The sequence below is a fragment of the Melopsittacus undulatus genome, chromosome Z (assembly GCF_012275295.1).
Source record: "Melopsittacus undulatus isolate bMelUnd1 chromosome Z, bMelUnd1.mat.Z, whole genome shotgun sequence".
In the NCBI taxonomy this organism is placed as follows: domain Eukaryota; kingdom Metazoa; phylum Chordata; class Aves; order Psittaciformes; family Psittaculidae; genus Melopsittacus; species Melopsittacus undulatus.
Window position 1 is genome coordinate 22917039 of NC_047557.1, and position 144179 is coordinate 23061217.

A 144179-nucleotide genomic window follows, 5' to 3' on the forward strand; every position below is an offset into this window, starting at 1 on the left:
GGCTCGTTTCGGCGGGTGGTATCGTATTCTCTCTCCTTTTTTATTTCCTCTAACATTGATTTGTTAGTGGTAGCAGCAGTGATTCGTGTTATACCTTAATTGCTGGACTGATTTTACCTCAATCCGTGGGAGTTGTATTCCTCCGGTTCTCCTCCCCATCCCTCCAGGAGTGGGAAGGTGGGGGGGGGGGGGAACAAAGGAGTGTGTGGTACTGCGGGAGACTGAGGTGGGATTTTAAACCACGACAGGTCCCATGAGAGCAGAGTAGAGGGGCAGTGTCACCTCCTCCATCCTGCTGGTCACGCTCCTCTTGATGCAGCCCAGGATACAGTTGGCTTTCTGGGCTGTGAGTGCACACTGCTGACTCATGTTCATTTTCTAATTGACTAACACCCCCAAGTCCTTCTCTGCAGGGCTGCTCTGAATTTCCTTTTTGCCCAACCTGTAGCTGTGCCTGGGATTGCTTTGACCCAGGTGTAGGACCTTGCACTTGTCATGGTTCAACTTCATGAGGTTGGCATCAGCCCACCTCACAAGTGTGTCAGGGTCCCTCTGAATGGCATTCCTTCCCTCTAGCGTATCAACAGAACCACACAGCTTGGTGTCATCGGCAAACTTGCTGAGGGCGCACTCAATCTCACTGTCCATGTCAGCAACAAAGATGTTGAACAAGACTGGTCCTAACACCAGTCCCTGAGGGACTCCACTCATTACAGTTATAGACCACCTGATCAAGAGGAACCTGTGGATGAAGAACTCTACGGACAAATAGGAAAAGCCTCACGCTCACAGGCCCTTGTTCTCATGGAGGACTTCAACCACCCTGACATCTGTTGGGGCGACGGTACGGCCCGGCACAAGCAATCCAGGAGGTTTCTCAATTGTGTGGAAGACAACTTCCTTCTGCAAGCAATAAAGGAGCTGACGAGGAGAGGTTTCTTGCTTGACCTCATGCTCACCAACAGGGAAGGGCTTGTTGGAAATGTGACTCTCCAGGGAAGTCTTGGATGCTGTGATCATGAGATGGTCGAATTTGAGGTCCTCAAGACAATGAGAAGAGCATGCAGTAAGCTCACTGCTCTGGACTTCAAGAGAGCAGACTTTGGCCTCTTCAGGAACCTGCTTAGCAAGGTTCCATGGGATATAGCCCTAGAGGACAAGGGGGCCCAAGACTCTTGGTTAATATTCAAGGATCACCTGCTACAAGCTCGGGACTGTTGCATCCCGACCAAAAGGAAATGCAGCAGGAGGGTCAGGAGACCTCCTTGGATGGATAAGGAGCTGCTGAGAAAAATTCACAAGAAAAAAGAGGCTTATAAAAGGTGGAAACAAGGACAGGTGGCCTGGGATGAATACAGGGATGTTGTCAGGATAGTTAGGGAATAAATTAGGAAAGCTAAGGCCCAATTGGAGCTAAACTTGTCAAGGGATGTTAAAGATAATAGGAAGGGACTTTATAGGTATGTAGCAGCTAAAAAACAGACTAAGGACAATGTAGGCCCCCTCTGGAAACTTTCAGGAGAACTGGCTACACAGGACTTGGAGAAGGCTGAGGTTCTGAATGGCTTCTTTGCCTCGGTCTTCACTGGCAAAGGCTCTGACCACAGCACCCGAGTCTTGGAAGGCAGATGCAGGGACTGTGAAAACCTAGACCTTGGGCCCACTGTACATGAGGATCTGGTTTGAGACCATCTTAAGAACCTGAATGTACACAAGTCCATGGGACCTGATGAAATCCATCCGCGGGTCTTGAAGGAGCTAACAAATGAAGTTGCAAAGCCACTGGCCATTATATTTGAAAAATCATGGCAGTCAGGTGAAGTTCCTGATGACTGGAAAAAGGGAAATATAAATCCCATTTTCAAGAAGGGGAAAATGGATGACCCGGGGAATTACAGACCCGTCAGTCTCACCTCTGTGCCCAGCAAAATCTGGGAGCAGGTTCTTTTGGAAGGCATGCTAGGGCACATGAAAAACAACAAGGTGCTTGGTGACAGCCAGCATGGCTTTACTAGGGGAAAATCCTGCCTGACCAATTTGGTGGCCTTCTATGACGGGGCTACAAAAGTGATGGACAGGGGTGGAGCAGTTGATGTCATCTACCTGGACTTGTGCAAAGCATTCGACACTGTCCCACATGACATCCTTGTCTCTAAATTGTAGAGTCATCAATTTGATAGGTGGACCACTTGGTGGATAAAGAACTGGCTGGATGGTCGCACTCAAAGAGTTGTGGTCAACAGTTCAATGTTCGTCTGGAGACCAGTAATGAGTGGTGTCCCTCAGGGATCGGTGTTGGGACCGGTCTTGTTTAATGTCTTGGACAATGGAATTGAGTGTGCCCTCAGCAAGTTTGCCGATGACACCAAGCTGTGTGGTTCCATTGATATGCTGGAGGGAAGGAATGCCATCCAGAGGGACCTTGACACACTTGTGAGGTGGGCTGATGCCAACCTCATGAAGTTTAACCATGCCAAGTGCAAGGTCCTACACCTGGGTCAAAGCAATCCCAGGCACAGCTACAGGTTGGGCAAAAAGGAAATTCAGAGCAGCCCTGCAGAGAAGGACTTGGGGGTGTTAGTCAATGAGAAAATGAACATGAGTCAGCAGTGTGCACTCACAGCCCAGAAAGCCAACCGTATCCTGGGCTGCATCAAGAGGAGCGTGACCAGCAGGTCAAAGGAGGTGATCCTGCCCCTCTATTCTGGTCTCGTGAGAACTCACTTGGAGTATTGTGTACAGTTCTGGTGTCCTCAACATAAAAAGGACATGGTGCTGTTAGAACAAGTCCAGAGGAGGGCCACGAGGATGACCAGGGGACTGGAGCACCTCCCATATGAAGACAGGCTGAGAAAGTTGGGGCTGTTCAGCCTGGAGAAGAGAAGGCTGCATGAAGACCTCATAGCAGTCTTCCAGTATCTGAAGGGGGCCTACAGGGATGCTGGGGAGGGACTATTCATTAGGGACTGTAGTGATAGGACAAGGGATAATGGGTTGAAACTTAAACAGCAGAGGTTTAGACTGGATATAAGAAGAAATTCTTTACTGTTAGGGTGGTGAGGTACTGGAATGGGTTGCCCAGGGAGGTTGTGAATGCTCCATCCCTGGCAGTGTTCAAGACCAGGTTGGATGAAGCCCTGGGTGGCATGGTTTAGTGCAAGGTGTCCCTGCCCATGGCAGGGGGGTTGGAACTCGATGATCCTGAGGTCCTTTCCAATCCTAACTATTCTATGATTCTATTACTGGCCTCCAGCTGGACACCAAGATGTTGACTGTAAATCTTCAAGTGGGACCATCCAGCCAATTCCTCATACACTGAGTGGTCCAACCATCAAATACATGTCTCTCCAATTTAGAGACAAGGGTGTCGTATGGGGCAGTGTTAGATACTTTATACAAGTCCAGATAAATGACATGAGTTGCTCTTCCTTTATCCACCAATACTATAACCCCATTACAGAAAGCCACAAAATCTGTCAGGCACAATTTGCCCTTTGTAAAGCCATTTTAGCTGTCACCAATCTCCTCCCTATTTTCCTGATGCCTTAGTATAGTTATGAGGAGGATCTGCTCCATGATCTTTCCAGGCACCGAGGTTAGGCTGACTGGCCTGTAATTCCCTGGGTCTTCTTTTTTTCCCCCATTTTCAAAGTCAGGATTTTGTTTCCCCTTTTCCAGTTACTTGGAACTTCAATGGACTGCCATAATTTCTCAAATATGAAGAATAGCAGCTGATCCACTTCATCCACCAGTTCCCTCAGGACCTGTAGATGCATTTCGTCAGGTCCCCTGTACTTGTGCACCTTCAAGCGATACTGAGCTATGGAAGATTCAGTTAAAATGCAGCCTGTAATGTCCTTCTCAAGGACTGTCTCTGAATAGAGAAACTGGTAGCAGATGAATCAGATGCTCTATAGAGGAATTCTCAATCACTTGCTAATGTTGATGATTTGTGAAGGAAACTGCAGAAAACAAACAGCAAACCAAAGAAAATGGGCTAAAGCCTTCTACTGAATTGTAAATATGCACTGGAAAAATACGTGATTTGAAAGTATTGTGCCAAGGCTCCTAGCATCATAACATTTTAGCATATTTGATTGATTTTTGTCTGCAACAACTTCCATTCACAATAGAATAATCAGCAACTGGTTCTGAATATGGAAAAGGTATTTTTTGCTGAGAGTGTTTCTGTCAGAAGTAAGCTGAAAGCTATGGCTCCTTGTCCTGAGTTCAGCAGTAGTTTCTCCTTAGTAGCTGGTGCAGTGCTGTGTTTTTGACTTTCAGCGGGGGAACAGCACTGGTAACACCGATGTTCTGAGTCTCGTGCTAGAGAAAGTTCCCCTACAAAAATGACTGCTACAGCTGAACCCAGGACACTCCTCTATGGAGAAAGTGAGGCTTACTAATAAGTATTGAAGTAGATATTAACAACTGGTTAGATGACTTAATACTTAAGTCCTGGGACAAATTAACTAATCATGTAAAATCATCTCATTTGATAACCATAATGAGAAATTACTGATGAGGTTGGAGTTGATGCGTGTAAGGATTAGAAACCATGCTGAAAAGCCTCCAAACAGATAAAACCTCTGAACAAATTGCTGCTGCCTCATTTTAATAATAATAAAAAAAAGGTATGAAAATACACTTGGTGATTCAAATTACATGACAGTCTCTGCAGGAAGGGATGTGTGGTAGTTTTTTAATTGTAGTTTGTAATTATTCTGTTATAGCATTAATCATGATGTGTTTGCATTTTAAGACATCCAAAGATATCAAAACATCTTAAAGACATGTAAGAGAATGTTTAGCATTAGTACTCACTGAACTCAATTCATTTTGCAATAATGTTTATTTTATGTCACTTACAATTAAAAGTTACAAATAAAAAGTTCATATTTATTTGTGCTGAGTTATATTCCAGTATGTTTTCAAACTGCACAATTATAAAGGTTCTAATCCTCTATTATCACTGGGACACTATATTCTGATGCCATTTCTAGGAGGCTGTGAACTAGAATTACTGGCAAAGGGTGACTGTGACAGACCTCCTCATCTTGTCACACAGCAGGACATACCTGATTAGATTTTTAGGTGTGCCATTTACCATTTCATTGTTCATATTTTTTCTCTGTCTCACATAAGAAGAACTTGGTTGACCGATTATGAGCAGAACTGGTTTCATTTTTCAGACTTAAGGCAAAAGAAATATTCTTTGAAATACAGCATGTAAGAGAAAATTAAAGCAGACACTTTATCTGCAGCAATACCTGGATTATTCTCCTTCAAATCAATATCCTTCACAGGAGAACAAACCTCACAGCAAAGAGAAAAGATGGTATTTTCATAGAATCATAGAATAGTTAAGGTTGGAAAGGACCTTAAGATCATCGAGTTCCAACCCCCCTGCCATGGGCAGGGACACCTCACACTAAACCATGCCACCCAGGGCTTCATCCAACCCGGCCTTCAACACTGCCAGGGATGGAGCATTCACAACCTGCCTGGGCAACCCATTCCAGTACCTCACCACCCTAACAGTAAAGAATTTCTTCTTATATCCAGTCTAAACCTCTGCTGTTTAAGTTTCAACCCATTATCCCTTGTCCTATCACTACAGTCCCTAATGAATAGTCCCTCCCCCGCATCCCTGTAGGCCCCCTTCAGATACTGGAAGGCTGCTATGAGGTCTCCACGCAGCCTTCTCTTCTCCAGGCTGAACAGCCCCAACTTTCTCAGCCTGTCTTCATATGGGAGGTGCTCCAGTCCCCTGATCATCCTCATGGCCCTCCTCTGGACATGGTCTAACAGCACCATGTCCTTTTTATGTTGAGGACACCAGAACTGCACACAATACTCCAAGTGAGGTCTCACGAGACCAGAATAGAGGGGCAGGATCACCTCCTTTGACCTGCTGGTCACGCTCCTCTTGATGCAGCCCAGGATACGGTTGGCTTTCTGGGCTGTGAGTGCACACTGCTGACTCATGTTCATTTTCTAATTGACTAACACCCCCAAGTCCTTCTCTGCAGGGCTGCTCTGAATGTCCTTTTTGCCCAACCTGTAGCTGTGCCTGGGATTGCTTTGACCCAGGTGTAGGACCTTGCACTTGTCATGGTTCAACTTCATGAGGTTGGCATCAGCCCACCTCACAAGTGTGTCAAGGTCCCTCTGGATGGCATTCCTTCCCTCCAGCATATCAATGGAACCACACAGCTTGGCAAACTTGGTGAGGGCGCACTCAATCTCATTGTCCATGTCAGCAACAAAGATGTTGAACAAGACCGGTCCCAACACCGATCCCTGAGGGACACCACTCGTTACTGGTCTCCAGACGAACATTGAACCATTGACAACAACTCTTTGCATGCAGCCATCCAGCCAGTTCTTCATCCACTGTGTGTGATGTCTCTCCAATTCAGAGACAAGGATGTCGTATGGGAGAGTGTTGAATGCTTTACACAAGTCCAGGTAGATACGTCAACTGCTTCACCCGTGCCCATCATTTTTGTAGCCCCGTCATAGCAGGTCACCAAAGAGACCTACCTAATCAGTTCCAATAGCCAGTCCTGGCAGAAAAAATATCAAGTATATCTCGCCGTGGACACAAAATTAAATAATTTCTTAAAAAGTGTGGAATTTTAACATTTCTTTCCCCTACACATACATATTAACACATACTGATTTAAAAAGTACCTCATAAAACTTCCAGTTTCATATACATTTACAAAACTGATACATAGAATTTTATGTGGTTTAAAAGAGGGCTTTCTGAGGACCCCTTTTGAAGAAGAAATGCTTCTGCAGTCCAAGTAGTGTTGCGTGGAAAACAGATATTAGATTTCATAAGTGACTGAAGAAATGCTGCCCTGACATTATAACTGGATGCAGAATCTCTTCTCAGATCTCTCTCCACATTTTCCCAGTCTTTAAAAGGTGGTGATACTCTTCCTTTGCTAGTATGTGCTTGGAGAATCTGAGATAAAAACACCGCCTAGATACTATTGGTTGTCAGCTAAGTCCCTCATCTTACTTCAGATTAAGTTTAAAAAGAATTGAAAGCTGAGTAAAACTACTCAATCTTTAAGAATTTTATAGGGAGAAGGGGAACTTCATTATAAAACACACTCATACAGCTGTTAATGTGACTCTTCCAACTGATACTGCTATACTAAATACAACAATCCTAACTTTTTTATGTGTTTGTCATAAGCCAGATAAAAAACATATGCAGAAATATCAGAGCTGTTTCAGTTTACCATGCCGGTTTACATAGCTGACTGCCATCCAGAGGCAGCAACTTTGAAAGGTGCTTATGATGACTATGTAGAGTTCATGTATTAACAGCCAGGGTTTTCACATTCTTAGATCAAATTTCATCTGAAAAAAAAAACCAAACCCAAAAACCAAAAACCTACTAATAGAGAAATTTTATACTATAAAAATATGTGGAGTTTAGAATTATGTCTATTGTCTCTGGACTGCTGCAAAGTTAACATTTTCTGATTTGTATTTGAAAGTTAGTTCAGATTAAACCGAGTTGTGAATCTGAATTGCATCAGATATTTCAAAAATCCTACTTCTATGAGCAGTTTTATTCTGAAATAAAATGTGGTGAAATAACTACAGACAAAACATAGACTCTTGTTTTCAGATGTCATCATAATCGCCTACTCTGATGAGAAGCAGTTTGTGCTATGAGAACCGAGGTTTTGGTTACATCCAGACCTTGGCATGCATCTCTGCATGAATTTATACATTGAGTAAAATTCCTGACTGATTTAGGAGCAGCAGAAAAAATACCCTGACCTGCAGCATATGTCTGGGCAAAAGCTGAGAAAATAACAGTATTATCAGCAATCAGTCTGAACAGGCAGTCTACTGTGACTAGTAGAAGGAGACTGGCATCTGAAGAGTATGCCTCTTGATTGATTCAAAAGAGGAGGAATGCGTCTTGTAAAAGACGCATTTTTTTTTCCTGTGTTCTGCATGAACACATCTGAATTTTAGTTGTACAATAAGACAAATAGTGTAAAATTATTGTGTATGGAAACAACTTTAAGTAGCAAAAGCTATACAAATATACTGGTTCTTAGTGGCATTCTAATACTCCTTGTGAAAGAACATTCAGAAAAAAAAATCGTTGGATTTCTTCACCATATTGATACATGTCTATTTGAATCCCTCTTTTATACTGAAAAATTAAGTTAAATACATAAATTCACATTCTTATATAAATAAAAAGTAGTGTACCATACACAATTTCAATGATTTAATGAAAACCAATGGTGCTACTTATGGTTAAATGATGGTAATATTTTAAATATTTGTACCATTCACTCAAGCTTTTCCTGAAGTCTCAATAAGATGTCAAAAGTTCCCTAAATTTAAGCTATGCTATACAACAATTATTTTAATTTTTGGACATTTGGTTTTCCTTAAAAACTGCTAGTTTTTTGAGTTCAGTGCATAATTGCATAAAAGCCTGACTAAATAAACAGAACCAAAGAGTGCGTTGTTTCACATCAGGCAGATTTGTTAATGTGACTTGATACACAGCCTACACTGAAACACCTAGCTATTTCATAACCAAATTCAGCAAAGAAATGCCCTCTGAAAGAAGTACCAGCCATATGGCCATCCTACATGACATGGGCAGTTCCTCCTTGAATGTATTTATTGGTCTTTCTTTTTTGTTTGGTAAGAGTGCTAAGTGTGTCAGGTAGCAACATCACATAAGGAAGAACTGGTGATTGTGAAAAAAATTATGACAAATGGGAAAAGCAGTTTGACATGCAGGCAAATACTCTGATACAAACCTTTGAGATGAGCTGTTTTTACTGACAGTGATGCAAACTCATTGAGATTTTTTGTGTACTCGCAGAAGCTTCCTCAGACAAAGTTTTGATAGACTGAATTCCTATGTGTGATCTATGTGCTGCTCAGCCAATACAAAGTATTACCTTATAAGATCTGCTGGCCAGTTCCAAATTATTTTATTTGTAGGTAACATGGAGTTTCAGTTTTGTGATCTCTGTAAAGGTAATTATTTCTGTTGTTTTTCAGAATCTAAAAAGAAGAGGGAAGGATGCCATTTTAGGGGTAAATTATAAATACAGGAAAAATTCAGCTGATTAAACAGAAAAGATACATTGTTGTAAGGACAAGAAAATGCTCCACGTTCTGAGATTTGCTCTGTACTTCTAAAAACAAAAACCCACTTTTTTTATTTTCAGCAGGAATTGCTTTTTCTGCCCTCATGAACGCGCATGTTGTTGATGCTTGGATTTATTATCTGCCTTCACAGTGTTTGAAAACTGCTCTCCAGTGGACCCCTATGAACTGCCAAATCCCACTCAGCCTTATTTCTGGAGCAACTTTGACAGAAATTGAAAGAATTTTGACTACACAATGGCATACTTTTTTTTTTTTTTTTCTCCTCTCAGTAGCTCTGGTTTTTATTATAGGAAAGGGAGTGGCTCCCAAATACTTTTAAATTTTGAACAGTTTGGCTAAAACAGAGTCATTGTTTGCTTCTTGTATTTTATTGGCAGCCTGTGTGAACCAAGGCTTTTGGCACTGGGTTTTGGGGCAGTTTTTGTCCTGTGGCAGGAACTGACAACCACAAAGTTTAAACTGGGTTTTTCTTACATCCTGTCTTTGGGAAGCAGATCAAGAGCTCAGAATTTCATATGTACTTCTCCATGCCAAGTGCAAAGTCCTACACCTGGGTCGGAGTAATCCCAGGCACAGCTACAGGTCGGGCAGAGAAGAGATTCAGAGCAGCCCTAGAGAGAAGGACTTGGGGGTGTTAGTCAATGAGAAAATGAACATGAGCCAGCTGCAGTGTGCACTCGCAGCCCAGAAAGCCAACCGTATCTTGGGCTGCATCAAAAGGAGCGTGACCAGCAGGTTGAAGGAGGTGATCCTGCCCCTCTATTCTGCCCTTGTGTGACCCCACTTGGAGTATTGTGTACAGTTCTGGTGCGCTCAGCATAAAAAGGACATGGAACTGTTGGAACAAGTCCAGAGGAGGGCCACAAGGATGATAGGGCACTGGAGCACCTCCCGTATGAAGACAGGCTGAGAAAGTTGGGGCTGTTCAGTCTGGAGAAGAGAAGGCTGCGTGGAGACCTCATAGCAGCCTTCCAGTATCTGAAGGGGACACACAATGATGTTAGGGAGGGACTATTCATTAGGGACTGTAGTGATAGGACAAGGGGTAATGGGTTGAAACTTAAACAGCAGAGGTTTAGACTGGATCTAAGGAAGAAATTCTTTACTGTAGGGGTGGTGAGGCACTGGAATGGGTTGCCCAGGGAGGTTGTGAATGCTCCATCCCTGGCAGTGTTCAAGACCAGGTTGGATGAAGCCTTGGGTGGCATGGTTTAGTGTGAGGTGTCCGTGCCCATGGCAGGTGGGTTGGAACTAGAGGACCTTAAGGTCCTTTCCAACCCTAACTATTCTATGAATCTATGATTCTAAGGCTTTATCTGAAGGAGGGTATCCCAGTCAGTTCTGACATCACAGGATTTTCTATTTATGTATTTTAGAACTCATTTTTCTGGTACCCTGCACTGAGGGATACAAGGAGAAAGGACAAGAATATTCAAGGCACTCATCCTTTCTACGTCTCTGCTGTCTTTGGATCAGACCATACACAGGAAATTTTCATGTAATATTCTCACAGAGAGAACAATCATACCAGAGTTTGATTTTACACAACATATAAAAAGATCTTGAAATCTCCAGTTAAGCTTCTATAAACTTAGGCTAATTAAAAACTATAAGGATGGCTGAAAGAAATTATTTAACCTTGATCTTAATCCTTGTACTTTTGGAATATGGAAAAATAATATGAGTGCACTGATTAATTTTGAAGTAAGTAGTACCTGAAACATATGCATAGGCATTTTAAAATAAAATAAAACAAAATGCCCAACAATTGACACTACTTAAAATTCTGTAACATTAAGCCTCAATAAAGGAAGCACTACTAAGGCTTATCTAAGGAGCTTTTGCGACAACTGACCTACTTGCTCAGCGAAGTATCACAAATTTGCATTTTTTCAGCCGAAGTAACTTAAAAAATACTTCAGTCCCTCCTCAGTTCAGGTTTGGGGTACAGAAAGTCTTAAAAAAAAAAACAACAGTAAATCTTTCCAATGCACAGCTCTTTACTACCTAGGAAAGACAACAGTTGGATCCTTAATGGTGATCACCCACACACATAGTGCTGTCTCATTTTTCTCCAATTTAATTTTCAAAGAGAGCTTGAGCTGTAACTCCAGGTAAAATCAGTTTAACTGGGACAGATGCCCAGAAAAGAAGGAAACCATTGACAACTTACTCCATTATAACGCCTTCCTGATTAAATGTAATTTGGGCTTTTTCATAGTTTATTCCCTGTGGTAATTAAACTGCCTCTCCTGGAACCCAACGCTGCCCTGTCACACGGGTTCTGGATCTAGGGCCTCTGGCACTTCGGGTTTAAAGAGAGCCTTTCCTTTCACTGCAGGACACCAGCTGTTGAGATGCCGGGGCCCGCCCCCGCTGAGGTTACCGGCTGGCAGGTACAGAGGGCAGGCCCCAGGGGACGCGGCCATTAAAGGTCAGGAGGCGCGTATGGCCCCGCGCCTCTTTCTAGGCGGGGCCAAGGCCGCGCCGATCCCACCCTGGCAACAGCAGTGCAGCCGGCACCGTGTGAGCTTCCGCCGGGAGTGCGGCGGCGCCGGTCCCGGCCTGCGCGGGGCGGAGCGGAGCGGAGGTGCTGCTCCCCGGTAGGCCCATCCAGCAGGCGCTTCATGTTGCCCGCCCAGAAACTCCTCCAGAGAGCAGTGGAGTGTGCCGCTAGAGCGCCCGCGCGGTAGGGCGCTTCAATAGGCGCCGCGTGCTCGTCTCTGTGGCCAGGCCCGCCTCTTCGGCTGCTTGTGGTACCGTCGGGAGCGGAGCGGCTGTGAGGGGTCCACCATGATGAACAGCGGAGGGATTGGGGTGCCGCTGGGTTTCCCCCTGGGCCCCACGTCCGTCATCCAGGTCACGAACCTGTCCTCCGCAGTGACCAGTGAGCAGATGAGAACTCTCTTCGGCTTCCTGGGAGATATTGAGGAACTTCGCCTCTACCCCCCGGAGTAAGTGGGGCCTGTGCCGGCCTCCGGAGAGACAGAGATTAGGAAGAAGGGAGAGGTCCTGAGGGGGTGGTGGGGGATGGATAAGGCAGAAGGTCCTGGGCGCCATTTTGAGTGCGGGCACCACAGCCTTCAGCGGGAGGGTGCGTGTCACGTGGTCCTACCGCTTTGTATGGCAGGAACGGCAGGGGACGGGAGTTGCGCCCGTACCTAAGATGGCGGCCCCGCTAGAGGAAGGGAGCAGCCGCGGCGTCCGCGGAGCGGCGGGGTTTGTGTGCCGCAGCCGGGTGCCTGCGATGAGCCCTGATTCTGTGGGGAGCCGGCACCGAGGCACAGCCGAAAGCCTGACAAGAAGTGTGCCCGCGCCGCTTCCCGGCGCAGGTCGTTTTTTCTCCTGAAAAACCCGTTTCTGCAGCCCACCGTTCTCTTCTGTCGATCTGTGTGAAGGGGGCGGGCGAGAGAGCCCCAGGCCCGATACCCGCCCCGCTGGCCCAACCGGTGTGTGCCGGTGGGACAAACCAATCCTTTTATTCTTTATATCAATCCACCTCCACATTCCTTCCCCCCCCCCCCCCCCCCCCCCCCCGGCCTGTTCGAAGGCCTCTGTTCTTCGAGAAAGCGCCTCTCGAACAAAAGCCAGAATTTAGGGGGTCGGAACCTGCCCTGCCTTGAAATAGCCCTGACAAGACGTCCAGAAAATTACAGTTAACGGACATTACAAATCTCTTCACACTGTAGCTGTTCTTATGTCAGCTGCATGCGAGGTTGCACTCTTGATGGGGGATTCTGAGGTTCACAAAATAACAATATTATTTCTCCAAGCAGATGTTGATCAACAGGGGAGGAAACAATTATTTTTCTTTTTTAATACGTTTGTTGTACTAGGAAGTGAGTGGCAAGCATGTTCTTTCAAAAACACCTTTTTCTTACGAAAATTAATTGGGAATAGCAGGGGAGGGAGCCCTTCACATCCATGTACTTCAATTTTAATACAAAGAAGATGTTTAGCTGGACAAAATACTGATTTTAAAAACTGACTTGCAGAAAATGTTGATATTTATCGATTTTAATGTGTCACTACATACATCTGAGTGGGTTTGAATGATGACCATTCTGAGAATTTACTCATTATTTAATATGTATATATAAAGGATAAGTAATAGGAACTCATGTATGTAAAGATAGGCTTAAAACAGCCTTACTAGTTTAAAACACTCCTTAATAGATCTCTGGTGATTTTTTTCACATTTTCTAGGGTTTTACATGGTTTTATTCTACACTTGCTTCTTAATACGAGCTTTTTCTCCTGGCTGAATATATTTTTTTGTTACAGATGGTGCTGTTATTTTCCACTTAAGTTATATAACAGACTTTAAGGCAAATAGATAATTTCTTTACATGCAAATAATTCACGTCCAAATAATATGTGTCTATGTATAAAATTTTGCCAGTGTGCACATGCACATAAAATATTAAAATCCAGTACCATAGTAGGCTTTGACATGGAGATGTCAAGGTTATAATTCTGTAAACATCAGTTCTAAATTATTAATTTTTCAGAGATAAGGTGCAGGTTTGTGATTATTTACTTCACTCTTGGTTTTATTTATAATTTTTATGTATAATTTTTAGAAATACTATTTTCCTTGCCTAATGGCTATGGACATATGTGCTGACTTTCAAATTGCTACCTTGGAAAAATTATTTACAATAATGTCCTTCTTGTGAAACAGTAATATTTTCCATTGACCCGCTGAGAACATATTTGAATACTATTATGATAAATAAAAAGTTTCATTGACAAGTGCACGGGAAGCAAAGGTGTCTCAAGCAAAAAGATGGTAAAATAGTTGTCTGCAATTTGTTAAAATTATTTTCTGCCACTGTTTTTTTCCTGAAGTATTTAATGATCTAAGGCCTAGATTTAAAAAATATCCAATTTCCTATTAATTCAGTTTAAAAGGAAATTTTTTTACGTTAAAATGAAAATCAGCCAGAATATTGTGTCATCTTATCTTAACTTTAAAATTGATTCTGTAAGACATCCAAACATCCAATGTATTCTAGAGCATTAATTTTGTTAGCTTCATGGAATAGCGGAAACTCACTTCTCAATCCGTTTTCTAGATCGAAAACGTAATTCAGTAAGTTAAATTAGTGAACTGCAGGTCTCATGGATACAGACTACTAGCTGAAAAACATTAATATGCTTTTTTAAATTTAATTCATGCTGAGGAGTAAGAGGAAGGTGACTTAGCAGCTTTCAGTAATTTGAGAGTGTGTGTGTTACCTAAGTTAAGTTGAAGCTTTCACTGAGGTTGGAACTCCCTTTGCTATTCTTTTCATAGAAATACATCATTAAAAAAAATAAAGCTAACGATTCTTGTTTCAAGAATAATGAAAGATGTAGTGTTAAAATGAGTGTTATCCTAACTTTTTGAATGTAATTAAGGGATGAGCTGAAGGTGTTACATTACATTGTGTTGAAATGCAACCTGTTCTCTCTAATTCTGTAATGCAGATATTCAGCTCACACAAAATAACTTACTTAGTCAAGCATGAGTTTTTGGAGCAGAGTGAAGTTGTGTTCTCTTCTGTATGCATCATTTTTGTATATAGAAAAAGGGTATTCATGTTAAAGAAATTATTCTAGAAGTAATTTGTAATCATGTTGCCTTTGCTGCATATGTTTATTTCTAATGGATGTGAATTTCCAGTTCTGTTGATAATGGACTTTGTACAAAGACTTTTTTTTATAGCCTTGTTTGCAGCAGTCTTCTGATGTTGATATTTTTTTAACATACTTTCCACATAGCTTTTGTGATTGAAATACAGGAAACGCAGGGGGAGAAATACTATATAAAAAATTCACTTGTCAGAGGTGCCTCTATAGATGTTGAAGTTTATAAGAGTTATTCATGGAGCCTGGAACTGCCTGGAACAGAATTATGGTTTTAAGCAAGTAGTGGGGAAAAAAAAACCAACAAAAAACCCACAAAGTTAAAAAACCCCTCCAATTAACAAGACAAACAAATAAATAATAAAAAAAACCCTACAAAACCTCAACCAATCAACCAAAAATACCCCAAACAAAAAAACCCAACCAAAGCCCAGGCTATATTTCAAGTCTCAGCAATCTGGACAACAGAATTTTCAGTGGAACCTTGAGCCAAACCCTAAGCAACAACAACAGTATCAAAACCGCCCTCTCCTCCCACACCATCACCCTTCCACACTTCCATTAGCAAACCAAATGCCCTGTGGTCATATAAAGAAGTATCTTTGCAGTGAGGGAAGTCTGGCTTTTAAGAGAGTGTAAGATAAGAAGTTGTATGCAGACATTTCTGCTGAGAAAGTCATAGCTTGCTGCCACTTTTGCTGTTGGAAACTCTCAGAAGCCATTCTAGACAATTATTTCCTTCCTGAATGTGGAAACTTGAAACTCTGAAAATACTGGACACTACAAGGAAAACAAATGGGCAGAAGAAATGTAACCATAGAATCATAGAATAGTTAGGGTTGGAAAGGACCGTAAGATCATCTAGTTCCAGCCCCTCTGCCATGAACAGGGACATTTCACGCTAAATCCAAGACTCTGTCCAACTTGGCCTTGAACACCACCAGGGATGGAGCATTCACAACTTCCTTGAGCAACCCATTCCAGTGCCTCACCTTACATTGAAGAACTTCCTCCTTATATCCAATCTAAACTTCCCTATTTTAAGTTTTAACCCATTACCCCCTGTCCTGCCACTACAGTCCATAATGAAGAATCTCTCTCCAGCATCCTTATAGGCCCCCTTCAGATAATGGAATGCTTAGCTACATATTTTAGCTGTGATACTCTGTGCCTGGCAAAATCCGGGAGCAGATTCTCCTGGAAGGCACGCTAGGGCACATGAAAAAGAGCAAGGTGCTTGGTGACAGCCAGCATGGCTTTATTAGGGGAATATCCTGCCTGACCAATTTGGTGGCCTTCTATGATGGGGCTACAGAAGTGATGAACAGGGGTGGAGCAGTTGATGTCATCTACCTGGACTTGTGCAAAGCGTTCCACACTTTCCCACATGACTTCCTTGTCTCTAAATTGGAGTGTCATCAATTTGATAGGTGGACCACTCGGTGGATAAAGAACTGGCTGGATGGTTGCACTCAAAAGAGTTGTGGTCAATGGTTCAATGTCAGGCTGGAGACCAGTAACGAGTGGTGTCCCTCAGGGATTGGTGTTGGGACCGGTCTTGTTTAATGTCTTTGTCGCTGACATGGACAATGGAATTGAGTGTGCCCTCAGCAAGTTTGCCGATGACACCAAGCTATGTGGTTCTGTTGATATGCTGGAGGGAAGGAATGCCATCCAGAGGGACCTTGACACACTTGTGAGGTGGGCTGATGCCAACCTCATGAAGTTTAACCATGCCAAGTGCAAGGTCCTACACCTGGGTCAGAGCAATCCCAGGCAGAGCTACAGGTTGGGCAGAGAAGAGATTCAGAGCAGCCCTGCAGAGAAGGACCTGGGGGTGTTGGGACTGTAGTCACAGGACAAGGGGTAATGGGTTCAAACTTAAACAGCAGAGGTTTAGATTGGATATAAGGAAGAAATTCTTTACTGTGAGGGTGGTGAGGTACTGGAATGGGTTGCCCAGGGAGGTTGTGAATGCTCCATCCCCAGCAGTGTTCAAGAACAGGTTGGATGAATCCTTGGGTGATATGGTTTAGTGTGAGGTGTCCCTGCCTATGGCAGGGGGGTTGGAGCTAGATGATCTTAAGGTCCTTTCCAACCCTAACTATTCTATGATTCTACATACTCTACAATATTAGTATAGCTACAGAAAAAAAAAAAAACCAAACCTGAAGTAGTTTAAATAAATGTCACTTATACTTACTTGCAGTGTTTTTCTAAATTATGTAAGGTTGACTTGTGTATATATATGTCTCCTACTCCCTGTTTATTTTTGCTTCTTCAGTGTATCTGTTTTCACAGAATTTTCCATCATAATGTTTCTGCATGCCATGCAGAAGTTGGCTTGCTCTCTTGGTACTAAGGTGTTACCTTTCTGGTAAACAGAAACATACCAGTCTGTCTATCTCAGACTAAGTTCTTGGTTCGTTTGTGCATTTAATATGATTAAATAATGTGTCTAAAAAATCTGAGCTTGTAGTTAAATGCTAAAATCTAATTAATTCCATACAACTATAGGAGTACGTGCTTGGAACTTGAGGGACTACAGGATCGGTTGGACTAAACTTGAACTGCTTCTTGTACTTCCAGAGAGTTGCTCAGTGTTTCTGTTTCTGTTGGGGGAGGGTTAGGTGAACCACTTTCTGCAACTTATTTTCCATGAGTTACTGCTTTGCTAGAAGACCCATGGTCTTTTCAATCAAAACTGCTGATGTTCCACCAATATCTTATTTATTGCATTTTCTCTTTGGAGATTTCACCAGACATCCTTCATATGAAGAAATAAACTGCTTAAGTGAAGGTTACAAGCCTTGACAAGGGAGTACCTGTTTTAAGGCAAATTTGTTTGGTTTTGATCAAAATGACAGTGCTTATGTGTTTGACAGCTCTGTTGGTAAAGCAGATCGGATTTTTTTTCCCAGCCAAATAGTGAGCTTCTCACTACACCATGCCAGACTAAGGTAGATGCTAAAAAAGAATTTGTAGTAATGTTGAACACTCAGTGTTGTTTAGCAAGATTAAAGAAAATTAGCCTAGTTAGTTTGGGATTTTGGCTTTTTTGTAATTCTCCATTAAGAGGGAGGAGGTGCTATGCTATGCTTTTGTCAATAACATAGTAAAGTAGGCAAATCAGAAAATTGCTATACTCTTGCCTTTTAGCTAACTGTTCCAGGAGCTCTAAACCCTGTTTTTTATTAAGGAATAATAGTTGAAAATACAAACATAGAATTATTGAATGTGACTAATTATTTTTTTTCTTTTTATCTTGCAGCAACGCACCTCTTGCTTTTTCCTCCAAAGTATGTTATATTAAGTTTCGTGAAGCATCGAGTGTTGGTGTGGCCCAGCATCTAACTAACACGGTTTTTATTGACAGAGCTTTGATAGTTGTGCCCTGCGCAGAAGGTTGGTATTTTAGACATTTTCTGAAATGTTGTTCTTTTGTCAAGTCTGCTAGTTGTTTTAAGCTTTCCGTGTAAGCAGGTGGTGCTCGATTGGTGTTTTATTTCATTGCTTTTTAAAAAAAGTCTTGAAACAAAATTTAAAATGGAACAGAGATATGGAATTATATAGATTTAATTGCAATTTGGTATTAAAGAAGGTAGTTAAGTTAGGATAATTCAATTTATTACATATTTTGAGGGACAAGAAGGTAAATAATTTGCTTCAATATGGTTTGTGTTGGCAAGCTTATTCTCACACAGAGTTCTCACTGAAGTCAATGGAGCACTGAGAAGATTAGGCAATTTCCTGGCACTAGTAAATTGCAGTTTGGATTTTAATGTATCACCTTTGAAGTGGTGGGGTTTTTTGTTGGTTTTTTTTGTGTTTGTTTGTTTAGTTTTGTTGTTTTTTTGTTTTATGTTTGTTTTGTTGTGGTGTGAGTTTTGTTGTTTTTTAATTTGTTTGCTTGTCTGAGATCCTAATTACTTTTCATTTTTTTTAGACTGAATCCTGATTTTGTTTTGTAGACATGTCATATACATATTTAGCCATTTTAGATTGTTCTAATTTAAAATGCTTAGTATTCATAGTGATAATTACTGTTTGAATATAAATGTTTACCTGCTCTTTCAATTAAAAAAAAAGTCAGTTTTCTATCTTGTTATTGTGGAAAATACTACTTTGTGAGGCACAAAAAGGTTTTCTTATATATGCTGGTACTCCTTTTTTGGTTTTAGCTCTCTCTTAAAAAAAGTGCAATGATCTGTAGAGAATGCTTCCACCGTAAAGTGTTTTTAAAACTCTTAATAAAATAAAATGCTTGGTGAATACTAGATTTACGAGTGTTCCTTTAACTAGCTTTGAGGTTATATTTTTACAGGTATGTTGAATACGAGGTAATTTGTAATGTTTGTATAATGTCCCAGATTAGAATACAGTTATATGAAGCATGGTCCTATGGAAGGCATGTTGCTGGAGTTAGGCAGGGCGCCATTGACTTCATTGGGATCATTGTGGAACTGAGCACCCTCTGTTTGGTTCTGGGCTTTTTGACTCTTCAGAAACATTCCAGCTGGTGGAGTGAACCTAATTTCACTTTGAACATGGTAGCTGTTTTGTCATGAACAGCAATGTTAGGAATGATTGAACCAGAAGCCATTTCTGGACCATGGAAGTCCAGAAATACCTTCTATAAACATAACTTTTCTAACTGAAGGAGTTGGGGTTTGGTTCAATAAATACTGTTAACTTCTTGGAGTTTGTTAACAGTGGTCCCAGAGTACCATATTTTGGCATGCTTGCCACGTCATCTGGATGGTATGAGATTCGGTGTTGCTGTTGTCATGGTCTGGGATGTTCCTAGCAAACTCTGACAAGTTTACAAGTAGACTGTCTTAAGTACTTTCAGTAAAGGCTATAATAACCTGCGATATACTGTCTGTCCTGGTAGTCCTCTTAGTAGGGGCATATGGCATGTATATTTGTCTTTGTGAAGCTTAGATTTTTTTAGTTGCTTTCATATCTTGTTTCAGGGGCTTTTTGATTTTATTTTTTGAATTTATTCTTAAACCGCAAAGACGATACTGCTGTATCCACTTGAAGCTCTGTAGAGGCTAATGGAACTAGAGTCATTATTGTTAAAAAATTTCCCCTAAATAATTGACTACAAATTATTTAGGATCTTAGTTTTACAAATCATTGAAAAGGCCTTAACACTGGTTCAGTACTGCCAGAGAGGAGTGATTGCCACCTAATGAATGAACAACACTTCCTGGTGGTTTTCTTGTGATGACATCACTGCCTGATGTGATATGGCAACAGGCAGGTAAAGCTATGTTTTCCTGTGTCTCTTGATAGTAGACAATGAATGGAAAGAGAATGAAATCAAAGTTCTGGCTAATCTTGTTTCAGCCCCATTTTTAACTGACTTATTAGGCATTCCTGAGAAAATGTATTGTAGAATGATTGAGACTGTTCAAAATGATTTGGGACCCCACAGAGATGTATGCATAATTGGGTGAACAAGTGATTGAGTTGAGAGGTCAAATTTTTTTTAATGTCAAAATGGTGTTTTCATGTAGCTTTATAACAGAATCACTAATTTTAAAGATGTGAATTTGTATAGGTATAACTTTCTGAGGAATATATTTTGTGGAGTAAGTATGGCTTTGGAGAGGATAAAGTAAGATTTTCGATTTACTGTGTATTATGTGATGAGTAATAGCCAGTAGACTGCATCATGGGCTTTGAAAGTAATGATGGCTGTATTCTACCAGGAGTTAAAATTACATCCTTGGCCAACAGTGCCAGTATTAAAACCTTTCATGTGCCAAGTTGAGCATAGGGAAGTGGTAAAAGGGGACTCTGAAAACCTAGTTTTAAAACTCAGAATAAAATCTGAAATTTGAAGTGTATTTAAACAGTGGTAAATTGAGGGAGTATGAGGAGGTAATCACTACACAATGAAAACAATGTTAACTTGTGATATTTAATAAACAATTTGGCAAAAATGCAGTTGTAAATGAGGTAACATTATTAAGCTGTCAGAATATGACTTAGGTGTGTATGAATGGGTAGGTTTTTCTTTAAACATTATTCTTTGAGAACACAAAGGTTGAAAGATAAACAAAGATGCCACCCTAATCATTCTAAATTTTATGTCCACATTATCTGGTAGATGGATTTTGACTATTAATTTGGTTTTGTATGTTTTCTCTGTGTGATATTTGTGCATTATTAGATGACTAGACTGGCCAAGGCAGACCTGTTACACTTGCCTGAGTTAGGCATTGTTTGCCATGCCACTAAACCTGCCGCCAAGTGAAACCTTCATGGGGGAAATGAGATCGAAGTCTGGCCTGCTGAAGATGGACGCCCTGTCTCTGTTTTTATTTTATTTTGATTTCTTTCCTTTGTTTCTTTTTATTTTGATTTTGTCCCTTTTTCTTTTTTTTTTTTCTTCTTTTGTTTTGTTTTGTTCTGTTCTGTTAAATCTCTTTCCCTTGTACTTGTGAACTGGTACTTCAGTTCTGTAAAATGGTGTTTTGTAAAGGGTTCACAGTGTTTCATTTTGAAGTTGACCTGAAGCTGCTTATGAATGGTGGATGGTATACACAGAATTTAGAGCAAGATTTATGTTGTGAATTACAGGTAAATTTGATTTGGAGTATGTTTAAGCATCTGAATTCAACAGATCAACACATTGTGTCAGGATCCAGGAACAGTGAAAAATCCGTTGTAAAATTCATTCATATGTTGTACTTCACGAGTTTATCTTGGAAAAGAGTAGATAAAACTCATACTTCTGGAGAAATTAATTTTATGAAGCAGAGTCATGATCTTTCTGTGCTCTTTTTCCCCTTAGCAGAGTAGTTTTAGGTTGCACAGTCTGTTTAGAAGAAGGCTTACTGTTTATGAATATGAACAGTTTAATTAGTTCTGAAATTGAACTTTCATGAATATTGAATGCCATGAAATACTTGTTTGCTTCTGATGAAACCTTGCTCCAGTGAGGTCAGTGGCAGTAAGATTTCATCCTTTTGTTTTTGTAATTTCCAGAAAAAAACTGTTTACCACTCATAAGTACAAATGCAGCCTGAAGTTTTGGTTGGAATGTGTTATGTGAGGCACATTGTCTTTCAACACTGTTATTTGTGGGAAGATTGAATCAGTTCTTTGTGTGTGTATGTATGTGTATATTGCACTTTGACATGCTACAGTGCTGGTGATTTCAATAAGAGTTTTTTTTTTTTAAAGAACGAAAGCAGAAGTGTCTTCTTGGTCATCTCACAATCTCACAAACCCCAGCAATTGATGCTGGAGTGATTGAGAAAGTTCTTGTCTGTAAATGATGTTCTTGTAAAATGGAAGTGGCAGACCAGGTGGTGTGTCTAGTCCTCAGGCATGGCTCTTCCCAGCCTGCTGCATAGGAATTGGTTGGTTTCACTCTGGTAATGCACCAGGCTGTGCAGTGCAGCTGGAAAGAGCTTTGTTTAGTGATCTCTGTTGGATTTAGCTGTGGCAGTTGAGGTAATTGCCAGTAGGTGTAATCTCTTTAATCACTGCTGCTAAATCCAATAAGGGTCATGAACTGGATCACACAGAAATTATTTGTAAATCTGCATTTTTCACTGATTTAAAATAGCAGGAAAAATAACAATTTCTTTAATTACATTTAGAGTAGATTTGAACTGTAAGTATTTTTAAAACAACCTTATTTTAGAAGCAGTTAGGGGAGGGAGGGGGGAACAAGCCATGTAGTTTCAGTACAAAGAGTAGGAAATTAATTTCTTCTGAGCACTTGGAAGGGAATAAAAGTACTATGATTAGTACTTAATTAACACGGATACTTCTGTTCAGTATTTAGCAAAACGGATTGCAGTATGGACAAGGATGACTAGGGCTCTTGAGCACTTTGATACAAAAATGTAACAATTGTAACTAGTATTTAAGACAGCTGTACCTTTCCTAGGAAGCCTAAGGTGTGTTTAGGCAATGCAGAGCTAATTTATATCTGCTTCCAGATTCCTGTGCAGATGAAGAATCAATAAATAAATCATAATAGAAACCATATTTCCTAAACACAAGAACTTCCAGGAAACGTTTTTAAGGATGTATAAATATGGCATATTTATTTATTCTGTTTCCCTTACCAGAAAATAAATATCTTTACCCCATTTTCATTCAGCTTTTAAATACTGTGAGTTTAAAAACAAAACAGTTATTCTTAAACTAAAATGTCCTAATTTGCTGTGTCATAACCCACGTTTTGTTGTATCTTTGTGGACTTGTATTCCTTTATTGTAAGTAAATTCATGGAGATAAAACTCTTGAATTTAAACCCTGTAACAAGTGAGGTTATTTGGCCTCACATACTAATTTGTTGTGGGTTTGTTTTGTTGGGATTTTTTTTAACTATGTAGAGAAAAGGGAAGTATATTTGCAAGATACTTCAGGTTTTCTTTTTTTTTCTCCCCCCACAAGACTGAGTTTAATTTCTACAGATTTTTTTGACAGTTTGGCCTGGTCTTAAGATGTAGAGAAGGATCTTTTGAGAAGGTGGTATCTTTGAATATTCAGGCAGATTTTCAGGGTTCTGTCTTTAAACATGGGTACTTTATGATTCTTGAATTAATACACTTTTTTTTTTTTTGTGACATGGAACTGACCAACTAGATTTTGGTACATTATGAAGGGCCAAAGTATTCTGGAAATAATGGTGCTAACTTTACAACTTAGATATGCATGTTTTTAATTCTTTGAACTGCTGTAATGGTGCACTTAACCAAAAGTAGTTACTTGAGCAACATGAGTAATGCCAATTACCTCTGTAAGATGAACAATATACTTAAAGCTTAGGCTTGTATTTAGGTACCTATCTGAACTTGGTTCATTGTCTCTTATGTGTCTAACTCAGTTCCTACTTAAAAGGGCTAAATGCCTAAACATCTCTTAAATTTATTTGATTAAGTATATATTGAATTGGCTGTATGTAAGCACATACTTAAATTAGGCATATACTTATGTGCATTACTGGACAAGGATCTAAATTAGAATGCAGACACACCACTTCAGGAGCCATTTCCACCATTGGATTTACTTGATCCATGTCTGTTGGTCCTGTAGAAACCTGCATGAGTATCCAGTGAATTGCAAGATGGTAGTTATTCAGGATAAGGTCTGGTTCATTTATCATTTGAAAGCGCTTAAATATTAAGATTTTCAGAAGAACTAGTATGTAATTCTATGCCTAACTTGCATGCACAGCTGCTGGAACTATATTCGAAAGCCTGTTAGTGAGCTACATAATAGGCAGGATGTACAGCGAAGTACCTGATACTCATGAGCAGTCAGGCAGATCATGTACACCTCTTGTTGCATGTCTGACTTCAAAATGAGACCTGTAAAGAGTGCTGAACATTGTGATGATGAGCCAGATTCATGCATGGGTTTTGTTTTCTTGGGGTTTTTTGTTTGTTTTTTTTTAAGCCCTGGAAATTGTTATTGCACAGTTAATTATTAAGTGCTAATAATTTTCCTATTTTTCTCCTTTTGATAGCAAAATCAAGTGGTTTGTTACATGTTAAGGAACAAGGTGCCTCAAAATTTAACATAAATGTAAATAGGAAGCATGAGAAAAAATGGGTATTGTTGTTTTTAATTTTCTATTCCACCCATGCTACATACACATTAAGTTTCATTTAGATTTGTTTTGTCTTTTGGTGACACTCAACTGTAACCCAGTCCTTGTTGCAGATCAGTAGAACAGGTTTCCTTATTTTAATTTTTTTTAAAGTAGATGTTTCCTCTGGAGTCTATAGGAACTTGTATGGCTAAAGCAGCGCAGTGTTTTGAAACTTACCTTGTATTTTGCTTTTTTATAAGAACATGTGTATACTAATTTTTAAACCCTGAAGGTGGGGGTTTTACAGTTTAAATATACACAGTTTGAACCAAAGCAGTAAAAGCCACTGGTGCAGTATTTGTATATACCTTGACTTTTAAAAGAATGTTTAAATAAAAGCATTTACTTTAATAAAATGCATACCAAAGGGCTCAGTTGGATAGCATATATACAATTATGCCAGCAATTTTGAATAGATCATAGGTATCTACTATAATTAGAACTTTTCTGTAGTTTTACTGTTTAGTGTTTGATGTTTGTGTCAGTTTAAATCCCTTTGCATTTCAAATTTAATATGTACATATAATTGTAGTCATTTTTTAACTATTAAATCTTGATTTTTGAAGTTTTGGGATCATTTAGCAGTCTAATTGTGGCCAATGTTGAATGAAACTTCCGTTTAATTCAGATTAGATACTACGTAAACTTCTAGCATGATGGGGCAGAATAATCCGGATGAAATAGTGGAAAATTGATATTTTGGGAAAATACAGCTTGCTTAGCTGATCAGTTGTGATTTTTTTCAATCTCAATAAATTTAAATCTTATTTATCAGAGTTTCGGGTAAACTGAGGTGAACTAGAATGTGAGACGGTACCAGAGGAGTTTTTTTCTTCCCTTCCCTCCTCCACCTTCAACTTCACTTGTAATATGTATTGAGTGGAGTCACGGTAGTTTAGTAGTAATTTTTTTATTGTTCTTTTATTTTTACATCCAAAGTAGGTGTCACCAGAGGAATTAAAAGTAACAAAAAAAGCTCAAACAACAAAACAAAACCACAAATTTCAATTAGCACATACTTTGGTTTTTCTTTTTATTTTTGTTTTACTGGTTTGGTTATTTGCCATTTCTGGGGATTAAACTTTAAAAAATGTTCTTCTTTTCTGTATCTGATGTTCTGTGTGCTATTAGTGATGCAGCCAACACGAACGGTTGTCATGTGTAAAACAACTTTCGATCACCGCGAAAACACCGCCCTGGGAAAGCGTCCATGCTTGATATCGTTTGGTTCATGAACATTAAGTTTCCAGTACAGGTGACCCATAGCTCAAAGTGTTAAATAATTGTATACATTATTCAGTTTTAAAAATAATCATTAATGAGATTGCTAGTCTTTGAAGTTTTGCTCACTTTTGTTTTTCCTAGTAGAGGCAGGGTAAAAGGAAAAACTTAAGTTCTTATTTGTTTCTTTGTAAGGATCTGGTAGATAGATTCATTGTTATTTATTACATTTTTAAATACAAGGGTAGTTGTAAAATCATAGAAAGAGTAACATTTGTGTAGTTTTCCAACTCTGTGTAATGCTTTCATTTGCTTCTTCAGGTAAAATCCCAGATGAAGCCAAAGCCCTTTCCCTGTTGGCGCCTGCTCCTACTATGACAAGTCTGATGCCTGGTGCAGGGTTGCTTCCTATACCTACACCAACCCCTTTGACTACAGTAAGCAAAATTCAGCTGCTGTTTGATTTCTGGTTTCCTCTGTACTCAGTAGCCTTTTCTGTGTTCAGAGAACAAGAACTATCTGATCCATGGATCCCTTGTTGTGTCGTTTTTAATTTTTGTCTTTCCCTAGACCCATTAGTTTGGTTCAGTGGCAGTGCTATCCACTTCCTAAAAATTTGTTATAGCGTAGTTACATTGACACAGTTCTTTGGAGTATTAAAATTCTGCCTTAGGGTGCTTTAATTGTTATCTGTACAACAGGGCTTTTGACTGTTTTGCCTCACCATGTTTTCAATACAAAAAACATAGGAGCTACCTGGTACTACTTCTTCTTAGTTCTGTTTTGCCTCTGTAAGTCTTGACATCAGCAGGCTTCTGTGACCTATTCAGGGAAAAAATCAAGTTTTTTTGTTGCATTAAAAAAAAAGAAGATTAAATTGGTGCCTAGTGGAGTATTTCTCATATTTATTAGGAAATTTCTTTGCTGGAAAGGCAGTTGGTTTTTGAGTGGAGAAAATAAAATTCAAACCAGGAACTGAGCAGACCAGTTTAGTGTGATTTTTAAGTGAAAGCTGTATTGTCCTTGTTCTGTAGGAAGTGACTGTGTTTGTAGGAAAAGAATTTAGACTTAATATCCTTCAGATTTCAACTGTAATTTATTTTGCCTTTCATGATATGTTGGTTGAAAAAGTACTTTATCTGTTCCTTTGATGGACTGATATCTATTACTGAACAAATTGGTCCTGGGTACTGCAGATTGCCTATTTCCTGTGCTGGACAAGGGCTCAGCAGTTCCTCATCTACTTTTATACTTGTGGTAGGGAAAAAAAAAAGAGCAGTGTCTGGAGGTGTCTCAATCAAATTGATCTGTTAGAAGTTCAGGCCAATTTGTTTTTTGATTGATACAGTGCATTGCTGGCCAGACCTCTTTAATAAGATGTTAACAGCACACAGAAAACTGTAACTATAGGAAGTTATTTATGCATTGATTTTTATTCTGTAAAAAAAGTGCTCAGCTGGGACCTTAAAGTGTTGTCTGTATTCATTAGATTTATTTTTACAGAAATGCACAAGACAAGTAAGTGTTAATAAGTGAAGTATCTTCCACCAGTGCTTGGTTGCAAAGCATATTGGATTTTTGTGTTTTCCAGCTTGGTGTTTCACTTGGCACTTTGGGAGCTATACCAGCAGCAGCATTGGACCCTAACATTACGGCTCTGGGAGAAATACCACAGCCACCAATTATGGGGAATGTGGATCCATCCAAAATTGATGAAATCAGGAGAACAGTCTATGTTGGAAACTTGAATTCACAGGTAGCTGGTTTTTGTGTAATGGAAATATTAATGGAAAGTGTAGAATTGCAGTTTATGAATTCTAATCCTATGTGTTAAAAAAAGAGGTTTTGTTGATAACAGTAGGAATTAAAAAATAGTAATTTTTTGGTTACTGGTAGTATTTTGAATTTTGAATGCACCTGTGCCAATCATATGAGACCAAGCTGTGGAGCATTCTGGCAGGACATGAAAGAAATCACTCTGTAGCTGAATTGCAAAAGCACACTTACAGTTTTGTGTGTTGATCAAATATACAGCTGGGTTGTGTTAGCTGAGCAGTGCCTCTCTCTGAAGTTGTGAGATCAACACTGTGCAATGGCTCAACTGTAGCAAGGTGGAATGGTGTGTGCTAGTGGGAGTTGATATAGTAGCATAAATACCTTTGAGTTTCTATAACATGAAAGTTAGGTCTGTCAGAAACTTAGCAGTTGGTTCTTTTTTTTATTTTTTAGCAGTTGATTTTATTAATTGAAAAACAGTTGGGTTTTGACTGATGGCACTGTAGCTATTTTATTTGGAGGTTTTTTTGACTGCTAAATTAGCTACTAGAGTGTGAAAGTACTGTTGATTGCAATAAAATAAAACAAGCTGGAAGCTAGTAGGAAAGCAGATGGCCTGATATACTGGATAAGTGGTTTTCATTGTATATTTCACTTCAGCTGAGCTCTTTGATTCTTTCTAGACTACAACAGCAGATCAGCTGCTTGAATTCTTTAAGCAAGTTGGAGAAGTCAAATTTGTGCGAATGGCAGGTGATGAGACACAACCAACAAGATTTGCTTTTGTGGAATTTGCAGACCAAAATTCTGTACCTCGAGCTCTTGCCTTTAATGGAGTTATGTTTGGAGACAGGCCACTGAAGTAAGAAATTAATTATTGGTATGACTGTTGAATGAGAGATTTCTTTCTATGCTTCTACATTTATGACTTTGATGTACAGGAAACTGCTGTGATGATATTTTTTTCAATATAAGGACCTATTAGCAAAATGGAACATTTTTATAAATTCCAGTTTCAAAGCTTCTCTCAGAAGAATATGAATGGCATAAGTCTTTAGTACTAACTAAGATTACTATGTGATGTGTATGTAATTAATAGGCCTTAACACAGAGATTCTGTCTGAAACAGAGAAATAGATTCCTAGACTTCTAGTAGAAAATACTTTTAACACAGAAATACTGTTCTGCATTTATTTAAACATGTTAAGATTTGAAAGCAATAAAAGACATTTCTGATTCTTAGAATAGACAAACTTCAGGACACATCTGTAGTTTTGATGAACTTTGAAGTTTTTAATTGTACTTGGAAGGTGAGGTGTTTTCTTAGTTATTTTTTCATTTTCAAGTGTTTGAGATTTAAAGGTACTTTTCCTAATTTAGAATAAATCACTCCAATAATGCAATAGTGAAGCCTCCTGAAATGACACCACAAGCTGCTGCCAAGGAACTGGAAGAAGTGATGAAGAGAGTCAGGGAAGCCCAGTCTTTCATATCTGCTGCTATTGAGCCAGGTAGGTATATTATGCTCCTTACCTAGCACACATATTATGTGTGTACCTTGGGAGTGCTTTTAAGAGCATTTTCAAACACGGGAAAAAAGGTACTTGAAAGTGAACAATTCAGTGTTGGCAAAAAGAAAATCAGAATTGTGTTGGTGCAACAAAGCAGTGGCATGAAGCTGACTCTTTCATTGTGTCTTATTTTCAGATACATGCTCACTGAATGTTTTAAAAAATGCAAAGTTAATTCTAAATTAATAACAAATGTTTTTTGTAAGCTCAAAGTGCTTACAAACTTGTAAAGGAAAATATTTTACATTTTGTTTTGTACTCCTCTAACACCCTTTAAGAACATAGTTTCATGGTCAGAGGGAGATAGCAGGATTTTGAAAGCAGTGACATTATGCTTTCCTTATCTGCAGCATATTAATTTTGTCCCCGTGCTATGCTCTTTCATGCTGGCTCAAGACTCTGTGCATCGTCATAGCAAGTGACATCAGAGTAGGAATCTGGGATAGAATTTAATGTATTGTAAAGGACATTTTTCATCCAGATTGATTTCTTAATCCCTGTTAATACTGAGATGCCAGGTCAGGAGGAAGGCATTGGTGGGTTGAGAGGTTAGACATTCCCTTGCTGATTTATGCTGGTGTAAACTGATTGCAAAACCACAGCATAAAAAAAATCCCAATTGTTAAACTTGCAGATGAAATCCTCCTTTTTCATTAGCGATATTTTGCCATTCTTCTTGCCAACAAACCCAGATATTGTCTTAATGTAAGTTAGATACTCTGGAGTCTTGGTATTTATTTTTTTTGTGGGGTGGTGGTGGTTGAGTATTACGGTGTTTTTTTAGGGTTGGAAGAAAAGTGATTCTAATGTTTCCTCTGTGTTAAGCAGATGAATAACAATCTTACAGAGTCTGAGCCAAAATCTGGGGAGGTCACAGTTAAGGTTTCTATTGACTTCCCGCCTTTTGGATCAAACATTTCACCCTGTTCTCTCCATCTCTTCAAAACAGTGTTTGAGGAATAAAACTTCAATATTTATTGTACAGTGGTTGAAATATCAAAAAAAAGTACAGGAAGTGCTAATTACTATTTACATTTTATGCCTGTTTTCAAAATTGTGTCCTCTAAATTCTTCTCAGGTTATTTTTAAAAACATGTTGTGATCTTGTGCATTGTGGCAGCAACATAAATCCAATTCCTATAGAACTAGCTGTTTATAATTATCTGGTTTATGTGTACTGCTGCAGGATGGCTGCACTCAACGAGTATATGCAATGACTTTCTTGGATGTTTCTGAAGGATATTTGCAAAGAAGGAAGATGTGCAAAGAGTAGGCCCCTTGCACTATATGTGGTACATTCCACTTGTGCCAGATTGTTAACTGGGATCTTTAAATGTTCTGAGCTTACACTGCAAAGTGGTTTTTTCCTCTCAGAGTCTGGAAAGAGCAGTGAAAGAAAAGGCGGTCGATCTCGTTCCCATTCTCGTTCAGAATCCAGGTCTAGCTCAAAATCCCGATCTAGGAGGAAAAGATCACACTCAAAACACAGGTAGGTGTGGGTTTTATTTTTATACTAAGAGGTTTGAAAAATCATGGCAGTTGGGTGAAGTTCCTGATGACTGGAAAAAGGGAAACATAACCTCCATTTTCAAGAAGGGGAAAATGGATGACCCGGGAAATTGACTGACAGACCAGTCAGTCTCACCTCTGTGCCTGCCAAAACCTTGGAGCAGATTCTCCTGGAAGGCATGCTAGGGCACATGAAAAAGAGCAAGGTGCTTGGTGACAGCCAGCATGGCTTCACTAGGGGGAAATCCTGCCTGACCAAATTGGTGGCCTTCTATGACGGGGCTACAGAACTGATGGACAGGGGTGGAGCAGTTGATGTCATCTACCTGGACTTGTGCAAAGCGTTCAACACTGTCCCACATGACATCCTTGTCTCTAAATTGGAGAGACATCAATTTGATAGGTGGACCACTCGGTGGATAAAGAACTGGCTGGACGGCAGCACACAAAGAGTTGTCAACGGTTCAATGTCCAGCTGGAGACCAGTAACAAGTGTTGTCCCTCAGGGATTGGTGTTGGGACAAGTCTTGTTTAATATGTTTGTCGCTGATACGGACAATGGGATTGAGTCCACTCTCAGCAAGTTTGCCAATGACACCAAGCTATGTGGTTCCATTGATATGCTGGAGGGAAGGAATGCCATCCAGAGGGACCTTGACACACTTGTGAGGTGGGCTGATGCCAACCTCATGAAGTTTAACCATGCCAAGTGCAAGGTCCTACACCTGGGTCAGAGCAATCCCAGGCACAGCTACAGGTTGGGCAAAAAGGAAATTCATGGTAGCCCTGCAGAGAAGGACTTGGGGGTGTTGGTTGATGAGAAAATGAATGTGAGCCGATTTCAGTGTGCGCTTGCAGCCCAGAAAGCCAACCGTATCCTGGGCTGCATCAAGAGGAGCGTGACCAGCAGGTCAAAGGAGGTGATCCTGCCCCTCTACTCTGCTCTCGTGAGACCTCACTTGGAGTATTGTGTACAGTTCTGGTGTCCTCAACATAAAAAGGACATGGTGCTGTTAGAACAAGTCCAGAGGAGGGCCATGAGGATGATCAGGGGACTGGAGCACCTCCCATATGAAGACAGGCTGAGAAAGTTGGGGCTGTTCAACCTGGAGAAGAGAAGGCTGCGTGGAGACCTCATAGCAGCCTTCCAGTATCTGAAGGGGGCCTACAGGGATGCTGGGGAGGGACTATTCATTAGGGACTGTAGTGATAGGACAAGGGGTAGTGGGTTGAAACTTAAACAGCAGAGGTTTAGACTGGATATAAGGAAGAAATTCTTTGCTGTGAGGGTGATGAGGCACTGGAATGGGTTGTCCAGGGAGGTAGTGAATGCTCCATCCCTGGCAGTGTTGAAGGCCAGGTTGGATGAAGCCTTGGGTGATATGGTTTATTGTGAAGTGTCCCTGCCCATGGCAGGGGGGTTGGAACTAGATGATCTTAAGGTCTTTTCCAACCCTAACTATTCTATGATTCTAAGTTCTGTGGCTTCATGACATTTTGTGACAGGTAGCGTAGTCGTATCTTGTGACCTGTATTCTAAAAGGAAATAATAAAATTATTTTGCGTGTCGTACATTTAGTTTACTGTTAATACCCTGGCGTGGTTTAAGTCCATCTGATAACTCATAACCATGCAGCCGCTCTCTCACTCCCTCCTTTTCCTCGTCCTGCACCCACAGGGATGGGGAGGAGAACTGAAAGAATGTAACTGCCATGGGTTGAGATAAGAACAGTCCAGTAACTACAGTATAACACAAAACTAATACTGCTACCACCACTAATAATAATGATAAGGGAAGAGAATACAGGTGCTCACCACCCACCAACCAATACCCAGCCTGATTCGAGTAGCAGTCTAGCCCTTCCAAGTAAGTCCCCCAAGTTTATATAGGGGTCATGACGTGCTGTGGTATGGAATACCTCTTTGGCTAGTTTGGGTCAGGTGTCATGTCTGTGCTTCCTCCCGGCTTCTCCTCCTCCCTGGCAGAGCGTGAGACTCAGAAGGTCCTTGATCAGAGAAAACACACTGAGCAACAACTAAAAACATTGGTGTTATCAGTGTTGTTCCCAGGCTGAAAGTCGAAAACACAGCACTGCACCAGCTACACCCTGGTGTCATTTTTCTAATTGGCTGGCTGATTTTTCTAGTAGAATGTTCCTGATGTCCTGAACTTCTAAATACTGATTTAGTGAATGCAGTATTTTTATTTACTGTACTGTAACGTAAAACTATGGCTTTTTAAAGCATAAGAAAAAGGCTTTACGCGTAGCTTTTAATTCTCCAGTTTTGTTTGCTTTGCCAAATTTGTTCAATTCCAAAACAGGCTTTGGAATATGAGAGGAAATAAAATTCCTAGATTAAGACTTGGTTTGGGTGTTTTTTTAAATGATTTACCACTATTACAGTGTGTTTTGAAAATATGCTGAAAAAAGGACAGTCTAATACATTGAGCCTACTTAATCACTAAGACTAAACTATCCTCACCACAGATTTACTGTTTTATAGAACACTTTTAATCCCTATGATATAAAATTGATTCACAGTTGTATTTTGGCTCAGTCATAATTAATTTGCTGTGTTGTTAAGTTTGTGTGTTGATAAGGGATGCAAAGCTGTAGGTAAAAAAAATGGTTGCTTCACCTCTTGGGTTATATGTCTCTGTGTCTTGAGCTCCAGATGACAGATTGAATTGGTATTTTTTGTACCTTCATGTTCTTAAGGATTTATTGGCGTTTCTGTCTTTGGTAAGTTAGACTTCATAGCACCATAACCTCTCAGGCAGAGTGTCTAATGATGTGGGGGTTTGAAACTTTATGTTTCAATTCAGCTTTTTATTTTGCTTTCCTAGGGAGTATGATCTTCCAAAAACAGGGAATATTTTGGAAAAAAAAATACAGTACTTCAAGAGTCTTAATTTCTTCATCAAATCTGTGACTGCATATATCAGAAGACTTTAATAGAATTTTTGTCAGTATCTGCATGTTATTTGCCTTACGTATTTATCATTTAGTAAATGCTCATTGTTTCAGAATTCTTATAATGGAAACCTATGCTAACAAATCTTTTCAGCTGAAAAGATAACATGACTAAATGCCTGAATCACAGATAGTGTTTGTTCTTCAGGTTGTTTGTTTGTTTGGTTGGTTTGTTTTTTTAAGTTAATTTAAATTGAAAGTCTGGAGACTAAGGCAAAAAGAGACCAGTTAAAAGTCATCTTTCTTGAATGACCAAGACTGCAGTAAGTTACTAAGCCTGGAAAAGAAACAAAATCTAACTATTTTTTTTTTCAAGCTGCTAGAAATTGTCTACAGTAGATTTTATGTGCTGTAATTTACTAAGGACAGATACTCTAGTATGATATGAATTAATATTTTCCAGAATGTTCATAGAAGTTATTAGGAAACATGGGTATTACTTAAATGGTGCACTTGTTTCAAAGGAGGGCTTTTGCAACTGGTGAATCATGAAGTATCAGCAAAAATGTTGGTACGCAATGTATTACTGAGGTGTAAGTCTTTTACTATTTTATGTAATGAGGCAAAATTTATGTTTTTTTTCCTTTCTTGATTGACCTAATTTTGATGAAGTTTCAGTATTAAACTGTTTTTCTTCTGGCATTGTTAATACAGAAGTAGATCTGGCAACAGATCAGTCTCAAGACACAAGGACAGACGCAGGTCCAGAAGTCCTGTGAAAAAACGTTCTAGATCTAGGGAAAGGCGGAAATCAAGAAGTCGCTCTCGTTCTCGGTGAGTTCCATTCCTGTGAAATGATACTGTTGCTCTTAGTACACAATACAGAGTACTTGAAAAAAATCTAGCAGACCTTTCAGGTGATGGTAAAGGGTGGAATCTCTATAAGCTTTAGCCTCTCCATAGGCTTTATCTGTGGGACAAAATAATAGCAAATTTTAATGCAGCATGTACTGGTTTTGGCTGGGATAAAGTTGATTTTCTTCATAGTAGCTCATATGATGCCCATGGAGGTTAAACTACCATACTAAGGTACCTAATCTTTGATAATCTAGCCTACAATTACAATAAAACAGCTGAAAACAGCTCGCTTTAATTGCCAGACTTTAACCAATAGATTGAGAATTTTCAGTAGCATGTGCAGCCCACAGAAAAGTGGAGAATGACTGTTCAGTCTTTATCTGTTGAGAAGATTGGATTCAGGATGAACTTGATATCGCATTCTGAGAGCATGTATAAATGTTTTGTGTGCAAGCCTTTATTGTTGCCTTTGGCTGTCTCTTACTGGCCATATGATAATGTGGACACAAAAGCATGTGTCTGTTGCAGCATATTTGTATTTCAGGGTCTAATATATCTGTATTTTACCTAGTCTGTTAATTTTTAAGTCTGGTAGGCTAATTACTGAACTGAGAAATTCCAACAAGATAACATTATTTTCTGAGGGATGAAGTGGTGAATATTCACAAAACAAATGTCCCTGTGAAAGCAGCTTCATGAATAGAAGTCTTGGTACTTTTCTTTCTGTTTCATCTCTGTAATTCCCCTGATTGATTTAAAGGGAGCTTTGTGCTCAGGTTGTGCAGTTGCCTCTTATTTTTTGAGGGAAGAGGTTTTGTGGAAAAGAGAACTGCAGATCTTTGGACATTAGGAAACAGGAGTAAGTTACCTACCTAGCTGGGCCTTAGTGGTGTATCCTTTGATTCTCTGGTGCTATTTGGAACTTTTTGAGATACCTACATACTGGAAGGGGGAAGTTCAGTAAAATCTCTGTGATATATTAAGTGAAAGGCATTTCTTGGCTAATTGTGAGACTGCTGCTGCAGCAGTTGTGTGCTGTTTCATCTTTAAGATCTTACATTCTTTTTCTGAGACTTCTAAAGAGTATTTTCCAAAACTTGGTAGGAAGCAAAATTGTCAGGTCACAGAGCATACAACAGCCTACTGTTTTATTAACAGTTTTGAAGAAGATACAGACAAGCACTCCTTTTGTTGAAGAAAGGTAGGGGTTCTGCTTAGGACCTTTTGTGTGGGGAGGAGTCTCTTTAACAAACCTTAAAAATCCTAGAATAGGTACCAGAGCCAGTAGACACAGCAAGTTCTGTCAGTCCAGCTCTCTTGGACATGCAAAGGCCTGCTAACCAACTTCTCTTCTTGTGCTTTCTCTTCTTTCTCTCTCTGAAAAATTGTTCGTTTTCATATGTCTGAGGGGCAGGTCTAGGAGTCATGAATCTGTTTAAAAAAATAAAAGATGGAGTATTGCATTTCCAAATAATGCTATATAGAAATGCAATCTTCCAGCCAAACCTGTGAGCTACAGTTTTTGTTTGCCTTGATGACTAGAACATCAGTTGTCATTTTCCTCACTCTTCTTTTCATGAACATGTATCATACTGCCTGTCCCAGAGAAGCTGACTTTTTCTGTTGTTCTTGCTTCTGGTTTAGTATATTACTGTATTAACAATTTTTCAACAACTTTTGAATTCCTAATGACATTACAGATGACTGAATTGTCTTGAGTTTTGACCTTACATTTGCCTTTTGAGGGAATTCATTTGGTGAAATTTTATTCCTGTTAGATTATTTCTGTGTATTAATTGGTGTTGGATTTCCAAGCAGTTCCAGGATATCTGTGTGAGAGGACACCGTAGAAATAGACTTATATCAATCAGCTGTCATTAATCATGTGGGGCTTGTTAATCTGCAGTCCATTTTATGTGGACACACTTTCAGTGTGGATTTACAGACTTCAGAGTTTGTCTTCTGACAAAATGTAGAAAGCTTATGTATGTATAACATAACTGTGAAGTGAAGAGATATGTTTTCTCCGGGTGTAGTAACATTGCTCTGAAGATCACAGTTTGATTTGATTTTGGCCTCCACTTCTCCAATTTGTTTTCCAAAGTTTTTTTGGCTATATAACATTTCCTTCATGCCGAACAGGGCTGGAAATTTAAAATACTGAATTATTTTCAACAGAGACACATACTTTACCTTGAGCAGTTAATGTACACTAAAGAGTTGTAATTTTAATTGGAAGTTTAAGGATGAATTAATGTATTTGTGTTTGGCTTTTTACAGGGACAAGAAAAGAGACAAAGAAAAGGTCAAGGAAAAAGAAAAAGTCAAAGAGAAAGAGAGAGACAGAGACAAGGAAAAAGACCGAGACAAAGATAGAGAACGTGATAAAGAGAGAAACAGGGAGAGAGATAAAGAGAGAAACAAAGATAGGGAGCGAGTCAAAGACAAGGATAAGGACAGGGACAAGGATAAGGAGAAAGATAAGGAGAAGGAAAAAGCCAGGGAAGAGGTAGACCAGGACAAGGAAAAGGAAGATGCTGAGAAAGAAGGAGAGAAGGACAGAGAGAAAATTAAGGACAAGGAAGGAGATAAGGACAAAGAGAGGGAAAGAGAGAAAGAAAAAGATGGGGATAAGGAGAAAGAGCGAGAAAAAGAGAGAGATGATAAAAAGAAGAAAGAGAAGAGATCCAGAACACCCCCAAGAAGCTATAGTTCCTCAAGAAGATCTCGTAGCTCGAGCAGGTTTGTTTAGATTTTTTTTTCATGCCTTTCTTGACTTGTCAGTGTAATAAGGCACCATCCTAGTTTTAGTATATTAGTATCACCATGTCTTTTACTAATTTAATTTGTATTATTTGTTTTGTGGATTTTCCTGTAAAGTAAAATCTATGGCAAAGAGCTCTGTATGATGCCTGATAAAGCATAGTTTCTTGTTGGGCTGCTGGTGCTTGCCTTTCACACAACCATTTAGTATAGTCCTTAAGGACAGTAAGTAGAATGCTTCTTGTGCCATTTCTCTGCATTGAAGCCATCCAAAAGTTCTGATAAAGCAAAATCACACATAGTCTTTGTCCTGATGAAAATCTGAGTTACTGTTATGTAGCTCCTTGGTTTCTTACATACTGTATAGTGTTGATCTGTGCATCTTGTGAACAGTTGGGTATTTGTCACTCTTTAGTTGGATGGCTGTACCAGCAGGAAGCGAGCGTATCACTTGGCTGGCTAGCCATTTGGAAGATTGGTATCTCACTTGGAAGATAAGCATACATTGTTTTGCTGGTAGATGGCTAGGTACAAGTGAAAAGTAGCATTCCTTAATGATGCTGATAGCAAACATGAAAACAATGTAGCTGTTGTTTTTGCCTCTGAGGGAGGCTGAACTGGGTGGGAGTCTGGATAAATTAAGTACAGCAAAAGGTGGCTGTGAGATTGATGATCAGCTCTGTGAGTGGACCAACTCATGCATAATCTAGAGTGTTGTGGCTAACTTAAGTTCAGAAGCTTTGGTGGAAAAAGTACTTTCTGAATATCTCAGGTATTGGGAGTTCAGTAATATCATACATCAAATTTAGATAAATTTTATTTGTCTACAGTAGAGAAGGAAATGCTGGATGAAAAGTTCTACATACTACAATCATCTTAATAGACAAAAACAAAATTCCCACAGTCCTCAAAATTCAGGAGTGCTTGGCTCATACAAAGCAGTCCATGTTATTTTTGAGATTGATGGGCAAAATACTGTGCTGCCCTTGAGCATTTGCAGCTTCCTGTTTTAGTGCATTTTTAACATTATTTCATGGGTTGAAGACCTACAGAGAGTAGAGGTATTTCTGCCAGCTTTGAAAGCATAACATTTTCAGTTAGGTAAGTGTAGAAAAAAGATTTAAGATTTTGACAATATGTAGCTTATATAAGAAACTTGGTGGAAGACATAGTTCTTAACATCAAACAGCAAGTGTATGTAGCTGGATGCCGCCAAAAATTCATACTCTAGTTTGCAACAGTAATGCTCCATTTAAGAATCTTGTTATTTTAAGAGAGTAGAGGATTCTAGTGCAAATTAGTGCATCTGTTCTAGTGGAATCACAGTGTAAAACTCTACTTTGATACGAAGGTTTTTTTTTGTTGTTTTTTTTTTAATAGAGACATTACTAAACAAGGACAATGCTCCTTTGAATACAGAGGATGAAAGAAACACTTTTTTTTGACATGGATTTGTTACTCTTTCTTTGGACATAGCATTATCCTTACTGTATCAATACTGGAACTGATACTGTTGAACGTCTTTATCAGTGGACAGTGCACCCTCAGCAAGTTTGCGGGCAATACAGAACTGAGGGGAGAGGCTTGTACGCCAGAGGAATGGGCTGCCATGCAGAGAAACATTGACAGGAAAAATGGGCTGGTGTGTCAGTTTGAGCAAAGAAAAGCTCAAATCCTGCACCTGGGTAGGCAAACTGTCACACCAGTACAGAATGATGACTGACTAGAAGGCTGGCTGGTGGAAAAGGTCCTGGGGATCCTGACTAGGTCAGCAGTATCCTGCTCTGCATTAGGCAGAGTGCTGTGAGCAGGGCAAGGAAGGTAATTCTTCCCCTCAGCACTGGTGAGGCCACATCTGAATTTTGCATTTAGTTTTGGGCTTCCCAGTACGAGAGTTGCAGATGTACTAGAGTGAGTCCAGTGGAAGGCCACAAAACTGGTAAAGGGCTTGGAACACCTGTCATAGAAGGAGAGACTGGGAGCTGGAATTGTCTAGTCTGGAGAAGGCTGAGAGAACATCTTATCAGTGCATATGAGTACCTGCTGGGAGAGTGTGAAGAAGACAGCCAGTGAGGGCCAGTGACAGGCTAAGAGGCAGTAGGCACATACTGACATACGGGAAATAAAGACTTTCTTCCAGTGCTTGAATTGTGTTATTTTGGTTTGGGTGGTTTTTTGTTTTGGTTTTTTTTTTTCCCCTAGGCAAACTGGACCCAGTTATGGTGAGAGATTGTAGAGTTTCTTTGGAGATAGTAAAAATCTGCCTGGATGTGGCCCTGAGTACCCTGCTCTAGTTGACCCTCTTTTTAGGTTGGTGGTGGAGAGGTTTGACAAGCTGGTCTCCAGAGGGCTCTTCCAACCTCAGTAATTCTGTTATTCTCTGAGAAGTAATTGTGAATAGGCTGGATTACAAAGTCCCAGTTAGCTTGCATTTGGGGATATCTGCTCACTTTGGTGATTGACGTTGCCTAGTTGAAATAGGAGTTGAAGTAGCATTTCAGCTGTCCCAATTTACCAGTGCAGCACTGAGATGTGATTGCTAATCCTTACAGGATGAGTGTAAAATAATGGACAAATAAGTCACCTTTTTGGAGAAGAGGTGAAGGTAGAGTTGGACATCCAGGACCTTCTGAGAACTAGGCGGCAACTGACCTTGCTTTATTGACAGACAACATGCTGCAGGTACTAGAAACTAGATGACTGTGATTCCTAGTTGAAGAAAGTGGGACAGACCAGAGGAAGAGGAAGAACTGACTCCTTTTCCGACAAATATTTACAAGGTAGCAGAGAAGATAGTTATGGAATGTTAGTTCTGTTTATGACTAAGAGGCACAGAATCACTTTTACAGTATTTGGACTTGTTTTTTCTCAAGTTCTGCTGTGTTAGTATTTCTTAACATTGTTAAATACGTGCACACACATCTTTGTGTAGACAAATGTGACGGAGATGGGAACGAATACTGTAAGACAGTTAAAGCTCTTCAACTTGAAATATGAAAAGCAGAAACTGAAAATTAGATTTCATGAATAAACAATTTGTATCATGAACACAAATGCTAAGGCACTTAGTTACTCACAGATATGTATGCTATAGTTTATTTATCCCCACTTCATTTAGTGGGGATATACTCATTGTAGCCTGAGTGGGAGCACTGTCAGTGTAATGCATCAGTTTTCAGTATCCTTGTATTGAAAAAGGTGGTGATAAATGTGAAGCTGTTAAAAATGTAATGTGTGTTAATTAGTGAGAAGTTGATTAGTGATTTTGTTATTTTCTCAATGATCCTGAGGCCACTTTGTATTTTTGTTTACCAAAGATTAAGTCAAACTGGAAGAGCTTGCTGAACAAAATAGTTATGAATTTTTGTCCTGTGCAGCTTGAGGAGGTCATGGTAGATGATATTGTCAATGTGTCAATCCAGATAGTAATACAAGGCATATCTTAATAAAACCGTTTGTAATTTATTTAATAACTGTTAATTTTTTGGCCTTTCTTAATGTTGCAGATGTAAATACTCACACCTAGTGGTGTGAATTGTAAAAGCTGGTATGTGTAAGAATAGCATATCTTGAAGTTAATTTTTAACTTCCCTGTTTTTCTTTGATGGCTCTACATATCCGCTTTTCCTGCTTGAGGAAGAGGTGATAGGAAAAAAATCATGTTACTTTGACAGAGACAGGTTCTGTGTTTATGTTGAATGAAGCTTTACTGGATCAGGTTTTGCTTTACTTTAACATATATCTTGATATGTTTGCAACAAGTTATTTAATGTTATGTTCTATTCAAGATTGGACTCTAATAACTTTGGCAAGCTCCATATATCATACATCTGTAAAACAGCTGTTCAGTAAAATACTATGAGCTCTTCAGTGTCTTGCAGAATGGTAACATTATGTTTGCTGAGCAAGGACTGCTAGGAAACAATAGATAATGACTTCTTATTTTAATTCTGGCAATATCTTGAGCTTCATTTTGCACAGTTTACTTCTAAACCAATAGGAATACTAGCTCCTGTTATTTAGGCATTAAATTTCAGTCAGGTTGAATTGAAATTACAGTGATCTTCAGGTTGTAATGTTACATGCTGAGGTTTGCATTGCTAAAGTTAGGCCTTTTGTCTTAATGTGGCTTTTCATTCAGTTTTAATTCTTTTCCTGACTGAAGAAACTCTAACTTAATACAGGATTAGTGATTTGTGTTTCTGTTGTTGTCATGTAAAAATAAACAAAAAACTAAAATCTGAAAGGTACAACCTTTTTTCCCACATCTAGCCTTCCCTTTCCCACCATCTGAAACATAAGATTTTTTTTTCTTTCTACAGTTCACGTATTGTTGCTAATAATAAAATGTTAAATTCAGGGATATTTACTTAATTTTTTGTCTCAGATTATTTTAACGTCTTTCTGTTTTTACCTGGTTCCTGATTTTATTATTTTTATTCTTATTTTTATTCTTTGATGATCTTGAATTTCTTGGTCCTGTAGAGGAAGGCGTAAAAGGAAGAGTAGAAGTCCCTCCAAGTCTCCTAAATCATCCAAAACAACAAAAAGAAAGTCTTCACGAACTCCTTCTCCAAGAAGGTCAGTTTGATGTAAACATAAAGATTAATGAGCAGTAAAGAATCAAAAAATTTTAGTATTTTCATTGGTTAACTGCTTTTGCACTGACAGTCTCAGGCTTTTTCAGTTGGACAGTATGATGAATTTGAGCTTTGGTATGCTTTCACCTGGAGAGTTCCAGATCTGTCAACAATGCAGATTTGCTTCAAATCTGTAAAAGCCCTTCACTGAATACAGGTGGATTTGGTTTTCTCTTTGCAAGTACCATGCATACTGAACACATGTATTCTTCAGCTTCTATCAGTCAAAAAATGTCCTTGTCTTTACGAAAAGGGGATTTGTTTTTTGTGAAAACCCGTAGATAAAAATTTAGTTTGCAGTTAAATGGCTTGAAGGTTGTTGCTGTTTGATCAAATTCTAATATGAGTAAAAATTTTGTTAAACAGAAGCAAGAAAGAAAAAAAGAGAGAGCGAGATACAAATAATGAAAGAAGAGAAAGAGAACGCTCCACCTCCAAGAAAAAAAGTAGTAAAGAAAAAGAGGGAAAGGAGAAATCTGACAAACACACCAGTACCTTGAAGGTAAGCTATGTATGACCAAGTAATAAGCAGAATGAAGAAGTGCTGGTGGAGGCAATATTGAAATTTCATTTTTTCTTTTTCTTTCTTTTCCTCCTCTCTTTTTTCTCCTGTTTTCCTTACCAAATTGCTACCATTTCTGTGTGGCTTTTGCCACTGAAAACCTACAGTTGGTATGTTAGTGAGCCAGTTTCATATGTCTCCATTTTTGAACTTTACTGGACATAGCAGCTTATATGAGTAGGTTATGGAAACATTTTGTTTGTTTCTCTTTCTTGCTCCTTATGTTAGGACCTGGCTGACTGCCTATCTGTATGAGCCAGCAGGAAGCAGACTGTGTAACTAAGGAGAAGTGTTAAGGGACAGCATGGCTGTCAAGCTGGAAAGATTACTTTTCCAATAAACTTTCACTGTTCAATTCAGCCTCTCCCTGGTTGCTTTGACCTGGTGTGCATGTTGGACTCCACAGGAGTAAGGTTGAAGAGCTGGGGAAGAGTGGTATGGTATTTTTCCTGAAAAAAAAAAAAGTGTGATTAAGGGAAGAAACATCTTCAGATTTTTTCAAGCTTAGCATTTGAAAAGCAGCATGCCTGTAAGAGTTGTACTCAGAATTATTCAGCTGTTATAAACAGCTGATTTGGGTGACTCTGCCCACAAGTTTAAGTGATTATCCACGAACTTTGTTAAAATGCATCAGGTATCTGCCAAAAAACTATGAAAGAAAAAAGCTTAATCCGATTTTATTTAGGAAATATGGAGAAATCTTAATTTCTGGAGCTGTTCCTAATAGATTTTGTGATGCTACTTTGTTCTTAATATTGATCGTAAAGACAGATTATGGCTTTGATTTCTTGGATGACTAGTTCTTATGAATGCCTGACACCTCTACTATAAAAATTGCCAAGACAAGATAGGTGTGTAAAAATTGAGCCAAAAATAACAAAAGGTGGCTGGAAGTCATAAAAGTCATACCCTATAATGCTAAGAATATGATTTGTTTGTAAAATAATTCTGTTTTTGGTAGGACAAAGATCACACTAAAGAGGATCAGAATTCAGAAACTGACAAGGAAGTAGACAGCAGAGATACAGAAAGGACAGATGAAGTCAAACTACAACAGAATGGGAACTGTCAACCAAATGAAGAAAACCTCTCAATTAAAATAGAAGAGGTTTAAAGCAAAGAGTGGGCATCCGATTCAACTAAGAAATGAAATCCAAAGCTTTTTATTTCCCAGAATGAGGAAGAAAATAAAGCAATCAACCTGATCGTGTTGATAGTACTAGTAGCTCTTTCCAATTCTTGTGATAGCTTTGTTGTCTTCTTGCTGTAAAGCAAGAGAGCACGGACCAGTAGTTATACCATGAAAAGGCAGATGCCATCAAAACTATTCATCTCTGAAAATCCATGTATTCTCATGATGGCTGTACTTATTTGTGAAATGATTTATGTTGAGTTTTGCCATGAGCTGTTACAAATAAGTAGAAACTGAAAGATGTAAACCTGTACTGCCCAAAAGAAGCTGAAGATATGCATTGAAGTTTGTTTAAAATTCTGCTTGTTGATGATTTTGTCTTGTTTTACCTTGTGGGTTAAAAAAATCCACAAAAACTTCAATGTGTACTGTTTGATGTGCTTGGAAATAGTGCGTAAATATACGCACTTTTTTCTGTTGTAAATGACCCCAACAGAAAGGGGTTTTAAACATAAACTCAGTTTTACACATCTTTTGTTAAATACCCACTGACCAGTAGGTTTTTCATTTGCTTACTGCTTGAGATTCTTGGGGTTTATTATTTGAAAGAACTTCTTACTAATATCCCTAAAATTAATATTTCTTTTAAAGTATTTGAACAATGCATGTTACTTTTCTGTTCGTAAAAGGGACACTGTTATATTATAGATAATAGGTCAGATTTACTGAGTTATTTTGGGATTGTTTAGTTTTGTTGTTTTCTTTGTCATTCCAGAAGTGAGCACTTCTGTATCATATTATCTGAATTACAGCTTTTGTTTTCAGCCGTACTGCAGTGTGTACAGCTGCAAATAGTACAGGTGCCATTATGAAAATAAATTTTCCTTATTTGATTTAAAAACAAAAGTGGGAGCACAAGCAGACGCTTTAGTGCCTTCTTAAAATGTGGTATTTTCTAGAAACATATATGTGCTATTACTCATTTTCAGCTAAATCTTACATGATCTCTATTGCTGTTTTGCCACCACCTTACTGTAGACAAGAATGCAAATGATTTGTCAGAATGGTTGCTGTATTCACTTGTTAAAATACTAAAGTTCCTTTTTTTTTTTTAAGAAGAGATTTATAGATAAAAGCAAAGATGCAGTTTGGGGACCACCACTGTACAAAAGTAGTTGCTGAATACAAAGCGTTTTCTGATCACCTGCATCAAAGACAGCCCTTTATAGATGTTTAATCTACATCTGTATGGCCTTAATTAATAATGACCTGTCCCTCATCTTATATCTGTTGGGTTAAACAGAAAGAATTGCATGTAAAGAAAAGGGCAAAACAATCTGGGGAGAAAATTCTAATTACACAGGAGTTAAGTGGTAGAGATTTTTGGTTTTGTTCATTCTTTGGTGAGAAAGCACGTAAGAGAGAATGACAAAGCAAATATTTTTGTCAAGTTAAAACATGGGTTATTCTCAGAGCTAACTTAATTGGTTGCATGAGATTTCTTAAGAGTCATTCCTTTAAAACTTACTATTTTTAATACAACTTAATACAATCAAATGACTTAATTGCCTTACCTCTTAGGAAGAGTTATTGTTGAATACAATACAGTTGAAAAAAAATCGCAATAGTGTATTAGCTACTTGCTTTTTTTAACTTTGCATAGTGAATTCTTCTAAAAACAAAAAAGGAAAAAAAAATCCCATATTACAGGGAGTGAAAAATTTGCCCAGTTCCTAAGGCAATGAAACCCAGTTTGATTGTGAAGCTGCTTAATCACACTTCATTCTCAGTAGGATTTAATGTTCTTGCCAGTGTGTACATTTAAGACTATAGAAAATGCTTTACCATGTAAAGTATAGACATTCATTTTTGTGCTGTTGGCTGGTAAACAGCTTATTCTGATAAAAGAGTGACAAATCTGTATGCTTACAAGAAGACTATGAAGGAATGTGTCTTGCAACAACAGCTGTCTTATTTATGATGTGTTAAGTAGCATAGAGCAAAGAGATTGTTTGTATACTTGTTATCTTTGGTACCATTTCACTAATAAAATCAAGTATTTTAGAGGGACGTTTCTGCTAGTACATACTTATTAAAGGAATATTTTTAGTTGATCTGGGTCTCATTCATGCAGCTTCTTTTATTAGAAATCTCTATACCAGTGAAAATACAAAGGTATTATCATATCTTTGAAAAGCTGGGTTTCTTCTTTGGGAGGAATTATAATTCTTTCGGTGTAACGTGCTTCAGCTGATACTAGCTTGATTTCTTGAGTTTTGTTATCCTGAAATTGCATAGTTATTATAGATCAGTTGCAAAATATATAAAGGATCGTGTACAGTTAGTTAAGCAACGTTCCTTTGGGAATAAATAGTTACGGATGGCAGTCTTATTAACTAACCCCACGTATAAGTCCATGTGCACCACACTGTTACATTGTTTGTGAATTAATAATTCCCTTACAAAAAGCCTTTTATTTGTTTTGTTTTTAAAGGCAAAAACAAACCAACCAACCACCGAACCCAGACACTTCCCACCTCAAGTCATATTTTCTTAAACATCTTATATTTTCTGGGTTTGCTTTGTAAATATTGTGCAGATCTGTAGGGTAAAGTTTCGTCTATTTGTATTACGTGTTTTGCAGTTCCCTTCTTCCTAAAAAAAGCCACTAGTAGAAAACTATTCTGTAAAATGCCTGTTTCTGCAGAAGATTGATTGTTTTCAAACTGGTAGCATAGCACAGTAATGAAGCCTCTGCTTGCTCCAGCAGGATTGTGTGCATCATCCATTAAACTTGGTCATACTCCACTAGGATTGCCTTCATTGTTAATTGGTTTGCATGCTGAGCTGCCATGGTAGACTGCTTGGTTTTGCACTTCATAAATGAGATTACATGGAGTGATGTTTTGAGAACAGTGTAGTTCATGATAGTGTTATTGTTTTAAATGTAATTTCATTTGAGTCAGTCTTTATTTGAAAATATGGCATATAATTGCTTAGAAATGTGATTTGCCATTTTGCTAAGACCATGTAAAGCACGTATGTGTAAGTTCCTGTTAGTGGCTGCAGCTATTTCACGGCAGTGTTTCTGGGTAACGGATAGGCTTTTGAGGAAAGAAGATCGAAGGCAACTGCTGGTGACTGAAACAGGATTCCAAGCTCAAAGTTGAGGTGGCTGTGACAGATAAGCTCATCTAAGTCAATAGGTTTACGCAAATGTGATGAAATTTTGATTGCAAACATTATTAGTATGATATGAAAAGAATATTTTTAGAACTAAAGGGAAAAAAGACACTTAGAATCTAGAAACATTAGGAATACCTGAGATACCAGTGAGATGTAAGTTTTACCTACTCATTAGTAACACGCTCTCTTTTAATGGCACTTTCAGATCGGTGCATCTGAACTAGCTTTGAATTATCTGGCTAATAGCAGCAATCTGGGCACAGCTTGTATTCTGAAATGAGCTGTGGTCACTTGTGTTTCCTCTATTGTAAAGAAGGTAAATTCCATAGCCTTTAGCATAGCTTGCATTGCTTGCTAGTGTTCCTTGGGCCAGTTACATCTAAGGCAGTACCTGAAATAACTGAAACTGCAAATGTTTGTTACATGGTAGCTTCTCTGTGTTGCCTTCAGCATGTACTGGTATTTTTGTAATAGTTACTAGATCTGGGGATTTCTGTGATTTTCTTTTGATCTCAGGAGGAGATAAGAGGCAAAGGCTGCTTTGTGTGATAAAATTTTATACTTCATACCTGTCCTTATTCTGTACTTTTTTCATTCATGTATGACTATTGCAAGCAGTAACGCGATAGTGATTGGTATGTATTTTCTAGGACTGAGTCATCTCTGCATCCCTGTCTTCTTGTTAGTTTGTAATCAAACAAGGGAAAAAAAAAGCCAGACAAAAATAATCTTGAATTTTGTAAATGTTAGTGTGAAAATTGCATTATAGCAGTTAACCAGCTAATTGTGAATTCTGAACAATGACTTGCAAACTGGGGCATATTATGGGTACTGCCTGCCACTTGATGTACTTCTCGTTTTATAGTAATTGATTATTGCTTTTGGTGTTATTATGATTTTAAAAGTGAGAATTGGACTTGGAGACACAAATGCTGAGACCTGTAAATGGCTAAAGTAATGTAGGCACTTAGTTCAGAAAGATGTGGTTTTCTCACCAGAGGCTGGAGCGTGGGCAGTTGAAATCTGTAGATACCGTTATTACCTAAAGAGAATCTAAAACTTAATTTTGGTTGCTAATGTATGTAAACAGAAAAAAAGTTTTGAGCCTGTACCTTAGGTTTATTTTTATATGTTTAAACTGTAATTAAAATAATATTGAAAACTAAGGCACTGTATGAAAAGGTGTTTTTTTGTTTGTTTTTTTTAATGTAAGATACACTTTCGATTGTGTTTAATTTTAAACTTTAAAAGATGTCTTTACATGCAGTGTTTATTTTTACTTCAAGAATATTTCATTTGTAGGCAAGTCCTGTTGCAGGATCTGAGCACATTTGGGGATTTCTTCAATATTCTGTTCAATATAAAACAGCTTAATATAGTTGTCTGTCGATCTGTGGAGGCAGCTACTTTCCACCTAGTTTGAGACACTCCTCCAATACTTTGATTCTGTATTGTTTAAGTAAATACTGCAGTTGAGAAGCTGTCTACAAACTTCAGCTTCCACAGTGTTTCCTGAAACTGTGAACTCTTACTATTCAAGAGGAAAAAAATCCTTTTTATTTAAATTGTCATCGTAGTTTTATCATTGTTGAGCTTAATAAAGGAGAACATGGACAGCAAAACTAAGGTTTTAGCTGTTTATATCTTTTCTGGTATGTTTCAGTTTAAATTTGTTAACATTTTTCTATGTTAACCTAATGCCAAAGACACAAGACTTGAGATTTTTCATGTACGAAGTATGTTCCATGGTAAACTTGTTAATGAAATTAATCTTCAATCAAAAATGTTGTGTATGTCTTTTTTGAAATGAAAGACTTATCAGCAGTGGTAAAAGAATGATTGCAGCTTCATTTCTTAGTCCTTCATGTCGTTAACGAGGCTGCCAGTAAAGTAGCTTTCTTGTGAGCTGTTGCTCAATAAAACCCTTCTTAGTGCAAAGGTATGGAACTACTGCTGCGCTGATGCGTAAATTATGGGCCATTTAGAAATTACAACTTTATAAATGCATAGTTTTCATAGTAATGAACAGAATGAGTGATCTGCTCTGGAAATATCAAGAGAGTAGCTTGACTTGCACAATTCATGTAGTCTATCAGTATATCCCTTCTGGTATTTTTCCCATTGATGAAGGACCCTATGATTTCTTACACACAGCACCTATCACAGTCTGTGCTCAGGTATACCTCAAGAACCTAAGCAGTACAACGGCAAAAATACTGTTTCCCTTCTCTAAGTTTGTTATTTCTGGTAATAAAGTAGGTCTTTCAAGTTTAATAAACATTACCAAAATGGAACAAATTTAGTTTATTTTTGCATTAGTGAAGCAACTATGAAATGGTACAAGTAAAGGAATTTCAAATGCTATTATGTTGTTGGTGGTTTTGTAAATAATGCCCCAAAGTTTTAATGGTGTCATAAAATCACTTAATTTGAATGAGATACAGCAAATGGCTGTGCGGCAATTCTACTTTCTCTTTTAAATTTTTTTTAAAGTTATTAGGCTACATCTGCCCCAGAGAGTCAAGTGTGTTGTAAGTCTGTTGGGACTGATACTGACAAGAACATTACATGAAAGGGGGTGAGGGGTTAACTAACTTAATGTATCATCACTGTTTAGTTAAATCCCCTGGCCTAGCAAGGTGTTTTCTTCTCCAGAGAAAACTACCATAGTTCCACCAGGGAAGTTTGTCTTTCAAACAGGAAGTTAATAGATGTGGCTGCATAAAGTATTTCTCAGGTTTTTTTTCTTCTTTTTAAAGTAGGATCAGGAGTTCATGCAGAGCTTCTGACAGTACACATCAATTTATTGCCATGGATATTTTTCATATTAAAATTCATTTAAGCTTCCCTGTTGTTTTGTACAATGTGTAAAAGTCTAAATAACAGGCAATGGTTAAGGAGCAAAAGCTTGAGATCTGCTTCTCAACATAACTTGTTTGGTAGGGATCTGGTCTTGTGATTTTTGAGAGCAGAAATATCTGTAATGAGACTTGTGGCTGGTTTAACTCCTACTGATCAGGTGATTTAGTCAACACATCTTCAGTCTAGATAACTGCATTTTACCATGCTGCTCCTCTGAATGTGAAAGGAGGAAAAAACACATCTGAGAAATATATTGGGATGTCTTGGCAGTGATTCAAAATCATATATGACCTATTCATAATATATGCTACCTAATCTCGTTAAGTAATTAAAAGTTCTCTTTAGAGGAGGGGGTGGAAAATTGGCTAAAGAAGTGTCAGTCTTAAGATCAAACTTTCTTGTGTAAATGGCTTGGTTTGCCTGCTTGTTTTAAGAAAACAGACAAGTATTGGTGCTAGGCCTTTCTTAAATGCACTGCTTCAGTATCAGATGTGGGGAAGACTGTCTCCTGGTTTTCTCTCTAGAAATCTTACCTTTCATTTTAAAGGTAGAACCTAAAGAAAACCTTTAAATTCTACTGAAGTAATATTTTAAAGGATTGCTTCAGATTACTGGATTTAGAAGTTCAAAGCAGATGCATTTGTCTACATGAAATGTGAACATTAAAAGAATGTATAATAATCTGTTTTTGTCAGATTTGTCTTACTGTGATGAGGTAGTCCTTTCCACAATTGCTTCTCTGCTTTGTTCAGTTTTGTAGGGCTACTCATCTTTAGACTTCTTTAATAAGTCTTCTGAACTGTTAAATACTTGTCTTTCTATGAGCATGGCATTTTCCTTACAAATATTCAGCTTATGCATCCCAGTTATTCTGTAGGATCTCATCAAGGCTAGGTAAGGACTAGACCTGTCTGAACCATACTGTAAATCATACTAACCCATGTTACAGATCAGCCTCAGACCAAATGATCAGTATTTCTGAATGAACCATTAAATGGAATGAACAGAAGGCTGTTATGAGATAGTAGATATTAACAAGGAACAAACATGCAGTGCTTTTTGTTTGTTTTGGTGTGCCCAGTTAAATTTTCCTCTGGCCAAAGGAGATTTGTGGTAGATAAGTTATTAAAGAGTTTATTGAGATGCAAAGAAAAGGGGACGGTGTTACAGAAGATGTCAACTGGGTGTTCATGATGTTAATTGTAAGGTGTGTTACTTGATCTGTCCAAGTTTCATTTGTATCAGCAAGGGGATCCTCTGATGTAGTAAAGATCCTTATGAGTGTGATATATTTGTGCCGTTGCTTAACCTCCAAAGAGGATGGAAAGATGACAACTGTATGTTTATGATGTGAACTGGAGACTGCTTTATAGTGCCATGTCTCAGGTAATGTGGGACATGCAGTAAGTCACTGAAATACTCTGTTGTTCTCTCTTCTATTTAATAACAGGAGTTAGCATTCTTGCTTTATTCAACTGAAGTGTGGCAATGCTGAATTTATTAGTTTAAAGTATACTTGAGAAGTTTTTGATGGAAGGAAATGTTAGACCGGGATCATTGCATTGCACTGAATTCCTTAGAAATGGGCATTTACCATGCTTTTATGGCTACGTGGAAGAAGCCAAGTGTTGCATAAGTTAATTAATTCTAATAAATCAGATTCCCTTTGATCACTTTTACCTGGGTAATTTGTAGTTGCAAGCACTACAAAACATAAATTCCTGCTTCTTTTACCTAAGAACTTTCTTCTGTCGGATGTATAACTTTGTTTCAATAGTAGCTCATAATTGCAGTTGGGAAGAGTGGTATGTCTCTGTAGAAGTGATCATGTTTCATGGCTTCTGTGTCATCCTCTGCCTGTAAGATAATAAATTTTTGCCTTTATGCTCTTTGTGAAGAGAAACAGATATCTATAAAAAGCATAAAGGCAAAAATTTGTATTTTAACGGCCATATCATCCTTCCAGATCATAGTTCCCAGGAGCTTTATGAAAGCAGTCAAGTGTCATTCCTGTCCCCTGCCTTCCTCAGGTTTAGAAGAGCATAAAAAGCTGAGTAACGTTCCAAGCCTGCTGGTTCTATTGTTGCTTCATGTTCTGACTTCCAGGCACACACTTGAAATGTAAAATGCCTAACAAGAGTGACGAAATGTCACTGATGGTGTTTATACAATTAATTTAAGCCATGTAAAGTGTTGCTACCACGTGGTGCTCAGGTAGTTGGAAGCTATGACTTTTGGGTGGAGGAAGGGGTTTGGATTTTGGGGTGGAGGGCGAGAGCTCTGAGATTCATTCTCTTTTTGTATTACGAAGGCGTGAACTTCTGAGGTAACAGAGTGGAAGATGAGATGTGTAGATGTGTAGATGATGAGGGGTTAATGGCTATATTGGTTGAAGAGGACTGCATATGTGGAAGTGAGTTGGTTGAAACGTGAGAGAGGAATGAAACCAGTTTGCAAGAGAGAGGCCTTGATGTTAGATGGGAACTTAGGCAGGATGCTGGTTTGGGGCTTATACAGAAACTTGACTTTACCACTGTGATTTGGTAAACTTTTAACATCAGCTTTCCATATCACCTGTGGTGGTGGTGCTTTTGGATCATTGTGCTACAGTTGATGATATTCCCTTCCCAACACATCCTTTTTTTAATATGGTTCTGTGTATCACTTAGCAACACTTCCTAATTGTAGTCTGGGGTTGCTGTAGCACTGCCTTGTTTTGAAAATGTTGCCCTTCATTGGCTTAGAACACAGACTGGTTGCGTGTCCTGAGGCAGAAAGAACTCTAAGATTCAAGCCCTTCAGAGCTTGTTGAGGGAATTACCGTGGAGAAACAGAAGTTTTTCAAGCCAGAATCTGTCCTGGAATTTTAAAAAATACAAGTGTGAAGTGTGGGAAGAACACTGCCTTTAAAAATAGCTGCTGTGCTGTACTGCAGTATAAAATTCAGTGCTGGAGCACCCCCATTTGAGCTGTTGTAGTAATGCCTCAGATACTGTTTGAAATCCTGCACATTTAGACATAGTGTGTGCTACAGGCTTTGTTTCAAGCCTGCTGCAAGGCACCACTATTTTTAGTACCTGACCACTGCTATTTTAGTACCAAATGCAGTAGCAATCTGCTAAAATGCACTGGAATATGGTATATTCATACATTAATAGGTGATATAGCAGGCACGTGCTTTTATTCAATCTAAAGCAGGAGAAAATGAACTATTCTGAACTTAGTCTATGACTGCAATGAGAGTTGTGCTATCGCAGAAAAGAGATAGGAACTGTACAGCTGAATTCTGCTGACATGGCATTAGGCAGAGCACCATGGTGTTGATATGTAGTACTGAGCCTCTCAGGCAATGCAGTTGGTTTCAGGGCCAAGATACATTGGGGATGCTGGAAGGACAGACTATACAGGTGTAAGGGTATAAGAAAAAATAACCAGAGTATCTTCCGTTTTGTTCCCAGTGCCTGGAGTTCTGTCAACTTGTTCTCTGTGTCCAAACCTTCCCTTCTTTCTCCTTGAAGTTTTCCAATAATCAACCAGTATTAAAAAAATCCCAAACAACAAACCCAAACAACAAACCAAAATCAAAACACAACTGCTCTTGGAAGCTGAAAAATAGTATTCTGTTAAGACTGCAACTGCTTCTCCAGTGTTGCTTCTGTAGTTGCACTTTTCTTGTTTACAATTGCAAAATTCCAAGGATCTTCTCACCAACATTGAATGAACATTGAAACAGAGTGAACAGAATCTTGTATCACTGGATTGTGTTTTAACTGTCATTGGAGCTAGGGCTTTTCTCAGCATCCACAAAATCTCTTACGTTAGTAGTGGAAATATTTTTACTTTTTTCTAGTGACATCTTTACTAACAATGTTAATTTTCATTGAGCCAATGTATCTCATGTAAATTTTATCTTAACTGTTCCACAAATGTTCTATAGCATTGGAAGAACATTTCCATGACACAGCGTAACCGGAGCTAACAAATTAGAATTTCAGAGTGACTATTTGCTATTGCTTTAGTATTTATAAGGCACTAGCCCATGCAGTGTTGAGAAGCTACAGTACAGTGTGTGTCTAGATAAATAGCTTGTCTATGTATGGTGTATGGACATTGGCAATTGCAGTTGGCTTGAGACAGCTAAGATAATTAAAAATTGCAGAAACATGGGTGGCCTCCATTCCAGAATTGAATGTGTAGCACTTGAATATAACATGCAGAAGTTACAGTGGCTACATTCATTTCAAGACAGATCTAATGCAGCAAAGCCATTCAGATAGTGAAAGCAAAGCCACAGCTGTCATACTAAAATGGAATTACTGAGCTTTATGGATTCTAGATCTGATGACACCCAGCTATCATATACTTGAAGTGAATGCCAGAATGGTTATTCAATTGCATTTCACAAGAAAGTTGAAGGTTGCTGATAGCTGAGTATCTTGGTTTGAGCCATGATCAGCAAAACTTAAAAGTAGCAGTCAACTGTTTGGGAAAGGTCAGAGAATACCCATAAGATCTTTATGGTTCTGCTGCCCCTTTCTGTATGGGCAACATATCAAAACCTGGCTGCAGCCTACAACTTACAGTTAAAATAGCATGTCTGCTACTCTCCAGCCCACCTGAGCACCAGTGTTTCCAGTAAGGGCTTGAACATGTTTCACCGCAATTTCCCTGGCAGTTTGCTTCTGTCATGGTTCACGGAAAGCTGTATGTGAGAAACTCAGAGAGCACAAGTCTTATGAGGAGCAGTTGAGGGAACTGGTATTATTTAGTCTAGAGAAAAGGAGGCTTGGAGGGAGACCATCTTAAGAACCTGAATGTACACAAGTCCATGGGACCTGATGAAATTCATCCGCAGGTCCTGAAGGAGCTGGAGAATGAAGTTGCAAAGCCACTGGCCATCATATCTGAAAAATCATGGCAGTCAGGTGAAGTTCCTGATGACTGGAAAAAGGGAAATATAACCCCCATTTTCAAGAAGGGGAAAATGGATGACCCAGGGAATTACAGACCAGTCAGTCTCACCTCTGTGCCTGGTGAAATCTGGCAGCAGATTCTCTTGGAAGGCATGCTAGGGCACATGAAAAACAACAAGGTGCTTGGTGACAGCCAGCATGGCTTCACTAAGGGGAAATCCTGCCTGACCAATTTGGTGGCCTTCTATGACGGGGCTACAAAAGTGATGGACAGGGGTAGAGCAGTTGATGTCATTTACCTGGACTTGTGCAAAGCGTTCAACACTGTCCCACATGGCATCCTTGTCTCTAAATTGGAGAGACATCAATTTGATAGGTGGACCACTCGGTGGATAAAGAACTGGCTGGACGGCAGCACACAAAGAGTTGTGGTCAGTGGCTTCATGTCCAGCTGGAGGAGACCAGTAACGAGTGGTGTCCCTCAGGGATCGGTGTTGGGACCGGTCTTGTTCAACATCTTTGTCGCTGACATGGACAGTGGGATTGAGTGTGCCCTCAGCAAGTTTGAGAGGAAATGGCTTCAAGTTGCATCAGGGGATGTTTCAGCTGGATCTTAGGAAAGATTTCTTCACTGAAAGGGTTGTCAAGCACTGGAACGGGCTACCCAGGGCAGTGGTGGAGTCTCCATCCCTGGAGGTGTTCAAAAGACATGCAGATGTGATGCTTAGGGACATGATTTAGTGGTGGGCTTGGCAATATTGGGTTAATGGTTGGACTTGATGATCTTAAAGGTCTTTTCCAACATAAACGATTCTTAGTGAAGCACTAAAGGAGTCTCTGGGTATGGGTGATGTGAATGACATTTTCTAGCATGGCAGGTAGTATTCAGTTTTATTAATGAAACTTGTGCTTCCACAGTAGAAATAAAATAGATATGGGGATGAGATTATTCCATGCTCTCTGTCCCCCCAGCCCCTCTTTTTCCCCTCCATTGGCATGCATTGATTTGTCTTAGAAGCAGTCTTCTTTAAACAGTGCTCAGAAGTGACTGATGTATGCTGTCCCAGGTTTTATTACCCACTTTCATACAGATACCATCAGTGCCATCAACAGAGAGAGAAACAGGTAAACCAAGAGCCTGCAACACAGTCAAGAGCTTTCGGACAAGTATCTTCTGTAAATACAGGACTTTTATGAAGTGTTTCACTATTTTACAAGTTTTGTGGCAGTAATGGGTTGACTGCGATTGACAGGATGCCCTGTGTGATGCGCGGATAGACTCCACAACTAGTTAAAGTTGTAAAGTAGGTATGCTTTTATTCAGCGCTGAGGTGCATGGGGATAGCTCCTGCAAAGCATGCACACCTCAGGGTTGTTCTCCCTTTACACTTATTCTCTTAAGGTATACATAGACATGAGGTTGCTCAATCCGCCTATACATATTTATTATCTATCCCCGCTTCGTATTATAATGAGCCGGAAGGTCCTTTGCACTTGCGCAGTGCCCCTTCTGGTCATAGGCAGGGGTCTCAGGATGAAGTAAATGAGTCTTCCTCCTGTGGGCAGGGGTCTTCAAGATGAAGTAAATGAGTCTTCCTCTTCTTAACCTTTACACCTTTTAATCTTCAGACATGGATTTAGGGTTAGTCGGCGCCCAGTCTGCTTCTCCTGCCGCTTATCAGTAGGACCCAACACCTGTGCTTTTGTCATGGTCTTAAGGCTTGGTCACCCAGTCTGCCTCTCCTGCCGCCTATCAGCAGGACCTTTCATCTGCTTTTGTCAGTAGAATTAGCATCTGTTTCTCCCCCTCCAGCAGTAATCAATGCCTTGGCAAGATGGCAATGGCAGGTACTTAGGACAGACAATACTTTTGTTTAAGCAAAGGAATTCCTTTAACTCCCTTGTACAATTTCTCTGTATTACCCCCCTGTACATTGGTTACCCGTGTATCATGTGCTCTTTCCTTTCCGGTGGACACTCGAGTGCAGATGCCATAGTGCCACAAAGATGTCTTTTAAGGTTGACAAAGTACCCCAAAGGCTTAGGATTTTGGGGGATTTGTAGCTATTCTGTAATTATTCTATTTAGTTAATACACAGTGAAAAAAACCCTCTGGAATATTGCGGTTGTGGCAATCTCTTACTCCAGGCTGAGTAACTGTTCATCTTTTCTCTGAAACTCTGGTAATTTTCAGTGCTGTCTGAATACTGCACTTTAGTCTGACCTGAAGTGTAAAAAAAAACCCAAAACCCCAGCTCCCCAAGCCCCCAAAACAACAACAACAGCAACAAAATCCCCATGTCTGTATTACATTTAAATATACAAGAAAATTGTCTACTCTGGGTACCAGAAAAAATATGTATGTACTAACTTTGCTTTGTGCATGTTTTTAGAGGTCATATTAGAGACTGTATATTACATTCCTTTCTTTGTAAATATAAAATGTTTAAACACTGTAACCCTGCAGTATAATACCCTATGCTATAAATCACTATGCTGTATGCCTCCAGACCTACAGTTAACTGTCTAGACTTTTACGGTGTCCAAGTTCTCACTATTGCTAACACTGGTTCTGAGCTTCTGTAAATGCCATTCCACTCCTAACACAACAATACCAAAGCTAAGAATACTGAAGCTAAGCATCCTGCTGAAACCACCTGAACAGTACTATAACACATGAAACATATATTTGTAGATGTAGGCAGGCTTCTGCAGTCTGTATGTGCACACATTTCTGTAAACAGCCTGAAGAGGTCAGCCAGTTAGACTGTGATTGTTGTGGGTTCCTTACAACTGAACTAAAAATTCCCACAGAAGAACTAAACAACAACAACAAACAAACATCATTCCCTTTCCCCCCCGCCCCCAATTGAAGTTAAACACATGAAGATATTTTAAAGACTGCTCAAACCTTTGAGGTGGTCTGGGGAATGCTCCTGTTACCCCTTCATTTAATGAGCAGAGGTAGCAGGGATAAGTGGTAACAGGTAGACTGCTTTGTGGCAAAACAATGCATTTTAACTGCCAAGAAAGAACAAAGCAAACTCCACAGTGAAATACAGGTTGGTTCCTGCCAGTCCTAACAGACAGAGAGATACAGATAAAGAGAGAGTGAATATAAAAAAGGGAAGTGAATAGAACAGGTTTTGTTTTGGGGCATCACTAAATCAGTCAAGCAGGACATACACAATTTTTTAAGATTTTTGTAAGCATGGCTATTCTATAATTCATACTGCCTAATGTGCATGAAAGTATTCGTGTGAATGTGAGTTGTCCTTCCCTTGTAAGGAGAGAATTTTAAGGGATGTCTGTCTAAGGAGCCTCTGGTGCTTACAGTACAGTGGATAAATTTCTTTCTCTACAAAATAATTACTATAAAATGCTCTGTAATCTAGAGACAACAACAATAAACTGAGTAATCTACAATAACTGCAAACCATTAATGCCTACAGAGTTCATGGGTTGGAAGTTCTCAGAAGCTGGAAAACCAATTCAGACTCCTTGCACTAGAGATACACGATGGAGTCAAATAAAGAGGACATTAGGGAAGACCCTTTTATTCCCTATATCACAGTGATTTCTCCTCAGTGCAGGCTTTAGAGGGTTGAATGACAGCTATCTATTCAGCTCTTTAAGTCTATTCAACAGAAACCATCATTACATGCAGTGTGAATTGGCAACTATCAGAACAGAACATGAATGGATTTCTATGCCTGTGTAAATAAACGTGGAAGAAATAGCTTTAATTTAAAGCAAGTGAGAACTCCAGCACTAATAATGATACTTATTATCATCCTCATTTACACAGTGCTATTCATCTATGATAAATAAAGGTGTAAAGTTCTAATATATAAGGCATTTAATAGTGCTTTACAAAGATGGATAAGCATAATTTTCTATTCCTATATTGAAGGCTTTTCACTCTTCTGGCCAGCTTTGAACAACTGGACAGCTTCTTTTGGGGTGGCCGGCACTTTTGCTGGAATTTTTACTGAAAAAATTATCAGATCTGAAAATCAGATCTTAAACTGGCCATAGTGAACTCTCCTGATGACATTGTGCCTTGAAATGGCTTCCTGAGTGCCCTGGGACTAAGCACCTAACAAGAGGTACCTCACGGAAGGTTTTTCATACAATTCCCTGAAAGTTTTGCTTGTGTGAAGACAGTAGGATTTTCCACAGAACTGACTGCGGTGAGATAGCTAATACAATTATATAATGAATCTATCTCACCAAGGAATTTTATTGAACTAGATACTATTGTCACAACTGTCCTATTGTAGGCTTAATTATAGGTTTAAACTAACAATAGTGCGTGTGGCTTTAAACTAACACAGTAAGATACAGTAAATTGTTCTAACTTGCTAACATGTAGAGAGAAAGGTATGTCCAGCTGACAGGGGAGGGAACATCACAGGATTTATAACAACTAAGGAGACAGTAAACAAGACCAAGGATGCCAGACTTCAAGATAGCAGAGTGGCACCCAACATGGAGCAGAACAGAAGCAAGGACACACCAGCTGCTAACTCAGCGCTGGCACCTTGCAAGCATGCGCAAGGACTGAGATCATTCAGTAAACACAGTGAGGAAGAGTACTGGCGACTACCAGACTCCCACTCAGCAAGAAAGAGCACATGTAATTAGGATGCAAATATTATAATTAGTTCCTGGAAGTATCATGAATATGTGAATAATTTCATGGAAAGTCTGTGAATATGCATGAATCTGCTAAATATACAGCTGCTGCAGGCAAGTAATGGGGGTGCTCACCCTTGCAAAACAATTTGCGTGTGCATCCAGCGCTGCAATGAAGAGTGCTGCTTTCTAAACTCCAAATTGAGTCTTAGAGAATTTCTCTGACCAATTTCTACAGTAACACTATATGATCCTAACGGCTTCATTCAAGCATCAGAAGTTTTGGAACTGGATTTTACAGTATGGGAAATTATGTTTTAAAATTTGAAATTTGAAAAAAAATATGAAGAAATTATGGCTTCAGTTTGAATTGACTTGTCCCATGAAATTTGGTTCAGATGTCAAGAGTGCCAGCTGGTTTTGTTTGAGGTAGTCTTGGGGAACAAACAAACGCTCATGCTCAGTTTGTGCTGGCTTACTCCTCAGTTCCATTTTCAGATGAGGATGGGCAACTCTTGCAGGCAGTTTCATTGTCAGGCTCATCAAGGATTTTTGGCTGATCTCCATGCTAGTGTAGTCACTCAAGAGTGGTACGGTAATGGAAATGATTCCTTCTTTTTCACTTGTTACTACTTCTTCAGGGATTTCTTCCTGCTTTAGGCTTATGTCTAAGTTATTGTTAGGTTCTTCTGGCTGGCCAGTGTTACATTTACTGTCTTCTCCACTATCTGTAAAGAGGTCTAACTTCAAAGGATCCTTTGTCTCATGCTCGATGACATAAAGACTGGTGGTAACATTGTCTGACAGGGCCTGAAGCAGTGACCTTGAAACAGGTTTCCAATTAATCTGTAAGACAAAGCAGGGAGAAAGAATAATTTTAGTGTCATAGAATCATAGAACAGTTTGGGTTGGAAAGGACCTTAAGATCATCAAGTTCCAACCCCCCTGCCATGGGCGGGAACACCTCACACTAAACTATGTCACCCAAGCCTTCCTCCAACTTGGCCTTGAACACTGCCGGGGATGGAGCATTCACAATTTCCTTGGGCAACACATTCTAGTGTCCCCCACTCTCATAGTAAAAAACTTCTTCCTTGTATCTAATCTAAACTTCCCCTGTTTAAGTTTGAAACCATTACCCCTTGTCCAGTCATTACAGTCCCTGATGAAGAGTCCCTCCCCAGCATCCTTGTAGGCCCCAATACTCATATGTCATACTTTCGTGAAATGCAGTTGTCAATTTACTGAAATAAATAACAAAAAGATAAGACACAGGCAGCCTGGTTCTACCTATATAATATGCTAACTAATAAATTTAATCTCATCTTCACTGATTTTAGAAAACTGAGTGAAAAAATTTGATTTCACTAACCCAGAGGACTATCTTCTCCTCTTCCAAACTAAATAAGCAAAGTTTTTCTTGCTTTCATATGTGACTGGGACAAAATGTAGTGATGATAAAATGTAGGCTTCATGATGTGCTATTCTGAAAGTTTAACAAATGTGTTACTATAAAAAGGTGGCAGCTTGAATTGTACAGCAGCTGAACAAGCTTTATCTACCAGCTGCTGCTACTGGTTTGTCACTCAGCTTAATGCCATCTTGTGATCCAAGGGTTAAATGGGTACCTTGGGTTACAAGTTTTTTGCAAGTTCTACATGATTTAAAGGAGAACAATCCGTAAGACTTCCTTTCCACTTTGATCGTTCTGCTGGGTTTGCCCACTTTTGCTAAAAAGTTCTTTAAAGTATTGCCAAGCTGGTAAATTCTCTGGTATAACTATTTGCTTTTTTTTTGGCTCTTTTTTTTTTTTTTTCTCTCAGCTGGTCTAAATTTGTTAATACTGCTATGGTTCTTTTGCAAGAAATAAAAGTGTATTGGTTTTAATTTTCTTTCTTTTTACAATTTGTATTCTAACTTGGAAATTAGTATGCTATTCTTTGAATTCTCAGTAATCCCACATAAAATATCTCTATATTTCTCTTGTAATGGGATAAGTAGACACCTCCACATGGTCAGATTTTGCTTTAAATAAGCAAATTTATATTTGCTTATTTAAAACAAATAATATTTGTTTTAAATAAGGACCTATGTGATATGTACCTCCATTATCGTATTTATTACGAACAGCAGCCCAAACTTTACACCTACCAAATCTAAAATAAGCTCTATGTGAGCTTCTGTCTGAAAGAGGCAATGATGAATGAAGAGAAGCATCATCTCTGAAGAATCTTATCTAACCATGAAGAACAGGACACTGACAGGGTGGCTGGCTGACCATCTTGGTCCCTGTAGTTCATTTTCCTGGGCTCTGTGTCTGACTGAATGGTGAGTGTTCCCAATTCTTCCTACTGTTCTGTACTGTGGGGTGTTATCATTGCCTTTGATTGCAACAAAGAATGCTCTGTCTGGATTTAAAGTACAAATACTCTTGCCACCTCTCTGGACTATATGTGTGTGTCTGTCAAGAGATGCTACATTGCTCATCTAACCTGTTGGGGTCAGTCTTGAAACAACCTGCAAATAGAATAAATATACAGAATATAATAAGATTTACTCCTTGCCTCCATTTTACAATGCTCATTTTGGGAATACTTTTCTCCACATTTCATGAAATGTTCATTATATCAGATTACTTCTGGGAAATGTATCTGGAATATATCTTTATTGTACTATCTCTTCACATAGAACTTTTTCTGCTTTCCACCAAACTCTTACCTGATACCTGTAATTTCTGTTTCTGCTATGTTATCAACCTTACCATATTAATCTACCAGTCTTGGCTAATACAGACTTCACTTTCTTTTATAGTTGCTTTGCCTCTGCAGTAGTAGCTTAATGCATTTTAAACAGGTATATTTTGCTTTTGGATTATTTGCTTTTGAGCTACAAGTGCCAAATAAAGTTCTGGCCTGTCAGAAAAATCAAAGAGATTTAGAAAAGGGAAGCAAAAATATAATGGTTGGTGGTCTGAGACTTGGGAGATAAACTGAGGTGCTTCTTCAGTCCTGAAATTCAGGTACCCTTTCCAAACACATGTGAAAGCCATGGGCAAGATTTGAACAAGCTGCTGAACCCTGCTGTTGACTAGTAGGTGGTCCTCAGCCAGCTACCAGCTGAGCAGGCAAAGCCCCTAGATTCCTCTTTAGGAAGGTAGAGGCTGAGAGGTGAGAAACAGATACCAGAAAACACCATTTACACTGCTTTCATCGGGAGAGTTCTCTGGATTTAGGTCTCAATGTTAATTTGTATTTTGTGTAACTTGTACTTAATTATCAGTTCTGTTGGTGGAAACTGACTGGATAGAAAACCTGTATTTCTCTCTTTGGATTCCATCTCCACCCATTCAACTTGGCTTTATTCTTCTATCAACTGTACCTTTCAATACACTCAATCATGTTCTAAAAGAAGTCTGAGAAGCTTTACTAAATTAAAAACTGCATACAGCCTCTGGCTAAACAACACTAAACCCTCCCCAGTCCTGTATTTCTAGTATAACCCTAGCTTCCCAACTGTTAATATTAGACATTTGCTGGGGTAAAGTGTGAAAAGACCAGTAACTAGCATTGCTGATTAATCACTAGAAGGATCTTCTTTGTGTATTTTTTTCACACCATCAGAAGAGCACTTGCCATATTTTGGAGTGCACTGCTGTTTCTTGGACTTGGTACACTGGGCCAACATGATATTTTCAGCCTGTAAAGGAATATTTAAATTTATTTTCAGGTTAATTGACATATCCTGTTTATTTAAATTAACTGCCATTTATACATAACATTTTATTGGTATTTTCATGATCATAAAACCAAGATGTTCTATGATTACTATTAAGCATAATGCCAATTAAAACCAGAAGACCAAGCTTGGTAGTCTACACTGAATGCTGAGTTAGTGACAATTAGAATCTTTGCTTAAAGACAAAGGAGCTGTGACAGGAGCTGTTGATGTCTCTTTCTATACATTCAATCATTGTATTTTCCTAATTTTCTATCATTGCCACAAAACATCCATCTTCCTTGAGGACTTTGGGACACCCAGGAAGATGCTTGTTTTAGTATTTGTTTCTGGGCTTCTATTTAGAAGCTTACTTTCCCTCCAAGAGCAAGCAAGCTATTGCTATTCTTATTTTTGGTGCAGCAACACTGATGGCCTTGAAGAAGGTCTCCCTGGTATCTTCAGACCAGAACAGGGGTACATCACAGCTCCTGCTTTTTCCTAATCATTTTGAGTTTAGCTTTTTTGGGAAGGGGTTTGTAAGGTAGAACTGAGTTTTTCAATAGAGGTGTTCAAATGAATTTCAGATGGCTGAAAGGTCTTTCATCAGGACCCTTTTCTTCATGCTTCTTCCTTGCACTGAAGGGCTCAGAAAGAAAACTGGCAACAAGCTGCTATGTTCTCCAGCCGCCTTGGTCCCCTGCCATCATGGGTACTACCTCAGGCATTGTCCTACATGTGCCTTCCCAAGCAGGTAGGCTGCAATGGTGAGCTGACTATTATTCCCACTGCTCTGGGATGCTGGTGCTGGCCCCAGTCTGGCAGGGTCTAGATGTGATTTCCCTATGGAGAGGCAACAGAGGGGTGTGATGGGAATTTCAGAAGGAGTTTCTGCTGAGCTGACTGGTCCCACTGGCACCAGTTCATCTTTGGCTGCTCATGCCTGGCTTCTGTGGGAGTGGAAGAAGATAATCTCTTGGTATTTTTGAATTATCTCCCTGTCGGTAGCTGCTCTCAGAGCACCCCTCTTTGAGTTTTGCGCAATGACTCATGTCCATAGGCAAAAAACTCAACACAGCTGTGAGAGATGGTGAGAGGCTGTGTACCCCATCACCCTGCCTTAGTGTTGGCTTCAGTGTTGTCTGGTTTTCAAATCAAACTTAGATTTCATTAGCTGAAATGTACTTTGCCTCTGTTTAGCCTGCGTTTTAAGGTGAAGCTTGAGGTTGTAGAGTTACTGGTTCTCTGATCTAGGTGAAAACTTCTGTGTAAGTCTCAGAAGTTGTTCTCAAAGACACTGGATCAGATGTAAAGCAACTTAAAGTCAAATATGAAAAGGCAGTGCACAGGAGTTTTAATGCAGAGTGCAGCCTGTTTCCCAATAGCAAGGGCAGGAGCTCAGCCTGAAGCATAAGCTGAAATGAGCTATGTCTTGCCATATGGCTTTCAAGCTATGGTTTGTGCCATCTGTCTGTTCTGTCCTTCAGCATCTGTGTTTTCAGATTCTGAGGCTGGTGCTTTATATAAAGTAGAAAAAGGGAGTGTAGTATTCTAGGACACCAAAACAATAATATGAATAACTGTATGAAACTAGTCTTATCAGAAAATGAACATTACAACTCATTACTATGCAAAACATTTTTCTTATATGCCCCTAATATTGCACCTCAGATTAATTTGAGGAGGGGGTGTGTGGCGTGTGTGTGTACTTTATTACTACAGAGAACAATTTCTCCTAAAATAAGAGGACCTCATCCATATCTTACTATGGATGAGGCACGCTAGTTATTCTCTTCCTCTCATCCATCTATTACTCCTTCTCATTATGTGCTTACATGCATAATTCATACAGTCGACATCCAAGTGTGTTTGCAGGAAACTGCTTAGATAGCAGCACCAATTTGTGTATGACACACAATGGAATTTATTTTTGTATTTCAACAGAAGAGATGATTATCAGTTGGGAATGAAAGTGCAAAATAATTGAATGCATGCTTTTTCCATATATATATAACCCATTTCCCACTGTGAAAAATGGTCCTTGCTCTTTTCAAGGGTGTTTGAGACAGGAGGCAGTCAGATAACTGTATTAAAAGCAAAAGATTATAGATTTTGAGAAACTAATTTAATCAGCTTATAGTGGTTTGCAATTGCTCTTACTTTGTAAATGCATGGTGTGGCTTTTGTGTTGTGTGCTTGCATTGCTTTTAATGACAAAAAAGGCCCAGTGCTATGAAACTCAGGGTTAAACAAACAACTTCAGTCAATATTCCCTTACCTTTTAAGCACCAGAGAACAAGCGAGAGGTGCAAAAACCAGAATGAATATTGTGCTGAAGCAAAGGCCAGTCATGAAACCTTCAAATTCTCCTTTATCTGATGGGAAATGGAGAGATTGAATCAGCTTTATGGTATCAAGCACAGAAAGACTATTTTCCTACACAAGAGAAATATTTCAAACAGAAGTTAAACGTTACACATGTTGTGGGATGCCTGTAAGTGAAACCTAGTTAAAACAAGACCCGTGTTTTCTGGGGGGGTCTGAGGCTTTCAGGTTTGTATTTTTAAATACCTAGACTTATGTGCTGAATTATTAACCCCACTATTCAAAGATAAACACATTACAAAACCCAAAATATTCCTAATCCCCATGCTATTATGTGAGCTCTACATTATTTAACAGGATCCTAATGCAGGTCTGACTTCATGAGAACTAGTTGAGTGAAAGTGTTTTTCAATCTCTTTCAGGTTTTAGTAGCAGGGCTTGGGTTTTTTGGTGAGATCCTACCTGGCCCCGATAATAAAAATATGGTTTGTGTGATTGGTAGGTGCCACACTTTCCCTATTTGATACATTGAGACAATTTTATCTGCAGTCAGCTATTTGTCAATCCTTGCAGCAAACCTACATCTCCTATTGCCTGTGTTAATACCTGCTTGAGATAACTTCTCATCACACCCCTAAAGGAGATAAAGTGCTTAAAACTTTACTGAAGGTTGATAAAGTCCTGCTCACTGTGAGCAGGGAGAGCAGTGCTGCTCACACAGGAACCACAGCAGTCTGTCGTCTAAAGAGTGGGCTGGGTTGAGGCGTTCTTTACAGATAGCTAAATCAAAAGGTTCAGAATAACTCCAGGAAAGTGTGGTCAGTATATGATTGTGTTGCAGATAGTGACAAGCCATATTTGCAAGAAGGCCACTTGCTTTTTCTTTTCCTTCCCATCTACCAACAAAACTTTTTTGAATCAGCTACTTAATTTTGCTTTAAATGGTACTTAAAAACCTGCAGATTGCTTTGTTGCAGAAAAAGCTTTTACGACAAAGAAACCTGAGGTTGTTTTAATGGATTAAGTAACATATGAAATGTTGGGGAGGGGGAAAATATTAATTGTAATGCTTAGATTCAGTGTAATTACTTAAATTTTCAAAATGTTGCATTAACTCTGCATTTTTGTAACTTCCTTGAAAGATTCAATCCTATCCTCTGTATGTTCAATATCCTATTCTATCTGTTCAATAGGATACATGGAATAAAGTCCTGCAGAAAACCTGCAGTGGAGACACTTTAATTTCTTGTGTTGATGGGAGAAAGGATTGGGGGTGGGGGGCACAAAGACTTTTGATTCTAAGGAATATTTTTAATTTATTTTACTTTTCTTTCTGCTTCACATTTTTGACTATTCAGCTGTTTGTATTTACACCTCCATCACTTAATACAGAAAAGCTGTAGCCATTTGCATACTTCTGTCTCTGAATATCACAGGTTACTTTTCCTGTGCCTGATACCATCTTGGCTTGTTCTTTTATTTTCTTTTTTTTTGTTTAGAAAGCTCCAATTGAATGAAGCTGTGGTAAAACTGAAAAAAGTCTACTGCAATGTCAGATTTAGTTAAACTGATAAGCTGCTAAAAATGTCTGAGAAGCCATGTTTAGGCAACCCTATATGACTGTGAATTATGAGACTTCATAAATGTAAGTGTATTGATCTTAGCCTATCCAGGCACCCTTGAAAAATAAAACTTTTGCCAGCAAACTGTAGAACTTGTTTCATAATATGTACTTAAATCATTAAAACACAGGATACTTTGATTAGCTGTCACCCACAACAGGAGCAATTGAAAAAGACTTCTATTTTTTAATGGTTAATGGCTTAGGGAACTGGAAACCAATTTTACATGATTGCTCAGGGGTTTGCCAAGAGCAAAGAATAGTGAACCTCCTTAGTCACAAGCAGAATATTTAAAATAATGAAATCTATGACAGGAGTCAGTAATAAATAAAGGTATGTGCATATAGCTAGTATAAAAAGGTCAGAAAACATTTCAGCTAAGTCTTTCCTGCATGTTAGGTAATGAAGTACAGGCAGAGTTTTCTGTGATGCATAGTTTACCTGACACAAAGGAATAACTTTGTGTGTTTGCAGTCAGTAACTAAGGACTGAATAATAAATTTCCTGCATGGGTACTTTGTTACTCCCTGAAAAGTAGGAAAGGGTAGAGAATAATGGGATATAAAGGATTGATGCTGGGTAACACAGATGCATAGAGCTTCCACAGTACCGTATTTTGGAGTGCTGAAAATTTGTGAATGAGTTGGAGGTCCTTCACCCGCATTAGTGAATCCTGAAATCTGCACACGGTAGCTGGTTTTTTCCTTCAGTCTGGTAAGATGGTAGCTTGTGGTAGAAGAATTGAGAGTGACAACTGAAAAGCAAGAGGGGATGGGGAAGATGATTAGATGAACTCTGATGGTTGAATCTGTATCAGTGTAGCTGACTGGGGAAAAGGCAAAATTTCTGTGCCTTAATCTATACCTGGAGGAAGCCACACCTTGCAGATATTCTTTGGATGGGCACAAGATTTCCCAAAAGTACTTATTTATGTTTTAAATCTGGAGGTAAAATGCATGAGCCTTTAACACACTAAGGATGTTTAGGTGGTGAATGCAGAAGGCTGTGTATACTGCATGACAGGAAAACACACCTAACAACCTGAACAGTGGTTTTCATGTTGACTGTAACAATTGACATAAGGACTAAACCCTATCACATGCTTTACTTTCACTCTAGTAGTCAGTAGCTGTTCACCTTAATTAATACCAGTGCTATTATTATTCTGTACAGAAATAGGTCTGTGCATTCTGCTTCACCTACTTTAAAGGGCTTTCAGCTCAATGTTTTTCTTCTGATGGTGCAGTGACTTTTCCCCTAGCCAGAATAATCAACCAGCGATGCTGTAGTACGCTGTAGGGCAGAATTACTTTTCAATTTTGCCACTGTGAATTTAAGATCTTCATAGAAATGAAGAAATCTTGTTGAAATGGTGCTGCAGCCTTGTAGGCTTCTTTTCCCAAGATTCTCTGATAAAATTATTCTTTCTGCCTGGGAAACATGGAGATCAAGTGTCATGTCAGAGAATCACAGAACTGTTAGTTTGGAAAAGACCTCTGCAGATCAGGGCAAAGGAAAAAAAACCTCATAATTAAATTCAGTCCTGGACACTACCCTTCCATCTCCTCTTATGCTTTCTTATAGGTATTTGGGTGGAATAGGGCCCCTGAAGATGGTGCTTACTTGAAGCTTTTGTCACTTTTTGTACCCTCTGAAGGCTTAGGCCAATATGAATTATAGAATGCTTGCTGTTCTTCGCCATGTCTTTGGTGCTATTTGTCTCCCATAGCATGCCTTTAATTTTATTTGAAAGTCAGTATGTGCAAAGTCAATGTATTATTATTTACGGCAAGAAGACTTTACACTTATCAAAAGGAGTATGGGGATTTTTCTTTTTTTATTTCTTTTTTAACTCAAGTGGTTCAAGTTCACAACTATTTATTTCAGTGTGTAGAAGTTTCATCATTTGTAGGCAAACACAAAAGCTACCTATTTAAGATAAAATTTCTAAAAATGAAATAAATGTGTCTTTGAAAATGGGTGAGAAATACAAACCGTATTCCCTTCTAATTGAGTTCAAAAAAGAAGTGTATAATTTCTTAAGTCCTACAGAAAACCTCAGAGTTGAGCTTGTCTGAGTTGTAATGAAACATAAAAGTTTTGTGACTGAAGACTTAACAGCTCAGAAATACTGACAGCATATATCTTCCTTTCAGCATTACTAAAGAATTCTTCAGCAGAAGAATCAGAATTTAGAACTGTAATTTTTAAGGAAATATTTTCTTACCAATATTTAATACAAAATGATACCTAAAAGACTCAGAGGACCATTCTGAACATTAAAACCATAACCAGTAACTGACCTTTGAGAGGGCTTAATTCCCACAGAAATGTAAGAAACTCAGTACTGTGCTGCAACAGCACTTAATTGTTTGTATGAATCTTTTCTGTCATGACTGAGCTGCTGCTTTGTTCTGAGCAGCAGTGACTTACCCAGAGACTTTTTCCTAGATGTGTCTGTGTAGCTGATCCTGTATCCCTGGAGAAAGCCCAGACAGTCTTCAGCAGCTATTTGGGTCCACTTCACAAGTGCAGAATGCTTTGTGATATTCAGGATTGTCACATTAGCAGGACCTGTCCTAGGAACTTGAAAATCAGATAAGAATTTAAGCTCTACAACAATACTTATGCAATAGACATACAAGACTAAAACCTAGCTACTTCTTTGGCAGTTCTTTGCCTGATCCTAGATGTCATAAATCTAACATCAGGGTGAAAGATAAAGGAGAGATCTTAGTGAGTAAAACCCCCTCATCTTAAATAATACCGAAGTAGGAAGAAACTGTAACTGTCTTATTACTCCAACAACCACAGCCTTAATCATTTCAACTTGAAATATAAGACACTTCCAAATTGGGATTGGAAAATCTTGGGATTGGAAAATCTGACTTTGGACACAGTTACTAACTCTGAGACACTCTTTTTGTTATTTTGGTAATGTCTTATGTAATAATAATATTTCTGTGGACCTGTCAGTAAGGAACAACATTCAGGTCATTCACTGCCAGAGCATAACTGCTAGAACCAAAGGCAATGCTAACTGGACAATGCTGTTAAACCACCTGGAAAAGAAATTTGATGTAAATTGCTGCAGATAGGAAACAAGAAGAAATATGAAAGATGAGGTCATACAAAGGGGAGGAATACCTCCTTCAACTGAGTAAAAGTGGGTCACTCCAAAAGTCTTTTCATGTCCTGTGAAACTTTCACACTGACACACATCAGATGCATGTACCATTATTTTGTACAACTTAAATGGCTGAAAATTGTCTGGAAAACAAATAAAGGTACATCAGAGTTCATTGAAAAGTTAGAAATTACAAAGAAGGGCAGGAGAGACAACAACTGTGTAGTTTTTCTGTGTAGTTGTTACTTTCTGAGTTTCAAAACATAGTATAAGTTTATGGTGTTTTACACTGACTACCAAATATGTGCATCCCTCTTTGTTGTCTCTAGATGGTTACCACAAACATTTCAAAAGCAGAATGAGATATAACTTTTCTTTTAAAAGGTGCCAGACCTAGTTGTAGTCTCTCTCTGAAAGGCTTGAGCTCCTAAAGGAGAAGGGAACTAAAATGGCTGTAGATAACTTAGTGCAAGGACCAGTATTTCCCCCTCAGCCATCATATTTAAAAGCAAGCAGAACAACTAGATGTAATGTGGCAATGTGGATGTTGCAGAAGGACCAAGGAAAACAGTGCCTTCATTTGTAGAACTCTGAAGCTAAATGTTCTTTATTGTACATAAATGCCAGTCCCGCATGGTCTTTGCAAGTGTCTCCTACATGATTTTAATCAAGATTTCTGATGATTGTCATGTAAATGATCCTTGGCTGCAGCTCATCATGCCTACCTTGGTCAGCAGAATATCTTTGGTTTTCAGAAGGACAGACATTGGGGTAAAAAACTTATCTAAGGGAGACTAAAGAGCAGCTCATAGTTAAAGTTAAGCTTACCTAGACTCAAGAGAAATATTTTATTTTTGCTTTTAAAGCCAGTAGTGTTTAGGTCTCCCTGGGATGTGGGCAAGGAAAGATATCATACCAGCAACAGCAGCTTACATTTCTTGCTCAGCTGTGACCAGAAGAATCCTACTAAAACCTCTTCATTTTGTCTGCCTCGGGGTTACTAAAAATTGGATGATCTCAGTGCTGGACAGAGATAAGAGTTGCACTTATCTGTAATTTCAGTTTGCTCTTAAAAACAGGGCGGTTGTTGTTACCTAGTGTGAAATTTCCAGTAGCTGTAGTTACTATTTTCATGCGCATATCTTCTTTGCCCATGCCCCAGTCAACCACAAAACATTTTGGATTGTATTCTGGAGTCCAGGTGACAACTGCGCTAGTTCCCTGGTGTTTGACATGGATTTGGCCAGGCATGTCTGTGAACAAATATACCATTAGAGATCAATAAACAGGAAAGCAGCTTTCTCTTCTCTTGACTGCTTTCTCTCTTTTGCTCTTTTTCAAAGATTATTCAATACATAGTTATCACTGCAGCTAATGTAGTAAGTTTTACATGATTATGTCAGTAAAGGAAACTCAGCATCTAGTACTTTGCAATGGTGTATGGGAATCGAGTGTTAGCTGCTGCTCATGAGCTTTTATTTCCCAAAATTGGAAAAGGAGAAATGGCTGTTCCAAGTCTTAGGAAAAGGAAGCCTGATGTTGCTAAATAACCTCCTGTGAGCAACTATTAACTGCTATACATAGACATAAAGCAACTGTGAGGTAGTGCTTACCTGTGGGAGGGAGAGAAGGGGCTAATTGTGGATTTTAGCCATATAATTTCATATTCCATATACTTTGCATTTTCTGCAAGGATGTTAAACATTTTGACATTTTAAAAGACAGATTATTTAAATAATAGGAAAGACCTTCTGACTGAAACTAAGGGCACAAAAGAACAACCTGTTATTTTGGAGTAAGAATTGGATCTTGCGACAGCCAAGATCATCTCCTGTCTGAAAACCAGTATAATAAAGTCAGATTAAAGAAAATAGCTGTACTAGCTGAAAAGTTGTGCATGCTGAGAAGGACTGCACTTAATACAAGTATCTTCTGCTAACTCATGATAGATACAGCAAACCTGCATATAAGTACAACCAAGTCTGAAACGTGTGTCTGAGAAGATCCATGAAGAACAGGCTGAGAGGTTCAGTAAATAAGTAGCTGTCAACTGAAAGATGGCTTAAGGTAGAAGTATATAATTCATCAGAAGGGAGGGAAAGCAGTCAAACATAGGGCATAACCAAATTGCTATGTCTTTGAAGGGCAAGGAGAGCAGAATGAGGGGAGTGTGTTAGAAAACCATGGAATCATAGAATGGTTTGTGCTAGAAGGGACATTGAAGATCATCTCATTCCAACTCCCTGGCAACAGTTGCTCAAACCACGTTGCTCAAAGCCCATCCAACCTGGCCTTGTACACTTCCAGGTATGGGGCAGCCACATGTCATTGTATCTATTCTGAATCTCCCCTCTTCTATTTTAAAACCATTATCCCTTGTCCTGTTGCAACAGGTCCTACTAAAAAGACTGTCCTTACCACTAACTGAACTAGAGAAGCTTTTTTTGTTGCCTTTGCTATTCCTGATCAGATTATTCTGCCAGAGCTTTAGCTTACCTAACATGATCCCTGGGTTCTCAGACAATTTTCCTGTATTCCTCCCAGGCTACCTGTCCCTGCTTCCACCCTGTATAGGTTTCCGTATTGTGTCTGAGTTTGTCCAGGAACTCCTTGTTTCGGGAAAAATAAATTACTTGCAGCTGTCTGGAGACTAACAAAGGCACTTGCACACTTACACATGCTATAGGTTAATTTAAGAAAAAAAAATGAATCTTACTATGGAAGAGAGAGGTTTTCTTTTATTGCAATAGATGTACATCTGAGAATGAAGACCTTAGGCCCCTTGTAGGAGAGGATATGGCTCGAGACCATCTTAAGAACCTGAACGTACACAAGTCCATGGGACCTGATGAAATCCATCCATGGGTCCTGAAGGAGATGACAAATGAAGTTGCTAAGCCACTCTGCATCATATTTGAAAAATCATGGCAGTCAGGTGAAATTCCCGATGACTGGAAAAAGGGAAATATAATCCCCATTTTCAAGAAGGGTAGAATGGATGATCCAGGGGACTACAGATCAATCAGTCTCACCTCCGTGCCTGGCAAAACCTTGGAGCACATTCTCCTGGAAGGCATGCTAAGACACATGAAAAATAACAAGATGCTTGGTGACAGCCAGCATGGCTTTACTAAGGGGAAATCCTGCCTGACCAATTTGGTGACCTTCTATGATGGGGCTACAGAACTGATGGACAGGGGTGGTGCAGTTGATGTCATCTACCTGGACTTGTGCAAAGCGTTCCACACTTTCCCACATGACATCCTTGTCTCTAAATTGGAGAGACATCAATTTGATAGGTGGACCACTCGGTGGATAAAGAACTGGCTGGATGGTCGCACTCAAAGAGTTGTGGTCAACGGTTCAATGTCCAGCTGGAGACCAGTAACAAGTGGTGTCCCTCAGGGATCGGTGTTGGGACTGGTCTTGTTCAACATATTTGTCGCTGACATGGACAGTGGGATTGAGTGCGCCCTCACCAAGTTTGCCAATGACACCAAGCTGTGTGGTTCGGTTGATATGCTGGAGGGAAGGAATGCCATCCAGAGGGACCTTGACATGCTTGTGAGGTGGGCTGATGCCAACCTCATGAAGTTTAACCATGCCAAGTGCAAGGTCCTAGACTTGGGTCAAAGCAATCCCAGGCACAGCTACAGGTTGAGCAGAGAAGAGATTCAGAGCAGCCCTGCAGAGGAGGACTTGGGGGTGTTAGTCAATGAGAAACTGAATGTGAGCCAATTTCAGTGTGCGCTTGCAGCCCAGAAAGCCAACCATACTCTGGGCTGCATTAAAAGAAACGTGACCAGCAAGTTAAAGAAGATGATCCTGCCCCTCTACTCTGCTCTCATGAGACCTCACTTGGAGTACTGTGTACAGTTCTGGCGTCCTCAACATAAAAAGGACATGGAACTGTTGGAACAAGTCCAGAGGAGGCCACAAGGATAATCAGGGGACTGGAGCACCTCCCATATGAAGACAGGCTGAGAAAGTTGGAGCTGTTCAGCCTGGAGAAGAGAAGGCTGCGTGGAGACCTCATAGCATCCTTCCCCTATCTGAAGGGGGCCTACAGGGATGCTGGGGAGAGACTCTTCATTAGGGACTGTAGTGATAGGACAAGGGGTAACGGGTTCAAATTTAAGCAGAGAAGGTTTAGACAGGATATAAGGAAGAAATTCTTTACTGTAAGGGTGGTGAGGTACTGGAATGGGTTGCCCGGGGAGGTTGTGAATGCTCCATCCCTGGCAATGTTCAAGGCCAGGTTGGATGAAGCCTTGCATGGCATGCTTTAGTGTGAGCTGTCCCTGTCTGTGGCAGGGGATTTGGAACTAGATGATCTTAAGGTCCTTTCCAACCCTAACTGTTCTATGAGGGCCACAAGGATGATCAGGGGACTGGAGCACCTCCCATATGAAGATAGGCTGAGAACGCTGAGGCTGTTCAGCCTGCAGAAGAGAAGGCTGCGTGGAGACCTCATAGCAGCCTTCCAGTATTTCAAGGGGACCTACAGGGATGCTGGTGGGGGACTATTCATTAGGGACTGTAGTGATAGGACAAGGGGTAATAGGTTGAAACTTAAACAGCAGAGGTTTAGATTGGATATATAAGGAAGAAATTCTTTACTGTGAGGGTGGTGAGGTGCTGGAATGGGTTGCCCAGGGAGGTTGTGAATGCTACATCCCTGGCAGTGTTCAAGGCCAGGCTGGATGAAGCCTTGGGTGATATGGTTTAGTGTTAGGTGTCCCTGCCCGTGGCAGGGGGGTTGGAACTAGATGATCTTAAGGTCATTTCCAGCCCTAACTATTCTATGATGCTATGATTCTATGATCCTATAAACTAGCTTATAAGAAAAAAAAATGTTAAATTGTTTGTTTGTGTTTTTTTAATGAAAATAACTGTGTATTTAAGCATCACAATAGCTTACATCTTCACTGGAATATGACATGTACATTCTCCCTATTGCTCCCACCACGTACCAGCAGCAATAATACTGAAAGAAAGGACAGTAGCAGGTCTTTTAATAGTTACTTAGCTTTAAAATATTAGATTTGCACATCATTCTGCAAACTTTGTTTAAACTGCTGGCATCTACTTAACTTTGATGACCCTTCTTTTGATAGGTAGATCTAGCACATAGCTATTTCTCTAGCTTGAGAAAATGGGAAGTGATGAACAAAATGTTAAATTGCTTAGTCCCTTTGTCAACTTTTATTGAAATTGTTTCTTAGGAAACAGTATTAACTCTTGCTATGCAAAAATATCAGACTAAAAATATTCAAGAAAATACTTAACCCTGTCCCAAAGACTGGCAAAAGGTATATTACAGATTGCACATAAAACTTCCCTATTGCTCTAATGAATGAATGATAAATTAAGTACCTGTTGCACAGAATTCTGGGACGATGTAGATGGCTTGTGGAGATTCTCCTGCTTGATTATAGGCAGAAATATTAACTCTGTAATAAGCCATGGAAATATTTACAAGAACTTTTCTGTCCTTTAGAAGGATGCGATTTGGTGAATCACTGCAGCTGTTGGGTATTCTTTCCACATCGATGTAATATCCAAGGATATTCTCACTCTGTGTTACCTAGTAAGAGAAAAAAGATTATTATTCTATAAATATTATTATGTTCTGCACAGAAAAATCAAGAGGAATTGAATTGTAAAACCGAATTGTCACCTTTGATGCAGGGGATAAAATCATACTGTTTTAGTTAGGTTATTAGGAATCAATGAAGCAGAGCATTTCCTTAAAATTATGAGCAAACTTAAATTTAGGGGATTTAAGCATGGTATTGTTTTGCTTAATTGAGATCTTAGTTATGTGTATCCAATTAGTAATAACAGCAGTGAAGCAGCTGTAACATTCTCTACATTTCAGTGGAACGTACCCCTCAGAATTAGGAACTTGAAAGTTAATGAGAGGTGTTTAATTGCAATTCATGCCTCTGGGAATCTTCATCTACTAGGCTTTGTTAGGCATCTGGTCTCTTTGAGGATAAATGCTAGTAATTACACTACAACTTCAGAACACATTTTGTATCCACTGATAAACATTTTTAGATAGTGATGGTTCACATGTTATTTTACTGTACTAATCTTCACGACAGATTGGAAAATGAGTGCTTAGAAATGGAAATTACTGTGATCTAGACAGAAACCGAACTTCATACATGAAAGTCTGTGAATTCTGCAAGGATTATTTCTGATATCAAGATTGTCTGTTAATTCTTGGTACGAAATTAATAGTGTGAAGATGGTACAAAGCTGAGAAATTGGGTTATGTTACTGGAATTATTGGATGCTTTTGGAGTAACATAAACAGGATGACAATTTAAAAAAACAGAGATGCCTGTGTTGAGAGGAATTTCTGATAAAGTTGGAGGTTCTTTAAATGGAAACAAGTTTTTCCCAGGATAAAGAGGGAAGAATTATTGCCATTATTTGAAGCTCTGGTAAAGCTATTGGGAGAAGAGTGTTATGGTTCTCTCATCAGGCTTTGAAACTGGAAAATGTTTCTGTGTAGGAGAAATAATTTCCAGGGTATGTGAAATTATGAGGTCTACTGCACAAGACGAAACTAGTAGAATTTAGCTTTTTTAGTTTAGCAAATTGAGATCAGAAAAAGTTAGCACCTCTCTATATTGTGTAGTCCTGCAGGAGGTCCCGTGTTATATGCAGCCATGAAAGCAATACATGTTGCCTGATCAGGTGTTTAGAGCTGAAGTCTGCATCCTCTGCCTGCTGATCCAAACTATGTAGAGGCTGTTAACTGAACATTAGCAAAAACAGAGGAATGATGGCTAGCCGACATATCTCTAAGCTGTGTGATTTGTTTCAGACCAGCTTAAACAAGTATGGCAGCAGAGTTGAAGATTTTCTTTTTCCATCTACATTTAACATGTTAATTATTGAGTTCCCTCCTTCCCTCTGCTCCTTTGATGTTTGTTGAAGCCATTTGGATTTGAACCCTATTTTGTATAATAGACTAGTATAAGTATTATCCTGAATGAAGATCATAGCCCTGATTCTATATTTAATATTGCTTTTTTTAACAAAAGCATTTAGATAGAGAATAATTTATTCTCTTGACATTTAAATTGGCATGTACAGTCTATTGCTTGGTCACAAAATGAATAATTTAGTGTGCAGCTTTGCCTTTTTATCAGTAGATAAGGGGAAAAGGGGATCTCTTATGCTTATCAGAAGATGTCTATTTCCTCTGCTGCCTTTTCTTTCCGTTGACAAAAGTGCACAGGGTAACTACAGAACTTTCCAATTCTGATATTTTAAAACTCTGCAGAGTCTGTCCTTTCTGTCAGGGTTTTTCCCTATGTCAAACTTCCTGGAGTTTGTAGACACTCCTTCTCTCAGAATTTAGATAAAATTAATTAGTTTCCAAGGAAACGCCTCTAGTACACCTTGTTCATTGAAATAGTCTGTGTGCCCACTGACTGTGTATTCAAGACTGACAGTTGTTAATTTCTTACCAAGAGAACTTCAGCCAGTAAAGCTGTTGTAGTCAGTCAGCTGACGAACTCCCGCTGCAGAAATGGGCATGCCTCTGATGTGTAGGTTTGAAGTTATGATGTCACTATGGGAAACATGCAGTTTGAAGCTGCTCTTATAAGCCAGAGGCTCTTTTTCCATCCCTATTATAATGTATTTGCACTTCTGAATTAGTAAATTAGTAGATTTACAAAACTTTTCTAAAAGGTTTTGATCCCTTGAGAATAGGGATGCTCCTCATGAACATGTGAAACACAAGGTATGTCACCTGTACGTGTTAAAGACTCAGGCTCATTCTAGGAAAAGTGGCAAACTTGAGGCACACCTATTTTTAATGCAAGCTGGGAAGAATCTTTATTCTAGTCAATGATTTTGAGCATAGAGACTGCTGGTTTAATAGTTTTTAAAATTTATAAGTTGGTGTGTTTTTTTCCTTTCTCATTTTGAGCACCTAAAATACCACCATAAAAATACAGGGAATCCTGAAGTAAGACTACAGTATTCAATGCCTTCTGCTTATACAGTAGTCTCATTATGATGAGAAAGTCTATTTTTTTCCTACAAAGTAATAAATTAATAGCATGGACATATAGAAGGTACTCAGACTCAAAGTGAACATTACCTCCCACTTCAGAAGAACACTTCTTCTGCCTGGAGCAATTTCTGTAGTTGCATTGTATGATATTCTTGGCTTGTTCAAAAGTTCTGGTAAATGTGGAAAAAGATGGAAACATGCACTGATATAAATCAATATGAACATCATATTTTCAACAATATCTGACAATGCTATTTCATATATACAAGATTTTAAGAGGCTTTTACATTCATGCTTATTCCCGGTAGAACAAAACTATATTTCACTTACTGTGAGGGACCAAAATCTCTTTACTCCAAATGCAAATACAGTAGAGACCATCCTTGGCTATGCATCTAAGCTGAACAATGTATGAAGACATAGCATTTACATTCGAAATGGTGACATTGACAGCACTGCTTTTGACAGGCACCTAAAAACAAATGATTTTTAATTTATGTGTCAGCAATAAAACAGAATCTTATATTAACTGATTTCTCAGTCAAGAACCAGCCACCTGACTGCAAGCCAAAAGTAGGGGTCCCTGTTCATCAATGAAGATTTACTACACATTTTAGCCAATGCTTTTCTTTCAAGACAATACCCTCTGTTTCATGATCTGTTCAGTCACAATATACAAGCAACAGTTTAGGTCTAAATATTGCTTTTAAAATAAATTAGGCATTATATATAATGAAAAATAATCTTACCTAATTTACCTAATAAATTTGCCTTGTTGGCATTCTGAAGAACAAGATGTTAAGGTCAAATTAAATATTAAAAAAGATACCTTTATTCTCAAATGTTACAGTATGTCTAAATAGATCCATATGGCTGATGTGATATGGAGTGAGCATGGCTGAATAGAATGTGTGGCTGCCTATGCCTTAGCACCACAGAAGTGGTGTGCATCTGCAGCTGATGATGGCACTGGACTTACAGTAACTGTAAAGGGAACAGAGATAGTCTTCAAACAAAGACATCACCTGTGTCTGAGAAAATACCTGGGCTGAAAACTGTGGGAGAAAATATGATAGAAAACTGTTGCTTTATGCTTGAACTCTTTTACACTTTTCCCCAGATGTCCATTGGTTGCCACCATTGGAGCACAGTATCCTGCATTACGTGGACTTTTGGTCCACGTGTTGTAACATTTTTTGGTAAAAGTGCTATTGCAGATTGAAATATTTGGTTTAGCATTTGTCTGCTGTAAAGTTTTGTTTTCTTAATGATATGAAATTCCTAAAAAAGCCTATCAAAGAACCAAAGCCAAAAACAAACAAAAAAAAACCCTAACAAAACAACCCAGCTCTTCTCTTTGTTTTTTTTTTTTTGCAGTGCTTTCTTTTTTTTTTTTTTTTAATTCAAATTAATTAATTAACTTCTGTGTCAGTGTATCTACTGCTCCAACCAGACCTTTATTTCACATAACCCTCTTCAAGTGATAACCACCAGTGGCGGTCGTAATGCACCATTGACTAAGTCTGGGACTAAGTCTGGATTCAGCTGCACCTGAGCTCCCCTCAGGAAGGAGTTTAGAATACAACGGGGGCTATTCCTGAACCTCATGACTCAATGGGAAGGCCTCCCTGATAGTTTTGTCTAACCCTGTCTTCTATGCAGTAAATACTCAAGTGTACCTTGACATCAAAACTTGTTCAATCACTATTACATTTACTATCAGGCTTTGTTAAATTGCAGTTTTATATCAATAACATATTGCTACTCTCTTTTGTGGCTGAAGTGACACACTTCACTTGTAACAAATTGATTTATTCAATAATTTGGCAAGTAGTACCACTGGTTATTTAAGGAGGTATGAAGTGGATTTGAGTTCCAACTTCTCAGAAAAATGGGCTCATGACAACTGATATAATTGGAAAGCTGTTACCCTAAGCATTCCCAGAGCCACGATTCAAGGTCAGCCTGCTGAAGACTCCCAGAAATTAGATAACAGTGAAAGGAAGGGGCCTATTTCAAATCCTCCAGCACCAGTCCTCAGCAGGGGACACAACCTCTTCCTTCCCCTTAGGGAGGAACTTCAGGGCCTGAATCAAAAAACGCAGAGTAATGCCAGAAGGCAATTTGCTTTCCTGTCTGGACAGTGGAGGCTTATCAGAATGCAAGTGGTGATGGCCCATATGTTTTAATTCCAGTTGGTCCTCAGGGATAATTGGTGGAATTTTTAATAGATAGGGAAGCACAAATTTCAATACTAACACAAGAAGATAGTTTTGAAGAATATACTTCAATATACTGAAAATGTATTGAGAAGCTGGCCATGCAGTCCAGGTGGTTAAGATCAGTGGTCCGAAGGAAGCAAGTGTTGTTTGTTAAACTGCCAAGGTGAATTTATGGCTCCTGGTCAAGAAGTGTACGGCTTCTACTCCCCCACTCAAAAATTACTAATGTACCACAATAACTGACTTCTGCTGTGGCATTGAATGGAATTTCTGGAGATTTGAAGAATTGACAAATGACATCCAGAACCCATTCCCCATGTAAGTCACCTGTCCAGCCAGTTGGAAACCAAGCAGGAGGTAGCACTTAACAGTTGACTGTCAACACCTGAATGCTAATACAGCCCTGCTAACAGCTGCTGTACCAAACACTCCGAACTTACAACTACTTTGCAAGCAGCTGAAGCTGCACAACCATGGATGGCAGCATTAGATGTAAAAGATACGTTCTTTATGCATCCCCTAATGTGTGATAGAGAAGTTTTCTCTTTGGAGGGAAGAGTACATACTTTTAACAGATTCCCACAGGGGTATTAACATTCACCCATAATTGCTCATGCCACACTTGCAGAACTTTTACAGTCTCACTCCCCAAGGATGTGAAACTGTAACAATATATAGATGATATTCTGATTGGAGGAACTTCCCCTGAGAAGGTGGCAAAAGCAGTAGCAGCAGTATGGCAAGCACTAAATGAAGCAGAAACTGATATTCCACATGGAAGATCTCAGCTACCAAGTAAAGAAGTAAAATTTTTAAATACTTGGTGGATAGCAGGCAGTGAAGTGATTGCTCCAGATACCTAAAGAAAAACAAAAAAGCTGCCAATGCCCCAGTCAAGGAAGGAGTTACAACAGTTAATGGGAACTTCAAAATATTGGAGGAAGCATGTACTTGGGTTTCTATCACTTCCCATCCATTATACTCACTCTTGTGGACAGGCAAATCCTGGGAGTCAATATTAGAACATAGAAAGGAGGTCAAAACTCTAACTGAAGAATAATCATAACCCAACGGGGTTTCACTCAACAAGCTACTTACAGTAACCTGTTCCAAATTAGTCTCAGTGGGCCAAAACAATCTATTTTTTAGCTTAACCACATTTAAAGAAACAAAACAATGATACTCTGAATGGGAAAAAGGTGACATGCTGTTCTATATTTTGTTGTGTAAGACTATTAATCCAGACAATTTAGGATCTGTTAGAACAAGCCTGAGATCTTTGTGAGGTTTGCCTACAGATTATCTGCATGCTGTGCCTCCTTGCTATTCATGTTGTGTATTCTCTGCAGTAGCATCCTGTCAATGTCCTGCGTATGTGATATGTACTGAGCTGATAATAAGGCACCTCATGTTCTCAAACGATTTTCATCTGTAAGTACATACCAGTGTCCACTGAGTGGATTCTGCGACTGCCTCTCTGTACCTCAGCTCATATACTGTAGGAGTTGCAGGCAGGTCCCACTTTACTACTAGTTGGTTTGTGATCTGATGAGCATTTATGTTCAATGGTGTCAAGCACTTCCCTAAAATGAGGAACATACAGCTGTTGTAAATACAAGAGAAGGATGAAGGTTTTGGTAATTATGTCTGTCAGGTGTGGTTTATAAAAAATAAAAGGCTTGGCACAGAATACTGAACACTGAAAGACTTTTAAAAGACTGAAAATAATTACTTAATCTTTATGGTATCAACAAAACAGGGTTGATCCTCCTGTCTTTCTTTTGTGAATACTTCTACTTATTTCAGAAAGACCCTTTTTCTAGACAGGTGCTAACCTGACTGAGTCTGAAAGACAAAACAAAAATAACAAAAGTACCTATATTTGTGGATTGTACAAAAAATTTCCAGGACATCTTCCAATTTCAGCAACTGCTTTAGCTGTGCAATTTTAAGTGCAAATACATTTTAGTCTGCCTCTCTAATAAACACAAAGTGGCCATAAGCCTCTGAGGAGGTCATAGGGATAATTTGGTTTGTACTGGTAGTTCCCTGTGGCAATAAGGAGCACTGCTTTTTCTTGGACTGTGATTTTTTTGGAAGTTTTGGAAAGCTCTCAAAGTTATCTCAGTGATCAGATACTGTAGGGAATGTTTAAATAAACATCTGAAGGACATAGTTGATAAGATTTACCTTTTTTTTTTTTTATATCTCCCCTGCAGCACCATGTAATGGGTAACCGGCCTTCAAAAAGAGTTAAACTTTGAAAAGGTTTCTCAAAAATGTTAATGCTCTGTGACAAGGATTCCTTAAGTGTATGGTACTGAGTCAACCGGCTCTTCATAAACCAATAAAGATGTTCAGTAAACCATTAAAGAGAGCACAGGAAACTGGTTAAGCACTGTACACAAGTATCAGTATATATTTTTCTGGCTACAACTATTTCCTAGTCTGGCAAATGATTTGAAGTAAAACTCTTCTCCCATAAAAGCTGGTAGACTTCTGCTATTGACTTCAGTAAAGATTTCTTCCAAGGAAGCCAAACTGCAGCTTAGCTCTCTGGACCCATAGAAATACCAAGTGTATATTGGGAGCTATAATTTTGGAAATAATCTTTACGAAAATGCTGCCAGTGCTTCAGCTTGGGTCTGCAATGACACAATTCATGAAGCCACTCTACCTGCTTTGCTTGGTGTAACTGAGATCTTCTTTCCTTTCACACAGCTGTCATGGGCATAATTGACTGCTAACCAAATTGATGCAGATCGCTTCATGTAGAGATTCTTTCGTTCTATCGTGATGGAAGTTGATGACGTGTTTCGTTGGAAAAGTTTTGGTATTCTGTCCCTTTGGAGAAAATGAAGCAGAATGTAAACCAAACATTTTACTGGATTAAATTTACTCATTCCTGCTTCAGAACACAATTTTACAACAATTAATAGTTTTCCAGGTACCTATAAACAAAATTCAGTATCTTGAAATCTTGCAGATGTGGCCTGAGCAGCTTAAAAGAGTAAAGGTAATTCCAGTACCCTAGTAAATCTAGCAAATTTGCACATGCAAATCTTTGTTGCATGGTAGAATACTGTTAAATTCCTTAAACTTGCAAGGCACAGCATGATATAAGACAAAACCTGTTTGTCATTCTTTTGTACATACAGTGAGATGTAAAGAAGGTATAAAATTAGGTTAGAAATTATTTATAAAGTCTACCTGCCACCTACCACAGGAGCACCTAAAATTCCCCTTGAACAGCAGAATTTCCCAGTTAACTGAAATTATCACAAAGGTATGAAAAATTTCTTGCAAGTTATATGCTTGCTTTCTGACTTTGTTTCTTCAAAACATCAGAGTTTTACATATGTATTTAAATGACACCTCAGTCCTCAGCACTGTAGACTTCTCCTGGTATACCTAATGCACACAGCACAGGAAGTGCAAGAGGTTTAAGTCCTCACACAGGAGGTTGTTCCTGTGCTGACTAGATTTCTTTCCCTACCTCTCTCTCATTTACTCGCTGCCACACAAAGTACAGGCTTTTTTTAAGGTTAAAGTTGTGCCAGTTGAATGTTCTTAAAGAAATGGGTCAGCATACAAATAGCCTACCTACATATTTCAAGCATTAAATGTGCTGATCATGATACAGTATTTAATAACTGAACAAAACTACTTGAAGGTTTCCCTGTCTGCTGCTTCAGTCTATCTGTGAATCAGCCATTAATATTTCAAAGCATGACTTTGAATGCTTGGTTGGAACTCCTCTGTGGGAGTATTTTTCTTTAATCCTTTTCTTCCTGACAACTAATTCATAAAGAACAAGGATAAGGAACAATTTCAATGTCAGACTGATGTTACCTGCAGAAAGAGGTGATGTCCTCTTCCACACAAACAAAAGCTGTTTCAGCCTTTTTTTTTGTTTTCCTCTTATCCCAGTAAGGGATGAAAGGAAGTTTTTCTTTAAGACAACTGGGTTGAAGTGTTGGAGACTTAGGTTCAAGACCTACCTCCAGGTTGGGAAAATCAACCACTCTATAAGGCAATTGCCTCCCTACTCTCCTACCCACCTCCTTTTTCACACTTTCTTCTGCCTTCTCTGATCATGACATCAACCCTGCAGCCTAGGAACAGTACAGTCTGATTTTGGCTGAGGACTCTTAACAGCAACTAGCTTATAAATACTTGGTTTGATAATATCTCTATAGAAGCAAAGCTGTTTCACAGGTGTTTCTCCACTTCGAAGAAATCAGGATGCCTGAAAGCCCCAGGGGGCAAGACAACAAAAGCAGTGGGATTTGGTGCTTACTGCAGCTTGGTGCCTGCTGCTATCTTCAGTGGGAAAATATTGAGGGTCATGGAGGGGACTAACCCCAGCCCTGAGGTGATTGCTTTGCTCCTCTGCAGTGTGCAGAAGATCACTCTTGTGAATTTCCCAGTGTAGTGACAATGCTTCTAACCACAGCTCTTATTTAAATTGAGAGTGATGAGTTATGTGGCAAAATAATCGGCAATGAGTATCAGAATCTGCCAACGTCATACGATGTGGTACTCTGTGTACCCCATAATATGGTCTCACTGTAAAGATCATCTCTTCTGATCTTAGTTCTCTATTTCTAACATACCTTAATCTCATGAGAGATCCCAAGTACGGAGAAAAAAAAAAAAAGAGAAAAATCCACCTTGTAATGCAGGTACTGGCACAGAAATCTGCTTACTTTTATTTATTTTTAATAGACTAATGGGCAGGTATTGATTTAATCTGCCCATACATTGGCTTCTTCATTGTAGCTTTCTCAAGAAAGATAATCAGTTTAAGATTAAGCCTACAAGCTCATTCCACCCATTAAACCAGTACTTGATAACTCAGAATTGCAAGAAAATACTTTAAATTCTGTTATTCTTATGTGCCACATCTGACATCTCCTTGGGTACATGGTATAAGACAATATACAAAGTATAATAAAAAACAGCTTAGTTTTGTTTTTTGTGTGTTTTGCATGCGTTAGTGTTGAATATTCAATGCAAGTCAACAGATGCAAATAAAAGAAATTGATTAAAGTGCTATTTGGCAATAGTGTTTCAAACAACGTGTGGGAGTAATGGAAAGATGTATAAATGACTCTTTGTACTGCGTTTGCATGTCAAGGTTTTGGTAGTGGGGGGACTATCGGGTGTCTCCTGCTAGAAGCTGCTAGAAGCTTCCCCTGCATCCAACCGAGCCAGTGCCATCCAGCTCCAGGATGAGGAACTGCAGCCTGTTTGAAGGACTCACACTGAAGTTCATGGAGGATTCTCTTGTGGGAGGGATCCCACACTGGAGCAGGGGATGAGTGTGAGGAGAAAGAAGTAGCAGAGACAGCATGTGATAAATTTACCACAACCAACATTCCCATCCCCCTGTGCTGCTGGGGAGGGGAGCAGGTAGAAAAATAGGGAGTGAAATTGAACCTGAGAAGAAAGGACGGGTGGAGAGCAGGTGTTTTAATGTTTGGTTTTATTACTTATTATCCTACTCTGATTTGGTTGGTAATAAATTAGATCACTTTCTCCAAGTTGAGGCTATTTTGACCAGGAAAATCTTGTTCCATGAGCTTTTTGTTATATTTTCTTTCCCTTGTCCAGCTAAGGAGGGGGAGTGATAGACCAGCTTTGGTAGGCATCTGGTGTCTAGCCAGGGTCAACCCACCATACTCTTACCAAATCAATATGTACTGGTAAAATGTGAAGACAGATTTTGGCCAGTATTGTGTAACAACCTACAATGTGATGAAATATGTTGGAGCGAAGCTCTAACAGGCAGGAATCATGCTGAACAGCAATGTAACAGCTTTTCATTTTCTGAAATGACTTTTTAGTCTTACCATTTTAAGAAGATGGTATAATTAATTGTATTTGGAGTACTGGGTACTGGTAGCCAGGTACAGGTTAGATCGTCACTTAATTCTTTGTAGCATACCAATTCGTTGTCCCAGTCTGCAAGATGAAAATATGAAGACTAGAAAAGTCCCATCACAGGCAACTGCTTACCACTAATCAATGCAAGGTGACTTGAAGCAAACCCAAATACAAAACAGGCTATACCCTTCTATGCAACAAAATAAGAACTAGCTGTGTGAGTCCTTATACCGTGTTTACTCTCAGGCAAGTAGTTCACTAATGTTTAGAACAAGGCACAGGAAGATTAAACCTTATCAGTCCTAATGTTTCCAACTAAAACCTAGTTTTCCTGCATGAAAGTAGAAAGGGATAATTCTTCATGTGTGTTACGATGCCATTACCAGCAGTTACGTACCCAACAACATAGTGCTGAAATGCTTGTTATGGCATTTCCTACAGCTTTGCTACGGTTACATATTTGAACTGTGCTTCTCTCCTATGATAGTGACATCTTGCTTGCTGCTTGCCTCTGAACTTATTTAAAGCTAATTTTTTTTCTTTTTTTCAGTTCTTAACAAAATATCTGTTATACTGCTGAAAACACTATTGCATTATTTAGCACAAAAAATGCAGAAATAAATTACATATATTAAAGGAAGCATCAGAGCTTTTGGCATTCTGCTTCAAGGAAAGTTATTGCAAAGTAATCTTGAACCAGATGACAAAATTACTGTGAACATCTGCCATAAGAGACCTTAGATTTTTATCTCCCAGCTTTGCTCCGGTTTCACACTGTTCTCATCTGACACACAGTGCCTGTCAAGACTGTTTCTGGAAGTGCTCGAATGCTTGCTGAAATCTGTACAAAGCTTTGGCTTGTGGGGGTTTACTCTGGGTCTGTGGAGCAAGCCCCATCCCTGGAGGAGCTGCTGTGACCTGGAAACCCTGGAGAACAGAACTGGAAGCATCTGCCTTGCCTGGAAGGCACTGCTCACCTGCAAGAGCATAAACCAGGACTGGCTCTGCTTGAGCAGCTTATTGATTGTTAAACACAAATTTGTAGACATTTCTGAAAGTATAGGCTAGAACTCCCCACTTCTCTTGTGAAGCATCTTAGAAATAAATTCCATGCAACTGAGTTGGGGGAAAAAAGGAGTGAAGGACTGCATTTTAGTAACACTAAGGGCTAATGTGATGTTTCAGAAATTTTCAGCTGTCAAGAATTGCTTTAGAATTTCTTGCAAAGCATTATACACTGCAGTTTAGGGCTAATTCTCAACAGTAGAATCAAATGGCTTGGTTCCAAAATCACTCCAAACCCATCAGTCCTCTCTATCTGGAGTTCAGAATAATGCACTATTGCTGGAGAAAAACAGTATGTTTCTTACACTACCAGCTTCATAAAGATCACATTATAAAGTAGTAGGAGCATAAGTTTATGTATAAAATGATTTGTGCTTAATTTTTTTAAAGAAAAATATGGGAGTTTTATGCAACTGAACATACACATTTTTTAACTGAAGGAAAGTAAAACACAGAAGACATTCTTAAAGGAACTTATTTTTGGTCTTTAGCGGTTAAGCTTATTTCTGTTTCAAAAATCTCTTATCAGTAACAGTAGTGATAAAATATGACTGTTCTGCTTTTGCTCTACATCTGACTGTCTGAACCGTTAGTTCAGAAGAATTAGCTATGATGTCTTAGAGTACCACCCACACCTTTACAAAAAGACCCTGGGTTTTTTTTCTCTTCAGAAAAGTAGATCAGGATCTCAACAGGTACAGGATACTTAAGGTGATAAAAGTGACTTTTTCTTGATGAGTAGACTCACATGTCCTTTATTTCTCTTAGGCTTAATGAGTTGCCAATAGGCCTATTGATTTTGACTAAGAAATGTTTTGCTACTGGGTAAGTAACTATGCATATCTCTGAGTTGGTGTCACAGCACAGTTATGGCTATGAAATAAAAGGTCAGTCCTCTTTTCCACAGTCAGAGTATCCCCAGTATTCTTTTCATCATTCAGATGGCAGCTGTATATTTAAAAGTTGATTTGGACAAAAAAGAGTGTCAGATGAGTACAACTCAGACCTTAGTACCCTCACACTGTGTCACTTCCTCTCTCTTATTAAAAGAAATGTGCTTTTTTAATAGGGCTATGTTGCATCAATTTAGGTGTGTGCAACTTCCTTTCAGGAAGGTGAAGATCAGTTTTTCCTTGTTTCTACAGCAATGTGAATAATTGTTGAATTATTTGCTTTCCTACTCTGATGACCAGCCACATCTTGGCTGTCTCACCCATACACATAGTGCTCTAAAAACTGGGGAAAGTGGCAACTGCCCTCATATTCTTCTCCTGTTTTACCCTGAATTAAGCCTTTCAGTTACTTTGTGTTTCTTTTTTTGTTCTTGTTCTATAAAATAAACACCTGAAAACAAATGCTTTTTGAACTGCTGCAATACTTTATATCAATATATTTGTAACATACTGCTTCCAAAACTACTTGAAATAACAGTTTTGGAGAGGATAACAAGAAGGAAATATTTTGACTCTTCCACTAAATTTCTACTAACTTCTTCCTCAAATTATTTATATTAACTGAGATCCAAATGGTTACCACTGTGTTACAGACTTCTGCTTACAGAAGAATGCGGGTTGTATTTTGCCTCATGCTCCCAGTCTTTCAAAAAAACTCTGGCTTTCTCTATGAGATGATGGTGTTAGAACAGACAAAGAAGAAAATAACAGATTCTATGTGTGGAAATAGTGTGTAAGGTCAGCTAACACATCAATGTACTGCCCTACTGCCAGTATACTAAATTCTGCGTTACTTTCTCCATATAAACATATTGAATGCTGCACACTTTATGTTTTCACTTGTTCTATTTGTGGGAATTAGTCCACGTGCATATTCAGTTCTGTCTTAGTGGGTTTTTTTTTTGTTTGTTTTATTGTGCTGCTTCCACTTAAACAACATGTGTATTAGTACTTCCCAGACTAAGAACAGTACTAGTCCTGTACCATGACTGTGCTCCAAGAGGTATGCGAAGAAAGAAAAAAAATGTTCTCTGTTCTAAAGACATCTCAGTTTCTTTTTCTTTAGAAAAGAATAATAATCTCCACTGAAATGTGTTGGGCTGGCCCTTTTTGCCATTAACAGTAACGTATCAGTTAAATGTAAAGCATCAACAATTGTCACACATAAACATTACACATTGCACTGTCTTTTGAAACTGGTGTTGCTCTTGAGACAAACTGTCTCAAGACAGTGTGAGGTGATCCCAGCTCCATCTCATCAGGCAGGGTCTCTGGTGCCTGTACACAAGGGTGCTGGTGTCATCCCTTTGCCCCTTGATCAGTCCATCCAGCAGGGTCCCCATTCAACAGTGATGTTCATCTGTGCAATTAAGTAAGATATTATTTGAGAAGTATTTACCCACCTGGGAGCTGCTGGCAGAATGGGAAACCCTGGGTTATGCAGTTGCAGGAATCTGGGAAATAAAAAGCTATTGTTCAACAAGATAGCGGCAATAGAGATAGCAAAAAAAATGTTACTGGCTGTTGTTTCTCCCACCTACAGAAATTAATTCAGTCATGATTTTGGCTGTACAGTGAGTGGCACTAAGAATTTTTACTATTTATATACATTAGTAAGTTATGAAGCACATGAAAACTTACCTGTTGCAAATAAAAAGATAGCAGCAAGCAGAGAGTTGTTCATCTTCTCTGTAAAGGAGCATAATGATTACAATCAACATTACAGCCTTCAGTCTGTTTTTCACACTTCCTCTTCAAACTTCCTATTTATTCATCTACCTATACTGTTACTGGCTGAACAAAAGTAATGGGTTTGTTAATGACAATGTGAGAGACACTTGACCTCTAAGTTATTAATTATACTCATGAAATCCCAACAACCCTTTGGAGAAACAGAAACTTTCCCCCTGGTGTTTGTAGGAAGTCACGGTGAGATTCTTAACAGTGTCTGAGGTGTCAGCGATGCAATTGAATTACTTATGGTTATTATATATGAATCATATTAATGAGTATGAAATAATATTAATTAAGCTTATACGGGTACTTCAAAATCCTTTTAAAATCCTAGCCTAAATGTCAATGCTGTAATCAGCTGATATCAGCAAAAAGCAAACTTGGCTAGGGATGTTAAAAATAACAGTAAGGGATTCTTCAGGTACATTGCAAATAAAGGACAGACTAAGGACAATGTGGGCCCTCTCTGGAAGCTATCAGAACTGGCTACCCTGGATTTGGAGAAGGCTGAGGTTCTTAATGACTTCTTTGCCTTAGTGTTCACTGGCAAACGCTCAGCCACATCACCCAAGACTTGGAAGGCAGATGCAGGGACTCTGAGAATGAAGACCTTGGATTCCCTGTAGGAGAGGATCTGGTTTGAGACCATCTTAAGAACCTGAACGTACACAAGTCCATGGGACCTGATGAAATCCATCCATGAGTCCTGAAGGAGCTGACAAATGAAGTTGCTAAGCCACTCTGCATCATATTTGAAAAATCATGGCAGTCAGGTGAAATTCCCGATGACTGGAAAAAGGGAAATATAATCCCCATTTTCAAGAAGGGTAGAATGGATGATCCAGGGGACTACAGATCAGTCAGTCTCACCTCCGTGCCTGGCAAAACCTTGGAGCAGATTCTCCTGGAAGGCATGCTAAGGCACATGAAAAGCAACAAGGTGCTTGGTGACAGCCAGTATGGCCTCACTAAGGGAAAATCCTGCCTGACCAATTTGGTGACCTTCTATGATGGGGCTTGTGCAAAGCGTTCCACACTTTCCCACATGACATTCTTGTCTCTAAATTGGAGTGTCATCAATTTGATAGGTGGACCACTCGGTGGATAAAGAACTGGCTGGACGGCAGCACACAAAGAGTTGTGGTCAACGGTTCAATGTCCAGCTGGAGACCAGGAACATGTGGTGTCCCTCAGGGATCGGTGTTGACACTGGTCTTGTTCAACATCTTTGTCGCTGACATGGACAGTGGGATTGAGTGTGCCCTCAGCAAGTTTGCCGATGATACCAAGATGTGGTCCCGTTGATACACTGGAGAGAAGGAATGCCATTCAGAGGGACCTTGACACACTTGTGAGGTGGGCTGATGCCAACCTCATGAAGTTTAACCATGACAAGTGCAAGGTCCTAGACTTGGGTCAAAGCAATCCCAGGCACAGCTACAGGCTGGGCAAACAAGAAATTCAGAGCAGCCCTGCGGAGAAGGACTTGGGGGTGTTGGTCAATGAAGAAAATGAACATGAGCCGTAAGTGCGTGCTTACAGCCCAGAAAGCCAACTGTATCCTGGGCTGCATCAAAAGGAGTATGACCAGCAGGTCGAAGGGGGTGATCCTGCCCCTCTACTCTTCTCTCATGAGACCTCACTTGGAGTATTGTGTGTAGTTCTGGTGTCCTCAACATAAAAAGGACATGGAACTGTTGGAACAAGTCCTGAGGAGGCCATGAGGATGATCAGGGGACTGGAGCACCTCCCATATGAAGACAGGCTGAGAAAGTTGGGGCTGTTCAGCCTGGAGAAGAGAAGGCTGCATGGAGACGTCATAGCATCCTTCCAGTATCTGAAGGGGGCCTACAGGGATGCTGGTGAGGGACTCCTCGTTAGCGACTGTAATGACAGGACAAGGGGTAATGGTTTAAAACTTAAACAGGGGAGGTTTAGATTGGGTATAAGGAAGAAATTCATTACTGTGAGGGTGGTGAGGTACTGGAATGGGTTGCCCAGGGAGGTTGTAAATGCTCTATCCCTGGTGGTGTTCCAGGCCAGGTTGAACAGAGCCTTGGGTGACATGCTTTATTGTGAGGTGTCCCTGTCCATGGCAGGGGGGTTGGAACTAGATGATCTTAAGGTCCTTTCCAACCCTAACTATTCTATGATTCTGTAAGTCAATGTGTTTGACATTCTTTACTATGAACGGTTGGATACTGTAGAAATGCTAGCAGCAGAAGATCCTGCCAGTCTTCACTTTTTTACTTTTTTCCCATTCAGTTTATTTTCAACTCTGGAAAGATGCTGTGTAACTATATTGTTGGTACCAACACTGGGAGCCCTAATGTAGACAAACATCACCATATCTGTAATTCTGTTATTATGAATTTAACATCCATGAAATCTGGTCAGAGACCATTTAAAATGACTCTGGACACAGCAGCCACCAGAGCCACAACAGCTGCTGCTGCTGAAACATTAAAGGGAAATTTTCAGAAAATTTCACTACTGTGGGAAATTTCCCTCTGGGTTTAGATAGCTGCAATCAGAGACTGGATTCACACCTACCTGGTAATAGGCAAATTATTAACTTATCTTGGCAACTGTGGTATATGTTAGGTTGAATATTGAATATATGTATAAGTCTGCTTAAAATGAATCACTTAAAGAGAGTTATGGGCATACTTCTGAGCCTGGTCTACAGTAGGAGTGGATGACTAATACATCAGCTATATCTTATCAGATTTTTTGAAGAGCAGAGTTACGAAATGCAAGTGAACAAGGAACTTCACTGAGTGTTACAGGGCAGTTCCTAGTGATGAAATCATCTGGGCTTGGCTATAAACTCTGAAATGCTGAAGGGTGCTGCATACAGAATGTACATGGAGATGTAAAATCCCTCATAACCTTGTCAGGTGAGCCTTGAGAGAGAAGATTAGGAAAATGCATCTTGGTGTGATAAGTGCTATAGCAGGATGTTGTAGAAACCACAGCTGTATGTGGGCTCTGGGAGGGCACAGGACATCTTTGGATGGTAAATCCAGCTGTTGCTACTGACCTATGCCTCTGGAAGTATCTAAATTACTGATTGCCAGAAGCTAAGAAAGAATCACTGCAAAGAGACAGTGCCATCATCTGCACAAGATGAGTATCCCTAACTGATTGCTCTTAGAGATAGGATTCTGGGCCTTATTGATCTTTAATTTGATCCTAATTGAACTTGTGCTTTTTTTCTTTTTTTTTTGATAATAAAGGTATTTTGCAAAACTTTTAAGTCTCTTGTGAGACCTCACTTAGAGTATTGTGTGCAGTTCTGGGGTCCTCAGCATAAAAAGGACATGGAACTGTTGGAACAAGTCCAGAGGAAGGCCACAAGGATGACCAGGGGACTGGAGCACCTCCCATATGAAGACAGGCTGAGAAAGTTGGGGCTGTTCAGCCTGGAGAAGAGAAGGCTGCATGAAGACCTCATAGCATCCTTCCCGTATCTGAAAGGGGCCTATAGGGATGCTGGGGAGGGACTTTTCATTAGGGACTGTAGTGATAAGACAAGGGGTAACGGGTTCAAATTTAAGCAGAGAAGGTTTAGACAGGATATAAGGAAGAAATTCATTACTGTGAGGGTGGTGAGGTACTGGAACGGGTTGCCCGGGGAGGTTGTGAATGCTCCATCCCTGGCAATGTTCAAGGCCAGGTTGGATGAAGCCTTGCATGGCATGCTTTAGTGTGAGCTGTCCCTGTCTGTGGCAGGGGATTTGGAACTAGATGATCTTAAGGTCCTTTCCAACCCTAACTGTTCTATGAGGGCCACAAGGATGATCAGGGGACTGGAGCACCTCCCATATGAAGATAGGCTGAGAACGCTGAGGCTGTTCAGCCTGCAGAAGAGAAGGCTGCGTGGAGACCTCATAGCAGCCTTCCAGTATTTCAAGGGGGCCTACAGGGATGCTGGTGAGGGACTATTCATTAGGGACTGTAGTGATAGGACAAGGGGTAATGGGTTGAAACTTAAACAGCAGAGGTTTAGATTGGATATATAAGGAAGAAATTCTTTACTGTGAGGGTGGTGAGGTGCTGGAATGGGTTGCCCAGGGAGGTTGTGAATGCTCCATCCCTGGCAGTGTTCAAGGTCAGGTTGGATGAAGCCTTGGGTGATATGGTTTAGTGTTAGGTGTCCCTGCCCGTGGCAGGGGGGTTGGAACCAGGTGATCTTAAGGTCCCTTCCAACCCAAACCATTCTTTGATTCTATGATTCTATGTAACTGAGTGACCCAAAAAACAACCTTGCTAATGCTTCCCACAAAGAACATCCAAGAGGACAGTGTTAATTTATGAGCAGTAAGGAAAAACTGATAAGAAAAAAAAAAAAGGGAAATCATACGTGAGAGAGATTTTGACCATGAGGGCTGAATAGTTAAGAGATTCAGAGTAGCACAGAATTCAAGAGATGGAGGAAACTACAAGTCTGTGTATTGTTTTGATGTGAGCAGGATAATCACATTTAAAATAACCTATCCGAAGCAAAAAACATCTAAACATCTCAATGCTAGAGCAGAAACTGGATTCAGCCGACATAGTATTAGGAGAGAGCATACTGGAGAGAAATAAACCTAATAAGGCAAGTCCATATCATCTTTGCTGGAGCTCTAGGTCTGTGTATGAGTATTACTGTCATTTAAATTAGGAAGTCAGTTGTAACAACTACAGAAAATACATTGCCAATCAAAGCAGCAGAGGAGATGATAGAATCTTGAATACTAGAATCTGTCATGGGGTAAGAAACTTTTTTTAATTATAGCTCAGCTATCAAGTTGCTGTAGTAACCTTTTAATGTATAATAAAAACTGGAATATTATTTTTTAAGGTAACTTTTGAATAAAAACACTTTTTCAAAAGTTTAATATTTCAGGTCTTTCACCTCTATGGACTTGTATCAGAGTAATGTAATGTAAATGCTGTAAATTTCCTGTTATTCAGATGAGGATAAACTATGCCATCTTCTGTGATATGCTCAAAAGTACAGAACAGCTGGAGGATACCATCAACTTCGCTTAATTTTTGATATAAATGGTTTCTCAGTCCTAGGTTTATGCATCACTCCAGATGTAGTTTTCTCTAAATGCTTTTCCTTGTCGCTTGCTTATTTAAGTTCTGCAGTAAAAGACATGGCAGGCTCTTGGTCTCCCCAGAATGCAGTCTTGAAACAAATGAACTTTTCTATTTAGACTGGTTTACCCAGTGTAAGTTAATAGAAACCCACAGTGTCCACTCTGTTTCCTGCTCCAAATTTATCTGTTAACTTCTACACTTCAAAGAAAAATAACCTCAGAAGACAGGTGGACACAGGGATTAACATGCTGTCATCTCCCTTGTCCTGTTCCATCCCTGTGGAGCTCCACCTCTTGTAGCTTTGCACATCACAGGAGGACTGATCAGGCTGTGAGCTTGTGAGTGCACTTACTGCAGGTGACCTTCGAGCCCATGAACCAGAAAGAGTCTCAGATCTTGTTTGGTCACAGTCCTAGATATAGCCCAAGAAAGTCTGGATTATGTGCAACCAGCACTCTTGTTAAAGTGCAGTCAGAAAGCAGTAGGCAGCAGAAGCAGAATGTAAACTGCAGAGGTACCACATCAGGAAAGGAATACTGCATTTCTGTGTGACGTCTTACCTTGTCTGAAGTGCTAATTAGTGAGGGTTTAATTTTCTCTTCATTGTATTTTTGTTAGCTCTCTTTCTCTGGTGAAAAGTCCAGTTCCAGTTAACTACAGTTGATCTTTTTCAGGCATACTGTAAGAAATTCAATATTGTAGCAAATTCAAATTAAATTTTGGTGTATTACTAGCACATTTTGAAGTCCTGCATCTTTCCTCTGTAGATTTACAGTTGAGTTACAGTACTTTTCGCAAGTTGCTTCTGCTATAACAGCTTCTGCTGAGCAGACCTCCAGCTTTGTAAAAGATCTAACAGATACTTGCAGGGTATTTTTTTTTTTTTTGCCAGAGAAGTACATGAGTATCTAATTCAAAGAGCAATTTTCATATGGCCTTTTGGGAAAATAAAAAAATCCCACTCAGCCCTCAGCCACACCCCTGGCAGAAATTTGCCATGATAGGGAGTCTCCTCTACATACTCTTCCTTTCCGAGTTCAAGCACATTGTGAAGCAGCTTATCACTCAAACAGTTCTGTGCTATCTTAATGAAAATCACAGTCTTCATCCTAACAAATTGGATGAGCAGAGACTACCAAAAAGTTGATATAAGACATCTGACCTGGAGGTTTAAAAAATCTGAGTAGAAATGAAGCATAAATGTCACTGAATAAACTGAACAGCCAAAGCAGAATGCAGAAAACACAGATATTTATATATCTGGGTGAAGATTCTTTGAAAAAAAAAATAGAGGAAACTAAATTGATTTAATTAAGACCAAATAGCCTTAATCAAAACACTAAATTCTGCTTATACTAGAATCAGTCGGGGGTCTCACACAGACAGTGATGTGATTCTGGATCTCTCTAAGTACAGATGAAGACTTTTGCTAGTATGTCAGATAGAATATTTGTAAGAGTTGGGGCAGCACGATTAGATGAGACAGGCAACTTCTCTTTACTGCAGCACCACAGTTAGTGCTACAGGCTTTTTTGTGGGGTGATGGGAAGAAATTCTCCCAGAGGTAGTTCAGACCAGTGGTTTGGAAACAGAGTTCAACAGACACACGTTGACTGAGCTGTGTGTGGGAACAGTCTCAGGTATTGTGACTTGAATTGGAAACAGAATCCTTATCTCTGCTAGAAAACCTTTGAGCACATCTTGGTTAACAGTTTTACTAATTTGGAGTCTCTGACTGTTTTGAAAATATAATGTGAAAGTCTGCTTAGATTTGTGATCATTACGTCTTCCTCTGCAGCAAAGAGAAGAATCAAGGATGATCCTGAATTTTCTCCATTACATTTAAGACTTTATTAAAGGGAACTTAGTGCTTTTGGTACACAAGCAGATGAGCAAGAAAATAAGTCTTCTTCCTTGCCATTCTGTTTGGCTTGTCTATGCTCTTCCTATGCACAGATGTGGGAGTAAGTTTTACCTTTTTGAAGTCTACAGGAAATACTGGGTTTCTTTTTTTTTTTTTTCCAATGCCAGCTTTTTTTATCCCTGAGGGAAGTGAGAGGAGATACAAATATCTGAGACACCACTACCCCCCTTTTCTTTTTCCCTGATGTTCTTGGTTGTTCTTTTTTTGCCTTGGGATTGTTCTTGGACAAAGAAATGCTTCTAGTGAAACACAGCTATTGTAGAAAGCATGTTTAGAGATTGCCCAAGAAAGCAGTATGAAGATGATCATTTAGTACAAGGCAGAAGGTGAACTTTTTTAACATATTGTTCTGTGTTCATGGTATGTTATCCTGCCCTTCCACTTCAGTAACAGTGCATGTATTTGTGCTGTTCATGTAACTCTTTCACAGAAGCTTTTCTCCATGGTATTATTTCTTTCAGAATTTCATCCAGTGTAACTGGGTTGCCAAGTGATTGCCTTTTCTTAATCCAAATCTTTTCAAGCATCTTTCCTGTCTTAGAACAAAGTGATTTAAAAATAACAATTATATCTAACTGAGTCATCAAAGTTTGTATACATGCTCATTTGTGGCTTAATTACTCTTGGCCATTTTATTTTACCTTCCCCAATAAATGACCTGGGGAAGTATTTTTTTGAGAGATCCTTCAATTAGCTTTATCAGAAGTTACTTTAGTCACAATTACTCACAAATAGCTCTTTTACATTCCTGTGTAGAATAGAAAGCTAGGGAAGGACAAGATTTGCCAAACAGGAATAACAGATTTTCATTATCCTGTGTATCAATGACTGCAACAATTGCTCATTAAGCGAGATCAGCTAAACTTACTTTGGCTGTGTGAGGTCTTTGCAAATGGGACTAACCACTAGGCTTTAAGACATTCTAGCATGGCCTGTTTTGAATCTCCTTGCTTTATATAAGTAATAATTCACAAAAATCCCCTAAGCAAGAATTAATATCTAGTGAGTCATGTCCCATCTAAGTATTTTAACTGTTGGCCTAGAGCATCCTGTAACAGCAAGAGTGACCAGAAAGTGCTCTTACTCAAAATACCTAGCTATCCTAGTAGTTAGGTTGTTCTTCTGACAGCTGAGAAACCCAGGTTTCTCCTATGCCAGGGTAAGAGAACAGATATTAACCAAACATTTTTGCAACTTTTGTTTTTAATTTGGCTGCCAATAGGTTAGTCACACAGTCCTGATTATAGGAGGGAAAGCCAGTCTGTCCACAAACTCTGAGAACTTGTGGACTTCCTAGCTTTTTTGCAACACAGTGTGAATGTTCATACTCACTCTCAGCCTCCGGTTTAGGCTTGCTTCTGGGAACAGAGAAGTGCCAGTGGTGTCATGGCTGCCTGAAGTTTCTGCCTTGCTATCAGGGGCAACAGCTTCTTGCTGGTTTTGTTGTGAACTGAACAAGTTTAATCTCAAAAAAGTTGTGGGGTTTTTGTCCCCATCCCTCATACTGGAAGCTGTTCCTGAATTTAGCAATTACTGGTGAGGCTTCCTTCTAGCTCCCAGCTTTATTTTTATTCCTGGCTAGATTGTATTTCTAAGTTTTTGTGCCTAGTTTAAATATTTTCTTTCATCTGCCATAGTGATTATCAGCTTGTATTTTGCTAGGGTTAAACAAGCTGTTCTTTTTTTCTTTTGGTCTCTTATTATATGATAGTACCCATTTTCCCAGTTACCTCATTAGTCTTTCTCTGTGCAGTCTGATTCTCTGAGATTTTGCTGCTAATGAAACAGTACCAAAGAAAAACACTTGCTTAGGCAGTTCGTGTTAGCAAGTTGCTGTTGGCTGTCACTGTTGGCAAGTGCTGTTGCCCCTATTACATCTCCCTTTGGCTAGGAGTGCTGTCGGAGTGAAGCCTTTTCCTGCTGACCACAAAGGCTCATGCTTTTATTTCTGAGTTGGTGAGTGGCACCAAGATGTCATGATCTGGGCTTGTCTGCAACTGCATGGCAAGGGTCTGGGGGGGAGAGAGGGTTTGCATGGGCATGGGGCATTTTACAGAGTGAGCACCTTCCACTTGCAAGCCAAGAGCTTGAAGCAGCACGATATGCTGTAACAGAGCAGTGCAGGCATGACCCTGCTGTTTAGCCAATGATTATAAAATGCCCTGGCATTGAAAAAATAAGAAACAGAATGTTTAAGGTCATAAGGGATATCTTTGCTAAAAACCAAACATTCCAAGAAAAGCTACTGATGAATCCCTATAACACAGTAGTGCTAAACTGCCTGCTGCAAATTTCCCTCTTCTGCTTCGAAGAATGCAAAACATTCTTAGCTCTCTCCAGTTAAAAAAAGTTTACTTTAAAAATATTCATATGATTTTCTCCTGTTTTCTTAGGCAAAAAGGGTAAATATAGATGTGCTAAATGTCTTAACAAGTTCACAGCAAGAACTTTAAAGAAATATGATAGGGTACATGATGTGAAAGTGACTGCATGAGACAGTGAAAGTGCATGATTATCATGATTCAAACTCCTTTTTCTCCTAAAGGGAGAGGAAGGGCATGACAGGAAAGTAAGTATCATATTGAGTTAAATGACATGCCAAAAAAATAAAATTGAGCTGAAGAGGGTTTAGGAAACCCTGAAACTGGGGAGGTTTGTATTTAATCTTTGTGGCTTTTTCTTATTTGCATAACTAATTAACAGTAATGACTTAAAACTCAGTTTCCTCTACAGGCACTGGTTCTTGTCAACAAAATTGTATCTGTCTGGTCAATATGACCAGACAAGTTATAACCATGATAAGTGCAAAGTTCTACATCTGTGTTGGAGCAATCCCAGGCACAGCTACAGGCTGGGCAAAGAAGAAATTCAGAGCAGCCCTGCAGAGAAGGAGTTGGGGGTGTTGGTCGATGAGAAAATGAACATGAGCAGGCTTCAATGTACACTCGCAGCCCAGAAAGCCAACCGTATCCTGGGCTGCATCAAATTCGACCAGCAGGTTGAAGGAGATGATCCTGCCCCTCTGCCCCTCTGCTCTGCTCTTGTGAGACCTCACTTGGAGTATTGTGTGCAGTTCTGGCATCCTCAGCATAAAAAGGACATGGAACTGTTGGAACAAGTCCAGAGGAGGGCCACGAGGATGATCAGGGGACTGGAGCACCTCCTGTATGAAGACAGGCTGAGAAAGTTGGGGCTGTTCATCCTGCAGAAGAGAAGGCTGCGTGGAAACCTTATAGCATCCTCCCGGTATTTGAAGGGGGCCTATAAGGATGCTGGTGAGGTACTCTTCATTAGGGACTGTAGTGACAGGACAAGGGGTAATGGGTTAAAACTTAAACAGGGGAGGTTTAGATTGGGTATAAGGAAGAAATTCATTACTGTGAGGGTGGTGAGGCACTGGAATGGGTTGCCCAGGGAGGTTGTAAATGCTCTATCCCTGGTGGTGTTCCAGGCCAGGTTGAACAGAGCCTTGGGTGGCATGCTTTATTGTGAGGTGTCCCTGTCCATGGCAGGGGGGTTGGAACCAGGTGATCTTAAGGTCCTTTCCTACTCTAACTGTTCTATGATTCTATGATATGTAGCCTCCTGTGCTCAGCTAAAAGTATATGAGAAAGATGTGAAGGTTAGGCCTTCCATGCTGCAGAAGAGGTTGCTGCAAGACGAGGTGGGACTGCACTCAAGAGAAAATGCTCAATTGTAGTTTTCAACTCCCAGACCTGAACTATCGGCAAAATAAGAGCTAGAGTGAAAGAAGAGCTGCATACCTGTTGGTTTCTTGCTTGATATTTCTATTCTTTCTGAATGCTTAGAGGTAGATGGATATGGAACATGAAGTCTAAGCGCACAGAAAAGAGATAATTTTTTCCTGTAAAACAATGCAACTGTTAAAGAATCCAGTTCTCTGTCGTGTATTGCTGTATACACAGACAAAGCAAGTGCTGCCATTCTGGGATAATAACACTTTGCAGTTGTCCTCTGCAGTGGACAGTCATACTCAAGATGTATTTGTTTGAGGGGTTTGTTTTGGCTGTGTGGGTGTAAGAGGATGTGCATACAATCTGATATCTTCTGTTTTTCAGAAAAGTGGGGCCTGCACAAACAGAGGAAATGTGCCTGATAGCTAAGAAACCCAGTCACTGACCAACAGTTATCATCAGGTCATGAAAACAGCCTTCTAGTGTCCTGCCTCACCTACCATAAGCTTACACTGCCATGGGAAGGAGACATATCAACTCTGAATGGCAAAAACCTAGAGATGGTTTATAAAGCTGCCTTGCTTTGCTTCTAAAAAAGAGATGCTGTGGCCTGGCTTACCCCAACTTTCTGTGAGCACCCCTTCAGTAGTAAATGAAGCTGGAGAACTAATGCCATGCTTAGACATAAATTCAGACTTCTAAAAGTGAAACAAAGTGAAAAGAATTCTCTTACAACAACAAGGGAACAGCATTACAACAGAGAACAATCTTATTTTATTTATCCCTTCTGCCTCAGGCTCTTAAATGAACCAGTTGCAGCCCTGTTCAAGGTGTTTGTAGTCAGCCTGTTTGTAAATTTGTCAGGTTCCAACTTAAAATTGGTTCTTTCTGATTCCCATTACTCCTGATGGAAAGCTGTTCCAGAACTGCACATCTCTGAGAGCTATTTGGGAGAAGGCATCTGAGTGTCTAGGTTTTTATACGTTTTGGAATAATTCAGAAGAGAATAATAAAGAAGTACTACAAATCACTTTTTAATTTTTACTTTTTAGTATTCATTAGAGGGGAATACAGTCTTGCAAGACACTGCTATGATTAATCACTTATCTTTGGAGTCATTGTGGCAATGGTCCTCTATTTCCATGTTTAAGGGCAGCTCGAAGGTTAACAGTATTCTTTCCTGACATAACAGATTCTCTATATGACAATAAGAACTTGAAACATCCTTTGGTGCAATCATTCCATTGCACAGCTTGATAAAAAAGGTCTGGGTTTCTTTTTATTACATTACGTTACAATTGGCATCATAAATGCATAGCACAAGAAGCATTCACAGTTCGATAACTTTTACTGGGTGTAATGGTCTTTAAAGGTCTCTCTTAGTAGGCATGGATAGGTAGAGAAATGCAAAATCATACCAGTTCTTGATGGCTCTCTATCTCTGTCTTCCTCAGTCTCTCACACTCTGCATTTATTGATTTATAAATATTTATTATTTTTTCCACTGACTAGGAAATCATTAGCATCTAAACTAAATATGACTCAAGCAATGCCCATGGTTCTGTGTAAGCCATAGTGTAAGACATAGTACTGTCAGCTGGGCCATGTTTCAGGCACCACACACAGGCTAGTTTCAGATCTGGGTTGCTGCTGACAGGCCAAAGGTAGAATTATCCTGTGGTTGCCAGCCTTCTGCAGTGATTCCCCATAGGTAGCAAGTAGAAGATCTTGCCGCTTTATCTGCCCCTTCACTGATTTGTTCCATACAAAACCTAGCTATGAGTTTTGTACAGACTGCTTAAACTTGGCTGTGACTCACAAAGACATAAATCCAGTAACACCTTTTTTCTTAACTGAGTTTCTTAAACATGAAGAGCAAGAAAAAAGAACACAAAACACATACACCACAGATCTGGAACTTTGATAAGCTTCTAAGTAGCGTTGTGTAGGCTTTGTCCATCTTCATATATCAGGTTCTCACTTGTGGTACTGGATAAGCTTAGAACAAAAAAAGTATTTAATAAAAGGAAAAATCCAATAAAGGTCACACTTCTGTACATTACTTTCTTACAACTTTTTTAAAGGAGAGGATTTTTTTTAACTGAAAGTAATACAAAAACTGAAAACTGTAGTGCAGGCCCAAAAAATTATTGTGCATCCTGTACAAGTTAATCTGTTCACCTCAAGGAAGTTTATCTTCAGAGATCAGAAGACATAAATCAGACTCAGATATATGTTCTCTCACATCACCTTCCATGCTTTAAAGAGCAAAACTTAAAGCTGAAGGAGATTCTGATGCTCCTGTTGATATATCTTTTTAGGGTCTTTAGGGAATTTGATTGAGCTAACTTCATCTTTGTGAGTATAGGGTGCAAGAGTTGAAATTCACTGTAGTTTCCAGTGTGCAAATCACACCAAGAGCATTTTCCTATTTGTTATTAAGCCATGACAAAAGGACAAAGTCTGTGGAGCCATTTCTGAGATACTGACAAACCCCAGAAATCTGTTGTTCGGGAGCACATTTTCAGAGAGTACTGTACAGTGAAATTTTGCTGCTACTAAAAAAGGCACTTGACTCCCATTGCATGTAACAGGCCATAACTCACAGCAACAATTACAGCAACCATCAGTGTATTGAACTGTCATAATTTAAACATGTTGTGCTCATCTGAAATAGTTTTTTCTGCAAAAGTCTTGTTTGTATAACCCTTATGCCCACATCATGTTGTCAATCTGGACAGACTGTGTAGGTTGAAGAGAGGTTTGGCAGTAGTTCTTTCTTGATAGAAGAAATTACATTAATCTTGCTTTTCCATAACATCTACTAGAAAATAATTTCTTGAAACAGAATAAGATCAGCCCCATGACTTTTCTAACACATACTTTCTTAAATAAAAACATATTTGCTCTTTAAGTTTTTATGAAAAGCTTAAAATGAGAGCATATTTCAGCCCAGAGGAGCTTTTTGGTCCCAGCACTCTGAAAAGCAACAGCCAAGAGCCAAGTGTGGTTTGGAGTAGAGAGCAGGTCGCACGGAGTCCAGCCTCAATCAGCTTTTGGGTACTCTTAGTTTTTGTGCTCCTGGCATCCTTCACTTCCTTCTATAGGAAGATTCAGCAAAGCCAGAACAGTTCAACAAAAATTTCTTATGTGTTAACATTTTTCAGGGGAAAAGTGCTGTCAAAAATTCCTCATCCATTTCTGTATCTCAGTCTACTTGTGGTTTATATTGTATAGCAGTAACATAATAATTTACATAATTGAATTGCTCATAAAGGCTACTGTAACTGAATTTCCCAGACACTTAGATACTGAATTGTTCTAACAGCAAACCCATAAAACCACTACAGAGATTAATAAAGCTGACAAACCTGAGACAGATTTCTGCAACCAACCGAATTTTTCAATTTGGCCACAACAAAACATAATAAAATTTATGCTGATATTTTCAAATCTGGCTTCCTAACCCCAAACACCCAGTCCTTAGATAGACAGCTGTACAGCCTTAAATAACTTACTGCTTAGGAAAATCAGTCCTGCAGCTGTCAAATGAAGAAATTTGTGACACTGCAGGAGCCCAAGCTTGAAAACACAGCCTCTGCTACCGAAGCCTGTAGGAATTCATCCTGTGCATGACTTTAGGTATTTCACATCCAAAAGTAGCTCCAGTGCTGATGAATTTTGCATGGCCCCCTCCACCATATTGCCCACCTCATGTAGCTGCTGGAGGGTGCAGACATGGACCAGATAAAGCAAACCCTACAGGCCTTCTCTACCAAGTGCTGGACACAGCCTGTGACTTCCTCTTCTCAGGCACTTTGTTGGCCGCCTGTGTTGTGTGTCAGGGTGAAGGTGCTGAGCCACAGGCCCTTCATCCAGCCAGGCTAGGGCTGTCCCGCAACCCACCCACCCCCCTATACCTCAGCAGGGGGCTTGGATTTTGTGTTTGTTACCTCACAGCGACACCTGCTGGAAAAGGACCTTCATTAAGCCAGGGAATATTTATTTTTAGCATGAATTAAACATTAACTGGACATCATATGTGGCAAGGACGATAGTCAAGACTGGCACAAGTGAAAGATACCAGAATAGTATTATAACACTTGCTAATATCCACCATAACCCAGTAAAGCAGCCTGTTCCCAATTCTCATTAATGCATATCTCAAAGGCGGGTGTCAGGAGGATGGTGCCAAGCTGTTTTTGGCAGTGCCCAGTGACAGGACAAGGAGCAATGGCCATAAACCAAACCACAGGAAGTTTCACCTCAACACAAGGAAGAACTTCTTTACATTGAGGGAGGCAGAGCACTGGAACAGGCTGCCCAGGGAGGTTGTGGAGTCTCCCTCTCTGGAGACATTCAGAACCCACCTGCATGTGTTCCTGTGTAACCTGCTTTAGGTGGCCCTGCCTTGGCATGGGGGATTGAACCAGATGACCTCCAGAGTTACCTTCCAACTCTAATGATTACGTGATCCTGTGGTATTCCTAAAAACATATAATGGTTGGCTGCACGTTTACAATCAAAGCCTGGCACCATAGCCCTCAGAGGAACATGCTGTGTTTCTCTGCAGTGATCTCTGAGGATATGGAAGTTATTCCTCAGACATCGGGTGTATTTTTTACCTCCAGTCCTTGTGGACTTTCTCAGCTTCCTGTGGGATTCAGAAAGTGGAAGGAAGGTAGGGAGGAAATCTGCCACAGGGCATTCGGAGAAGCTATTCCCTCTGATGTCGGCGCCTGACATTGAATGCTGTCAGACAGCATGGAGAGGTCCTTGTCAATAAAATACCGCTAGGTGTCACTAAACACCAGGGATTGTCAGTACTGGTCTCGCAGGACGTGCATGAAAGTGATAACGCTGCGTGTTTCACGGGTACACCCTGTTTTAACGATGGGGTTTTTTCTTTACAATGTCCAAAGTGTGAGGTCGTTTTACCTTTTAGCAAGACTTGCATTTGTTTTAAGAAGTGTCTCTGTCTTCCAAGCAGTACACATAAATACTCAACTTTCTAATTTTAATGGAAAAAGCTTATTTCACATACAACATGAGTGAAATAACCTTGGTCTGTAGAAGCTATTAAATTATGTATGTTAGTATTTGAGAGGAGCTAGTTTGGTCTCAGGATTAAATAATGGTGGTGTTTCACATGCGATTTTCCTGCCACGTGTATTTAGTGAAGTTGCACTCAGTGGAGCTCTCCCCATCATCTCATGTAGACATAGTAAAAGCTGTATTTGCTTTTAGAAAATCTCTTGTGCACCTTCAGTATGTAAGCAAGTGCTAGAACTGAGTCTGTCAATGAAGCTTCAGCAATAGCTTTGTCCAGCCTTACTTCATTTTGTAGAAAAAGCATGTTGTAAACCATTTTTTTTCCGTAAGTGTGATATTCTATGATTCTATGTCTCAGACTGAGTCATCTTTTCCTTTGGAGGTGTGGGAGAGCATGGAGAGGAAGAACATTTTGAGTACAGTGGCTGATGTGGGAGGTGTATCAGGGGTCTTCCAGCAACCTCTTGACTAACACTCTACTCCTTTCCCTGCCCCAGTGTCTAGTTTCTTCAAAAAGGAAGGATGAAGGGTCAGGAGGTAATTGTGAACAGCCAGAGAGCAGGGCTAAGGGTTGTTCTACACTGCCGAATGGATACATCTTCAAAGTGTGTGGTTATCTCTGTTTCTAACATCTGTAAAGTGTCAAAGTGGCAGATGTGGGTGCTGGAGATACTGATGCTGGGCCCCAGGTGTAGCTCCATAAGGTACAGCTTCCTTAAAATGGCAGTGCTGAGGAACTCCTGGAAAAGCTCCTGAAGATATTTTGTTTCTTCAGTTGCATATTTGGCACCAAAGTCAGGATGGAAGTGTATGCTGGAGAAGAAATAACAGAGAGAAAACTGAATAACCCTTCCTTCTACTGAAGGAACGCAAGTTCTGCAGAATAAAAGTAACATTTGTACCTACTGGCAATGGCTTCTTCATAATACATACAGAGAAACCACGCTGAGACTACCTGCTCAAGTTTTGTTCTTTGTCATATGATAAAAATATTCTCTGAAATTTCCTTTGCTGAATGAACACTCAAGTTAATAACTCTTTCAATGTATATTTAGTTCAACCTCTCCTTCTCTGAGAGAAAAAACCCACAGTCTAGCACCCCAGATTTTTTAACTACAATTTTCTCTGACAGAGAATAACAATAATAAACCTCTTATTGCTCTGATTATTTAACTTGCCTATACTTCTCTTCCCCATTCAGACAAACTGTTGTTAATTTTGATCTTCAATGTAGTCTTCTCAGGAACAGAGCAGTAAAATTCTCTGGCACAGTTGTTTTTTGTTTGTTTTTTTTTTTTTCACATAGAGAAAGAAGATGACCTTATCTTAGGTACCTCACAAGAATATTTTAAAGTTTAATACATGCATGTTTGCAGAGAAGATTATATTATATTGAAGATTAAAAGCAATGTACGATAAATGTGACTTTATACTTCTTTGATCATAAAAGGTGCATTACTGCTTTTCCTCATCTCTCAAATAAGCAGCATTGCTGTCCATTCCTAGACATCCATCAAAAATATATCTATAAAACAGGAAGAAAAATAATTATAAGGCAAAGAAGATAAAGAATTATAAATAAACAAAACCAGAAGTAATTAGTTTTAAGATGACAATTGGAATCTCTTTCACTTGGTTCTTTTGATCTCCTTGAGGCTCATTAAATTGTGGATGGCACATACTGCTTCCATGTTTCAGAAAGAATCTAGAGTGCTGCTTAAGCTCAAGCAAAATTTCAAAGGTAATGAGGCTTGGGACTTACGGACCAGAAAGTATAGGTTGATTTGCATGTATTTTCCACTTCCCCTGTTGCTTATTTGCATTGTGTTCTTCATTTTTCAGCCAGCTCATAAATCCTCAGCTGATTTGTTAATATTTGCACAGTGCCCATAAGCACTACCAATACTCTTCAGGTAGGCAGGGAGGAAAAGTGCTGGCCCAGTCAGCTTCCATCATAGAATCATAGAATAGTTAGGATTGGAAAGGACCTCAAGATCATCTAGTTCCAACCCCCTACCATGGGCAGGGACACCTCACACTAAAACATATCGCCCAAGGCTTCATCCAACCTGGTCTTGAATACTGCCAGGGATGGAGCATTCACTACCTCAGTCAAATGACTTGAGTTGTGATGCTCTCACTTTCATCTGCTATATATCCTGGAGGAATAGCAAGGATTTTCCATAGCAACTGTGAATGATAAAATCACAAAAATGGGTTCTAAAGTGAAAGCCTATAATTAAAAGGAGAAGGTGAAAAAAAACCATGTCCTTGGGTTCCACCTGTAAGTGATGTAGGTATTCTCTATTTTTCTCTGTACATCCTGTTTTATTTTTCTTTCTGTTGGTTTTGTTGTTGTAGCCATTTCTAATTTATATTTCTTTGCTGGTTAGGTTTGAGGTTACCTGCAAAACAAAGATCTGTGTAAGAAATGATGTGGAACTACCTCATCAGATATTCTAAAAACAAAATAGCTCTTTGGCTTCCAGTTGACTGCCTTTGCCCAGGTTGTGCCACATGCTGCACTAAATAGCTCTGTAGACTAGTGCTGAGCCTCAGCACAGAGGGAAGTAAGACCCTTTGCACCTGGAATGGACTCCCATGGCAAGGAAGGCTTGCAAACTTGCCCTGTATTATGGACAAGAAGTTGTGTATTAATACCCTACAAAGACAATGTGCAGCATCCTAAAAGCAGAAGAAAAGAGTTTCAAACATCTTCTGTAAGGTAAAACAGACAAGCAAATTCTAAACTCACAAACAGCTTATACTGTAACCAAGTTTATTACCAAAGTGATCCATAATGGGTTCTTCCCTTTGTTCTAATGCTTAGCAATTTCCTTTTTCATACCAGTTGACTTCGACAAAGATACCCCTGATTAGTATGCTGAGGTGTCATAAACGAGTGTTATAAAGTACATAAAAGAACAATACAGCTATATAAGCATGCCTGTACACCTGCTGATTGCTACTGCATGTCCTTGATGTCTTCAAGCACAGAGCATGAGAGCCTGCTACTGAGGTGAGCAGCCATGCCCATTCCAGCCTGCTCCACTGCTTGGCATTGGGATGGCTCCGTGCTCACAGGTTCGTGCTAAGAGCCTGTGCGTACTCCAATCTAAAATGAGTTCTCACCATGCTGCTTTTTTACTTTGACTTAGTAAAGAGATCAAGAAATGTGGCAATGGAGATAAATTTAGTGCTTGTTTTTATGGTGAGTGATGTTTCATGTGCTGTTGGAAGTCTCTGAAGGAGTTTTAAAGGCAGAGGGAGTTACAAGAAGACAGGAAAGGATGAAGAAAGCTGTTCACCCCTACATGGCAATACTAGTATGGAAGCTTTTTGTATAAACTGCATCATCTCTTTGTATATAAGCTCCTGCTGAGATTGAATCCTAACCAGGACAAAAGCACAGCACAAGGAAGCTGCTATTGCTTAAATATGCGATAGATTACTTTCTCCCTCTTTCCTGTATGGTTTAAGGAGTGAACAGCAAGCATATCATGTTCCCACTTTGCAGCACTTCTTTTATAATGCAAACAAAATTTCCTTAAAAGCTACAAAGGAGCTCCTGAGAATATGTTGCTATCAACAAAGCCTTTGACAATAGGCAAGCATAAAAACTGAAAATACATTTTTTGGGTAGCACTCCTACAAATTCATTGAAGGTTGATTGTGAAAGTACAGTACCTCTTATTAAGCCAAATCACAAAGAAACCATGAAATCAAAGACATGGCTATGAAACATATAATCAGCTGTTAAAGTAGAAAAAGTAAATCATGCTCAGAGAATAACATTTTGCACTATAAAGATACCAACCAGCAGCTACAAAGAAGAAAGCAAAAAGGCATTCTCTTCAGTTTCCAAACAATACTTGTGCACAGGATCCTAAGATTTGAGAAGATTTATAGCTTCCCTTTTTATATCAAAATTACTATGTTTTGACACAAAGCACAGATTAAGAATGGCATGTGGATAATGGCTGGAAGGTTTTAACAGCGAGATGTTGTGACCATTTCCCAACCTCCCTCAACTGTACCTGTTGCTAGACAGGAGTGTGGGGTTTGCCGAATGACCCTATGGTATGTCAGTAGGTTTTGTCTTCAGCATTGGCCCCCTCAGTGATGAGCCAGGGTAATCAGAAGCCTGTTTGAACAGAGGAAAAGAAGAATATCAAAAGGCAGGTTAGAATTGGTATTCAAATGAATAGCTTGAAACCTCAAAGTGAGATTACCAGGGTAATGGTAACACAGTTATCTCAAAAAGAAGGCTGTTATTTTTAGAAATGGAATTTCACCAAAAAGGAATAAAGGGATCAGCACCAAAGAAACTGTGACTGTCAGATGAAAGGTAAATTTTTAATATGAAACACTTCTTTACTTACTGTCATGGCACTGGCAAATATGTTTATATTGCAGATTTTTATCTTTAACCAAACCATAACATACTAAAATAAATAGAATGAAAATTTTATGTTTTTTTTCCAGAATCTGAGGTGAAAAAACAAAAGGGATTTTTTGATTAACAATATTAGTTATGATAAAGTTAGATTTATCCTTGTGAATAAAAACTACAAGAAGCATGTATTGTAACTAAGCAAGTTGGCTGGTTTGCCATCTTCCTTATATGGTTATTAAAAGATTGTAGTACTTACCTGCATTTACTTTGAGTAAGATGCTATTTATTATTTTGTGGTTTGTAACAAAGGCTAAAATGCTCTGAAAGGAGAGTGAAGGAATTCAAGTGAGAGGCACTGTTGCCTAAGGGAATGTGTTTGAAGGTTCTTATATGCTATAGAATCATAGAATAGTTAGGGTTGGAAAGGACCTTAAGATAAGCTAGTTTCAACCCCCCTGTCATGGGCAGTGACACCTCACAATAAACCGTGTCACCCAAGGCTCTGTTCAACCTGGCCTTGAACACTGGCAGGAGTGGAGCATTCACAGCTTCCCTGGGCAACCCATTCCAGTGCCTCACCACCCTCACAGTAATGAATTTCTTCCTTATACCCAATCTAAAACTCCCCTGTTTAAGTCTGAACCCATCACCCCTTGTCCTATCACTACAGTCGCTAACGAGGAGTCCCTCCCCAGCATCCTTGTAGGCCCCCTTCAGATACTGGAAGACTGCTATGAAGTCTCCACGCAGCCTTCTCTTCTTCAGGCTGAACAGCCCCAACTTTCTCAGCCTGTCTTCATATGGGAGGTGCTCCAGTCCCCTGATCATCCTCATGGCCTCCTCTGGACTTGTTCCAACAGTTCCATGTCCTTTTTATGCTGAGGATGCCAGAACTGCACACAATACTCCAAGTGAGGCCAATGACCAGAATATGACAATGACCAGAACACGAGGACCTGTGTGGAACTAAAGTGTACGAAACTAACGTGCAAAATTTCTTTGTGTGTTGGTACCATGCTTCTTTACAGCCAAAAGTGATGAGCAAACAAAATGGTTACCTTTTGTTCAGGTCTTTGAATTTCACATTTCTTGCACACCATATAAGTGTACTTTTGGTTGTCGTCAATTTTTTATTGATAGATGATTAACTTAGAAAATGCCTTGTCCATCAATTTTAGGTTTTGAAAGAAAATTGGAGGCTACTTTTGAATATTCAGAGGTGAATGAACCCCAAGGAATTCCTCAAATTCCAGGAGAGAACTGGCCATTGACTGTACTGGCCAGTAGGCACAGCCACATTCCAGCTGCATGAGAATATGTGTAGGTAGTGTCATGTTTTATGTTTTCCTTAAAAAAAATGCCAAATCTTGTGTTGCCTTGTAGGCCTGTACTGGTCCAGGGACCACATCTTGAATAATACTGTCATAGAGATTGCTAGGGATCTGAACAGTGGGATATTGAAAAGCTGATGTATTTGTTTGTTTGTCTTATATGGTGTATATGTCTGTTAGATAACATTCAATAATTTCTTATATACATTCAAATAAAATCAACCTGAAAAGGAAAAGAGGTAGTGCTGAGTTGCAAGTAGGCTGTGGAGTTTATTTCAGAAGGAATTTCCCTGCTCTCTCTACCACTCCCTGCCCTGCTTTGTTTGAACAGAGCAGCCCTCCTGCTCTCAGAGCCAGTTACACAGTTCCATTTTGCTAAACCCTGAGAAACATAGTTTTCCAACAGATTCTTTGTTTTTCTAAGCATCACTTGGTTGCCAGTGTTCTGTCTCCAGTGGAAAACAGCCTTTTTTTATGCTCATGCCAGTTTCTTTTACTGAAAGAAAAAAAAAAAAAAGACCAACTTTTCTGTTGCGTTTGAAGTTGCCCTCTGAGCAAAATGCCACCTCCTGCTTCACAAGCAGAACATCTGACAAGCTTCTTCCATTGATGTTACTGAGGAAAGCACATCCCGGTGACCAGAGAAGCTCAAACAGACACGTGTTTCTTCTTCTGCCTGAAACATTTATTGTGCCCTGATTACCCAGAGATATATCCAATATCAGCATCAATGCTCTTTGTGGCTCACATGGTACCTTCCCTCCCCACAGCAAAGACATTCTGCTGTGGTATTCCATTCCTGACAGGTGGCACATATGCCTGAAGAACCTGACCCATAAGACTGCTGTGTACCTGAACTGTGCAAATTCCAAGGCTAGATAAGATATAGATAAAATCCTTATTTATTATAAAACAGGAAATTCAAGTGCTGTGCAATCCCCTTCTGCAAGTCCCTTTATCTCTTGATGCCTCATTTGTTGTTTGTCCTCTTTCTCCTGCATGCATCCTACCTTGCTGAACAGCACAGCATATTGGAAACAGAACACAGGACTGGCAGGGTAATTTCTGTGCCCCAGTGAAAGAGCTGAATGTATGCTTCTGCCTTGCCCTGCAAGAATGAAACGTTTTCTGTGGAAATGCCACAGTCCTCATAAACTATCTATCTTGTGTTGCAGTTAGTAGATGAGAAAGAGGTAATATATATGTAATGTAAAGAAAGGTAAATGAAAGGACGCTAGTTATAAAACCATAATCATTTCATTAATTTTATTGCAAACATCTTGATGAGGTGATGACAGAATCCAGACATCATTTTTTTCACCATGTTTATCAGCAGACTGTTGAAAAACAGCTAACTGCATGGGAACGTGTATGTTTTGGGCTCTTCTCTAACCAAAGCATGCAGCTGTACATCCCGTGGCATCTGCAGAAGGAGCTGCAGTTCACAGTCTGTGGGCTGAGCAGTGCAGAGAAGGACACAGTTCAGAGCATTGTGATCTTGAGAAAGTGCTAAGCCTGTGTGCACTTCTGTGCTCAATGACTCTTATAAAAATGTGGAATATTTTTGACTTGTAGTCAGGGTGTCTCAGTTTTCATTATCTTGCTCCTGCCTAGGAATTACTGCTGTGGATGTTACCAGTGTCTTTTGTATCTTCGTTTATTTGCACACCAGAAAGCACCTGGACCTTTAGCAAATACAGATGAGATGCTGCAAACAAGCAAAGGAGCCTTCATGTATTACTGTTACTTACAGTTTTGTTCAGTGTACGAACTTATTGTGCAAAATCTGAAAAACACTGTCAAGGAAGTACCCAGACACAATTACTTGAATGGATCAGCTCTGCTTGGTCCTGCAAGGTGATCCAGCTGACACAAGCAAAGGGACTGAAAAGCCAACTTTGTAACGCCCCCAGGGTATCAACAATTTCTTGAATAAAACAAGAGATGCTGCAATCGTTAGACTTTCAGAAAGATGCAGCTAATTTGCGTCACAGTTACTGATGCCTTCTTCATGTAGCATTAAATCAACAGCTTGCTCAGAAATAATAGCTGAGACAGGAAACGAGTAAGTCCCTTGTGTGCACCCAGTTCTGGTTACCTGAATGATGCTTAGGCTAATGCATATCTCACAGTACAGAACATTTTGCTTTCTTTTGTGGAAGGCAAAAAAGCATCTTCATCTTAATCAGTTGGGGTCATTGTTCTTTTGCCTGAATTTCATCCAGTCAGAGAAGTATGGTTAATAGTCACATTTATTAATTTGAATCAGATTAATCAGGTTAATAACTTGTTTTTTAACTCCTTTATATTCGGTAAAGACAATGATTATTTTGTGTAGAGCAAACAGTCCTGGAAGGTCACTTGTCCTATTTAACTTCAGGTGTAACTTTGGCAAAACTTGCTGTGCCATCTAAATAAATAAATGTTATTAGACCTCTCTTGCTGCATTTGTTTTGGAAAAAAACCAAACATGTTGTTGCAAAACACTACTACATGATAGATTATCCTGATAAACCGCTACACCTGCTTTGGAAATTTTAAAATGTATCTTTGATCTGCTACTGCTGATTCATGTACCTTTCACAGGGTACTTGGCAACAGAGCAAAGCAATTTGTAATAAGGAACCACCAAAATATTACTACAGAAACATACTAGAAAAACATCATAAAGCATGCAACAGGGTTCAGTAACTAATTCTTAATTGCTACCTGGGGGAAAAAAAAAGCACATTTTGTAAAGTTTCAGTAAATCTGCAGTCTAACCTGTGAATTTTAATTAAGTAACTTGAACAAGCAAATGAGTGCACGGGAAATGCTGCTGCTCTACTGCACTCTAGTGAGTGCTGAAATGTAGTGCACTCATCATCTCAGCAAAAATTGAGCCCTGCTGAAACACCCATCCAGAGAGACATAGTCTGACAACATTAATTTCATGGCAGTGTCTCACCTATGAGATTTCCTTAGATAAACAAATGTCACCAGCTGGGCTTGCTGCTGTTGCCGTGCCATGCTCTTTGGTGCTGTTGCTGTGCCTTTGTTGGTTTCACACTGCTGACAGCTGTGGTCTACATTCTGTGGACTTAACGTGATCAGACATGAATGAGCACATGCTCAGATTCTGAACCCAGCAGAGTCTCAGTGTGCATTAAAGTGCTTTGCAGAAGAGGTATGGAGTTAGTTCTGCACTTAAAGTTCACTACTGAATTATTAAAAGGCACCTTTGTAAGCAGATTGTTTAAGTGGAAGCTGAGGTAGCCTTGACAGTAAAACTTGCATGGGATTGGTTCTGCTAATGATCCATGTGGCACAAAAGCTGAGCTTCATGAAATCACAGATCAGTTGATTTTGGTACTTGAAGCAGCTGCCATTACATCTTTGCAGAGAAACCAGTTCATAATCATAGAATCACAGAATCATTGAATGGTCTGGGTTAGGAGGCAACTTTAAAAATCATCTAATCTGCTCCCCCTTGCAATGAGCTGGGACATCTTCAACTAGATTAGGCTGCTCAAAGCCTCGCCTAACCTGAGCTTGAATGTTTCCAGGGATGGGCCATTGTTGTAGTTTAAGCCCAGCTTGTAAGTCAGAACCATGCAGCCGCTCACTCATTCCCCTTGTCCCCCCCACCTCCCGGAGGGATGGGGAGGAGAATCAAAAGAATGCAAATCCCACAGGTTGAGATAAGAACAGTTCAATAACAAAAATATAATATAAAGCTACTACTAATTATGATAAGGGAAATATCAAGGGGAGAGGATGTAAAACTAAAAAGGAAAGGGAAAAAGCCCAGTAAGCACAAATGGTGCACAATACAATTGCTCACCACCCCCTGACTGATACCTAGCCTGACCCAAGAAGCAATCAGTCCCTTCCAGGTGACTCCTCCCAGTTTATATACTAGGCATAACGTGCCGTGGTATGGAATACCTGTTTGGTTAGTTTGGGTCAGGTGTTCTGTCTCTGTTTCCTCCTGGCTTCTTGCACCCCTCCTCACTGACAGAGCATGAGAGGCTGAAAAGTCCTTGACTGGGGTAAGAGCTCCTGAGCAACAACTAAAAACATCGATGTGTTACCAGCATTGTTCTCAGACTAAAGCTGAAACGCAGCACTGAACCAGCTAATAGGCAGCAGAAAAATAACTTAGCTGAACCCAGGACAGGCATCTATCACCTCTCTGGGTAATCGGTTCCATTGTTTCATGACCTTCATCATAAAAAATGTCTTCCTTATACCCAGTCTGAATTTTCTCTCTTTTACTTTAAAGCAGTTATCCCTTGTACTGTCCATCAGGCCCTACTAAAAAGACTGTACCCATCTTTCTTGTAAGTCCCCTTTAGGTATTGATGACTGTTGTAAGGTTTCCCAGAGTTTTCTTTTCTCCAGGCTGAACAACTCCACCTCTCTCAGCCTTCTTTCATAGGAGAGGTGCTCCAGCCCTCTGAGCATTTTTGTGGTCTTCTCTGGACCCCCTCCAGCAGATCCATGACATTCCTGTACTAAGGATTCCAGAGATGAATGCAGTACTCCAGGTGAGGTCTCACAAGAGCAGAGTAGAGAGGTAAGATCACCTCCTTTGCCCTGCTGGTCACACTCCTTTTGATGGACTTAGGATATGCTTGGCTTTCTGGGCTGAGAGTGCACACTGACAGCACATGTGCAGCTTTTTGTCCCTTTCCACAGGGCTACTCTCAATTCCTTCATCCCCTAACCTGTATTGCTGTGAGGGTTGTTCTAACCCAGGTGCAGACCTTTGAACCTGCAGGCCGTGTTGAACCTCCTGAGGGTCACATGGAACCACTCCTCTATTTTCCCAGGTCCCTCTGATGGCATTCCTTCCCTCAGGTGTGTCAATTGCCCTGGTCAGCTTGGTGTCATCTGCAAACTTGCTGAGGGTGCACTTGACTCCACTGTCTATATTGTTGATGAAGACATTAAACAGAACAGGTCACAAGATCAATAACAAGACAGGAAATCTCTGTAATGGTAGATACAACTGTGTTGAATAATTCTTGGCTGCTTCTACTAAATGAATCTGGAAGATTCTTCTAGTGGCATGCTGTCTAGTTTACACGTCAAAAGATAAAAATATCAGTGGACTACATCATATTTGCTCTGTGTAACCAGGCTAATATATGACCTTCTGGAGAAGAAGAAAAGAGCATTGAAGGAGGGTCTGCCAGTGTGATGGTATCCAGTTTGATTTCATCAGAGGGATTCTAGGTGAACAAGTTTACATAAAACCCATGCAAGTAAATGCATTGTTGTGCACCTACTGACACTCAAGCCCCAAGCCTGCTGTTAATTACTACCAGCCTTTCAAACAATGATTATTCTGTTTAGCAAATTCTCAAGTGTAAGTAGCATTTGCTTTATTACTAATTTATGAGCACATGGCATAATCCTATTTTCTTTCCTTTGAATAGATTTCCCTGACTGACCCTGTGGAGCAGAGGTTACTCCATAGTAGACCTCTCCTTTTGCACCATTGTCATGAATAAATTGAAGGGAATGACTGGCATACTCAGCTGATTACCAGTGAAGAAAGGAGTTCTACTGGCAAACCTGATTTTGAAAGCCATGTCTTCTAAGAGAAGAATATTCAGCAGGACAGATTTTTACATAAATAATGTGTTGAATTAATTACATATATTCTTTCAGAGAGCCATAGGGGATTTCTCTCTTAGAATCACAATGCGAATTATAAAATACTGAGAGCAGCACTATGCAAGTATTGTTATTTGGAAGATCCTATTTTTCAGGGCTCTCCAGTGTGAGCTGGTGAAAATTCTGTGTGTATTATTATGTATTAGTCTTCAGCTGCAAAAATAAAACCTTGTGTTCCAGCACTTATCCTAGAGCTTGCTATGTTAGTTAATTTTGAAAATGGATTGAGGTAGAAAATTACATACGAAGAAGATAGAATAGCTTGTATGTGACTCACAGTGTGGAAAAAATCAAACCCATTGTAACAAGCACATGTACATATATTTTCACCGATAGGTTTTCTAACAAGATTTGATTTGTTTGTTTTCTAAAAAGGAATCTACATACCTCTCTTAGATCTGTTTAAAAAATGTCTTTTCATTGAAAATGCTATTGCTGTGCACATGCGTGAATCAAGATCCCCTTGCTTTCACTGTGATCTTTACTTTTCACAAAGGTGGTGTCCTGGGTTTAGCAGTAGCAGTCATTTTTTTCTCCTTCTTAGTAGCTGGTGCAGTGCTGTGTTTTGACTTTTGGGCTGGGAACGTTGCTGATAGCAGCGATGTTTTGAGTTACTGCTCAAATGTTTGGTTTGTCCAAGGACTTTCGGAGCCTCATGCTCTGACAGGGAGGAGGGGAGGCCAGGAGGAAGGAGAGACAGAACACCTGACCCAGGCTAGGCAAAGAGGTATTCCATACCATAGCACGTCATGCCCAGGAGGTAATGGAGAGGGACCTGGAAGGGCTGGAGCTCTGGAGGTTGGTGGAGGTATCGATTGGTGCTCGATCAGGCAGGGTGGGGTGAGTTATAGGTCAGTGGCTGGTGAGGTGTTCTATTCTCTTCACTTGTTATTTGCTTTCTCATCATTATTAGTAGTAGTAGTAGCAGTAGTGATTTGTGTTATACCTTAGCTATTAACCCGTTCTTATCTCAATCCATGGGAACTACATTCTTTGGATTCTCCTCCAAAGCAAGGGGGGCTGAGTGAGTCAACGAGCTGTGCAGTTTGTGTTTAAACCATGACAGTTCGTTATAAAGTAGTGACTGCTTCTGTTCTTAATCACTACTTCCACAGCCCTCCTGGTGGTAGGGTCTAGTCATTGACTTGGGCTCCTCTGTGCTTCTATCAACTAGTAATTTCCAACATGAAAGAGAAGCAGGAATTGTAGGAGCTTTGTAGGTCCATGTTGCATATTCAAACTCCCTGGCTACAGTTTTACATTTCCTTTCCAGGCAATGGAATCCTGTGTTCTTGCCAAGAATCACTACAGCTGTGTTTTCCATAGTCAGGCAAGGATAAAAAGAGTCCATGTCTGATACACACAAATGCTCTTTAAAAGAGATTGTTCACATGACAGTTGGCTATCTGACTCTTTTCTACTCAGAGAAAAATAGCCAATAACTCCAGCCTTCCTATTCAAAAACCTGTTTTCTGTATGAATCCATGTACAGGCTAAATAATTATGTAAAGTGCTCATGAACTGTGTGGGTTTGTGCATCAGAACTTCTGTGAACAGTGTTTTGTGCATACCAGTGTTCAAGCACCCAAATCCTCATGATCCCACGAGTATGGAATATAAACCCCTCCAAACAAAATAAATGATTGCTAGGTAATGTGAACTATCTCCAGGATAGAAGCAGAAGGGACATTACCTCCAGGAAAAAAAAGTAGCTCTTTCACTCGTGAATAGTGTCATGCTGCTTCAGGCCGTGTAGCATAGTCTTAACACTGTCTTTTTACCCCAGCATTCTGCCAGCATTCTTTACTTATATGTGGTCTGTATTGCAATATATTGAAGTGACCTGCAACGATTTTCAAGGTAATGTCCTGCTTTGTGTTAAAGAAACATGAAAGTGTAGTCTTGAGGGCATTAAGGGAAGACCATCAGATGGAGAGGAAGCTGTAGTACAGAAGCGTGAGGTGAGCAAAGGAGTTTAAGCATATGTATAACAGGGACAGCAAGAACTGTTAATGCTGACACCAAGTTGTATGGGGAGGACTTGGTATGTCTTCTACGAAATCTGTCTTTCATGCTATTAATATCATGGATGGCCTGCAACAAGAGCTGGAGGTGACCGAGAGACTATAAGATTGATAAGTACCTGTATGGTGAATACATTTTATAGTATTTAATATACAGAATACTGTGACAGCCTCAAAAGTATTGCAGTCCCCAGAGAAATACAGAATATGGTAGTTCTGCAATCTCAGAAAAGCCCTTAGGAAGAGCTAAGAAACAATTTGGGGTCTGATATTGTCAAGTGCTAGGACAAGAGGAAAATCTTATTAAATGAAATTAAATTACAAACAGTGTCCTGTTGGCAAGTGGTGAGCAGTGCAGAGCCAGCTCATGAATTTTGGAAGCCCTGTTTTGTCACAGTAAGTTAAAACTTGATGCTTAACAATACTGGATAGAATTCTGTGGTCTTCAGCAGAGGCATGAATATGCATAAAATTTCACAACTGTTTAGGGGAAAAATAATCATGTTCTATTAGTAACATAGCAAGACAGAGATGTAGGATCTAACTGCTATATAACCACAACTCACAAGAGCAGACTGGTAGATGCAAGGTCTGTGATTGTGTCTGCGACCCAAGACAGCTTTAAATTGATGAGCTAGGGAAGTGCCAGCAATATTGCTAATCATCCAAGTACTTCCCTTATTTCATAGGTGGGGTTTATATCCTTTGCTGAGGTCTCTGCTAGAAGAACCTGAATTATCTGCTAACTGATTTAGATATAACTACACTATGTGGTCATTACTGTGGTGCAGCCTTCTTCAAAACATCACTTCCTAGATAACCTTTTTAAGCTGATGCACCTAACAAATTGTTCCTTCTCTCAGGTCGTGTTTGCACAGTGAGGAAGCATCAATACATTTATCTGCTCTAGAGCAATACTTCTGCTATCTTGAGCTGATGTGTACTTCATATCACTGTTACGCCAGTTTATTGTTAATAATGACATTTGTATAGCTTTGCCCTTGTTTGAAAGCACTGTTCAGCAGACTGACCACATACCCCAGCACACAGCCAGCGGGGACTGGTAGAACAGGGTATGTTCACAGGAATGTGATGACCAGCAGTGGCAGTTAAGCTGTGGAAAGACAGAAGAAATTTTTCCTTCAATCTTCACAGAGCCGCAGGGATGGTCACTGATACAAGAGCTCCCTTTGCTAGCTGCAGCCACCACCTGGCAAAATGCAGCATCCAAGAGCAGTCAGGTAATACTCAACAGTTTCTGGCTGAGAGATCAGCGCTTGAGGTTATTTTGTTGTTAAAGGGATGCTGCATCTCCACCCACGGCATTCCTGCCTCTCAAGGGCAGTGTTAACCTGCTTCTTTCCCTACTCTTTCCCTTGAGTCATCACTAGCACAGGTGCCCTGCAGCAAAGGCTGTATGTTTGAAGCTGAAATTGCATTTTCTTTTCGGTGGGGGGTGGTCAGTGATTTTGGAGGAGTCTAATGTGCTTGTGTTTCACACAACCATATATACAACTCAGTGATTAGATCCAGACTGGACTAGGGTTAGTTACAGCAGCTGCTGTCAAGGCAACAGAATTAAGACTGTGAAACACTAAAGATAGATGAGACTGTGATGAGTCTCTACTTTAGAAGTCAAGATATTAGAAAATGCCATTACATAATGAAGTTCAGGACAGAGAATGAGACATGATGAGAACAAATCTGATCTGGAGTGCCTGGAAGTATTTAGGGGGAAGGAGCAAGAATCTGGATCAACAGAGAGTGGTGAACAGCACAGAGCAGCTTCCAATTGCTGGAAGCTGCTTCAGGTACACAACAACATGGTCAAATATAAACTGGGTTCACTAGTGAACCTTTGGCTCTTCCCAGCTTGATCAGATGAGGAAACCATTGCTCCCACAGGCTGACTGGCTGCAGGGGCTGCTGCCAACACTGCTCCCTGTGCTGGGCAGCTGGAGGAAGTGAGGGCAGTGCCTAAACACCTGGACAGGTTGTAAGAGGCCATTGAGCTGCAACAGTGACCTGTTCAAAAAGACAGGGTGAAACAGGGAGATACACAGTGCTACCGTTCAGGATCTTCCCAGGTAGCATCAGAAGAGAAGGAAATAGCATCCGCCATGGCAGGCCTGAGTATACAAGAGATAATACAAGCTCAGATTAGAATTAAAAGCCTCTTTTTGCTCCAATTTCTTTCATATAATACTTACAAATCAGCATAAGGAGAGCTGCAGAATTAGTTGCATTTGTAGCAATTGTTACAAAGGTGAGTATGCAATCATGCCTTAAAAGAGCCATGATTTCTGACATGTCTCCATAGGCTGATTTGAGCCATTTATTTTATGAAATCTCAACTTTAGGGTAGGTTGAGTGCACTCTCTAAGCTATAAGTTAAAGTATCTTTTCTATCAGGTTTTTTTTAAGCTTTCTGTACCAAAGGCAAAATGCACAATGTGTATCTCTGTGTAGAAGTACTAACATCTGATTGTATTTTATTTTTTAACCCATCTGGTGCCATCATTTTATAGTTGAATGGAGCCTGCTGAAGTGAGAAAGGAAAGAAAGGAGCTGTTTGACAAGAGCAGCCAATGCCCATGGGGTTTCACAGTACAGAGAAATTCAGTGAAGAAATTCCTGTAGTGGCTGTATTGTACAAAGGAAAATCAGTGATATTCAGACAGAGAGAATGGCTTAGCTCTGCCATGCTTAGATTAGGACAACCCAGCCCATGTGCTTCCTTCCCTCCCTCCTTTTTTGTAATACGATGAGTGACACTGTCCTCCACAGTGGAGCTGGTGTGGTCGTTTTCATAGGGTTTTAGAGCTGGATCCAGATCTCTGGGTTGTAAATTTGTTGGATCTTCCAATGACTCCCCTCCTGTTAAAATTCCATGAAACATTTGAAGTAAGAAATTGAGTTCCTTGGTAGAGTGTGATATTTTTGTCCACCTCTCTTCTCCCACTAAGGCTGAATGTGAAGTACACAATAGAGGCCAGGTCCTCTGTCAGGGAATATGGGAAGCCAAAATGTTTGTTACTAAAAAGGGCACTTCTGGCTGCCCACCATGATTAGGCAAGTGACATCCAGTCAGGATACCTCCACAACCAAGAATCAGTCCAATTAGAAACAACCTGAATGTGGACAAAGAACACTTTTCAAGTAAATTAACTAATACTGTAGCCTGGTACCGTCCTATGAAGATTGGCTTTGGTGATCTCACTGGCCCTCGCTAGCAAACAGAATTATAACTGTCCTTCTGTGTCTCAAAAGTGTCTTTTTAAAATAATTGGTCCTAAGTGTTCTGTTGCAACATTCCTGTGTTGTTTTTCCTAAACCTTCTTCAGTACCACACTCAGTGAGATTATTCTTTATATCCAAGAATGGAAGCTGTTGAACAATATTTCCAAATACCCCTCAGGTCAGGATGTCACCATAGTTTAAACCTAGATGGACAATTTGCATCAGATAATCTAGTTCCATTAAATACAACTGCTTTTATTCCAACTGGCTTGCATTAAAAGGAAACATAAAAGGAAACATCTATCCAGGCCTGACATGGGATGTAATACTTTTATCTGGATGAAAACCTACTTGTAAATTGCTAGCTAGAATGAGGCTCTAACTCATGCAGGTTTAAAATGAAGAAATACACTGTAGAGTGCATACTGCCTTTTGCCTTCAGTCCATGAGATTCTGCTCTCACTGTTTTCAGGAAAAACAAGGGAAAATGCACTGCACATTGATTGGTTTGGTGATGTTTTATATATTGTGCTTAAGAGCTGCTGACAAGTGCAAAAATATTTCACTAGGTGTGATCAGGAAGTAAATTGTCCCTGCCCTCCAGCATGGTCCAGCAATTACTTCCAATAGCAAAACCTCTAAGTTAATCACAGTATTTGCAAACTCAATCTCATTGTTTATATGCTGAATCTTTTCCACTAGAGTGTTATCCATTGAAACTGAGAGTTTACAGAATGTTCATTTGAGGCAGGCATTTCTTACTGGTAAGAATAATTATTATTTTCTAATTAAATTAAGCTTTTTAAAAATGTTAACCATTACATTTTAATAGCTTCAACTCATATTGGTATTCTGAGGAAACACTTCAGCTCAGCCACTTGTGACTGAAAAGGATGTTTTTCCAATTAAGAAATCTCTTTTTAAAGGCTTCTCTTAAATGACGTCAATTTTACAGGGTGATGTAGACTAGAATATAATTTGTTTCCCTGGCTGCAACATCTCTTAGTTCAGCAGGTAGCCCCTTCAAATCTTTTATTAAAAAAATATAACCTTAATGCCACAATGACTTTATAGTGTACAACACATGAAAAATAAAGCATTTTAATTATTATTAACAGTTAGTTGTAGTCAATCTATGGATTTTTTTTTCCAATGGATCAGAATGAATCCTAAAGAAATCCGTATTCTGGATTCCATAAGCAGTGCATCTGACATGTTGGAGTGGGTCTGGAAGAAGGACACAAAAAAGATGAGAGAGCTGGAGCACCTCTCCTACGAGGAAAGGCTGAGAGAGTAGAGCTTGATTATGATGGAGAAGAGCAGACTCCAGCAGGGGGATCTTATTGTGGCCTTCCAATACTTAAACAAGGCTTTAATATGGAAGGTGGGGACAGAGGTTTTAGTAGGGCCACTTGCAATAGGACAAGAGGTATTGGTTTTAAACTAAAAGAGGGGAAATTTAAGAACTTGGACATGCACAAGTCCGTGGGACATGCTGAAATCCATCCACGGGTGCTGATGGAGCTGGCAAATGAAGTTGCAAAGCCACTGGCCATCATATTTGAAAAATCACAGCAGTCAGGTGAAGTTCCCGATAACTGGAAAAAGGGAAATATAACACCCGTTTTCAAGAAGGGGAAAATGGATGACCCAGAGAACTACAGACCAGTCAGTCTCACCTCTGTGCCTGGTAAAACCTTGGAGCAGATTCTCCTGGAAGGCATGCTAAGGCACATGAAAAACAACAAGGTGGTTGGTGACAGCCAGCATGGCTTCACTAAGGGGAAATCCTGCCTGACCAATTTGGTGGTCTTCTGTGATGGGGTTATGGAACTGGTGGACAGGGGTAGATCAACACTGTCCTGCACAAAATCCTTTTCTCTGAACTGGTGAGACATCAATTTGATAGGTGGACTACACAGTGGATAAAGAACTGGCTGGATGGCTGCAAGCAAAGAGTTGTGGTCAGTGGCTCCATGTCCACCTGGAGACCAGTAACAAGTGGTGTCTCTCAGGAATTGGGGTTGGGACTGGTCTTGTTCAACATCTCATGGATCTTGATAGCTGGAGGGAAGGAATGGCATTCAGAGGGACCTTGACACGTCTGTGAGGTGGGCTGATGCCAGCCTTATGAATTTCAACCATGCCAACTGCAATGTCCTACACCTATTTTGGAGCAATCCCAGGCACAGCTACAGGTTGGGCAGAGAAGAGATTCAGAGCAGCCCTGTGGAGAAGGACTTGGGGGTGTTGGTTGATGAGAAAATAAACATGAGCAGGCTTCAGTGTGAGCTTGCAGCCCAGAAAGCCAACTGTGTCCTGGACTGCATCAAAAGGAACGTGTCCAGCAGGTTGAAGGAGGTGATCCTGCTCCTCTACTCTGCTCTCGTGAGACCTCACTTGGAGTATTGTGTGCAGTTCTGGTGTCCTCAACATAAAAAGGACATGGAACTGTTGGAACAAGTCCAGAGGAGGGCCATGAGGATGATCAGGGCACTGGAGCACCTCCTGTATGAAGACAGGCTGAGAAAGTTGGGGCTGCTCAGCCTGGAGAAGAGTCCTGTGTGGAGACCTCATAGCAGCCTTCCAATATCTGAAAGGGGCCTATAGGGATGCTGGGGAGGGATTCTTCATTAGGGACTCCTCATTAGTGGCAGGACATGGGGTAATGGGTTAAAACCGAACGGGAAAAGTTTAGATTAAATATAAGAAAGAAATTCTTTACTGTGAGGATGGTGAGGCACTGGAATGGGTTACCCAGGGAAGCTGTAAATGCTCCATCCCCAGCAGTGTTGAAGTCTAGGTTGGACAGAGCCTTAGGTGACATGGTTTAGTGTGAGGTGTTCTTGCCCATGGCAGGGGGGTTGGAACAAGATGATCTTAAGGTCCTTTCCAACCCTAACTATTCCATGATTCTATGATTCTATGATTTTGTCTTAATTCTAGTTCACAGTAAAAATAAATGTCACATTATGACTTAGATTACAGAATCACAGAATCCCAAGGGTTGGAAGGGACCTCAAAAGATCATCTAGTCCAACCCCCCTGCAAGAGCAGGGTAGCCTAGAGTACATCACACAGGAACTTGTCCAGGCAGGCCTTGAATACCTCCAACGTAGGAGACTCCACAACGCCCCTGGGCAACCTGTTTCAGTGCTCTGTCACTCTTACAGAGTAAGAAGTTCTTCCTGATGTTAACGTGGAACCTTCTATGCTCCAGTTTACACCCATTGACCCTCGTCCTACCACTGGATATCACTGAAAAAAGCCTAGCTCCATCATCCTGACACCCACCCTTGACATATTTGTAAACACTGATGAGGTTGTACAAGGGAAATACCAACCATGTGTTATAAGCAAATCAGCATCTATTATGCTTGGAAAAAACTCTAAGGACAGTGTTTTACCCTATGACAAAGCAAAAGGCTACTTTGTCTTAAACAGTACTCCAGAATAGACCTGCAATACACAACTGGACAGCGTGGAGCACTTGGACCATAACTACCAAGGTTGTATAACTACTTGTCTTTTGGGAAATTTTCATGAATGATTCCTTTGGTAGGAAAAAAAAAAATTACTCAAATCACTTACTTTAAGTACCCTAACTTAATTGTAAGCTACAATATAACATTTAATATTTTATTTTTTGCTTGTTTAAACCAGACTTTATCTTATATTTTAAAAGCTTTTAAATAACAAATTATTCCATATTGAAATAGTCTATGACTACTGTACTTCAGAAGAAAATGTTTTGAGAGATGTTAACTAGTAGCAGGAACAACAAACCAGCAGAGAATTTTGTCACATGATATCTGCGTGTGATTTGGTTCTGTATCACTGCTTAAACTGTATTTCAGTATAAAGAGAAGGAGAACAAGGAACTGTTTGACAAGACACAGGAAAAAGAAGTGCTGTCCAAAAGTCTCCATTAGCCTAAACAGCATAAAATGATAAGTATCTTGAGATAACTGTTAGCAGGCTTTGGAATCAGTAGTGCCTGAAGCTGATTATTTCTGGCTCTGTCAGAAGGTCTGGCTGTAGTGAACTGAATTACTGTAGATGGTTTCAAGGGATAAGGAAAGATAAATGAACCAAACAAAAAAGGCCTGCAGAAAATTAAATGAAAACACAGACTATATGTTCTAATACAAGATCACTGCTAAAACTGACTGGGAAGGAAATAATTTGTTAGAACAAACACAGGGGCACTAAGTGTTACTGCATCTAAATAATTTTTACATAATTTTCTTCTATAGAATAAAAAGATGTTCTGACACCATGCATACAAACTATGTTCATGTTTCAACTTTGAAGGGTATTTAATCTTTTGTTCTCCTGATCAGATAATATTTAAGCAACAGCACGTTGTACTGCAAAGGCAGTAATGCAATAATCTCAAAAACATGTAGTTGTTTCTTGCTTTTCATAATAAATGATGTTGATTTGCTTTCCTAGTCTGTTCTAACAGAAAATCTCTGAGTACGTATTTATTTAAAGGATGTAAGTAATATATTTTAAATCCTAATGATAAATGGCAGATATTGCAAAACCAAGAGAAAATACTCACAAAAAGAATATTAGAAATAAAAGACCTACAAGCTCAAAATAAGCTGTTAAATTAGTAAAGAACACTTGAGCCAGGGCATGTCAAACATATTATCTAACCATCTGGTACAAAATCTGTATAAAAGAGTTGAGGTTAAAATACTCTTCTGCAGGTTAAAATAGTCTTCTGCAGCCTGGCGATATGAGATGAACAGTGAGCAGAAAGCTTGGTGACACCTTGGTCTCTTAATTTAAAATAATGGTTTTGCTCATTTATTTTTGTATGTGACACACAGAGTACATTATAATCTCCTTTTGGAGTTCACTCTTTACTCTAGCAAGTTACGCACCCCAAATTTTCTGATGTACTCATTAACTTGCTTGCCAATGGGTCAGATTTTATTGGCAATAAAAGCATATATATAAAAATATATTAACTTTGCATTCTTCTTATTCAGTGTACCCCAGTGACTGAATGAAGAAGGAGGTCTTTCACAGGTAGCAACAAGGTGATAGGAATAATCTGCAGAGCTGACCCCTTTTCGCTGTCCCAGCTGGCTGATGCCCAGCTGTCTGCACTGTACAATGACAATTTTAAGTTTATGAGATTGGAGGGGTGAATAAATGTATCTTCTTTTTTATCATTTTAAGTAGTATGTAAAAAAGATCTGTCATCCCAATAATGCACCTTTTTTGTATTTTTTTTTCCTCTCTCCTGCTTTATTGGCTTAAACCAACAAGAAATATGAGGATCCAGTCCAGGACTTTGAACAAGAGTTCCCTCCCTCCCCAGAGTTTCCCTCTAACCCCAGCCCTTCTGGAAGCTTATGACTTTCTCTAGCAGGGAGCAACTGAAGTTTGGTGTTACAGTCCCAGGCAGAGGAATAGCAGAAAGAGAAAACGGCACGAGTGGGTGTCACTTCTGGTGTGCCAAGAGAGTGCGTTACCACTTCTGGTCACCCAATTCTGGGTTAAATCAGGTGCCAGTGGTACGGAAGAGTCATAGGCCTGGAGCTAAATAGCACTCATCAGCAACTACTCTACGTCTCTTGCCAGCTAGGTATAGCTGAAATAGATTGAGAGCAGTTAATCATAGAATCACAGAATCATAGAATAGTTAGGGTTGGAAAGGACCTTAAGATCATCGAGTTCCAACCCCCCTGCCATGGGCAAGAACACTTCACAAGGCTTCGTCCAGCCTGGCTTTGAAGACTGCCATGGATGGAGCATTCGCAACCCCCCCGGGCAACCCATTCCAGTACCTCACCACCCTCACAGTAAAGAATTTCTTCCTTATACCCAATCTAAACCTCCCCTGTTTAAGTTTTAACCCATTACCCCTTGTCCTGTCACTACAGTCCCTAATAAAGAGTCCCTCACCAGCATCCTTATAGGCCCCCTTCAGATACCAGGAGGATGCTATGAGGTCTCCACGCAGCCTTCTCTTCTCCAGGCTGAACAGCCCCAACTTTCTCAGCCTGTCTTCATACAGGAGGTGCTCCAGTCCCCTGATCATCCTCGTGGCCCTCCTCTGGACTTGTTCCAACAGTTCCATGTCCTTTTTATCTTGAGGACACCAGAAAAATACTCCAAGTGAGGTCTCACGAGAGCAGAGTAGAGGGGCAGGATCACCTCCTTCAACCTGCTGGTCACGCTCCTTTTGATGCAGTCCAGGACACAGTTGGTTTTCTGGGCTGCAAGCGCACACTGAAGCCTGCTCATGTTCATTTTCTCATCAACCAACACCCCCAACTCCTTCTCCACAGGGCTGCTCTGAATCTCTTCTCTGCCCAACCTGTAGCTGTGCCTGGGATTGCTCCAAAATAGGTGTAGGACATTGCAGTTGGCATGGTTGAAGTTCATAAGGCTGGCATCAGCCCACCTCACAGACGTGTCAAGGTCCCTCTGAATGCCATTCCTTCCCTCCAGCTATCAAGTGAACCACATAGCTTGGTATCATTGGCAAACTTGCTGAGGGCGCACACAATCCCAATGTCCATGCTGCTGACAAAGATGTTGAACAAGACCAGTCCCAACCCCAATTCCTGAGGGACACCACTTGTTCCTGATCTCCAGGTGGACATGGAGCCACTGACCACAACTCTTTGCTTGCAGCTATCCAGCCAGTTCTTTGTCACTGTGTAGTCCACGTATCAAATTGATGTCTCACCAGTTCAGAGGAAAGGATTTTGTGCAGGACAGTGTTGAACGCTTTGCACAAGTCCCAGCAGACGATGTTGACTGCTCTGCCCCTGTCCATCCTTTCTATAAATCTCGTGTAATAAATATATGATGAGAGATATATCCAGTGTTAGAAAAGATTTTAGAATTTGGGAGATGTGGATGAAGGGAAGGAAAAGACTAGTACAGAGAACAGATAGACTATTTTCTCTTCAGAGTTTCTGCCCCTGCAAAAGTCCCTTTTCAGTTTCTTTCAAAAACTGTGCCTTTACACTGCTGTGATTTAAAAAGCAAAATGGGCACAATTTTTTTTTCTTACACTAAGCCAAAGGAAATGTAAGATTAGTTGTTCAAATCTGTCACAAGCATCCTATGTCTGCTACCAGGCATAAAGTGGTTCTTTTGCATTCTACATTTTTATACACCACTCTTTCTCTTCTGTGAGTAATTGAAAGAACGAGTGATTAGGATCTCCTGGTGAAATTGTGACGATGATAAATGATGATCACTAATTATGATGCAGCTTTCCATGAACAGATCTATTAATGCTAACATGACTTCACTCTATCTCCAGAAAAGGAAATCCATCTCCTTCTATCAAAAAGTCATCTGCTAATCTCCTGTATCAGTAGCTTAACAAGAGCCTCCTGTTCCTCCCCTTAGTGTATGTATGAGGGCCTATTCTGACCCTTAACATTGCTCAGTTGATTAACTGGAAAATGAAAGAAGGGGATGGTCGCCTAAATGTCTAATTAGCTTATCCTCCTCAGCAATTTTGAACAAGTCAATTTGCAGCACATTTAGGTTATAGCAGCTGTTGTGCAGTGATGCTTATTTAAATGTGTCAAAACGAGTCTGTATCTTATTCACTTGTTTTGTAAGGTGTTTTTTCTTATAAGTGTTATCAGGATCTTTCAGCATTTGCATGGCTCCAGTTGTGGTGTTGAGGGTTATAGAAATCTCTCAGATAAAGACTTTTTTATTTTTTGTGGGCTGATTGTCTTGTGCTGTTTTCTTTTTTCTCAATCAGCTCTTTAAAGTGAAGTAGATGAAATAGCTGAAGGTGTTGGAAACAGCTTTAAGCTTGCTATTTGGGAATAAATTTGGAAATAATACAATAGACACCTTTCAATTAGTTAAATTCCATCTGATATCCCGTTTCTGTAAATTTAGGAATCATATCAGTTGAAGAAAAATTACAGCGGATTTAATTTTTTTTTGTAAAAGCTGAGCATTTCAAGGTCCAGAAGCAGGGGTAGTACTAAGCAGTTGTGTTGACCTGCTTCTGACTGACTGAAAATGTGGCATTTCTGTGCAGTGACTATCACAAGACATTATGTTGTTGAAACAACTTGATTCTCCATTGCTGTGATGATGTCTGGGGAAGGCACCACTGGCAGGGCTTATTCCAGTTATTGCTTTCTGTCAGGTCTGATGGCAGACTGGCTCTGTAGCTTGCTGTTGCAATCGGAGTCAGATTTGTTCTTAATCATAGAATCATAGAATGATAGAATCATTTAGGTTGGAAAACCCTTTTAAGATCATTGAGTCCAGCCATTAAACTAACACTGGAAGTCCACCACTAATCCATGTCCCTAAGCATTGTATCTTTCAAGTATCTCCAGCAGCCACTTCCCTGGGCAGCCTGTTCCTGTGCTTGACAGACCTTTCCCTTGAAGAAATATGTCCTAATATCCAAACAAAACCCTCCGTAGTGCAAGTTGAGGCACCTCTTGTCCTATCACTTGTTAACTGGGAGAAGAGACCAAAACCGACCTTGCTACAACATCCTTTCAGAGCAATAAGGTCCTCCCTGAGCATCCTTTTCTCCAGACTAATTATTTGAAGTGTGGCCTCACCAGTGCTGGAGTCAAAGCAGATCACTGCTCTGTCAGAGTTCGTGCACCTTCCCATTTTGAGAAAACTGTTGCAAAAGAAGTTCAAAGGCATCTAGTGTGTATGTCACAGGGAAATGGCAGGGGAGCGCTCTGGATGTGCTTCCTGTAGGGATTTCAGTGGTATTAGAAGTGAGTGTCAGCAGCTGGGCATGCTTGGGGCTGTGAGGAAGACTCGGTAAGAGAGCTGAACAAAACACTTTGACAGTGGCCTTGGAATTTCCTTCAAAGGCAGTATACACATATCCTGTCTTCCTGGAGACCTGTATTGAGTTCCTGAGGACAATAACCTCAAAGTCCATTTGATTGATTGTTTATGCTTTAAAGTGTTGCAGAAAAGTATTTAGCAAGGTCATAAAAGTGCTGTAATCTCAGGGGATCTCCAAAAGTTAAAGGAATGAAAGCATGCTTATTAGATTTGCTAATGACATTAATCTGCAAGGGACTGTGAGTATGTTGGAGGACAGGGTTAGAATTTAAAGTGATCTAGACAAATTGAAGGTGTGGTCTGAAATAAATAGGATGCTTTAAATGGGGATAGATATAAGGAACTGCATTTAGGCAGGAATAATCAGCTGTGCAAATAAAAGGGGAAAAACTGTTTAAGTAGCAGATCCTTATTTGTCAGTTTTATGGATCACAAAACAGACTGCAAGTCAACAACATCATGTCCTGCCTTTCCCCCTCTCCCAAACAAACCCAAACCCAGATATCCTGCAGTAAATAATGTAAACTTTATCCTATGAGGGTATGCAAAGTTATACTCCTTCTTTCCTTGGGGCAAGCAATAGCTCAGCTGGACTGTGGTGTCCCACTGTAGTATTGCTTTAGAGCAATAAAATGTTTGAAGTGAAGGTACAGAAACTTCAAAAGAATTCATATATTGAATGGTCTAGAAAATGTTACTTAAGAGGAAATAGGTTAAATTAATCTAGTCTTCACATATGTCAAAGGTTGCTATGTGGATTGCCTTAAAATTATTTGTGACAAGTAATAAAGAAAAGCAAGGTGTGGTGTGTGGTTTTGTTTGGCTAGATCCTGCATCTGCAATCAGAAATGTCTAGAGTTATTTTTGCAAGGAAAAGATTTAAAATCACAGAATTAGAGACTGGAAGCTGCTGTAATGATTTGGATCAGACCACCTGGGAATGATGTGCAGTCTCTATCTGGAGATGTCTTTGAGGGCAGGTTAGATGAACATCTGCGAGCAATGACACAGACACAGCTGTAGCTGATCTTTGTTCAGGGAGATAGATGATTTGGATGTTTTCCTGAGGTCTCTTCCAGCCCCAGCATGAGCCGTGCTTTTGGGAGATGAAAGCAAAAAAAAAAAAGTCTGAGATAGCAAATAGTAACTGAGCTGCTGGTTCTTGACATTGCTTCATAATTCGTAACTTTCAGAGGGGTTTCTTTCCCACTTTTCTTAGACAGTTCCTTCTGCATCTTCCCTGTTTCCATGTCCTTTTTGTCATTTCCACCTATGCCTTCTTTCTTCCTTGTTTCTCTCCTCTCTCAATATACAGGAGCAAATGAGGTTGTCCCTCAGCTGAGAATAAATTCAAAATGATGACTTCATTGCTGCTTTAGCAGGTATTATATTGACCCTCACCTTGACCCTTCTCTAACTGCGACTGCCTTTTCAGTGATGCTCAGTGTGTTCTCATCTCAGTGTTTAAGGAGATACGCAAATACTTCGTCTGTACAGGCAAATCAATCAGAGATTGATCGTAGATAAACCATTTTGACCTGATGCAGAATTTATCTGAATTTTCAATTACAAAATACTGTCATCATTAATAAAGCACTACATACAGATCAGGAAGACACAGGCTGAAGAACAACAGTGTGCAGCTGCGCACATGCAGCTTTTTTTGCCAGAGATAGAATTTTGCACAGAAAGAAATCAGTTGAGTTGCACAAAAAAATTAGGAGTGCAGACAAGAACAAACTCCCATTAGGCAAATACAGGGATTAGCACCTAGTGCATAATCACGCCATTTCTTCAAAAGACACACCTTGCCCTATACTGTCACACAAGTAGAAGGCACATTACTTAGCTAAGCCAGCAATCTTTGTCAGTTTAGAGCTTTAACACTTAATTGATGTATGGCTTTGGGCAGATTGTTTCTTCATCTTTCCAAAATTCTGTTTCTTTTATTCATGCTGCAAATGCTTTGATTTTGACAAAACTCGGTATTATATGCTTACACTGCATCTACTGCAATGGAGTCTTATCATTGTCAGCCCTGCTACATTTAATTCTAATTGTACTGATGGGAAGAAAATCTTAAGTTTAATACCTTTTTTCACTAATTATGGGGAAAAATTGTGTATTTCAAAGGCAATAAATGTTTGGCAGAACATTACTCCTAGAACATTTTGTCAGTTGCTGGTTTGGTCAGATTTTTAGGAGAAAGGAGTTACAGTGAGTTCACTGAAAGACCAAATTGTTCTTTTAGTGATATAACTGATACATAGATTAAATATATACTGGTGGCATATGTGCTTAGTCTTATTTATGCATGTATTTTTTTGCAAAGAACAATCCCATTTTACACAGCTTTAATTATGACGATTCAAATCTCTGGGTTTGTTTGCAATACTATTGCAAGCTGTATTCGCAGAAAATGCCACCTATAGCACTGGGGATTGTAGCCAGAAACAATATACTCCATCTTCATTTTATCTTTCAGCACCGAGTCCTTTTTAAATTATTCAGCTGTGTAAACTGTAGGCAAGAAAAGCAAAACCAACACCCGCCCTCTTGAGAAATAAATGCCAAACCCTCTAGGTAGGGATATAGCTGACATTTACCCAGATGGTGCATGGTAGCTCAAGATATTTCTTTTATTTATCTGCTTATGAAAAAAACAGAGCAAGGGGATTCCAGTAAGGAAGATTCACTTAATACATAAAAATAATTTTAATAAACATACATTTATACTGAAGTGTATAATTTATATATATGTAGACATATAGGTGCCCTAAATGCAACCTCTTTGAATATGAAGAATAGATAGAAAAAATTGTAAGTCAGCAGCCACAGCAGATGAACAGAAGTGGAATGCATTATTTAAAAATACTAGTTGTGAGTACAAGTTGCATAGTGAGCTAATTAGATTTCTGTGTTATGCAATACTTTTGAGCTCTTTTTCATGAACTTCCCACTCCACTAACTATGGTGAGGGGGGAAAAAATTAGTTGCAATTAAGTCTAAAAATCAGTCTAAAAATGTTTTCAATTAAGTTAAAAATTGCAAGCTTAAGTTAAAAATTGTAGCTTAATACTGTGCAGACACTGAGGAAAACCTAAACTTCACGTGACTGATGAACCTAAGTGGTCACTGGGAGAACTCTTCCCTTCAACACACAATTTTCCTGTGTATAGCTGCCTAGGACTATGTTAACTGAGGATGAATAAACCATTTTTTTACTCTAATATTCAGGAATTTATTTACAGTACATCTGTTCTTGGAGTTCAGCCCCAGGTCTTTTCATGTAGTGTCCTTTGCTGCTGGCATAGGCATCAACATGTTTTTACTGCTTTAATGATGTGTCTGGCAGGTTTTGGTCTGCTGTCTTGATTATGTCCTTTCAATAAGCAGAGTGGAAGCATGGCTTGGAAACAGTCTGGAAAAATCAATGCAAAAATAAACCAACACTGTGGGAGGAGGGGTTATACAAGAATTCAGCAAGCTACTAAGAGCTTCTTGTGTGCATACCTAAGGCATGAGGATATGGGGCATGATATTCATGTGTCTTCTCTGCACCCTGCTTTTAAGTTGTTTGCTGAGAATTGTTTTGTTTTTGTCTGGTGAAGTACGATTTTCAGGTGTTTGCTGAAACGAGCTCTGGTAGTGACCTACATAATAAAGAGCTCCTTTCAGTGAGAGCTGACTCAGGTCATCATCAGCACTGCATCCCAACTGATGCATAGCCTTTGATGAAGACAGAGCAGTTTAGTTTGCAATGTTATTAGTGCTACTGGTAACATAGATGATAATGCTATACCTCTTGACATTTTCAAGTGAAACAAAGTATTATGTCCTTCATTTATGACCGTGAGGACAATGAGACTTAAAATATGATACGGAATGGAGCCAAAAATGGTTTAGATTTCAATGTAGAGGAATTAAGAGTTGATTTTGTACAGAAAGCTGCAAAATGCATAAATACTGATCCACCTTGACTTAAAACTACAATCTTTGCATCTAACAGTCCAATTTACGCAGGTGTGTAGAGATTCTTGCTATGGTTAGTAACTAAGTGCTTAAAGCTTTGGGATGTGGGAAAGCCAGTATACTGACCCAAACTTCAGACCTTTAAAATAGTAGACTGCTACCGTGAGAAAAGTCCTTGCAAACAGATTTGGAAAACTAATGTGATGTTATTACAGAGGGGGAAATGGTGATAATACAAAATCACATAGGGTATTTGTACTTTGTGACACCATAAGTTTTAGACTTTTCTCTCCTGCCTTTAGATAGCTACAATGCAGACACTGACATCTGGTCAGCGACCTATTTCTGCTTATAGAAAAGGGGGTGTCCTGGGTTTAAGAAATAGAGGGTTTAAGTCTTGATTCATCTGACCTTGTTTAGCTGCCTACTTTAGGATCACATGACTCATGCCCTTGGAATACCTCTGGGGTGAGATGAATTGTAGTCTCAGTATTCTGCTCCATTACTCCAAGGATGCATTTTTATAAAAATGTAAGAACTTAGATGCTTCTGACATTGGCTCTGAGACATGGAACAACAAGCTTGAAGAGACATAATGTATGAATTAAAATTAATAAATAAATAAAAATTAGGAAAAAAATCCAACCTTGAGAGCAAGCAAAGATAACTGCCACATACTAAATCTACAAAATGTTTCATCTAAGTCCTTAAGGCTGAATGCATAGTAGTTGCCTGAGTTCCTGAGTTATGTTTGTTTCTGAAAATAATTTGGATTGGGCTTTGCTTTAATTCCTAATGCCCATTCTTATCCTATTTTCAGCTGAATTCAAAAGTTAGCAAGCTGAGGGTCTTAGACTACCAAAGTTGACAGCAAAAGTTTCAGTCACAGTGAGTTTTGATGTCTCTGTTCTTGTTCTGAAACATTTTCAATGAGACTTCTGGAAAGCAATAGCCTTCTCCCTGGCTGCCCATTAGCTCTTGGCATACAAACTGGTTGGCATTGATATGTTCAGGCTTTTCTAACAACTACAGGTAAATCTTAAATTTGTATATCTCAGTACAGATAGAAGGACAAGTCTGATGATAATACAAAATGAATGCTTACCTTGAAATCAGCGGATAAATGATGGTGTTCACAAAAGCATCAACATGAGAATGCAATAGGTAGCCAAACACAGATCAGCAGAAACATATATATTTTTTCTAATTTGCTAAACTATTGTAACTGCTGCCAGTTACACCCTGGATAATACTGGTCTGCACCTCATAAGACTGATGGTGCTGTGACAAGTTGTTCGGTATGAATAATTGTTTACTAGAGAATATGTCAGACAGCTCAATTACTTTTTTTGTTTTACCTTATTTTGAGTCTCCTTCAAAATTTGAAGCTGGTGTCTGGAAACACCGCAGTGCCTGCCATCTGTTTTAACTGGGCAAAACCTCAGATTTTTCTATATTTTAAAAGTAATTTTGATAAATCTCTTGCAAATCTGTTACACTATGAAATTTCATCTATTAAAACCATATGTTGCCTCTCTAGCAGACCTTTTTCTTCTGCATTTATACTAATTGTCCCACTTGCCCCTTTGACTCCTGGCATGACATTATTATTCTTTCAATCTTCCAGAATTTCCTACATAGCCCATGATTTAAGAAGTGTTAAAATAAGTGAGCCAGAAAGTTCCTCAAATGTTATTTTTAGGAATTAGATGCAAATTTTCCCAGGCTGTTCATACAAAAAATTATCAGATGTAGTAGCCGTTTAATGTCCTTTGTCACAAACGGCCTATAGGGTACTTCATCATGCAAGAATCATCCTTCTGTTATCTCTCCTAATTTCAAATACAGAATGGAAACATTTCATAAACACTTCGACTTCTGCATTGTTGTGAATAAATCTACCATCTCTGCCAAGCAATGAGCCTGGACTGTTGTTGGAATTTCACTTGTTCAAAACTGACTTCAAAGGCAATTTTTTATTGGACTTAGTCCTGCCATCCACAGTCTTCTCTCATCTTTAGCTTCCTTATCAGATTTTTACATTTTAAACCTTCTGCAATATATTGTTTGCTATCTATTTTTCTTTTCTTTGCCAATTTGCAATTTTTTTCATTTAACACAAGTTAAAGCCTTTGCAGCTCAAACATCTCTGCTACTCATAGAGACATGCCAAGTGCTTCAGATTCCCAAGACACTGTGCAGTCTAGAGACAATAAAAATAAATTGTGAAGGTATGCAACTCCTCTTCATGAAGGAATTCGCAATTTGGGAATCACAGTCCATTGCCAGGATTTTACTCAGTCAGGCTATGCATTTTGTTTTGCACCAATTTTATGTGAGATTTGCAGTAAGATATTAGATTAATCTTCTTCGGTGGTAGGAAAACAGTCTGTGGAACAAAAGTGGTCACACATATAATACCTTGATTATAGAAAGACTTATAGCATTCTAGTGACAATGTTTATGCTAGCTAAAGAAATGCTGTGACTTGTGTGAATCTAAATCCAGAACTGGTTTGAAAACAATACCGAAGGAATATTTGTCAACAGGTCACTGTCAAAATAGAAGGATTCATAGAGTAACATCTGTTTCTAATCCATATGCTGTTCAATAGTTTAATGAATAACTGGGATGATGGAGTATACAGTATGCTTTCTCAATTTGCAGATGGAGCTAAGCTGAAGATGAATATACTGAGAATGGTATAACAATTTAAAGTGATCCTGACAAATTGAAGATATGATCTAAAAATAATCAGATGCAATTCAATGGGGACATATACATTAGGCAGGAGTTGTCTATTTTATAGACAGGATGGGTAAAAGTAATTTAAAGAGCAGTTCTGCAGGAAAGGACATAGGGGTTAAAGCTGACCATACAGTAAACTAACCTAATATGATTCAACAATGTCGTATTGATGAAAAAAAAAAAAAGACCAGAGCTCTTTGGGATCAAATGGAATTTACAACGCCAAGACATGAAGGAATTCCTCCTATTGATTCAGCATTTAAAGGTGTGACTCAGAGCAATTTTCCAATTATATGTGGACCATTTGGATGGAATTCAGTAGAGAAAAATGAGAATGTTCAGGAGTCTAAAAATGTGACCTATGAAAAATGATTTAACAAATTGGGTTATTTAACCTGGGAAGCAGAGGACTGCACGAACAAAACAACCTTCAAATACATAAAAGGTGGTTGCAAAGAGGGGAAATAATGCATTCTTCATGTTCTATGCCTAGAAATAGAGGGTATAAACCTCAGCATAATTGGTAAGACAGTGAAGCACTGGAATAAATTGCCTAGAGAATCGGTGGAATCTCCATCTTTTAAAGTCCTTGAGAACCAACTAGTGAAATATATGTCAGAAATGACACTGGGATAATTGTTCTTTCTGGAGCAAAGCAATAATAGACTTAATGACATCTTGAGGTTCCCTCTAGTCCTGTGCCTCCAGAGAGTTGTTGGATATAAAATACATCTTGATGGAGGGATGTGAAAATTGCTACAGTTCTGATTTCAGTAACAGAGCTAAATGAAGACGCAAAACTAGAAAGTTAAGTGTACATAATCTAATCGTGAGAGGTAAATTTACACTAAATTCCTAGTCCTCATTCTGAAATGCTGATTAACCTTTATGGATCATAGTTTATTCATTCACAATATAAAATATAAAATGTGGAGGTAGTAGTTAATACCATAACAAAACTACAGTTGCAAAATTACTAAAAATCAAAGCCCTGTCATTTGTTGCAAAATATTTAAATAGAGAATGTGGCCATGATGTTTTAACAGATTGCTAAATAAACCACAAAAAATATTGTGAATTTGCTTAAATTTAGCAGAATTGAACAGTACACTCATGAAATTTAGTGATTACAGAGTGGTTTTACCAAAAAATAACATACAGCAAAAATTTAAAAAAAAAAAAATACAACAGTCCCTCAATACATCTTACCAGCTTAGCCCAATGAGGATCCTGCTTTGCATAAGCAGTTGAAGCAGTAAAATGAAAAAGCAAGGTCTTAACTAAAGGAGTAACAATGGAATTCAGCCCAGTTTTCTTAAGTAAAATAGTGGTAAAATCTGAAGCATTCAGTCTCTTGTGCATCAGTGTTTGCAAGAATAAATGGAAATAAAACAGAAAACAATTTATAAGTGGTATAGATGGTTGTGAAAGAAGTTTGTTCCATACTTGGGCAGTCATGAGGTAAACAAGTCAATCAATCTGACTGGGTGAAGAATAACTAATTCAAAGTGAGCAGAAGCACAAGGACAGGTTTCATTAAAATCAAGGTAGTGGAGCAGAGAAAAAAAGCCTGATGGAATGGATACAGAGCAGGGTTGTCCACAATGGACCTGTGTTTTCTGATAAGGAGAAATTACATTTTTCTTAGATAAGCCTGATCTATTCTGCAAGAACAGAAACATTTTCATTCAGGAAAAACAAACAAGAAAATAAACAAGACATCACTGTAAATTTCAAGCATCTGCAGATCATATTCTCCAATAAGCATTAAGGTGCAGCAGCAGAAACACGGTTACTTTTTAGTGGTGTGTTATAAGATTTGGAATTTGTATTTTCTGCACAGAACAAAAGAAGCTTTTTCCTGCTTATGGAGGCTAAAACATATTAATGTTACAGACCCTCAAATTATCAAGCTAGAATGGATCAATCTGTGGTCATTTATCTTGAATTCTACATGCCGCACAGGCTGTATGACTAAATAAACAAATTCTTGTTTAACTACTGTGCCTCTCACAGAAAATCAATGAAGCTTTAACTGAAAGTTTTCAGTGATAGATCATATTACAACACAATCCTTGCAATCATTCCTTAATTAATAATTCCTCATGAAAACAGTAATAACATTTTGTCACTAATTTGTACTGCCTCACTTCAGCTACTAGCTATTTGATCTTTTCATATATTTGTCTGATGGAATGACAAGCTCTGTGTTATCTTATTGCTGTGGTGCATGCAAGTACTTACACAATACAATCAAGTCACCTATGAGCCTCCTCTGTGTTTAGTTGAAATTGACAAATTGCAGTCTATTAAAAATTGTCCAAGTTTTTCGATATTTAATGCTTCTCATTGGCTCTTTGAACTCCTGTTCAAGTATTGGTACTCAAACCATATTTCTCTAGATATTACACACCTATGTTCTATGGATTTAAGTGTACTATTACATGCTTCCCAGAGGGAGCAAGAATATGCTCTATTACTGTAGTGCAAGCAAAGGCTCAATTAATTGGTGAATGTCACCAGAAGGTTTATCTTCCTATACAAATCTTGCAAATTATGAAAATGCATTTCCTTTTATTGCTAACTCTTGAATCAATTCATAAACCTTGACAGAAATGCTGGAACCATGTTTTGTGGTGTTAGGTACTGCAAAATATGTATCATCACAGTCTGAGAAACTGAATGTCTGAGTATTCAGTGAGTATTCAGCACATACCATGGAAATGCCCTTAGCTTTAGCCATGCTAAGATGAAAGCAAATTCAAGCATTCATTTGTGAAATCCTTGATAGACAATTCAATTACAGGTATTGGGAGTAGGTCAGCCATACAATCTCTACTTATTCTAAGGACAAACTGTTCTCTCCTACATTGTCTCTGGCAAACAGTGTGACCTGACCACATAACAATGGACTCTTGATTTGTCCATCAACAGGTTAAAGAAACCAAGACTATAGGGAAACTATACACAATCAGTCTTGCTTTGTAAATCAGTCTTGTTTTGTATAAGTGATCATTTCACATCTTAATTGGCCTGACACTGACATCTCCCAGCATGATCATAATGTGACCTATTAAGGACTGTCTCCAAATAAACACTGCTTGAGCTGCTTCTAGCTGTGGAGCCCTGTATTTCAGTTTAATATAAAACCTTTTTGCTCACTGAGTCTGTAGGTATTAGAAAACTTGTTGTCTGTCAGTCACAACTTCCATGACTACGTGAATTCATATGGCTCAATACTGGCTGTTGTTTGCAACCCAAAAAGGATAGCAAGTAATCATGCTGGGGTGCTAATGGGCACAGAAGAGATCAATCATCACTTACACACTCTGTGACCTTACATTTAGCTTTATTAAATGCACTGTCATGCCTAGCTTCCAGACATTAAAATTACATGAGTTTAAGGATCTGGTCTCTTATTTGGCCTTGCACAGTCAATGGTCACATTCCTTGTGACCACTGGAAATGCTATTTATAATGACCTTGGGTTTTTTCCAAATAATTGATTAAAAAATCTGACATGTCCTAAGGCCATAGGTTCCCTGGGAGCTGCATTAGTAACTTGTCTATTTGGTGATGGTACCCCAGCTGCATACTGAAAGACAGCCAAAAGCTCCATATCTATTGACAAATATGGTCTGTACCTGGACATGGATATGGATAGGCCAGTCCTTATGTTATACCCTCACCAAGGTTTAAACTGTTATTATAGTTTTCTGAGACCAACAGGCTTTGAAACAAATGTGTCCCAGTGGCTTCAAACTTCTGGGGAATTGCTGCTCAATCAACAATCCCCACTGATAATAATTTAACAGGCAACAACAATACTTCAGTTACTGATATTGACACACTGCCATGTCAATCCTCTGGTGCCACCCCAGCTATCATGATTTATTTGTGATTGATGAAGCAGTGAAAGAAGCTAGAGCACTACTGTCAAAAGATTTCTGAATGTGATTAATTTCATCATATAACATGTTTATTTTCCTGTGTAATGGCAATGAAAAAAGGTGAAGAAGTTAAGCCTACAACAATATTTCTTCTGATTGAAAATCCATTGAGATATTTTTGAACCCCAGGATATGGAGATATGGTGAATACTCACGAAAATGGTGGGAAAATGAAATGTATCTCCATGGTTTTCAAAAGAGCTACAGTATGGGGGGAGGAAATCTGACATGTTTGGGCTGATCCTGAAAAAGGTGAAAATTAAGTAAGGTGAATAATATGATTCATCTGAGGAGGCTACTAGATGATGTGAAGAGACTACTGAGAATCAAATTAAGTATTTTTAGGATCAAGCATCTGACATATGCATAAGCACAAAAGCTATTAATATGTTTGGTTTTGTTACATTTCATATTTGATTCTGATTGATTCTGATAAATTATTTGAAAGTCTGCATTTTTAGATGGCAGATTTCAGTAGAAATTATTTCAGTTGTCCTTGGAAGCTGAAGATATGTTGACATTTTAGTGACGTCAGATAGTATTTATAAATCCAACCATGTGTTTGGGTATCTTTTCTGGCAAAAAAAGCTTAAAAAAGGTTTAACATCTCATTTTTGGGTGACCAGATTAAATGATTAATGACACCAAACAATTTTTTTTAATGGAAAGAATGGAGACTCAATAAAACCTTTCCTGTGTTTATTCAGTTGTTTACATGCAGACATGTACATGATATAACCTCAGCAATACTGCAGCTGGAATTATTTGACTAAGGACTGTGGTGAAAGTCATAAGCCAGGTTTATAAAGCCAACCACTCTGCCCACCCATGGGATTTTAAATGCAAACAGCCAACATGTAGTGACACGGGGATTGAACTAGATGACTTGTAGGGTCACTTCCAATTTAAACCATTTTATGATTCTATGATTTAGAATCTGAAAGCATATTATGGTTTACCTTATTTATTTAACCTGCATTATTTTATTTTGTGTAAAATATTCCCGTGTTTTATACATTTACATCACAAATCCATTAAGAAATTATTATCAGTGTTGACAACTCCATAGACAGAAAAGCCATAATTACAATTGCTAGTGTGGAACACTGTGTGATCGGATAATTAAAGAGTGCATATGCCTTAGGAGACAAAATAAGTCATAATTATGGAATTTCCTAGTTTTTTGTGCTACATTTGTGTTAAACTGTGTTTGCTTGTTTTTTAGTAGTTTCATCAACAGCTCCTGAAAATGTACTATTCTGTCTTGAGGATGATTGACTGCACCTAAAATGCTTATTTTAATGGTAAATGTGCTGTGCAGAACATGTAATTTAGTTCATATATCTGACAGATACATCAAGTGCCTTTTGAAATCATGATGAAAAGATCTAATAAAAAATATCTTTGTCAGTCAGACTAAATTTTTGAATAAAGTTTAATGTCAGATTTGATTGAAGCATGGAGTAGAGAATTAAGAAAAGCATGACTTATCACCTGTTGTAAGGTTACTGTCTCCCTCAGCTCACGCAAACTATGCTCTATGCTTGCCTTTAAATTCAGCTGTTGTTCCCTACCTGGGCTTAATTTCTGGCAAGAATGGTGGAGTTTTCTGATACAAAGTACTTACTTGTCAATAGTCACAATTAAATTCTGTTATCTTCCCACCACATTTTAGGAATTATCTTTGCTTTCCATATGCAATATATCATGGTTTAAGCCCAGCCAATAACTCAGAAGCATGCAGCCATTAGCTCACATCTCCTTGTTCCTCTCTTCGCCCTCCAGATGGAACAGGGAGGAGAAATGAAAGTATGCGAGTTAAAATCCCATCAGTTGAGATAAGAACAGTCCAATAACAAAAGTATAATATAAAACTATTACTACTAATACTACTAATGGCAAGGGAAATAACAAGGGGAGAGGGGAAAGGGGAAAAAAAACAATAAACACAAGTGATGCACAATACAATTGTTCACCACCCGTCAACTGATACCCAATCCGACCTGAGTACCTTCCAGATGATTCCCCCCAGTTTATATACTGGGCATGATGTGCTGTGGTACAGAATACCCTCTTTGGCTAGTTTGGGTCAGGTGTCCTGTCTCTGCTACCTCCCATCTTCCCATGACCCTTCTCACGGGCAGAGCATGAGAGACTGAAAAGTCCTTGATCAGGGTAAGTGTGTGCTATCGAGCAACAACTAAAAACATCAGTGTGTTATCAGCATTGCTCTCAGACTGAAGCCAAAGCACAGCACTGCACCAGCTGCTAGGAAGAAGAAAAATAACTGTTACAGCTGTAACCAGGACACAATAACACTGAGTTGAAGTAAGTGCTTAGCTCTCACCACCAGAGAGTGGTTATATACTTTGAGTTTATGGTACTGCTTGTGGTTGTTAGTTGCTGTGTTTAAAACAGCCCAGGTAAAACTGCATTGCATGAAAGGATTAATTCCCACCCTCTCCCTAATAAGCTTGGGTAGACGAAAGAAGAAAAATTTTTCAAAGAAGAAAGTGTTAAGTCCTAGAAATATGTGTCTAGACATCCTGAAATTTGATTCCTCTAGATACATCTTACAAAAAT

At 39.3% G+C, this 144179-nt stretch overlaps 2 protein-coding genes across 3 annotated transcripts; one reads left to right on the forward strand and one right to left on the reverse strand.

Annotated features, from left to right (window-relative positions):
• Positions 1 to 11823: 11823 nt before the first annotated feature.
• On the forward strand, positions 11824 to 47735 carry SREK1 (splicing regulatory glutamic acid and lysine rich protein 1). Of its 2 annotated transcripts, XM_005151902.4 has the most exons (12): positions 11824 to 12131; positions 18080 to 18213; positions 25979 to 26094; positions 27249 to 27413; positions 28117 to 28295; positions 28814 to 28944; positions 30379 to 30493; positions 34143 to 34262; positions 36567 to 37028; positions 41535 to 41630; positions 42056 to 42191; positions 43213 to 47735. In XM_005151902.4, exons 1-12 carry the CDS (start codon positions 11971 to 11973, stop codon positions 43363 to 43365), a joined length of 1968 nt encoding a protein of 655 aa, XP_005151959.1. In that variant the 5' UTR covers positions 11824 to 11970; the 3' UTR covers positions 43366 to 47735. The 2 variants fall into 2 exon arrangements, with proteins under 2 accessions (XP_005151959.1, XP_030907366.1); XM_031051506.2 differs by lacking the exons at positions 11824 to 12131; positions 18080 to 18213 and adding an exon at positions 24657 to 25691.
• A 14855-nt stretch (positions 47736 to 62590) lies between these two features.
• Positions 62591 to 89627, reverse strand: LOC106023529 (interleukin-31 receptor subunit alpha-like). The gene is made up of 14 exons (XM_031051592.2): positions 89585 to 89627; positions 89347 to 89397; positions 85892 to 86003; positions 82714 to 82880; positions 81480 to 81619; positions 78145 to 78286; positions 77902 to 77984; positions 75147 to 75357; positions 70865 to 71023; positions 69791 to 69913; positions 69077 to 69229; positions 67254 to 67397; positions 64975 to 65071; positions 62591 to 62678 (listed from the first exon to the last, which is right to left on the reverse strand). Exons 1-14 carry the CDS (start codon positions 89625 to 89627, stop codon positions 62591 to 62593), a joined length of 1713 nt encoding a protein of 570 aa, XP_030907452.2.
• Positions 89628 to 144179: the final 54552 nt, after the last annotated feature.

Coding starts and splice junctions, on each gene's coding strand:
- SREK1 (XM_005151902.4), top strand. CDS start 11,971: ATGATGAACAGCGGAGGGATTGGGGTGCCGCTGGGTTTCCCCCTGGGC. Junction 41,631..42,055: donor CGAACTCCTTCTCCAAGAAG/GTCAGTTTGATG, acceptor TTTGTTAAACAG/AAGCAAGAAAGAAAAAAAGA. Junction 42,192..43,212: donor AACACACCAGTACCTTGAAG/GTAAGCTATGTA, acceptor TGTTTTTGGTAG/GACAAAGATCACACTAAAGA.
- LOC106023529 (XM_031051592.2), bottom strand. CDS start 89,627: ATGAACAACTCTCTGCTTGCTGCTATCTTTTTATTTGCAACAG. Junction 89,398..89,584: donor TATCTTTTTATTTGCAACAG/GTAAGTTTTCAT, acceptor TTTATTTCCCAG/ATTCCTGCAACTGCATAACC. Junction 69,230..69,790: donor CTTTTACTCAGTTGAAGGAG/GTATTCCTCCCC, acceptor CTGATTTTCAAG/TTCCTAGGACAGGTCCTGCT.